The sequence below is a fragment of the Phymastichus coffea genome, unplaced genomic scaffold, assembly GCF_024137745.1.
Source record: "Phymastichus coffea isolate CEN01 unplaced genomic scaffold, Cenicafe_Pcof_1.1 PCOF00006, whole genome shotgun sequence".
Classification (NCBI taxonomy): Eukaryota; Metazoa; Arthropoda; class Insecta; order Hymenoptera; family Eulophidae; genus Phymastichus; species Phymastichus coffea.
This window is the reverse complement of record NW_026706817.1, coordinates 6,258,306-6,385,538: the sequence shown is the minus strand read 5'-3', so window position 1 is coordinate 6,385,538 and position 127,233 is coordinate 6,258,306. Positions and strand designations below refer to the sequence as shown.

Below are 127,233 nucleotides of genomic sequence, written 5' to 3'. Positions count from 1 at the left end.
TATTTCTAATCTACACATTCTAAAAAAATTAGTTCTTAAAATGTTGAAGTTTGTATCGCTGCAGAGCAACGATTTTTTTTTATTTAGGATATAGCCGCTATTTCGTGTCAAAATTTAATGTGCGTATCAAAAATAGTAAAACTGCATGAAATTTTCAAATATACAATCTTTGCGATTTCATATTTTGAATATTTAAAAATTTGGTTGAGATCGCTATGACCAAAGCTAGCAACTAGCGATTTCGAGTGGCACGCCCTTCTTCAGGTAAAACACGAGGCCAAGTTTGCGTTTCCCCTTAATTTCACGATTCGATCTTGCATTGTTAGAGGATATTACAAAAATTGTAGTTGCAAAATGAACATGTATACCGAGTTTCATCAAGATATCTTGTAAATTCTAAAAATGCTAATGGTTAACAGACATACAACAATAATAGCGAAAAATATACCTCATTTCAAATGTTTTGTAAGCTTATAATAACTATCAGATAGTCAGCAAACCGAAAAAAAAGTTTTAATCTACTACAACACAAAAAGTCCCAACAGGAAATAACAAAATTAGACGTCAAATTGTGGAAATAAAAATTTTTTTAGGCAGTGAACTTGGAAAAAAATGAAAATGGACAACCTGAAAAAACGATTTTGAAAGCTTCTCACGAATTCCAGTTCAACTACAATCTTAAATGATCGTTCTACTTCGGTGTAGAACAATTACATTTATCGAATACAAAAAAAAATCGACCCGAAAACTGCAGAAATAAAAAAGTTAGAGCGAAAAAACAATTTTTCGACAAAACCCTTTACAATGCTTCCTCTTCAAGGAAGCAAAACTGCAGTAACAGCCATAAAATAATAAAAGAAATCTATATTTTCATGTATAACTTACGAAGTTCCTGAACGGCTCTGTAGTGATATGCGTGTTGCTCATCATCCCGCATGACTCTTTGTGCCATACTGTACGTACATATGACTCCTAGATTTTCGGAGACTTTACGGGCAGCTACACGCAAACTCTTCGTCGGGTCCTCTTCGAAAACTTCAACGATCGGCTCATGCAGTTGATTTCGCAGCTTGCGTGGACGACCTCCATCTGCATTCGTCACCGCCACACAACCAGTATTTCTTAACCTCCGACCTGTGGTGTCGATGGTTCGGGAGTTAACTGGCCTCCCGTGTTGTGCCGACCATAGTTCAGCAGCTCGTCGAGATCTTCCAAGCCCAGGCCCAGCCTCACCAAAATAAATCACCATGTTAACGTACTCGTCAATCGTGAATTGACCAGCCATTCTGTTGCCCACGATGGAAGTCGCGCTCGCGCCGTAATCGTCGATATACAACTTGGTTTTCGTTAGAAAAAAATGAAGACAAAAACAAATGCGTCTCTCCGTGGTCATTTTCGAATTTTCTTTAATTTTGAAATTTTTTGGTTTGTAAGTTCCTTACCGTGTCAACATTACACATATCAAGTGTCGCGTTAGCGGCACGCAGGCGAGTAGGAATGAAATGTTTATGAAGCCTGGCCGCAACGGACACTATAATACAATAAATTGGCTAAAGTGGGTGTGGCTAAAAATGTAGAGTTGAATTACTTCATATCAATTGTACAGTGATATGCCCGCATCACTTATAACAATCACAATTTATTTTTCCGTTGACGTACATCAGGATATTTCACTGGCTTATGAAAATATTTTAATGGAAAAATCAACATGACAGCGAATAACTCACAGGACCGTAATGATTAATTTATTTCTTGCAAGAAAATTAATTATAAATTATTTGACTCACGGGTCAAGGTTTTACACACGTTTCCAATTAATAAACGAAAAAATAATATGACATAACGTGGTAAAGTTATAGTCTCGTGAAAATGAAACATGAATAAAAAATTATCCATTGATTTATGCATCTATAGACATGTATGGAAAGTCCTAACTGTGTACCAAAATGTTATAGTATAACGTGAAAATTATTAAAGCATTGACAATAACTCGCATAAGTAAACTTGGAGGTTGCGGAAGTAACGCCTCAGCATCAGTCGGCGAACGACGATGATGGTTTTAAACTTTTATTTCGACAGGCATGTCATTGTCTTGTGTCGTTCAAATTTTGTTCATTGATACATGATAATTTGAAACCATATGTAACGAAGCTTTCCATTAGTTTCGTCTTGATAAATAAATTTAGAATTGCTTGAAGAATTGTGTTAGTTTCGATTCAATAATTAGGTAATCAGTAACTTGACCTGAGCGTGTCACAGCCACATCGCTCGCAGCGAGTCGGTGCGAATGGGGCGCTTCGGTTTATTATTTATTGCAGGCTTGTTGTTTATTAAGTACCAAGAGACGTCAATCAAATTTTTTTGTAGAAAAGTACAGGGAACAAGATGGTATAAAAATTGTTTAAACCCATACAGTCAAGCTACGAGAAAAATGCATTTGAAAAAAGGTAATAACTTAAAAAAAAAAATTAGAATTATTGATTAATTGCAAACGCGCATCACTCCACACGCTAATTTGGACGCTTTTCTTTCTCTGTGCCACACGTTCTGCAGTTTTGTAGCTACAACTCGCAAAACAACTAGGCACATAATATATGTATTAATTATTAAAATATGAATAGCTTTTCTAGGCTTTTTTCAGAAAAAAATCGTTTTATAAGGGTCTTCTTCTTTATTCTCAAGCTTCCTTTGTTCTTTGTATATCGAGTTGTATATCGTTTAAAATAAAAATTTGTAACACTATTTCCAGCTTGCAATATTGGTTCTGAACAACTTCAATAGTATATGCAGAAGAGAGAGAGAGTGAGTGCGTACTAGGTAGGATCAAGGAAGTGTATGTTCTTTAGAGGTTCTATATACAGAGAAGAGTCGCAATTTTTTATCCCCCGGATTAGGGAAGAGACCGCACCTAGTCGGCATAAAAACCCCAGTCTCAAGTGGGGAAAAGCCTTTTAAATGCGGCAACTTTATTGATAAAAATTACAACTAAATAGAACGCAAACATCGAAATAAGTCCGGCGCAGAGGCGTCGCTCGCCTTTGGGCTCTCGCCCTTACAACTTTCCGCGTATGTGCGCGCGTAATCCGGTGGATCATTCGGTCCATTTACCGCTTGCCTCAGGACTCGTGAGAGAGGGAGAGAGATAGAGAAAGTGCCTCCGAGATATAAGGCACGGTGTAGCCCCGACGTCTCGGGAACGGGGACAGCCCTCGCTACAGCGTCGCCTAAGTAAATTGGTGGGCACAGAGCCGCGTAGTTGGAGGCACTTCTGAGGGCTGGTCGCACCCTCACCTACGGCAGCAGGTCTCCCTGTCCGTGGCCCAGTAGCCACGAGTCGCTGGTCGCGGTGACGGTCGGTATTCTCGCCGGTACCACAACGAACACTTTTCTGGTTCACAAAAACAATGATAAAGTTCGGATCCGTCAAGGAAGACGTACGAAATTGAAACTGAAACTGAAACTTGGGAAAACGATGCTCGTCTTATAAGCGCGAAGCATTCCCACTTCCCTTCGCATTAAGGGCCCGTGGTGCGATAGAGAGACAAAGAGCGCTACTTGAAATGCGAGCGCGTCGCACGGTCGGACGCCGCACATACCGCATCGCGGTCGGTTGCCGAACACATGTTGATAATGACGTGCTAATGCATCGCACATGCATCACAGCTGATTCTGTCCCAGACGCGGCACAGGTAGCCGGGAAAATATGCCAGCTTATCGCGAGATCAGCTGTGATGCATGTGCGATGCAGCCGCGCTACACGAGAATCACAGACGCTTCGGACACCTAGGCGCAGATACCGTAAACAGGTTCCATAATTAGCAGAACTACTAACGTTGCTACGATAAATATTAAAACTATGTATTCGTAACTAATGCAACAGGTATCAACAGTGGCAACGGGTAAATATTTTCAACATCTGTCATAACAACTTTCGCAGTAAAACCGGTAGTTGAAATAATTTTAGTAGGCTAAAAGTGGTATAGTTAACTTTCATCAACGTCATGTTAAAGAACGGAGGAAGGTTCAGTGGTTTATATTTTCACAGACATCTCGACCAACTTTTGAAACTTAAAATTGCTCTGACAAACAATCTTGACAATTATGTAAATTTGGACTTGATGAGTGCAAGCCAGTTAGTGCTATTGAGAAAGGCTGTCACAAGTTCTGACGTGTCTATACAAGATACACTTTGTCTGGGATCATTCCTCGTGTCACATGGTGGTGTAAGAGGATTCATTAAAAAACTAGTGTGGCTGTTGGATATAAGCATTACAGTACGCATGATCACGCAAAAGTAAGTAAAATCTTATCACACGCGCACACGCACACACGCACGCGCGCCCACGGACCTACTTAGTAGTCTAAGTGGACGGGGAGGTGAACCCCGACGTGGCGCGTCCCAGGTGGCGGATAGGGAGGCTCGCTTGCCAATAGTGGGAGGGTTTGAGGGTAATAAAATACCTCTCGCGGACCAAACACAAACCCCGTCCAGGTTCACGGACTAGGAGTAGGAGCTCCGAATATAAACCAACCATGGAAAGTACATCAAACAATAATATACCCCAGGTAGGTAAACCCTCAAATGAGGTCAATCCTACCACTGGCTCCGATCGAGTGAAAGCCTCGGTGGCCGGTGCTGGCGCTTTGGATTCTGGGGACGCCAAAATGTACGAAAAAATGTACGAAATGCTAGGAGAAGGTACTCCGCATCAAAAACCACATGAGGATAAGCTGCAGCGACTTGAGAAGGCTGTTGAAGAGCTTCTCGAGATGCTGGAAGATAAACAGCAGCGCACGATAAACAACACCATACGTGGTCTGGGCCGGAAGGTGAAAGCAACGCTGAAAAGCCTCAAAAGCGCGATGTCAAATGGAGAGGTATCTGTAACTACCAATCCTCGGATCCAAGAGATATCAGGTGTTAGGAAAGTGCTGTTCTCTGTTCCTGTAGGAACGCCTACACCGAGTCCTGCGGGAAGTACGTCAAAGAGGAAGGCAAACTCACCGCCCACCACTGAGACGGCGACTGTGAAGAAGAATAGAAGGGTTCGCTAACCGGGTGTGACTCCACCTATGGAGCAGCAGCAGAAGTCTGTCCAACAAGACGATCGACAGAAAGAAGCAGGCGATACCAACGACCGAAGCTGGAAAACAGTGAAGAAGAAGAGGGAAAAGAAAAAGAAGAGCTTCGAGCCGATACGGAGACCCCGGATGTTGCCGAATGCTCTACTTATAAGCGCTAAACCGGAGAAATCCTACGCGGACATCTTGAGGAAGGTAAAGACCACAATCCCGGGAAAGGTAGCCGAGGACAGCATTGAAAAAGTGCGTAGGACGGCAACAGGCCAATTGCTAATTGTGCTCAACCGGAAAATAGGAGACAACATGGGACCTCTCCAGAAGGAGATAGAAACAGCCCTGAAAGAAGAAGCTGACGTCACCAGTAAAACACACCAGGTAGACCTCGAAATCAAAGATATCGAGGAAACAACTACCAAGGCTGAGCTCTTGGAAGCCCTTCAAAGAGTGATCGGAGAAACGGCCACCGTGAAGGATGAATCGATAAAGTCTATGCGGGTGGCATATGGGAAAACCCAAATAGCCTGCATGAGACTGCCGGCTGAAGTGGCACGTAAAGCAATAGGTGAAAGGGGTAAAATCCGGATTGGCCTTGTCAATTGTAGGATAAGAGAAAGCAATCGGCCTCTCAAGTGTTATAGATGCTGGCATCCGGGACATATAGCGAAGATATGCACGAGTGAAGTGGACCGATCTAAACTCTGCATGAAGTGTGGTGGACCTGGGCACAAGGTTGCAGAATGCACCAAAGATGCATACTGCGTCCTATGCGCTGAATCAAAGCAAGCAGAGCACTGCAAACATGTAGCTGGCAGTATTAGATGCGCAGTTGCTAATGAAGCTAGCAAAAAGCGGAAACGACCACGACGACAATGAAGATATTGCTGCACAACCTAAACCATGACCAAGGTGCGCACAACCTGCTCTTGCAGACAGTACGAGAATGGGAAATAGATGTGGCCATAATAGCTGACCCGTACAAGGCCGGAGTAACTTAGTCATGGGTCACCGACACGACAGGAGAGGCAGCCATCTGGCCGTGTGGAAACTTACCTTTCCAGGACACAGCAAACTGCACTCAAAGTGGATTCGTCAGAGCTAAGCTCGGTGGCATACACTTTTATAGCTGCTATGCACCTCCTAGATTAGACAAAGAGCAAGGAAGATTTACGGACCTCCTAGATAGGCTGATGAAAGATGTCAAGGAACACTCCCCAGCAGTAGTCGCAGGAAATTTTAATGCTTGGGCAGTAGAGTGGGGAAGCAGGTGGAACAACAACAGAGGAAATGAATTGCTAGAAGCTATGTCGTACCTAGACCTAGAGCTCCTCAACACAGGATCTATGCCAACGTACGAAAGAGACGGTAGATCATCAATTGTTGACCTGACGTTTGTCAACGCGGGTATTGTACGAAATTGCGTAAACTGGAAAGTGAATGACATTTTCAACTTAAGTGACCACCGAGTGATTACCTGGGAGATAGGAAGGAAGGAGACAATGCAAGAAAAGCCAAATGCAATGGGATGGAAAGCAAAAGAGTTCGACCCTGAGCTTTTCATAACGGCCTTTGATACGGGCCTTATCAGCGCTCGTGACGCCGAAGAAGAAGCTGAGAAGGTTATGAAGAAAGTCGCTGAGGCTTGCGATGCAACTATGGCTCGAAAGGGCACAAGAAACAAGCATGCACCGATATACTGGTGGAGCGAGAACATCGCTACCATTCGAAAGGAGTGCATCTCAGCAAGAAGGGCGGTAACACGCGGACGGAAGAAAGGCAGAAATGTCATAGAGCTGCAAAACCAGTACAAAAGGGCTCGTTCAAACCTGGTAAAAGCGATCAAGGTCAATAAAAGACAATGCTGGAAGGAGCTTCTGGAAGAGGTCGATACTGACCCTTGGGGAAGGCCCTATAAGGTCGTCACCAAACGGCTAAAGAGCCAGACAACGGTATCACCAAGTTGTCCAGTGTTTCTCAAGAAGGTAGTAGAAAACCTATTCCCTCAACGACCTAGCTGCGAATCATCCATGGAAGAATCGAGGAAGTAGTAGACAAGCAGCTCTCCGATAAGCAGTTCGGATTTCGAAAAGGTCGGTCGTCACTCGATGCTATTGACCTGGTCACTAACATAGCGAAAGAAGCTATCTCCGGTGAAAGATGGAGAAACGGGAAGAAAAAATACTGCTTGGTTGTCGCACTAGACATTAAGAATGCCTTCAACTCGGCAAGGTGGGATCGCATCATGGACGCGCTAACGAAGATGAATGTTCCCGCGTACCTTCTCCAAATGGTGGCCAGCTATTTCACAGACAGAAACCTGAAATATGATTTAGAGGAAGGGACAAATGAGTACCGGGTGACAGGAGGCGTACCGCAGGGCTCGGTACTTGGTCCACTCCTATGGAATGTGATGTACGACGGTTTACTACGGCTTAAACTGCCAGGAGCAGTTACACCAGTGGCGTTCGCGGACGATATTGCCCTGGCCATCGTCGGCAAATACCTCGAAGACCTGAGAAACCTTTTCGATGTGTGTTTTGTGAGATACCAAGAGTTCCTAGGTTACCTTGGACAGGAACTTGCAAAGCATAAAACGGAGGCGGTACTAATAACAGGCAGAAAGGTAACTGAAACAATTACATTGCGAGTGGGACAACACAACATCAGATCACAGCCGTGTATCCGATATCTGGGAGTGATGATCGATGCCCGACTTAGCTACAAGCAGCAGGTGGAAAACGCTGCCAGTAAGGCATCGGTGGTCGGAGCTGCCCTGTCGAGGCTCATGCCGAATGTGGGAGGACCTAAACAAAACAGAAGAGCGCTCCTGGCGTCTGTAGTTACATCAGTCATTACATATGGCATTGCCATCTGGACAGATGGACTAAGGACACAGGAATCTCGCAGAAAACTATCAAGGGTATACCGACGGTGTGCCCTTCGAGTGGCAAGCGCATACCGCACTGTTGCGAAGGAGTCTATCGAGGTCATCGCGGGGATGATGCCAATTGAAGAACTCGCAGGCGAAAAACGACGTATCTACTATCAAAGAAAGGATAGTCAGATTGATGCAGACCAGGCTAAACGTCAGGAGAGACAGGCAAGCCTGCTTCGTTGGCAAGAGGCTTGGGATAGATCAAACAAGGGACGATGGACCTACCGACTCATCCCCCGTATTGACAGGTAAGTGCAACGTGCACACGGTAGTGTAAACTACTATCTGACACAGATGCTATCAGGACACGGGTGCTTCAGGGCATACCTGTACAAATATAAGTACGAAGATTCCGCGGAGTGCCCGACTTGTGCTGGACTCGAAGAAGACGCGGAGCATGTGTTTTTTCACTGCCCGAGATACAAGACCTATCGCTGCAACCTGGAGCAGACGTTAGGACGAAGCATCACAGCGGTAACACTAGTAGAAGCCATGCTGACCACAGAAGAGGCATGGAACGTCACGACGAATTTTGCGACCGAGATCATAAAGGACCTACGGAATGAAGAAAAGAAGAGGATCCTACTGAAGAAGATCGAAGAAGGAAGAAGTACGCTGCCGAACCCTGTAACCGACCATCGCTATCTAGGTTAGTGCAGGGATGTAGGCAGCACAACTAAGAAGGAAGAGCTGGAAACAGCTAACGCCTCCTCCACGATGTAATACTTCACCGTCTTTCCGTGGAGGATTTACGGCCGGGTGTAGAGAGGTTATTTTTAGTCGGTAGTGCACTTGACATACGAATAAGTATGAAAAGGCCAAGATGTGGTCATATCATCAGACCACACAGGTTGTTTTAACACGCAACAACCTGGCGAGCCCGGCACAACGTGCGTCAATGCATTTTTTTCCTCTCAATTAATAAAAAAAAAAAAAAAAAACAAGCACGCGCGCACACAAAAGTGCAGTGCGTGAGCGAATGCACAATCTCCCTTGTCCGAATACACGCATACACCCTTGCACTCGCGCAGACATACACTCGCACCCTCAAAATAATATTAAATTAAACTTGATTTTGTTCCACTCTCCATCGTTGTGTGTTTAAATTGATATTCTTTTAGTCGTGAGAGCTAACCCTGATGTTCAAATAAAAACTCTAAATTCTTCATTAACGTTTCGTTTCTGGTTTAAGGTCCCATCGGAATCTTAATTAAAAAATATAAACTTTTTAAATTACATGGCTGTGATGTAACGCAAAACATGAATGTATAGGTACAATTGTTACCTTAATCTATGATTTTTCGAGACGAAATTTTAACAAACAACTGAAAGAACATCAATTTAAATATTAAATTAATGTATATTCGATGGTGTTCCGCGGGAGGGGCAGGATCGGGGGTCTGTTCTGGCCGGGCGCGTCGCTGTGCTCCCCGCGCACCTTTCCGGACAACCAATAATTTTCACTCGCGTTTTAATTATTTAATAATGATTTTCAACGGAAATCGCGATTCTAACTTCGTAGACGATTTTCATAATATTTATTCTTTCTTGGCATCGTTTTCGAAAACGATCTCTCAATTATTAAAGATTTTACACTCTATCAATTCGTTTTGTTTATTTTACTCTTCGTAAGAGCCCGTATATAAGCAACTTACTTTGTCATTTTTTTCGATTAATATTCATGCTGACGTGGAATACTTTCAAGTTTAACATATAAAAAAAGTCAGACAGTTTTCTTTCTCTAATCTTCGAAAATTCTGAAGCTTTATTCTTAGCTTCCCTATTTGTAATGTGAATATTACATTTTTTTTTCAGTTTGTACAGTCAACATATCATAAACCAAGATCCAAGAAATATTGGTTTGCACAAGATAGTATGGGCATTAGAAAAAATGTATGGCTGCAAGTTATCTGCGAATGATCCTTGGATGAACGTTTTCAGAAACTGTTTGAGAAGAGAAGGAAAAAATATAGATGCACTCCTCTCCTTTCAAAATTCTCATGGTGTCGTCACACCAGATGATGTACTCCAGATACAAAATTATATTCGTGTATGTCTTAACAGAACTGTGGGAACAAAAAAGGCAAAGAAGCAATCGGCTGGACCCTCACTGGTCGAAGAGGATCGGTAACAATTTACGAATTGCAAAAAGCACGCACCCAAACACTCCCGCGGAACGAATTGCAAAAAGCACGCCCCCGAGACACTCAAAATTGTCAAAAAATGCACTTCTTTGAATAATGGAATTGAAAAAAAAAGTTCAATGCTAGAGCTTCCGGACTTTTTTCGGACTTAGTGTTTTGCATTTATAGGGACAGAAAATACTAGTGAACATTAAAAAAGTAACTAGTAACTACATTTTTTCCTTTTTTAAATGAAAAAAGTCCTATTTTTTAAAAACTATTCAACGGTTTTGCCCTTTTTCAGCTGTTGGTAAGTAATAGGTATGCGTTTATTCTGAATTTCATGAACATCAAACACTATTTTCATAACTTATGATAGATGATTTCCATGTATTTTTTAATGTAGAATACGATGGTGCTTTTGATGATGGGACACTCACCAACGACTCAAGAAGGGCAAAATCGCTAATAATTTTTAAAAAATGTGACATTGCGTTACGCCCGGATTTTGGGCATTAACGAGGGCAAATCGCGGAGGTAAGCGAGAGGGTGAGCACTGATTCTACGCTCGCCGCTGCTGCTCTGGCGGCGGTGTTGCTGCTCTCGTCCTGGGTGGCGCAAAGGTCCTTGTGCTGCCGCGGCTAGCGGTGTGGGTCAGCGAACATGAGCCCGAGTCGTGAGGGATGAGGACGGTGTGTGTAGATTGAAAATGAGCAGGGGTGCAAGTATTCTGTACTGGCACGTGGTCGCCCAAACTCGGCTGCAAGGTTCACAAGCTCAGCGTGATCGAGCTCGGGGCAACAGGAGCTGCGAGGCGAAATAGCTCTAGGGACAGATCACGGTTGCCCGAAGGTGCAGGACTCGACCACGGGGGCGGCTTTGGAGCTGCGAGGCTGTGCTCTAGCGTCAGTTCCAGGTCACCCGGAGAGTGGTGAGTCCCGCGAGAAACTGACATTTATGGGGCGCGCAAGGCGTTAAGTAACTAAAGACTCCACTCTCGGAAGTTCCCTTCTCGAGATATAACTTCGGCTACTCGTGGTCCCTCAAAAAGTGTTCAGCCTGCACAAATCAGCTCTCAACCTTTTGGACACGAGCCGAAGTGTAGGCGGGAGCGTTGCGTGATAGGGTTGCGTATGTACACGGCCGTGGCTCGAGTTTCCCACTTGCGTGCGTGCGTGCGTGTGTGTGTGTGTGTGTGTGTGTGTGAGTGTGTGCCTTGTCTAAGAGAGAGATAAAAGAGGGCGCGAACGTAGAGCAGCACTCAGCTTATCGCAGATCATGTATGCAATTTGATTGTAAAATAAAATTGTATAGGAGGACGTGCCCGTGTCAACTTTTTATTTAAAAGCGCAGAAAAAAAGTTGCCAGTTACTTTTCAAATTTTCACGAGTATTTTTTTAAGCAGTAAGGCATAAAAGTCCAGAAGCTCTAGCGTTAAAAACATTTATTTCAATTCCATTCTTCAGAAAAGTTAAATTTTTTGTAAATTTCTTTATGTGCGTGCACGCACGTATACACACAAACTATAATCTCAATCATAACTGAAAATGATTCCTCTATTTTATAATTAGTTTCTCTTTTTACAATCAGTGAAACATCAAGTGCGTCTAGTGCTGATATGGCTCAAAAAGAAAATAATTTTCTGGATCCTCCATCACCTCCCACACTCATAAAAGTCAGTAGGAAGAGAATCCGGTCACCTCCAAAAAATTTTTCTTAAAACAATATAAATCCGTAAGCTCACGAGTATTTTTCAACCCTATAAATATTAAATAGAATTATAAAAAAAAAGTCAAGAAGACTCTATTAATACACCATCTTCTCTACCATCTGCTACCGCGGTTAGATTCCATCAACTCCAATCCTTTGAGGACTAATGCACCAATCGAGAGTCTCTCTACAAATTCTCATGAAAATGGAATCATTGATACGGAACCAGTCAAGGTAATGCCAATAGAGTTTCAGTCGGTCTCGAAGTGAAAATTGAGACCTTTGTTTATTGCTGCGAAGAAACTATTCTACCAAAAATATCGACTCAGGACTTTTTTCAGCTCAAAATAATCAAAATAAGTTTTGTTTTTCTTTGTCACAAGTTTCAAAATATCAATTTTACACTTAATAAGGATATACAAACACAAAGCTATATTTTTTTTTAAATTCAGCTTTGCCACGCTTTTCTTGAATTTTTCAGTTTGAAACATTAGTTAGTCCTTAAAATAATTAAAAAAAAATGTTTTAGACATCAAGCATGGCGGATCTATTATTGCCGCTGGAAAGAGATGCTCCATCTACAACTACTGATCGAAATTCCAAGAAAAAAAGGGTCGTCAATCCACGAAGGATTTTGTATCGCGGCAAATCGTATGGGCAAAATACGGCACGTATGATATTTTGCTCGGCAAAATTGATAGAGTTGATGCGGGGTCTCTGAAAATAATATTTTACGATGGCACGAATACCTCGTACAAATGTTACAAAAGAAATTGCTATCCGTTTGAACTGAAAGATCACTTGCAGCTCTATAAAAAAGCTGCCGATAAAGAGCTTTTTAAAGAGTACATGAGAACATTTCACAAAGAAAATGATGCACACATGAAAATCAAAGCGTTGACTGATGTAATTGACTTCTCCATTTACTCTTAATAAACTTTTGACATGTATCTGTGCATATCTACAGTTATTTCTGTGGCATCCAGCCATAACCGTCATTCGTGTTTTTGAGATATTCGAGTTTAAAGTTTAAAAAAACTGAAAAATTGGGAAATTATGTTTAAAACTTGATATTTTGCAAAAAATATCAATTGTACAGAACTTTTCGAATGGTAGATCCACCAATTTGTAAAAGCTCGTTTGTTTTGATACATATGATGGGTGAGTTGCGCTGCTATTTCAGTTAATCAGCATATGGTACTTGTATTTGTAGAATATTCGAGGGTTCCTAAAATTATTTATAACAATTCGATACCTGTTTTCGGTGTAATTTTTACAGATAATATAGCATACGATGGTACAATTATATTTGTTGTATAGTTTGAAAAAATAGAACTAGAACCAAAAAACCTTTAATAAATGAAAAAAATTTTCTGACAAATTCGAATTATCGTTTCTAGCAATTTGCAGTTCAGTTTTGCAACAAATTATACCATAGTGTTCTGCGATAAATAATACTTGAAAAACACGTATCACATTATTAAAAAAATTATTTGAAAGTCTAAGAATATCAACAAAGAAAATTCCATACGTCGATCGATCCACAGGCGAAAGTTTTCCTCCGAATTCCTCGACAATCCATGAAACGTTTTTTCAACTCATATACGTACGTGACTTTAACGTAGTTTTCTTACGAAGAATACGATGGCGAATTTAGTTTCATGAGTTCGCCTGTATCCTTCATTCAAATTGAAAAGCTTGCCGAGTTTACGCTGTTATGCCGGGTACTAATTTTCTAAAATCGAGTTACGTCTTTAAGCATCGTTGTTTACATGGATTTAAATCTTCTGCTTACAAATAAATAAATACGCGCCGATCATTTTCCGACGAATTTTTATGGTGGCTAGTATGGATGGGTACGCAATATACGTGACATTAATATAAAAACTTTCTTCTTTCGCAATTATTTTTATTTGTAATTTTTTCCACAAACAATTAACACAAAAATCGCATGTACCCCGGAGAGGTGCTCATTTGTTTTTCCTTATTACTCACTACGCATAGCTCTTTTTTCCGAGCCTGAATTCTGTCCATATCTATTGCAAGGGTAGTCTAGGCTAGTCTTAAGCTTGTTACAAAACTACGACTTCGCCTGCATTTCCTCTGAGGCCACACTAGGCTTCAGGATGCAGCCCATCGCTCCTCTGCCCTATTTCACACAGCCCTCCGCTCGTCCGTCCTATTGCACACAGCCCTCTGTTCGTCCGACCTGTTTAACGTTGTCGTCCGCTCAACCGCCCTATTTCACACCGTCCTCCGCTCGCATGCTTTTTTCGTCGTAGCCCTTTGCTCATCTACCATTCATGACGCTGCCCTCTGCCCGTCCGTCTTATTTCGACGTCTCCCTCTCGCCGTCCGTCTTATTACACCTTGCCCTCCGCTCGTCCGTCTTATTACACCTTGCTCTCCGCTCGTCAGTCTTATTTCGATGAATCCCTCCTACCGTCCGTCTAATTTCGACACAGCCCTCTGCTCGTCTGCTCTATTAGACGCAGCCCTCCGCTCGTCCGTCTTATTTTACCCAGCCCTCCGCTCGTCCGTCCTATTCCACCCAGCCCCCAGCTCGTCTGCCCTTTTCGACGTAGCCCTCTGCTCGTCTGCCTTTCATGACGCTGAGCTCTGCCCGTCCGTCTTATTTCGACGTCTCCCTTTCGCCGTCCGTTTAATTTCGACGAATCCCTCCCACTGTCCGTCTAATTCCGACGCAGCCCTCTGCTCGTCTGCCTTTCATGACGCTGAGCTCTGCCCGTCCGTCTTAATTCGACGTCTCCCTTTCGCCGTCCGTTTAATTTCGACGAATCCCTCCCACTGTCCGTCTAATTCCGACGCAGCCCTCTGCTCGTCTGCCCTTATGACGCAGTCTTCCGTCCGTCCGCCCCATTTTACACAGCCCTTCGCTCGTCCGTCCTGTTTTAACATAGCCCACCGATCGTCTGCCCTTTTGGACGCAGCCCTCCCTCATCCGTCCTATTTTACACAGCCCTCCGCTTGTGTGCCCTATTTCACCCAGGCCTCTGCCCGTCCGTCTTATTTCGACGTCTCCCCCCCGCCGTCCGTCTAATTTCGACGTAGCCCTCGGCTCACAAGCCCTTTTAGACGCAACCCTTCGCGCGTTCGCCTTGTTTCACACGGCCCCCCCACCCGTCCGTCTCATTTTACTCTGCCCTCCGCTCGTCTGCCCTATTTCATCATGCCCACAGCTCGTTTACCCTTTCCGACATAGCCCTCCGCTCGTCCGTTCTATTGCGACCCGCCCTCAGCTCGTCCGTCACATTTCGACGTAGCCCCTAGCTCGTCCGTCTCATTTCGCCTTGACTTCCGCTCGTCCGCCCTATTCCACCCAGCCCCAAGTCGTCTACCCTTTACGACGTAGCCCTCTGCTCGTCTGCATTTCATGACGCTGCTCTCTGCCCGTCCGTCTTATTTCGATGTCTCCCTTTCACCGTCCGTCTAATTTCGACGTAGCCCTCCGCTCGTCCGTCTTATTTCGACGAATACCTCCCACCGTCTGTCCAAATTCGACGCAGCCATCTGCTCGTCTGCCCTTCATGACGCAGCCCTCCGCTCGTCCGTCTTATTCCGATGTCTCCATTTCACCGTCCGTCTAATTTCGACGTAGCCCTCCGCTCGTCCGTCTTATTACACCTTGCCCTCCGCTCGTCCGTCTTATTTCGACGAATACCTTCCACCGTCTATCCAAATTCCACGCAGCCATCTGCTCGACTGCCCTTTATGACGGAGCCCTCCGCCCGTCTTCCCCATTTTACACAGCCCTCCGCTCGTCTGTCCTGTTTTAACATAGCCCTCTGATCGTCTACCCTTTTAGACGCAATCCTCCCTCGTCCGTCTTATTTTACACAGCCCTCCGCTCGTCAGTCTTGTTTTAACATAGCCCTCTCATCGTCGGCCCTTTTGGACGCAGCCCTTCGTTCGTCTATACTTTTTAACGTTACCCTCGCTAATCTGCCTTTTTACATTTCCGCACTGGACTCATACCCCTTTATCGTAGCAACACTAGGCTCGTCCGCTCCTTTTTAGAGCAGCACTGGGCTCGCCCGCCCTCATCAGATCAGCGCTCGGCTCCTTGACTTTTCCCGAACAGCACTGGGCTCGTCTGCTATCTTCCCAGCGCCGTTGCTTCGGTTGTCGTATTTTCAGTCATCACTGCGCTCGTCTGACCTGCTTAATCAAGTTCCAGCTTCCTCCTGCCTATTTCTAAGGCCGCGCCGTGCTCGTCTTTTCCTCCCCGAGGAAAAGACGAGTTATGTTACCTTTTTCTCAGAGCAGCTTAGCGCACGTCTACCCTCTTCGCCTAAACCTCGGCATCATCAGAATTTTACTTAAGCCTCGCTTCGTTCGCAGCTTTTCTGAGGCCGCACTGTGGTTTATTATGATCATGGAAGAGCAAAAATCTTATGACCGTCGATTTCGGCTCTAAAAAAATTTTGAAAGCATCATGTTTTTTCCAAAAAAAGTTTTTTCCATTATAGTTTTTGTCGTTGACCCTGAATTTAAAGTCAAATTGTCAGTTTGACAGTTAGCAGTTGTCATGACAGCTTTGATGACGATTGTCTTCAAACTCGCATTCAGGAAAGGCGAAAACAGTAGGGTGACTTTTTCTGTTTCCGCATATCAAATTTTGTCGAACTTTTAAGTTGTCGAAACAATTTAATTTCAGATTCGTGTTCAGCGATGAAAAATACAATGGGAAACACAGTTTCGAGATCGAAAAACAATTGTGGAGTGTACAATTGCCAGCGCGACCTTACTGAAAGTGAAAAACTGAATTTCCCAGTTTTTGACTGTGAGCTCGAGAAAAATATCACACCGAACTTTGTAATCGCAAAAATCGGTATCCTTTTTCATTCTAGGCCCTTCAAGGTATAACTTGCTGCTTTCAAAATTTTTTCACAGCCAAAATCGACGGTGATAAGATTTTTGCTCATTTTAAATTCAAAATAAACCTCAATGGGCCGCTCCGTCTGCGTCCGCAATTCTCTTAGGTCGCATTACGTTCGTCTGTTCTCATGTTCCCCAGCCTCATCCCCCGTTTCGTTTATTCTTCTCAAAATCGGCACCTTCGCCACATCCACTACTCTCTCCGAGCAGCCTGGCACCTTTGACTCATTACTGATCTTCTTTAGTATGTCGGTTTTTTAAACGATGAAGTTACCATGCGGAACAGGGCAACGAGAGATTGATTTTACAAAAAATTATGGAAATTTGTTTTTGGAATTTCTTTTCACCGACGGGGCGACGACTTTTATAATTTTCAGTTTTTTATTATTTATAATTCTTAATTCAACTTAGAAAAATTGATGTACACACATTTACGCACTTTATTAAAAGTGTTTCGCTTCCCAGACTACGACTTAAAGTTCTACAATGGGTTCTACAATAATCCTAACTATTTTGATAATTGTAGCTTGCTCGTTAGATTAATAATAATATTATCAATATTATTATCAATCGCGCGCGCCGCTGGCCCCCCCTCACTGCTCCGCGCTCACCTACAAGCGCCCGTTCTTCTAAAGCTGTGCGCTGATTGGCCGATCTTTGAAGTTAATTATCTAATTACCTAATTATTTAATCGAAAAACTAAGCACACAATTCTAAATTAATTTTTCGAGTCGAATCGAATGGAATTATTAGTTACATATGTTTTTGAATCACCCTGTATGTGATATGCGTAAACAGTTTGTATGTGCCGGGCTGTTCCAGTGAGTGGTAACACCTCACTGGGCAAATGCTAGCTTCCAACGTCCACGACGTGCCCGGTGGAAACGTTGTCCGTCGCGTCAATGCTCTGAGCAGCAACGCCATAACAGACACGGCTAATAGGAAGAAATGGCTCACATATGATGCAAGAATAGTGGTACCTTGCTAATGTGTCAAACCACCAGTCATCACTCACACTTACACGGGATCAGGTCTGTCCTGCAGTATGAATGGGTGGCTCTATAAACGAGGAACACCAGAGAACATAATGATGTGTTACCTATAAACGGTTAATCCCATACGAACACGCCAGGACGAGGGCTCTATAAACGAGCATCGCTCGAGAGAGACTGAGGCGGACAGACTAAGGATTCCAGCAGATACGAATCGTGAAAGGGAGATAAAGGTGATCAAGAGAGGACCTCCCCATGCCAGTGTGTGCCTTCACTCTAAGAGGGTACAGCGTTAGCACTGCTGGGCCGCCAATAGGATGGGGCCCGAACCCAGGTATAGCCAACTTGGGAGGCTGCCCCGCACATTGGTATAGCGAAAGCTAGAAATCTTGCCTCTCGTAGTAGTGCCGATTGGCGATCGGATGGGTCCATGCTGCGGGAGGTGGGGGCTAGGAACTTTTATGGTGGTGGTCGTTCGCGGCTGCCATTGTATTCCGAGGCCACTGGACTGTCGGGGCGCTCTGGTACTGGAGGGGTCGAGGACGGATCGCTGGTCTCCTGTCATGATGAGTTTTATTCTGACCACTACACGATACATTATACACACAACGTAGAAAGAACTATGGAGAACAAAAAATCTAATATAGCAGGCTTTACAGTGCCACCTGCGCGGAAAAACGAGGACTCCGAAAAGCAGCCTCAAGTGCAACCCAGCACGCCAGCAACGTCGACCACCAACACCGACGTCGACATGAAAGACGTGGACAATAACAACGGACAGACGACAGAAAACCTCCAGCTTTTTCGCGCGCAGCTCAGGCGCATTGATGCCGCGCCCGAAAAGATGGAGGCACGGACGAAGATACAGAGAAATATTAGTATGGACATAACGACTAGTATGGCTTTAATAAAGGAGGCGGTGGAGATTGCATGGAGTGAATGCGACCGACTAAATCCCTTACTGGAGTCCGTAAACGATAGGAGGACAGAAAGACAGAAAAGAAAGAGGGAGGCAACCGGGGCCAGCCCTGAGCAAGCCGTGGCCTATCAAAAGGTTTCGGATGAGTCGGACTGGACCTCGGTGAACCCCGCGAACAGAAAAAAGGGGAAGTCTAATCAGAAGACTAATGAACAAACGACGGAGACGACTTCCCTCAAACAGAAGGCGCAACAGACTACCCTTGTGGTGGCGCTGGGCGCGCGGACGGAGAGGCCACAAGCTTCAACACCCGCAGCGGCGATGTCTACCCACGGAAACAAGCGGTCCGAACTGGACAAGAACCGGCCCAGGGCGGTTGGTCCTCGCTGGAAGGGGGGGACCAACGTTATACTGATACGGCCAAACGACGGACGAACGTATGCGGATACGCTACGCCGACTAAAGACAGAGATTAATCCCGAAGGCTCTAAAGTGAGTATTTCGGGTTATCAAAAGACTAAGGACGGAGGACTCCTCATGCGCTTTCGCTGTAACGCAGACGAAAGACGGAAGTTCCAGGAGAAACTTTAGGTTACTCTTGGAAATGAGGGTAATGTACGAGACATGACACACGGACAGATGCTAGTCATACTAGACCTGGACTGTGTTACAGATGAACAGAATCAAAACGATGTACAGAACGCACTGAAACGAGAGACAGGACAAGATATGGACTTTAAGATCCACATTTTCGGACCTAATAAGTACGACGTATGTATGGCGGTGTTCGAAGCAGACAGAGACACGGCCCACAAACTGCTCAAGAAGGGCAGAATCAAGATCGGTTGGGTCAACTGTCGGCTGAGAGAAAGACTAACGGTCCCGAGGTGCTACCGGTGCCTCGGATACGGACATAGACGAACGGACTGCAAAGGACCTGACAGAGGACAGTGCTGTTGGAGATGCGGCGAGACCGGCTATGTCGGAAGAGCCTGCCCCACCAAGCGGCCGACGTGTTTCCTATGTTCCGAGGCGCGTGCAACGGAGAGAGCGCACGTCCTGGGAACGGGAGCGTGCGCGGTCTACCGGGCCGCGCTGGAGAAGTGCCGGAAGCAGACACGACAATGACAGGAATCCTACAAGGAAACCTGCGTAGGTGTGAGGCAGCCCAGCTGCTTATATCACAGACAGCGAAGGAACGAAACGCAGACATACTGATACTAAGCGAGCAACTGTGGGACTTACGAGAACAGGACGGCTGGTTCTCGAATACCCTCGGTACGTCGGTCATATGGGTCAGAGGCAAACCGGCTAGGAGAATACAGGCGTCTGGCAGGAGGGAAGATTACGTGTGGGTGAGGGGGTAGATGCCGTCACCTACGTCAGCGTATATCTGACCCCGAACTACACGATTGCAGTGTTCGAGGAAAAAGTCGTTAAGCTGAAAGACACCCTCACAGATCTCCCGGGTGACTTTGTCGTCGCGGGAGACATGAACGCGAGGGCGATCGAGTGGGGTATGACAACGACGGACAAACGAGGAAGGCTGTTTCTGGATATGGCAGCAAGGCTTGATCTAGTAGTGGTCAACCAAGGGACGACAACGACCTATAGACGACCGGGCTTCGGATATTCAATACCCGATGTGACGATGACGTCAGACAGGATCTCGTCGCGGATAAGAGGATGGCGGGTGACCGAGGACTATACAGCCAGCGATCACCAACACATCGTCTTTGAGGTGACAGATCAATCGACGAACGTACGAAACGGACAAACTAGAGACAGGACTCTAACGTATTGGAACCTACGACGACAAGACAGAGAGCTGTTTGACAAACTGCTACAGGAGGCACCGTTACCCGCCGAGTCTGTCCTGGCAGAGCTTGGTCCGCAGGAGCGTGCCGAATGGATAACGGACAAGACAATGGAACTGATAATGGAACTGTGCGACGCCACGATGACTCGACGCAAGGGCCGAACGAACAAACGAGCAATGTACTGGTGGACGGACGAGATTGGCCTCCTCCGTAGGGAATGCATTGCCTGCCGCTGGAAGATGAATCGCGCGCGGAAAAAGAACAGACCAGGAGCTGACGAACTATCGACAGCGTACAAGACAGCACGTAAGAGACTGACTACTAAAATAAAGGACAGTAAAAACCGATGCGCTAGAGAGTTGTGTGAAGAAGTGGAGCGGGACCCCTGGGGACTTGGCTACAAGATTGTGACCAAGAAACTGGGGGCCCTAGGCCCTTCTGAACCAGAAGACAAAGACACCATAAAAGCAATAGTAGATGGACTTTTCCCAAGCCGACCAGAGACGGATGAAGTGACGAACGAACAAGAAACGACAGTGCCAGAGTTTATCGGGGCAGAGCTCACTAAAGCTGTGTCCACGATCAAGCCTGGTAAGGCACCCGGACCAGACGGTATTCCAGGAGAGATCCTCCGGCAGATCGCGGGCGCACGACCAAGACTCCTCTTGGACAAGTATAACGCGGTCTTACGGACGAGCATTTTTCCCAGACGATGGAAGACGGCTAGATTGGTTCTCCTGCATAAAGGAAAGGGAGAGCCGAATAGTCCGTCTTCCTATAGGCCCCTGAGTCTCCTAGACACAGCGGGTAAACTTTACGAAGCGTTACTGAAACCGAGACTGACGAACGCGGTAACTGCAACTGGCAGGAAATCAGCACGGATTCCGACGGGGCCGCTCAACTATAGAGGCGATTAGACACGTGACCGACGCCTTTCGGCGGACGAGGCGCGTGTGCTATGGAGGGAGGCCAATAGTACTTCTCGTGACTCTTGACGTCAGGAATGCCTTCAACTCCGCTCGGTGGGGGGATATTCTGGAAGCCTTACAAACTTTCAGGGTTCCCGAATACCTGATGCGGGTGGTGAGGGAGTACCTATACGACAGATGGATTCGGTACGAGACGACCAACGGAACAGTGACCAGACGAATCACGGCAGAAGTCGCCCAAGGTTCAATCCTTGGACCCGACTTCTGGAACATACTGTACGACGCACTACTAAGACTACCGATGCCACCGGGGGTGGAGCTGGTTGCCTACGCCGATGATGTGGCTGTAGTGATAATTGCCCGTACCCCGGAGCTGGCGCAAATGCTACTGAACCGCGCGATGTTACGAATCAATAGATGGATGACTGAACGCGGACTTAGCCTTGCTCTGGCCAAGAAAGAACTCATCCTTCTGACGGGAAGCAGGATTAATACTCTGATTCCCATGACAGTCAGAGAGGTACCGGTGCGGACCAGTGGGGTGGTCAAGTATCTGGGGGTGACCCTAGATACGAAGATGACCTTCTGGCCGCACATACAACAGACAGCGAGGAAGGCGGCAGAGAGGACTTCCGCTCTCAGTCGTCTTATGGCAAACACATTTGGACCGAGACAATGGAAGAGACGACTACTGATGACAACGACCCACTCGATCATGCTCTACGGGGCGAAGGTGGGGCCGACGCGTTGGGGGTCATGAAATACTGCAAACGACTGACAAACGTACAAAGACAGGGAGCACTGAGGATTGCCGGCACCTACAGGACGGTCTCGGCTGAGGCTGTTCTGTTGGTGGCGGGGGGTTATCCCGATAAACCTACTCGCCAGAGAACGGAAACGCGTGTACGAACGGAACAGCGACGTGACCAAAATGGAAGCTGCCCAGAACGAAAGAACTAGGACGATGACGGACTGGAATGAACGATGGAGGATGAGCACGAACGGAGCATGGACGAGACGACTCATCGACGACCTGAGGCCGTGGACGGAGAGGCAATTTGGGGAAGTAAATTTTTTCCTGACCCAGTTCCTTACCGGCCACGGGGACTTCAGGAAATATCTGTTTGACAGAAACAAAGTTAACAGCGCCGACTGTAAATACTGCGGACACGAATGTGACGACGCATAGCATACATTTTTCGAATGCTTTCACTGGAACGACGAAAGGCAAAGACTGGAGACGACACTTGGAAGCATCACTTTCAACAACATCGTGGCAAATATGCTGCAAGACAAAGACTACTGGACGGTAACGGCGACGTACGTCGACACTATCCTACGAGGGAAAAAGGCGGACGGTTGCCTGGAAGTCGAGTGTTAGACATGAAAATGCGAGAGTAAATGGTATCAACAAATGGATGAATGTGAATAGACGGACGTAACGAAACGATACAGGACCCGTTGACAACGAGAGGACTTGACGCGGTTCTCCAGCGGGAAATAATGCTTACGCGGTTTCCCGCTGGAGAATGGTTTAGGTGGACTTTACTACTCTTCCCCGGACAGTTTACCTTCCGGTTGAAGGGAAGCGGGATTTGGACGGTCAGCTGGTCTTTGATGACCCGGAGGCTCCTTGCGTTCGATTGATAGATCGTTTGAAACAGCCCGATCTGAGAGGATCAGCGAGTCACGTCACACGGCGAGTGGGAGAGTGTAGGTGGATAGCTTCGGTGAACTGCCATCACACTCCAACCGGTTATGGTCCATGAGGATTTATCCTGTTTTTTTACCACTATAAAAAAAAAAAAAAAAGAAACGGTTTGTATGTACAATTTTGCTGCAGTTTTTGCCGATCTCAATTCGTTCATTTCCGTTGAGCTATACTTCCGATACCAGATATGGATCAGAGTATTGGTCATCGAATTTCTTTGGTTTGGGGCCACTTAAAAGCCAAACATAATCATTCACTTTAATTTCTCTCGGATTGATTTTTTTATCGTAATAATATTTTGACTTAATCTTTGCAAGTGTAATTTTTTCACGAACAATTTGGTGCAAAGCATTTAAACGGTTAATTAGTTGTGACATATAATCGGCATAAATACGCGAAAGATCTTCCGGTTCTGACGGATTTGCTGATGGTACTCTTGCAACTCTTGCAAACATGAGTTCATATGGAGTATAATGCGTAGTCTCATGTCTGCTAGTGTTATAATTGAATATTACCATTTCTACAAATTCATCCTAATCTTCAAATTTATTTGTAAAAACTTTTAAACATTCGTTTGATGAGGAGTGCTATCTTTCTTTTACTCCATTAGATTCAAGATGAAATGCGCTTGTGCGAAATTGTTTAATACGAAAAATTTTGCAACTCTTTTCATTAATTTTGACAACAAATTTTGCCTGCAATCGGTAAGCAAACCGTTTAGTACTCCGAATACACAGACCACACGTTTAATAAAAGCATCTGCTATAGTAATAGCCGTTTGATCAGATATTGGAATACCTATAGCGAAACATATAAACATGCACTGAAATGTTAAACAGTAACGATTATTTAGTTTGGTCGTTGGCATCGGTCCTACTATGTCCATTGCTGTTTTGAAAAATGGTACTGGCGGAGAATCTTATGACGACCATCTTCTGTTTAGTTCTTTAACGTACTAATTTTTTTGTTTGACAGTCAACACATCGTTGTATGAAACTAAGTATGTCTTATTTAAATGTTCCTAGTTTGATTTGTGTCGAATACGATTAAATGTTTTATTAACTCCCGCGTATCCCCCGACTACTGAACAATGTACTTCTTGTACAATCTCCGCTCTCTCGTTAGGTAGAAAATGTTTCACCTGTCCGGTGCACACTGTGACCTTGACTTCTAGTTTTCCAAGTTTATCTCTTATACAGTTAATAATTTTATTGAATAACACTTTCTCTATGCTTTCACTTTTGGCTAGGCTAAAAGTGACTATCTTGTTTTCATCATTGATGTTTCTTAAATTTATGAGTAATGCTTTTAGCATAATAATTATAGTCTCGGTGCTTTCTCGTTGTTCGCACCTTAGCGGCATCACTAAATGAAATCTTTTTCCGACTCTAATTAGTTTAAGGTATCCTACTTTTAAATTTTCTAATCTTTGTAATTTATTTACGAGGTGTGTTCAAAAAATAACGAGAATTTTCGTTTTATGAAAAAAATATTTATTTATTCATCTACATTAATGTTGTCGCCTTCAAAGTAGTCCCCTTCGGATACAATACACTTATGCCAACGCTTTTTCCAATCCTCGAAACACTTTTGAAACTCGATCTTTGTAATAGCTTTTAGCTCTTTCAGCGATTCGCTTTTAATGTCATCTATGCTTGTAAAACGACGGCCTTTTAATGTTCTCTTTATTTTTGGAAATAGAAAACAGTCACATGGAGCCATATCTGGCGAATATGGAGGCTGAGGCATCGTTACAGTTTCGTTTTTGGCCAAAAATTCACGAACAAGCAATGAAGTGTGAGCAAGCGCATTATCGTGGTGCAAAAGCCATGAATTGTTTTGCCACAAATCCGGGCGTTTTTTTCGGATTGCTTCACGCAAACGACGTTGAACTTGTAGGTAGTACTGCTTATTGATTGTTTGACCTTGTGGCAAGAATTCATGATGCACTATGCCATTAAAATCGAAGAACACAGTGAGCATAACCTTCACATTCGACCGTACTTGTCGAGCCTTTTTCGGTCTTGGCGATCCAGAATGCCTCCACTGGAACGATTGAGCCTTAGTTTCGACATCATATCCGTAAACCCATGTTTCGTCACCTGTTATAACACGTTTTAGTAGTTCTGCATCGTTATTGACTTCATTTAGCGACTCCTGAGCAACTTCCATTCGCCGCTGTTTTTGTTCGAAATTCAACAATTTTGGAACGAATTTTGCTGCCACACGTTTCATACCCAAAACATTCGAAAAAATTTGATGGCATGAGCCAACTGATATGCCAACATCATCAGCGAATTCTCTGATTGTGATTCGGCGATCGTTCATAACCATTTCTTTAACTTTTTTCACGTTTTCATCGGTTTTTGATGTACTTGGGCGTCCGGGTCGTTCGTCATCTTCAATGTTTTCGTGGCCATCTTGGAAACGCTTATACCACTCATAAATCCTTGCTTTACTCATAGCAGACTCACTATATGCCTTTGTTAACATTTGACAAACTTTACTACACTTTATTTCATTTTTTACGCAACATTTAATACAAATTCTTTGATCCATTTTTTTTCACAAACGAAAATCGCCGAGCTCGAAAAACACGTCTAACGTTAGCGGCTGCCACTTAAAAAGTAAGCAATGAATATTGCTGAAAATTTTATCGTACTTCAGGGGCATGTGTACCAACATAATAAAAAAAAAATTTTATACAAGCGGACTCTCCAAACCCGCGAAATTTAAAAATTCTCGTTACTTTTTGAACACAACTCGTACTTCTTTTAATAAACGTGCTCCTTCATCAAGAGATTCTTGTTTATCATTGACAAAATATAAATAATTATCTTTTCTCATGAACAATTTTTCGCGACAATGAATGATGTTACTTTGAGGAAATTTATTTTCTATTTCATTCTCATTATTTATGATCTCTTCTATTGCGTCGATTTTAGTTTCGTTTGATTCGCATTCCTCCTCTTCTTTGATAGTTTCTAAACTGGTTTTTAATGGCACATCTGTCCCTTTGCTCTATACGTGTGTTGCTTGGTCCTCTTGCTAGATCTGCTTCGTTACCGGGTGGAATAACATTATAAGCTTCCCAACAACCGTCTAGCAAATCATGTAGCGGAATACAGTATCCATCGTATTTTGGAATGAAATCTACGATATCTTTCGAACCTACATTTCTCATAGGGCTAATTATAGAATTTTGTACTGTACGGGTTACCTCTTGTGGAGTTGAATGATAAATCGGTCTTGTGCTGGCAAATGATCTGCATGCTGACTTTGGTCTAAAGTATTCCGAATTGCTACTTTTCTCGTTTGGACTTTTTTCATTAAATTTTCGTATTAAGAATTTAACGATTTTATGATTCATATCAGGAATTTCGTTTCTTATTTTATTTATTTCGCTTTCGTTATCATTGTCATTTGTCAATTATTCAAGTTTGTCAAAGATTAGAAATATTCTCTTGACTCGTCTTCCGTTATTTCCGCGGTTGACTCAATTATTGGTTCAAATTTATTTTCAAATTGTGCTACTTTGTCAGTACGATTCACTGCTTCTAAAATTTCTTTCAGACTTATATTGCGTTTTGTTAATCCTTCTATAATGAGTAGTAAAAGTGGATCTTGACATGAATTCCTTATTAATTCTCCATTAATATAATGTTCTGAAATTTTTGTTAATTTTTCTATTTGTTGTTGTTTTTGCCCTCTATTTGGAAATTTAAATTCTGACGAGCGTGCCGAAATTTTATACATTCTAGCAATGTTGGTTCTAATTCAAATCTACTTTTCCTATGTAGTTTCTTAAAACGAATAGTGCTTCCTCGTTTCATTTACCTCTCAAATCGGCTGCCGTAGCCATGTTTGTAGAAAAAAAAAATTAATTTTGCCTAGTCCTGCTTTTCGTTAAAAAAAATATACCCAGAGGGGTCCCCAATTGTTACGTCTCACGTAGCGGTCGCGAATTGACAAGAGTTAATCAAACGCGACTGTCACTATTCGGTCAGCGCGTAAGCGCTTTACCACTAAAACGAGAGCAGGTAGGCAACGTATCTAAAGCACCGATTGGAAAAGTGACAATTTAATTAATTTTACCTGTGGTTTGACTGGCCCAGAAACTCGTACGCCAGAAGACAGAGATGTAACGTAGATACGAGGGGGGGTCAATAAGTCTTTAAAAAAAAAAGGAAAAAAAAGTTTTACGTATGTAACTTTTTTTTATTTTTCAACGTAATCTCCTTGAATGTCGATAGATTTTATTAAACGGCTATCCAGTTTTTTAAGCCATCAGAAAAATATTATTTCAGAAAACACTCAAAATAGGCATTTGTTTCGGCGATGACTTCTTCATTCAACATGAATCGTTGTCCGGCAAGCCATTTTTTGAGGTTAGGAAATAAGAAAAAGTCACTGGAAGCCAAATCAGGCGAATATGGTGGATGGTCAATTAATTCGAACTTTAATTTATTAATTTTTGACATCGAAACTGCACACGTGTGAACTCGAGCATTGTCTTGAAGAAAGAGGCATTTTTATTTGTTCAAGTGAGGACGTGTTTCTCTGATTTTTTTTTTCAGCTGACCTAATAATGACGCATAATATTGTCCAGTGATCGTCTGGCCCTTTTCCAAGTAGTCGATGTAGATGATTCCATACGCATCCCAGAAAACCGTGGCCATAATCTTGCCAGCTAACTATACTGTCTTTCCTTCTTTAGGGATAGTTCTCTGCGGTAATCCATTGTTTGGACTGTTCTTTGGTTTTAGGAGTGTAATGGTGTACCCATGTTTCGTCTACAGTTACGAGTCTACGCCAAAAGTCTTCTGGATTACGGTGTATGCGTGCCAAAAGAGCCTCAGAGGTGACCACGCGGGTTCGTTTGTTTTCAACAGTGAGCAAAGGCGGCACCATCTGCTGATATTTTTTCTTCCCCAATTTTTCATGCAAAATTGAAATTATTGATACAAAATAATCGTGAAAAACATTATTTATACTTTTGAAAGCAAAACTTCCCCATAAATAGAATATACTATAAAAATATTATTATAGATTCAAGTAGCATACGAAAATACCTTTGAGGTAGAAAAGATTGTTTTTTACAATAAATTTAAGTGGAAAATTTGATTTTTTTCGTCTTATAAACTAATTTTTTTTTATAAATTACATAAAATGGGTGGAAAATTGTATGGTATTCATATTGAAAAATACGAAATTTCAATAAATATCAATTTTCATATTTTATTGTGCAAATTGGGCAGGATAGATGATATTCATTGAAATTTTGATGAATTAGAATGTAGAGAAAAAATACTTAAGAAAAAAAAAAAAAGAAATTCTACCATATTTAGAAGTGATGTAAATTAATTATGCAACTAAGATAGCTCGAAAGCCTCGAAGCCGTGAGGAGAGGATCATTCCCATGACCTCTCCCATCGCCGCGGTGGGTGCGCGCGGCCGCGCGGCGCGCTTCATTTGTTACAATTAACTTTGATTATAGAAATGGAAATCCTGCATAGTTTACAAAATTTTAGTGTATGGATAAATTCTTCTCAAATCGAAATCAACAAATAAATTTGAAAAAAGTTATAAACAAGACGGGTTATGGATTAAAAACCAAAATAATAATATCTCGGCTCCTAATTATCGTAGAAAGATCCTTTTTTTTAATGAAAGGTCTATCAATTTGCAAGAGTGGTCAGCCTCCGTGCGCCATGGGCTGGTCTCTGCTAATTTTTCTGGGTTCTATCTCGGTAAAGAAAGCCGGCGCTGACTTTCACAGGCCGAAGTTCGCGCTGGCTGGGAAAGGTTGACACAAAGAAACGGACACTCTAATTCAATGATATTACATATGGCGATCTCATTTATTGACGCCTTTTCACAAATATCGCTACAAGATTAACTTCGCCGCGGCGAGCGCGTTCGCTCAGCCTTTCCGCGACAAGAGTTCGCGAGATCACGCGAGTGAGATCGCTCAGCGTGCGCGATAAATCGAATACACTAATGTCCGTAATCGAGCGAGAGCTGGCGCGAGAGAGACGAACAGGTTTTCGACCCACCGGATGCCGACGGTCCGTCGGCAGAGAGACGACGCCGGCGAAAGCGCAGGCCCGCTGGAAGTGGCGCCCTGGCGATGACTGGGACTGCTGCAGGAGAGGCCGCAGCACGGCCTTTGCCCCGGGGACGGCGAATGGTCGCTGCGTGTCCGGGCTCGGCTTGGACCTTCTGGCTCTCCTGGCAAATGGCAGTCGTACTTCTGGCCGTCGATTCTCTCTGGCCGAAAATGTCCTCTCGTTCCGACTCTCCTTAGGCGGCCCTAATTACTTGAGAGCTCGCGCCTAACTGCCCTTCTTCTCTCTTAATTTTCCAAGCCTCGCGCCGCCGCGCTCCCACTTCTCTCGCCGTCAAAAATCAGTCAAAATCGCTCTCTCTCTCTCTCTCGCTCTTCTCGCTCTCACTCGCACTCACGGCGACACCTCGCCGATCGTCGCGCTCCTCCCTCCAGATCCTGCAACGACACAAGTATGTAGTCGCTATATAGCGTATACTTGGTCGTTGCGTTCATGCGAGGAGAGTGCCGCACACAGGGTCAGCGAGCATCGCTATAGCCCTGTCACAAATTGCTAATCGAATGAATTTTATTAGATTCCAATATATTTATTGCTTCATTGTCAAATTCTATTTTATAACTAAGCAATTTCAATCTTTCGTCTTTTCCTCGGAAACTAATTATCGAAAAACTATCAAATTTTGTCTACCGATAGATGTCATCGTCCTTCTTAGGTTACATTTGGTCTTTTTTTCGAAATCTGGTCAGGACGGCCGCAGTACACCGTCAAAGTTTAAAGTTTGTCGCGCTCTAGCTCGTAAACAATTAACTTTCGAAAAATAGGACAGACTTTCTATTATACACTTTTTAAAGATATATCGGCCCTAAAAGTGTAGACTAAATTGATTGAAAATTAAAGAAGATATAAGCGTTTGTCTTTATTTGCAATCTTTGAAAAAATCCAAGATATTGTTATTAAAAAAAAAAATGTAATTTTCGAACATGCTTATCCTTATGTAGAATCATCTCAGAAATCGAATTCCGTTGAGCTTCTATCGATAGTATAATTAGGAAAAAAGATATAAGCGAATAACTAAAAAAAGTGCCTTTTTTTGCAATAAATCGTACATAAAATAATGTTCCGGAAACTTTTGGAATTCAAAACAATTTTTCCCATTATCTACGTGTTAGTCTACATTGAAATAAAAAAAAATCTCGCTGTTCGCAAAAAATATAGATCTATTTTTTTTTTTTTCGTATCAGAATGACCGGACTATAAATGAAGTTGAAAATAAAACGTTAATTGTATATGTCCGGAATGCTATATACGTATATACAATTGATTAATATAGAAATATCCTAATTATATATATGTATGTATGTATATATACATACATACTAGGTTCCAGTTCGTTGTGTCATTTGATTTGCACGGTTTTACGTAAAATTTATTGTTGTCGTTATTAATAAAAACTTAATGGCAGATTTTCACATTGAACCTACAGTAAATGGTACTTTAATGTATATCATTCAATTCAAATTACGAGAGCTATATTACTTTATAGTTCATATAAAATCGTTTATCAAAATGTATATTTTGCCATATCAAAAGTTTCTCGAATTACAAAAGTTTGACAATGATATTATGTGAGAATGTCGTTTTTATTGATGAAATTATTCGTTTATTCACGTGTTACGTCTTACGACGCATCCTTTTTATAAAATGCACATTCGCGAAATTCAAAGCTACTAAACTATTCGCACGTCAGCAAAAGCTAACTAAACGCGAGGTAAATGACTCTCCGAAATTAAGCCTTACGACGCATCCTTTTTGTAACATATGCACATTCAAAACTGCTAAATTATTCATACGACAGCAAAAAGCTGTCGAAACACACTCCGAAACTAAGTCACCAAAACGCAAGAATTTATAATCAGCGAAAACAAAAATGTCACACAATATCGCAATACTGACCTGAAAAGAGCTATAAAAGATATAAAAAGCAATGAACAAATTACTCTCGACAGTTGATCAGTAGTCCGTCAGTCAGTCAATAAGTACCTGTAAGACTCAACTCCGTACATACCGGTCCGACAATTGGTGATCATTTTACTTAATAAACTCGCGACTGTTACAAAGTAATATCGTGCAAGTAATTATTCAACAACCTACCCAAAACAATTCAACAAGCAGTTAGAGCCTGCTACATTTAAACAATTCAACAAGCAGTTAGAGCCTGCTACATTTATTCAATTCAACAAGTAGTTAGAGCCTGCTACACTCATACAATTCAACAAGCAGTTAGAGCCTGCTACACTCATACAATTCAACAAGCAGTTAGAGCCTGCTACATTTTATCAACAATTAAAAGCTACGATTATCAAGGTAGTACAATTATCAGACATACATTTCCACATACATTTATTATAAGTAAGACATATCCAACCAGTAGTCAACATATTGGAACGCCTCATTCATTAGCTGTTCGTAGTTGATGCACGAGACGTAACACACGTATTCAAAAGAAACGGTAACATTTCAATCATTTAGTTATTGTTGTATCATATACCAATGCTTCTTTAACCTCAAAATATGAGAATTACGTAGTGAATGGCTTAATGATTGAGTTATAAATATTACTTTTAAAATAAGTGATTAGCGAATCATTTCATCGATAATAATGGCAATCGCATGTTATATTACACTCAAATATTTCATAACCAGAGAACTTTTTATATAGCAAAATCCACAGTTCAAAAACTCATTCTTACAATATGAGCAAACTGTACAACTCAAATTTGTACTCGATGATAAATATTGAAGTACTATTTACTGCTGGTTTAATATAAAAATTTGCTATGATGTTTTTATTAATAATGTAAATTATTCTTAATTTTTTCCACTCCTGATGTTTGATAATTATATTAGTAATCTTGATCTTAGGAGTCATCCCTATAATCAGAGAACTATCCCTATAATCAGAGAGAAATTGATTGTTGTCATTAATAATGACAACAATCAATCAATTTACGTAAATACCGTGTAAATCAAATTATACAACGAACTAGAGCCACGGCTTGCGATTTCAACCGCTCGGGGCCTCACGCTAACTTTTCCGATCATAATACTGGAACAACCGTAAAAAAATCGATTGAAAATAAAGACGTGAAAATATAGGTTCATTGTACGTCGGTAATCGGATGCACAATAATACGATTTAGCACGTTAATGGGTTAAGTAAAAAGAAAACTTGTTTTTTATTAAGAATTGAAATCAACGAAGTTTTTATTTCTTTATAAATTACTTATATTTGAAAAATTTTTATAATTGCATTCGCATTATTGAATTTAATTGGAAAATTGTTTAAAAAGTATCTTCCAATTTAATTTTAACGGATGACAGAAGACATATATATTTAGAAGAGCTAGACGACGAAGATGCAAGCGAAGATGATGCTATCGAGTATCAAGACATCTCACAAGAAATAGCGGTTAATGAACAATTGCCTCGAGATAGGATACGCCATATTCTATCTGATGAGGAAGAAGAGCCCATGAATGTCGAATTAAATTTGACAAAGGCCGAAATTTACGCGTCCACTTTGTCGTATTCTTCGAAGTATTATTTACCCCAATCGGCTGTTGCTGATTTATTAAAAATGTTCAACGTTTTTTCAAATACGTCGGTTCTTCCGCAAACGCGTTATCTTGTTGATAAAAAATTCAACGTCAATGAGGGCTCCATAAAATATTTTTCATTATGTCCCAGATGCAAAAATTTTGTTACACAGTTCGATCTTGAGGAAAGCGAAAATGCTCATTACGTTGTATGTGATTTAGAATTTATTTTCAAGGATCCCACTTACAACGAATATTTCTGTATTTTCAATCCCGAATGAAAAATAGTACACCATCTCGAAAACAACTGGGCTTATTTTGAGTCGGTTGTCCAAGCTCGAACGCGTTATGGATTGGATGTGAATGAATTTAATAGTGGATTAATGTACAGAAAATTGAGAGAGTCTTTACCTGAATCAAAAAAAGATCGATTTGCCACAATAACAATTAACAGCGATGTCTCTCCAGTGTTTGAGAGTTCATCATTTTCTATAACTCCCATTCAAATAACGGTGAATGAACTACCTTTTAAAATAAGAACGTTAAGACCAATTGTATGTGGTTTATACTTTGGAAAAACTAAAATTAATATGAATGTATTTTTTGAGCCATTTGTTGCGCGTATGAATACATTTTCTGATGATGGAATAATATGTAATGTGAATGGCATATCACACATTATATATCTATATGCAATTTGCTCTTGCGTTGATTCGATTGTACGGCCACCCATGCAAGGGCTGACACAATTTAATGGCTACTATGGATGTAGCTGGTGTCTACACCCGAGTTATTGGGTTGCGTGAAATATATTGTCATCGATGATGATATAGCCAACAGAAACGATCGGGATACATTGGAACAGATGCGACAGGCTGTTGAGTCTGTCGAAACAATTTTCGGAGTTAAAAATTCATCGGTTTTAACTGGTTTAAGGGGGTTCGATATTATTTTTGGTTTTGTTCCCGATCCAATGCATTTTATGGACTTGGGAATAGACAAACAATTTATTAAATATTGGGTAGACATCAGAAATATTCCGTACTCTTTAACAAATGCTGAAACGGATGCAATTGACAACTTTTTAAGAGCTTTAAAAGTCCCGAATAAGCTCATGAGAAATTCTCGTTTATACGAGATAGAAAATTTTGGAAAGCTAAAGAATACCAAAACTGGATACTATATTATAGTACAGTAGCTCTGATGATGATTCCTCGAATGAAGTGCTATGCCATACATTGGTCCCACTTGGTACGAGCTTATTACATACTGATGCAAGAAAATATTACGAGGGCTTATGCGAAGCGCACCGTTTATTAACGCTTTTTGTAGCAATGACGGAAATCTTATATTCGAGACGTGCAATGACTTATAACGTTCATCAGTTGCTTCATGTAGTTCAAAGTGTTATCAACTGGGGTTCTTTGTATCACCATTCCAGTTATGGATTTGAAAATGGAAATGGAATTATTGTGAAAGAGATACATGCTGCAAAAGGTGTATTATATCAACTCTGCAGAGTCATGAGAATGAGAAAGACCCAATTAGCTTTACGAAAATTTTTATTGGCAAACATACCGGATTCTCGTGCGTTACCCTATATTCAATACATACAAACAAACGAGTGTGCAAATGTGTTTAGCACTGATATTGGTAAGTATTTTGGTAAAGCTTTGCGTCCAGTAGACCAATGGATAGAACTTTTGCGTTTATCCAATTATACTTGTGTTTATCATAAATTAGTCAAAATGGATTGTATCTACTTATCTTGCAATAAAGCAAGACTTCAATCGAATAATTCTTTTGCCAGAACAATCGATAACTATTATATACAGATTGATTCCTTTATTGTAGATACATTAAAGAGTATACCTTATGCAAGACCGTGAATGCAGCGAATATTATCGATATTGAAGAACACGTTCCCAATATTCAAATTAAAAGAATAGTATCTATTGAGGGAGAATTAAAAATAATTAAGCTATTAAAAATAAAAAATAAAATATTAAATAATTAAATATTAAAAATAATTGAGCTATCGATAGTGTTTCTATTGATAGAATTTGTGTTTAACTGACTTGTGAGAGAGACTTGTGAGAGATCGTACATGTGTGCCATTCCAAATATATATTCTTATTAAGAATTTCTAGCGTTAGTTTGCGCGCAGATGAAATTTATTTGTGATTAATAGCTACGAAATATTGGAATGAATTAAAAACTATCATTTTTATGCTCGTGTTCAATGTTTGGAGCATTGCATTGAATTGTGATACGACGTAATTTATTGTCAAAATAAATATAACGCCTGTAAACTACAACTTTTTAATACATAAAGATAATTTTTAATTCAAAAAAAAACCACAAATGAACTTATTCCTTCGTAAAATGACGTCTTTTCTACAAAAAATTATGTCTTTTATCTGAATAAAAGACGTCTTTCAATAGTGCGACGTCTTATAATCGCCAAACGAATGACGTCTTTTTCAAAAAATTACGTCATTAATAAATGCCAGAGAAAATTCGTCTCAAAGAAATGACGTCTTTTATCTCGGAAAAAGATGTCTTTCAAAAATGCGACATCTTATAATCAGGAAAAATGACGTCTTTTCTACCAAAAATGACGTCTTTTATCTCGGAGAAAGACGTCTTTAAAAAGCGCGGCATCTTATAATCCTGAAAAAATGACGTATTTTCCCTGAAAATTTCGTCATTAATAAATGCGCAAAAAATTCATTTCGAGAAAATGACATCTTTTTATTGTAACGGGGGCAGCGCCTTATTCGGCACTGACGTCACTAATTTATTAAGGGGAGAGTAAGAGAGGCACTTTCGCTCTTTAACAATCGGGGAACGAGAGGATAGGTCGAACGAATAAATAATTTTCTTTACTTGGAACATACAACTTAAATCTATTCAGACAAACAAATACAAAATCAGTTACAATAACGTTTACACCACGCGCACATATACAGAACAACTTAAACTAACGCGGGAGGACGAATGGCCCGGCGACTAAATCGCCTTGGCCATTTACCTCCTTACAAAGGAAAGAATACGTTGAAACCTCTCTACCGCATTACGATGAGCGCAGCCGGCAAGTGATCGCCTGGCTACGTATCGTTCCTACGCGGTCGCGCATCACCATGAGAGAGAGAAATACTGGGAGAGAGAGATAACCTGACCTTTGTCCTTGGCGATGAGCCGGCAACGGGGAGTTGACCTGGCCGCTGGCTGGACGTCTTCCTCGGTGTAACCCGTGGTGAACCCACTGGAAGTCATGCAGTGCATGGCGGCGAGGGCGACACTGAATGCCCTGCTGCAGGTGTTGCCTCCACACGTTGCCTCGGCTCGTTGCCCTGGTCTGGTCACTGCTGCACGTGTACTTCTTCTTCTCTCATCGCGCTGCTACTTCCAACTTCTCTCCTCAACTTTCTTCCGGGAACTACTACACGCGACTTGACGCATGGTCAGCATTCGCGCTCTCGCCGGGCTCTCCCACCAAGCCCACTCATTAGGCGGCGTGCGACAAGAGCGCTAATTCGTCGCGCGTCACACGCCGGCCTAAACTTGCATAGTGCGTGCATAGACGCGCACTCTAGCATGTTCGCTAACTTTCTCTCTCTCTCTCTCTCTCTCTCTCTCTCTCTCTCTCTCTCTCTCTCTCTATCTCTCTCTACCTCATAGTCGCTGCGCTCTTGCTTCTTCGGGCGCTCTCAATCTTGCTCGGCAATCTTTGGCGGCTGGAAAAACATAAAGGCCAGTGGTTAGGCGCAATAAATATATGCGCCGAACGCTGACCACGTCGCCATGCCGAGTGATAAGAGGGAGAGAGAGAAGAAGGGTAGACGAGGAGCAAGCGTACTGCTTGCTCTCGTCACATTATAAAGAATGACGTCTTTTTTTACGAAAATAGACGTCTGAAAACGTTCCATTTTGAGACATGAAATCATGTCAAGAAAAGACGTCATAAAAACACGTCTTTATTTTCAATTGGGATAGCTTCTTAAAATATAGGCTCTTTTAGTACCATTAACTTCTTAAAATATAAGCCCTTTTTTTAAAACGCACCATACACTTTTAATTGTCGAAATATTTATTAATTCACAAATTATTAGTTATTAATATTATTGTCGGTATAGCGGAATTATTGATTACAATATTATAATCAGGTTCGATATTAGAAATTTAATTAGTTATTCACTTTTGACTAGAAGATCATGTGTGGGGGTTAAGCGCCACTTGTAGCTAGTCTTTGTGCCCCTTTCGCCCTTTCCCGACTTCCGCTCACAACTAGAAACCGTTCATTCTGTGTTCAAATTTTGACGGAGCAACATTATCTTTTGGCTGGTGATCGCCCGCCATTTACGTGCCAATTATTGTGCTGTGTGCTTCTGACCTGAAAAGTGCGTGGTTCAAAAATGTCTCTTCCTCTGAAAATTACGTATAAACTTCGAAATCAGCTGTGTCAAATTGATGACAAACATTATGTGATTGTTGAGTTCGTTAATAATGAAAGTTTAAAGAAAGTAGGTTATACAGCTTGGTTCAGACGTCAGTACAATACCGAAAAAGCTATTGAAAACGAAGAAAAAGTTATTATTTTTTGGCCAGTTGATGTTGTTGTGAATTCATCTAAATTCATGAAAACATCATTACAATCTGCCAAATTCATCGGAGAATTAGTTGTAGTTAAATCAAAAAGAGGTGAGATTTATTTTATTCGATCTGCCTAAAAACATGTGTGCACGAAAATTACTTTCTTTTATTTTATAATTTTCAGACTGGATAACAATGCGGCAGGAACTGAAATCTCTTATGGCTTTGGGAAAACTTAATGTTTCGAAAAATAGTCGCAAAAAATTAAAAAAAAATGAAGCACTGAATCTGAAGAAAATAAAGGTACAAAAAAGCCGAGGATCACTAGCTGTATCAATTTAAAAATTCAAAAGTTGCTTGAAAAAGCACGTATTAATATTTTTTTACTATAAAGCTACAAATCTAAATTCACTATACCCTATTGAAAAAATCCAGCTGGATATCCAGCTGGATTGATATGGATTCCATATAGATTTGACCTGGATTGCCAGGATGGATATCCAGCTGGATTTCTCGGCAAATCCAGGTGGATTTCTCGTTAAATCCAGGTGGATTTCTCGGCAAATCCAGGTGGATTTCCCGTCAAATTCAGATGGATTTCTCGACAAATCCAGGTGGATATCCCGTCAAATTCAGGTGGATTTTTTGGTAATTACAGATGGATTTTCGAGCAAATTTAGATATAGTACTGGACAAAAAAGGTGAATTTTTTTTAGTTACATTCGGGGTCAATTTCTTGAGAAAATAAAGGGCAATTATTTTCGAATCCCAGGTGCTTTTATTAGAATGTGAGTTCCTCTATTTTATCTAAATTTATTTATTTATTTAATCCAAAATACAGTTCAGTATATTACATTCGCCGAGGCAATACATTACAAAAGTGAACATTATCAGTAGAAAAACATTTTACTCACTAGACTAACATTACAAACTAATTTCTAAATACTTACATAATGATTATAAAATAAACAGTGAAAATTCTGAGCGTTCTTACAATTTATTTTGACTGAATATAATTAAGACAAACGTTAATAAAAATCAATAATTTTAACAAAGGACGATAACTGCCCATAAATTAGCAATATTTTTTACATCATTTCGGCATTAAAGCCGATTAACTTATTTGTAGGTTATGCGTAGAGGTTTGCTAGTGTTTCCAACCTTCTTAATCATCTTGCTTATTATTTCCAATATATATTGGGAAGTGATGAAATGTAAATGGCATTATTATTATTCATATAAACATAAAATTTGTCAATATTTTTAGTTTCTGTTATATCAATATGTAAATACGTTCTAGTAACTATCTTGACATAGCGTAATTCATCACCTATTAGATTATCACTATCGACTTGAAGCGTCCTATGTATTGTATACTCTTTTCCATCATAAAAATTGATGATAAAATGCTCGATTTCTATATAATTTCCGTTTTTCAAAACTGCATATGAATTGTCTGATCTAAATAACTTTTTTGTAGAAGATCTAAATAAGCACCTATCTTTCACCATTTTCCCAAAAGCTCTTACTTGCCCTTTGGGAAGTTGGAACAGCTCAATAATTCTGTCGTCAACTACTATCCTTCCAAAATATCTGAATGCAAATTCAACTGAATTTTCAACAAATCCATTATCTAAGTATTTGCCATACGAGGGTGGTCCGATAAGTACTTAGCCTACAAAAGAAAAATGAAAATTTTGCAAAAGTGGCGTTTTATTTTTCAACATAATCTCCTTTTAGTTCGATACACTTGGCCCAGCGATGCTCCAACTTCTTTAATCCGTCTGAAAAATACGTTTCCTCGAGGTCTGAAAAGTAGGCTTCAGTGGCAGCGATTACCTCCTCATTCGACTCGAATTTCTGCCTGGCGAGTGACTTTTTCAAGTTTGGAAACAAAAAGAAGTCGCACGGGGCTAAATCTGGAGAATACGGTGGATGGGGCAGCAGTTCGTAGCCTAATTCGACCAATTTGGCCCTGGTGACGGCGAAGGTGTGAGCCGGTGCGTTGTCATGGTGGAAGAGCACTTTTTTCTTCGCCAAGTGGGGACGTTTTTTCTGCAATTCGACGTCGAATCGGCCCAATAATTCGGAATAGTACAGCCCTGTGACCGTTTTGCCCCTCTCCAGGTAGTCGATGTAGATCACACCTTGTGAATCCCAGAAAACCCAGAACCCCGCTGGGGCTAATTTGAAAGGGAAAGATATTACCTTCCGAACCCCTCCGGTCGATTTGCCCTCCACCGCCTGGTTCTAAATTGGCATTGATTTAACTCGAGGTTAAAAAAATTGAAATTTTTTTAATCAGTTTTTTTACTGTAAAAAACACATATTTTTATTTTTAAGTCTCTGCGCATCTTAAATGGAAGCTTTTGCAATTACCTTTAAAATGCCCTGCTGTTTTTTGTGATACGATGATTTCCGACCGAGATACAAAACTTTCAAGTTTGCCTAATTTTGAGGTAAGCATGGCAAAAGTGATTGACGGGCAGTGTAATTGTCGACTTTAAGTTTTTGATTAGGAAAATATAATTCAACAGGAATCGAATGATATGTCGGAGAGCGTTATACGATGTTTACAACAAAAGTTATGGCATTTTACAATTAAGAGTTTTTAATGTAAATAATATCATAACTTTTTAAATATGCAAAATTTCTGAAAAAAATACACATATTTCGACAGTAAAAGTGCATTCTTTGCATTTACTACAGTTCTATTATCTTGTTTATTGCAAATAAAAAAAATTATTGAAAAAGTAGTAATTTTTATCGGTTTTTTGATAATAACTAATTACCTTGTTGACCGATTTTGACGAACGACATCTCATTCGACGAGGATTTTTAAGACAAAAAAAAATGACTGTAAATACATATTTCCACATTGAAATGCCGCCGAGATATGGCAAAAAAAACCGATTTTAAATTCTAAACACTTTGTTTAAACAAATTGCCAGCGTCTGGCATTTACTAAAAGTTTGTTCTACGACGATATTCGAAGTTTCATGAAAAAAAAAGCCACGTTCAATTTAGTGTGGCATCGTATCTAGATTGCCTGGACTAACATAGTTACATGAAATTTTTACTTTGTATCTGTCCAATTGCTACAGTAAATAAATAATACCCGGCATCCAGAGATTTAGTTGTGTTAAAGACCAAACATCAAGTAGATTGTCAAAGATAAATATACATGAAATAGAAATGCCTTAGAAAAAATTAAGTTATGCTTTGTGACGGAGAATCACGGCTCGACCGTTGCTCTCCGCCGGGCTCTCACTAATCCCCCGTGCGCCTTGCCGAGCTGAGAATGTGCGCTGGTTGAGCACACTATAATCGCTCCGTCTCTCTTTTTTGTTATTTTTTTTGAGGTGCGACGGCGACGGCAGCGATCGGAGGGAGCCGACGTGGAGAGTACAGCGAGAGAGAGAGAGAGAGAGAGAGAGAGAGAGAGAGAGAGAGAGAGAGAGAGAGAGAGAGAGACAGAAGATAGGCGAAAGCCAGCGAAGCGTCGGCAGATCTGCGCGCGCATCTCGTTGGCGTGAAGAGGAGTGAGGCAGTACCCGTTGAGCATCCGTACGGTCCGCCGCGCACACACGGATATTCTTCTAGTTTTCCTAGTCTTGTTTGTGGTTTGTAGGTCCCCGCGCCCTCGCCGAAGACTTGTGATTTTTGGGAATACGTGCCCGGTACGCGGAGTGTCGTCAGTCTGAGTATTAGTCGGCGGAGATAGCGGAGCCGACACCGGTGCACGTGGGTGACCGGCGAGGTAACGCGGGAGTGTGCGCGCGTGCGACCATCTTCGAGAATTATGGTGAGCGAAAACTGCTCGCCGATCCTCAGCACGAGGCGAAATACGGGCCAACGGAGACCTACACACACAGACACGTTCGGGGGTCTCCAGCACACCAACACACCAACACGTCAACGTCCAACAGCAATAACAACGATAACACTATTAACAACGATAACAAGAATAACGACAATAGCATTATTAACAACGATAACAGGAATAACGACAATAACATTAGTAACAACGATAACAGGAATAACGACAATAACATTAATAACAACGATAACCGGAATAACAACGATAATAATAATAACATGAACAACATCGCCAACCTCGATCGGAAGAAGATTCGAGAAACAGAAGAAGACCTGTTATGTAGCTATTCGTCTTTGCCTTTTCCAGAGCATTCTGCCTTCGATAAGGACAAAGGTTGCCGATAAATATCCGAAATCGACTCGAGGCAAGGTCGGTGCGGTGTTTTCTCTTTCTCTCTCTCTTTCTCTCCATCCGAGGCGTCGGATAAATACCTCGCAGTTCGGCAGCTCTGCCGATTGCGATGTCGCGCTTTATTTTGTTCGGACGGTTGCCGTTTTGTATGCGAACGCAATTTATCTTTATTTTGTAGTTTCTCTTTGTTTTGTATTTTCTGCTGTTTTGTATATTTTCTATTATTTTGTAATTCATTTTATTTTATAATTTTCTTTGGCTTGTATTCTCCGATCATTTTATATTCTATTTTATATTCTATTTAAGTTCCTTTTGTTTCAATCAATTTTTCCGCGATTAAGTTCCATTATTTATCATTTCATCACCGTTATTATTAAAGATTATTGTGTTCAAACTTGGCCTTATTTATTACCCTCACAATCACTCCTGATTCCGAGTAGCAATCCGCGTACGATTAACGCGTGTGCTCGACGCGTTATTCAGCCGTGGGAACGATTTTTGCTTCCCCAATCCCCGAAAAAATAATCTGTACGGGCAGTCGTGAGCCATCCGAGAAGGACGACTGAGATTCTCCGTTACATAGCATCCCTTGTAGGGATTTAGTGGCGCGTACGCGCGATTGTTCATTCTTTTGGTTCTACTTGTTTTATTTTATTCTTTTTTTCCGGGTGTTGTTCAGGAGTGACTGTCGATCTGGTATCGCTGTTTGCCTGCTGATCCTATCGTGTGTATGCCGTGTCTGCCAGTAGATAGACGTGAGCTACCTTGGTGTGGTGGTCGGTGAGATTAAGTGGAACGCCTGAGAATTTGTGGGCTGCCCTGAGGGCGGGTGAGCCTTTCACGACCGTAAACACCTAGCAATAGAGGAGAAGGGGAGCGGTCGTATAGACCGGGGTGTTTAGGTCGCACGGTGGCAGTACTGCCAGTGGACCTGCTGGGACCTTTACCTTTGCTCCTCCTTTCTGTTGTCGCCCTAACTTTCAGATCAGCAGTTGGATTAACACACAGTGCTTCGAGCTTAGAACCCGGTAATAATGCCATCCATTTCAGGAAAACAAGAGCTATTTATCCGTCGTCTAAAAAGGCAGCCTGAACTGCAACAGTTGCGTGCGCGCATCCTGTGTATGCCCCCACAGCAACTCACTAAACTGATGCTTTAGGAGGGCCTGAGCCCCGAGGGGGAGATGGCCGTCCTCCAGGATCGTTTTTTTCAGGCTTTCATCATGGCCACGCGGCCAGAAACGGATGCCCCCCTCTTCCCCGAGGATTTCCTATCTGGACGACTACCGGAGCATGGTCAAGCTGGAGAGCGTGACTCGGGGGGTCGATCAGAGCCTGGCTACGTTTTTAGAACAGGCCCTGTCCCGGGAGGCGAACGTTCGTCCGTCGGGAACAGGGGACACTTTCCTCCTTAACTCTTCGGGACGAAAGAAGGTCCAACACTCCCCATCCACGGCAAGTTCGGTGGAGCCATCTGACCTCGCCAACCGTACCCTGATCAGAGAAGGTATGCGAGTGGTTCGTCGGATACCGAAGGTGAAGAGAGACATGAAATCTCCGTATTGGGTCCAGCGGCTCCACATGCGGGTTTGATGAACGAAGGTGGGAAGGACGGGTTGAGAGCAGCGACGTTATCGAAAGCGGCACCCCCAGACCCTGCACTACCGGCCCCGGCACCGTCAAACCCTATCTTGCCCCCGAGTCTCGACCAGATCGATCCGGCGGTCTTGGATCAGCTAGCCCTGGTTCTGCAAGCGTTGGGGTTTGACGCGCGGGGGGGGGGGGGCAGATCCCAACAATGCCCCTGCAACCTTCATGCGCTTGACGGACGCACTGTTCGGACCAGATTTCGAGCCGCACATGTTCAAGTACCTCGATGACGTGATTATAGTCATGGAAACGTTCGAGGATCACTTGGTGTGGCTCGAGAAGGCGTTAAGGCGCATGGTCCAGGCGGGACTGAAAATTAACGTCGAGAAGAGTGAGTTCGGCTGCTCTAGTGTAACATTTTTGGGGTACCTCCTCGACGAGAATGGACTGCGGCCAGACCCTGACCGCGTGGGGCCCGTTCTGGACTTTCTAGCCCCGCGGAACATCAACCAGTTGCGCTGATTCTTGGGAATGTGCGGGTGGTACTCCAGGTTTATCGAGCACGAGTCGCATCTAAAGGTACCCCTAACGAAGCTGTTGCGCAAGAACCAGGTCTCGCGCTGGGGTTTCGAACAACAGCAAGCGTTCGATTCGCTTAAACAAGCGTTAACCGAGGCCCCAGTGCTGGTACGTCCGAATTTCACCCGGATATTCTATGTGCACTGCGACGCGTCGTCCTTTGCGCTAGGAGCCTGTCTGATGCAGAAGGACGACGAGGGGTACGACCACCCGGTGTGTTACGCGAGCCGCACACTAAACGAACACGAGAGGAACTACACCGTGTCAGAGCTCGAATGTCTCGCCCTGCTATTCGGCATTCACAAGTTCAGACCGTACATCGAGGGCGCGCATTTAATTGCAGTCACCGATCATACGGCTCTAACTTGGCTGAAAAATAAGAAAGTTTCTTCGGGGCGGTTGGCCCGCTGGATCCTTAAGCTACAGCAATGGGATTTCGAGCTGGTGTATCGCAAAGGAGCATTTCATCTTGTCCCGGATGCGTTGTCTCGTGGGACGGGGGTCCAGGAGGACATCGCAGCGTTCGAAAACATCGCCGATCCATGGTACCTTCAACGATTGAGGGACGTGGAGTCAAAACCACAGAAGTTCCAGTACTGGAAAATCGAGGACGGAATGCTGTACAAATATGGTACCAATGAACTCCTGGACCCAGTAACCCATAAAGAGCAGTGCTGGCGGCTCGTCGTACCGGAGGAACGCCGATCACGTGTCATGCGAGACGCTCATTGCGAGCCGTCTGCGGGACATCTTGGTCGCGAGAAGACGTATGACCGCATCGCTCGCGAGTACTTCTGGCCGGGTATGTGGTACGATGTGCAGAAATTTGTGCAGTCATGCCAACTATGCCAGCGTTACAAGGGTGAACAAGACGTACCGAAGGGTTTGTTGAGCAAGCGGGTGGTCGAGCGTCCGTGGGCAGTCATTGCCACGGACGTAATCGAACTACCCCGCAGTAAGAATCGGTATAAATACCTAGCGGTATTTCAAGACCTGTTCACCAAATGGGTGGAGTTCAAACCACTTACAGTTGCTACCGGAAAGATCTTGGGGAATGCCCTTGAGGAAATAATCCTTTTCAGATGGGAAATTCCCGATTACTTAGTTAGCGACAGTGGTAAGAACTACTGTGGGGCCGAATTCTGGGGTATCCTCAAGGAGTTCGGGATTGAACATGTGCCTTGCGCACCCTACCACCAACAGGCCGATTTTTGCGAGCGAGTGATCAAGACGCTGAAGACTATAATCTCGATCTTCATAGATCATGATCATCGCGACTGGGACAAACACCTGCACGAGTTTCGGCACGCGATGAACACGGCTGTACAGTAGGAGGGGGGGGAAGTCGATAAGGCACGGGCCGCTTAGTAAGGGGGGAGGGGGAGGTGAGGTGAGGTGACAGTGCTGAGTTGAATATGCACACACCTTAACTCTCACGCTTCAACTCAGTGAACTGATATCCCTCTGAGTTGAGGCCCCTCTGGTTTACCTACTGATGTATTGTTCCTTTTCTTTCCTAACATTTCCAAGTAATTAATTAATGCCAGCTTTCATCGTCTCTTGCATTTTCATTATCTTGGACAATTCTTCATCTTTAGTATCTTTAGACGGGACTTCAGCATCAACAATCTTTTCGGTAGAATCTAAATTATTATTCTTTGAGCTTACACATTGCTCAGTTGTTCCATTGTCTACTATTTTATTATTCAATTTTGCCTTTTCGGTATTTTTCTTATGCAAACTAGATTCCGCGTGTCTTTAAATTAAACGATTTTTGTATCAAAATCACCGAGCTAAAGGAACATTCCCCATAGCGGGACAATTTTTCACTATTATTATTTAAAGTTTTAAGGTTTTTAATATTAGCTATGGATTTGTACCTGTACCACGGATAAAGCGCAGCAAAAAATTTTTTCTACTATAATACTAAAATCTACTATAATTTACATAAAAGAATCGAAAAAAATATATATATAAATATATCTGAAAACTACCACCACCAAAAAGAAGACTTTAGTTCAATCCCTAAAATAACAAATAATAAAATATAGGCGAAATTCCATCACCAAATAAAATAACAAAGATTAGAGAAAATAGTATCAAAATGTCAAATAAAATTTCCATCATTCAATACTCATCTTAAGTATGTAGTGTTTTAATAAAAATAACATTTTTTCAAAATAGAATAGCAACATCAATATAGTACTAACAAATGTTAGCTATCAATCTGGTTAAACATAATGGAATTCAAATAAAACCGTTTGATCTTCATTTAAAAGTTATTTTTCAATGGTTCATCAAACTAAAAATTAATATGTAACGAACCATTTTTTGCCACGATATATATATATATATATGTATATATATATATATGCAAAATAACTCTACTCCACATAATCGCTTCAAATAAGTATAACGTACGAGGTTCAATCATTTAACTATGTTTTCAACCGAAAAGTTCTATTGTTTAAATGATATGATCACGAATGTTGATTGCTAAATTATTTAATGTTTAATGTGTTATACAGATTTAAATATATAGATAAAACGAAACTAAGTTCCCATAATATCAATAATTTATTATAAATTTAGTTCTTCGGTTACCCACCGATAAAATAATTTTGTACTGTTATGATAGGAATATATGAATGAAAATGTTAAAATCCAAATCTGATTTTATTAAAATAAATAATGTCATTTTCCATGGCAATGAGACAGCTTTTTTTATAACTAGGAGTGTCACAATTTTCTCGAACGCGGTCTCATTTGCATTTAGTTTTCGTTGAATAGATGACATTATCATCTGTTCTCGTTAGAAATAAACAGTTTTTCTTAATTTATGTAATTGTTATACATAAGGTGAAATTTATTTATTACAATTTCAGTAAATAATTATTCGTTTCTTGGAACAGGCACAGTGTATTATATATATATATATATGTGTGTGTGTGTGTGTGTGTGTGTGTGTGTGTGTGTATTAATCTTACAGATCAAAGTCAAAAAACCTAAAAGATATGTTAAGAAGTTACAGAAGAAAAGAAGAGGAAGAAAGCCTACGTTCACAGCTAATGATATAGTAGAGAAATTGAAAGATGAAGATATATTTCATGAAAATGGGGAACAGAAGAAAGAATCAGATGATATTTGGAATACTGTTAAACTCAAGTTTGGTAATAAACTACTAAAGCATACATTGTATCTAAAAGTCTTAAATGACGACGATCTGATACAATCGACACTCCGTTCAGCCAAGTTTGATCATCAAGCTCCGTCTTCCGGGGTAGATGAAGAGTCAGTGTCGAGCGAATGTGTTGCAATGAAAGGTGAAACCCTTCGTGGCTTAGAGGCTGTTTTCAATGATGTTTATTACAAATCCATGCTTATAGAGCTTTCTAACAAACCTCTTCACGTATTTTACTGGTGGACGGAACAGAGAAACTTGTATCAAGACTTTTACAAGAAAGTGGATTTCCCAATTATACTGTCCAGCTCTCTACAAGTGCATCCTCAAATAATTGGAAACAAAGAGACTGAGAGGATAAACTGTGTCGCTGTTCATAGTGAAATTAACGGACACCCGATTTCATTTTGCCAATCTATAATGACAAGAACAGATGAAGATATTCTACACTACTTCCTCAGTGAATGGCTAAGAGAGAAAATACCAGCTCCTACATATGTAATTTGCACCCTTTCGGATTTAAACGCTGTGATGCTTGCTTTCAATTTTATGACTGTCAACGAGTATTGTTCAAAATATCTAGGTTTTTTCGAGAATTCTAAAAGTGAGCTGCCGAGTTCTGTGGTACAAATTGAAAGTATCTCTTTTGCAAAAAATGTGAAAATTATAATAGATAACTGTTTTGATGGCGACGGTTATGATGAAGTACGAAAATTTCACTACGAATGTATAATTTATCTCGCATCTATCACTGACTTTATTGTATTTGAATGGACCATCAAAAATATATTTTCAATACTCAAGAGTGACTACATCAATGATGAGATCAGAGGATTTATAATGGATCTAAGAGCAGTCGGTTCTGGTGAAGAAGTACAAGCGTGGAAAACTAAATGTGAAGCCTACAATGTTGACGAAATGAAGGGATATACACTGCACGACGTTTTGAATTGCAGTCAGAATCAGAAGAGCACTAATTATTTTTACAAAAGGTATACAAAATCTAAAAACCATTGTAGTAGAACTGGGAATGAAGGGAACGCGTATAAAAACATCGGCTATTTGAAAATTTTTACAAACTTATTGCACAGTTTTCCAGTATGGACTAATGTATGTATTCTGAAAAATTACAAGTTGTCATTTGAGTATGAAGAATTGTCGTTAAAGTATTGGGGTTCAGTCAAAGAATCCATTGCCAATCAAGAAAAAGACGCGCCGATGCCAGCTGCTGAAGAGTATATTGTTTGCCATGCAGATTTTCTGACAGAAAAATTGAGATATGTCGTCAATCATTGAGCAATAATAAAATAATAATCAGACAAGATGAAGTTTTGAAACAAAGTGTCGACCAGTATGCGTGCTTGCAATCACGCGAGAACTGGATGGGAAAAATAGAAACTGCTGCTGTGGTACAGTACCAGAATGAAAGCCTTAGAAATACAGACGAGAGTAAAGACGTAAACGATGAAGAGAGCGTTTTTGAAAATTCTCGATCACAACTGAGAATTAATGAGATATCTAACATACCTACAGAAAACAAAAGTATGATTGAAGATGAGATTTCGAGTATCCCTAGTTCAGCGAATGACGATAAATTTGTTTCAAGTTCCAGTTTCAGATATAAGTCTGAATCTGAGAGAATTGAGTTTGAGTATAAGTATACTCAGATTGCGAGTAACATCAAGACAATGCAGACTATACAGAATGCCAAGCAAAACTCAATTATGCACTCTACACCGATGAACAATAATAAAAAATCTGGTAAATATACAACAGCCTTTCCAGCAATTAAAGCATTTTATAATAAACCAAGTCAAAAGAATGTCAACAAAAAAATTATAAAAAACAAGAAACCAAAAAAATTCAAAAATAAGCAATATTTTTACAAGAATACCAGTGTATTTGACAGTTTATCTGAACTCGTCATCCAGACAATATGTAATTTTCATCAGTTTAAAATGTGTTGTGCTGACATCGTAGCTAGTTCACCAGAATCGGATTTTGTAAAGAGTGTACTAACTTATGCAGAAACGGGGAATTTGGGGAATCTATACAAGGATCGCTTGATTTTCTTGACTGAAATCGGACGCCCACAAGGAGACGTGATATATTGCTGTGAGAAACCTAGCGTTTACTTCGCAAAGTTAATGAAAAAATATCCGAGTATAACTGAGCAGATAAATTGCACATGTGGATACAGCAATGTATCTTATAAGTACACAGTGAACAGAATTCCTGAAACCCCTGTTTTACAACACTGTAGCGAATGTGGTGAAATAGTAATTGTATCAGTCAAAGTAGAGAGTTATATTGCTATTAATAAAGAAGAAGAGACTGGACTAATCGACATTTACCAAATTAAGACTAGTATCACTGTAGAAAATAATACATATCTACTGGCAGGTGTTAGTGGCTATACAAATTCAACGACAAAACAAGATTATGTGCATTACACAGCATATTGTCGACCAATAGTTGGTGCGTGGAAAATCAAAGATAGTATTAAAAACAAAACAGAGTACTTGAAAAAAAAGAGTCTAAAGTGAATATGTCGATCATACTGTATGTACACCAGGATCTGTAGATGGATTTTCCTCTTATCCTAGAAAAACCTTTTTTTAAGGTCCATGATTAGAATATCGTAAAATTTATTGAATGTTTTTTCAAACAAAGTAAAGAATTTTTGTCTTACCTTAATTTTAATGTTACTTTGACGCATAAAACATCTGCTAGCAGCAGCGACTTGCTCAACAGCAAGTTCCTTTCAAAGATAGACGACCTCGTGTAAGCGCTGGAACAGGTATGTACTGCGGATTGGTCGTGAGGATCGGTAACCTGAACATCGGGCTTTTAGCGTTGTGAAACGAAAAATCAATGGAAACACTAGGTGCGTATGTATTAGAGATGATGACCTGATAAACAGGGAAAAAAAATTAGTTACTGTTAACACTATGTCCTTGATTGCGTTAAATTTCAAATGTAGTATGAATAGACATGAAAGTATTAGTGGAAGCAGTGTTTATACGTATTAAAGAAAAAACTCCTTTTAGTGATAACCCAATTGCATGAAAAAACTAAGCGAATAGAAAAGTGAACTTATTTAGTCAAATTCTTTAGTCGTGGCATGGCTCGTAGCGTGACTTAGTCGGGCATTCGGCATCGGGGCTGTGTAAGAGCTGTGTCCGTGCAGGAAAGATGAATTTAACCAGTTGACGCTTCATGTATATCGCCTCGTTAGTCTCAACAGCTAAGCCTACACGTCAATCAGCTTCTTTAATACAGGAAAAAATCATGTAAGAAGAAAGTAGTTGCGTGCAGGAACTTTCTGCGATGCTTGATTTCATCTTGAAAAAAAACGTTCGATTCTTAAAAAAAAAGTTGTAACATGATATATTAAACAATAAACTACCTTTGGAGCATCCCGGAGTAAAATCATTTGGTACAGCAGAAGCAATGATTTGCTTTCCAGCAGAAAGTTGAGCAAGATCAATTTTATTTGCAGGAGTATCTTCAAATAAATCTATTGCCGGGAGTCTGTTTCCAAACTGAAAAAATAATCAATACTTATCATTCTACTTGAACTTTTATCTAATGTAGTTGAATCTGTGTTATTGCACTATTTCATATATAAAACGAGTCTATTTTCTTTGTAGAGGTTGTATTATATTGTATAAGCATAAGACTGTAAGTTTCTAAAGGATGTGCATCCAAAAATTATATTGACATTGATACGAATAATAAACATTACTTAAAACATAATACTTACAGCAATGGCCATGTTTTGTAGAGTGATATGATTTCTTTGATGAACAAGTGAGTGCCATGCAACCAAATGGTAAATTAGTACGATGAGTGAATTGGCTGATTTGTCCTGATTACAACTGTTGTAGATGTATATAGGATGTTGGAGCCGCTATTCAACTGCAATAAAAATCAACAATGCGAATCAATCATCTGCTACGCAGCTATTTTCAACTTAATTCTCCATATGTATCCATACATTCAATATCAAGTTGTCGGCACAAGCATTAGAATAAGTAAATGCAAAGTTTAATGAGTTGCGCAATGACCACTGAAAATTACATAAAAATATAATTCATCCAGCAAGAGCTTGAAATTTTTTATATTCAAGTGTCTTCAGTAACAGACAACATTAGAAATGTGTAACTAAATGTGTAACAAACCTACATCCGTACTGCTTATTGCATCTTCAGCAGCTGCTTGCGCATCTCTAGAGACAGCTTCTCGCTTTCCTCATCCTCCTTCAGCTTTCTATCTGACACCTTGCTCCAGCTGATTTGCCCTCTTCCTGTTGCTTGGTAACTCCTCTTGACCCACCTGCAGCTGGATCTCAAACTATCTCTCCTCATCTCGCTAGTAGCACTGAGCGTCACTTAAGAAATGAATCTTGCTACCAGTCAAAACCAAAATATAACATACAACTTGTAATTTTGTTAGCATGTTCAATGTAGTACCTATCATCATGGCATATTTCACTGATGAGAGAGAGAGAGAGAGTGTAATCCTTATTGTAGCCAGAGCATGTAGCTGTCCACTTCAGTATTGCAGCGACACAACCCAGAAATATTAAATAAATCACAAAGCATCTCAATCAAGCAGGTGATTGTTAAAGTGTTTGTAAAAACGATGTATAGAAAAATAAATATACTTATCTAAGTGACGAGTCAAATATTGGTAGGTTATGTTCGTCCTGACCAGTCCTGGCAATTGTATCTATTGCGCAATGTTATGTTTCATTCAATTGAGTATTAAAAAAATCAAACTACCCTAATGTGAATAACGACACCCCAAGATCTTCACTTTTTATATAGAAAAAGTGTGCACGAATTCGTTGAGACTAGAGAGTTGCCTCTATCTCAGTTGTCTGCTCAACTCACTAAAGCTTGACCTGCACATATATATATATATATATATATTGTAACAGGCTGCCGTTTAACCTATTAAACCTATTTATTATCTCGGTCAACGACGCCTTGTTATCTACGTGCCGAAAGCACGTCAACCTACCTTGCCCGGGAGTGCGCCTGCGCAGAGTCTCCTCGCCAATCCGAGTTGGGTTCCCCAACTCGCCACTTGGCGGCGCTGTCGCTCTTGCCTAGCAGCGCTCCTACGGCCGCTGCTGGAAACTTGGTTGGCGATTCGTTTCTACCGATCTCCGCGTGATCCGTGCTACGCTACCGGCTTATTCGAATCGAAAGTAAACAAACGCGACCTCCGGACAAAGGAAAGACAAAATAATGATTCGATTTAGCAGTGACTACTGATCGCTTTATTGGATAAAATAGACACACGGGGAATTTGTCGAGAGTCTTGCGCACGCAAATACAACTGACAATACGCTGGGTGGGAGAGAGAGAGAAAATCGCAATCGACGCGGACTAATCGCTCGCGCGCAATAAACAATTTCTCCGCACACGCTGCGCGGGATCGCACGTTAACAACAAAAAGGGAAGGTGCACCTACCGCGAGATAGTTGAGGATACGGTGGCCAACCGTATTCGATATGCAAATCGCAGATTCGCTGCTCCGCCACCCGCTGCACTGCTGCTGTTATTGCTGTTGCTGGTGGTGCTGCTGTTCTGCCCACTATGCGTTCCTGCCGGGCTTGCAGGTACCGCTGAGGTTATCGTCGAGGTCACTCTCGCAGCGATGCTTGTTGCCACCGCACACGCCTCGCTATGCGCGCACCCACTGCAGCACTTTCCAACGGTTAACCCTGGCTTTCTGGATCTCACTCAATTAAAGTCCAAAACGTTAGGAGCATGAAACCGTAGAGAGAGTGTCTAGCCGGACTTCCTGCCGCTCTCTCCGCACTCAGCACACCACACTCAAGTTCTACGATACTCGGAGACACCTGTTTTCTCGCACGACCACAAAACGCGTTGACGGCTCGAAAGGGTTAGCTCAATGTATCCAGACTGAGTGACACAGTCATACTGGCTACCGAACTCTCCCCTCCCGGTCATTGCCCCTACGCGCCCTCTCTCTCTCTCGAACCGATCGCGGCTTTTCTCGTTCAGCCGCTTATTAACCTCACGCGAGTCGAACGATTTTCGGTAATCGTTGCAATATATATCAGTACTGAGACTACTGAGTACAGATGATTTTTTATTGCGCATGCGCCGGAAGCCAGTTTTATAGCGAAAGTAATTATTTAACTATTTTAGTGAAATATTCATTGTTTTCGACCGTATCAAATTTTTTATCGATTGAATAAAATTAGCGCAATCGATTGGCGTCATCAGATTATCAGAATAATGAACCGTTGTTGAGATATCATTTTTAGAAAAAGGACCCAGCACAAACATGTTTTTAAACAATTACTTAGCAACTAAGGGACGCGGTATTTTTTTAACAGCAGATTTGGAACGCGCAGATTACGCGGAATTTTTTGATACCTGGGTTGCTAATTTTTCATGAATAAGTGTGCTGCGGTCACGGAAATTCCGCTTATACCTCCTGATTAAGATCCAACTTTTACCAACGCGACAGTATTTTAAACATTATTACGTCTAACCATAACATCTCCTCGTCTAGGCATAACAAATTGAACTAAGATTTTAGAATAAAACTAATTGTAAATGAATTATTCTTGTGTTAATTTGTATCTTTAAAATGAAAAAAAAAAATAAAAGAACTTTAATATAAAACGTTATTATAGTATAAATATACGTGTTAAATCCAGGAGTCATTAAATGTAAAAAAGTTGATAATTTTAGTAAGAATCAGTATTTTCTTAATTAAATCTCTGAAAAATAAAAATGATTAAATTTTATTTCGTATTGTGTTAATTATACTATGATAATGTATTTATTGTAATAAAGGGTATAGCCGGGTTTATATGTTGATTTGGGCCCCTATCTGGTTTAGAAAATCAAGTATGGTGTCATGTTTGGCATCGAATGAGAAGTCTTTTTTAATGTTGTCCAGTCCAAAAAGTCAAGTTGGGGTAAAATGGGACATAAAAATCCGTATTTCGTCACTTTTTTCACGTTTTGACCTTAAGCTCAGCCGCTAATCAATATTTTTCGACGATTTTTTTTAGTTTTACTCGTGAAAAGATTTCCTAACCGATTAGCGTATTTTAAAAATATTTCCGACACATGGCAGCTCGCTATAATGGTTTTTCACGCAAAAAATTACGATTTTTTTCATTTTTTTTTTCTCTTTTTCCTTATTTTTCGGCATGAAGACTTTCTTCGGCCAACTTTTAACATACATCATTCGATTCCTCGGACAAAATTACAAAAGAATATGTTTTCAAAAATATAAAATGATTGGTGCGTCAAAGAGAGATTGCCCAAAAACTACATCAGAAATACTATTTTCTGGGATTTTTCGTACCATCTCGCCCCATCATAAGAGAGATATTGCTTTAATGGCTTTCTTACCGCTCCCGTTCTTTTTCAACCTAAATTCATGGGAAAATTCATCCCTTGAATGCTAATGCAAGATATATCCTTGCAAGATATAAACAAAAATGCTAAAATCTGCTTCAATCTGTTAACATGTGCATTTGACAAATTCATGTGTGGCGGATATGGTCTCATCATATGTTCTCGTATATATATATATATATATACATATATATATGTGTGTGTGTGTGTGTGTGTGTGTGTGTGTGTGTGTGTGTGTGTGTGTGTGTGTGTGTGTGAGTGTGTGTGTGTATATATGTATATATATACATATATTTTTTCATTTTAATTTAATAAAAATACATGTGGTTCATATATAAATTGTGATACAAATTATTTGATATGTGCATCGCAATGAACTTACCTATACCATTATGACACTTTTAAATTTCAAAGATTCTGTATTGCAGATCCGTCATGGGGCGCTTCGTGTAAAAACTCAGAACCAACAGTATGAACCGTCTGTGTATGCTCACTATATATTATGTGGTAGGTGTTTGTTACGTGACGTCTTATTATGTTACAAATATATACTATCGAATAAAACCTTGCTCTCGGGATTTCCATTCGGACATAGCATAGCTAGCAGTATTCGTGTGGGACTGCATGCTGCAGTCAGCGTGCTTAGCTAGGTAAGACGACCCGCCACGAGAAGCGTAAACATCCGAAGCGTATACGATGTATACGCTTAAATAAAAATAACAGTGTTATACGATTTATTTTGTGTCTGCCTTTAGATTGAGAAAGTAAACACTTTTGATCTGTGGTAATGTACTATTGAAGAAAAATTGTTATCAAAATCTGTATTTGAAGTTTTATTATTTCTTTAGAATATCTAAGTAAATACCTGCTGTTGTATATTTTATAGATATTAGTAATTATCCTAAAACGTTGAGGAATATTAATAAATAGAAAGAATAGATTTGTCGTTATAGAACAGAATGGTAAGTTTTTTTCTTCTCCTTGTTTTTAATTAAAAATACACCTTGTTATTTCTTTAAACTTATTTCTTTTAACTTCCTTTAACATAAATTGCTCATAACTATTTTATTAAAAAATTTTATTTAACTAAATGTTAGAAAGCAATAACTTTGATACGACTATCACCGCATAAGTACGAAGTTTGTGTATATATAAGAATGGAAAAATGTTGAGGAAATCTTGTAGAAATCTTTGAGACAAGGAAATTGCTAGTAGATGGAATAAATACATAAACTCAAAAAGACACGAACAAAACATGAACGAGAACAACGCAGTGGTTAAAGGATTTAATTATTTATTGTCCGAACTTTACATTGCATGAAAATATTGAATTAATCAAAGTTATTGAATAGATTTGAGATATTTGGATTAGTTGAAATAAGAGAAAAAGCGCTTGAAAAATAAAAAAATTTTTTCTTGGAATAAGGATTTTGAGTAATAGAATGTGAGAGTGTGTATTGTGGGAATCAATAGTATTCGTGTCTCAGATTTGAAGAAATATATATAAATAAATATAATATTTTTCGACAGTGCGAAAAATTGTTTCTTTTTAAATAAAGTTGTGAATTCCTTAATTTCTGAGGGAAGAATTTTTTTTTTTGTTTCGTGAATTTTTTTCTAAAGTATAATTAAGGATATATAAAATTATTATTTTTTATTACTTATTATCTACAAGTATTCAAGTAGAAGGCTGGTAGCTTTTCTATGTCGCAGATACAAAACTGAGAAACTATTGAGAACCATTACGGTGCTGAAACCCCCCTTAAGGAGCTCCTCAAAGACGGACCGTGTCACGTCGGGGCTTCGTTCGGGGCTTCACAAAATTCTTGACTTACTGACAAAAATAAATTATCAACTAACTTTATATCTAAGTAGTGGTTCATAACTTTCCAATTGAGTACCGAATACAAAACAAACATCAAAACAAAAGTCTCAATTTTCAAGTTACCCTTTTTAGGTTTTCGTCCCTGAAATGCATCGTTTTGACAATAAATATCTTGTTATTTTGCTCGGCGCCATAAGTATTTTTGTATGCATTCATAAAAAGATATTTCAACTTTATATATCTAGTTTTTGAAATCGATTTGTGATGTTCAAGTATATGAATATTCATATTTTTTCACTGTGAATCACATGAATTCTACATAACCATATAACCTCTCGTAAGAAGGTACATTTCAAAACTTTATTATCTCCGGTATTTGCTTGGCGACCTGCATTTTGAATCATACTAATTTATTCATCAAAATCTCAACAAAACCACATATTTCATTTGATATTTATCTGCCATTTGACCAAAATTTTAGGAGCGACCTTAATATAGTCTCCATGCTTCTTGCGCATTATGTTGTGTAGCCATTCTCGATAAGAATTACCCATGCTCCCGGAGCATTAATTTCAAATGGCGTGAATGTAAAGTTTTGCGACATTAACAAAAAAATATTTTAAGATAGTAATTGTAGTATATCAGAGTATTAAATTTTCTTAAGTAACTAAGAAACAATTTTTTGGATATTTCAAGTTGATATGTATTAAAAAATGCCTACTTATTATTTTTACGTACAAAATGAGCAATTTAGATGTTAAAGGGGTAATTAATGTACTTTTTGAAAATGCAACTCGACTTTCGTTTGAAAAATTTTTCAAATATATTATGGTTTTTCAGGAAGCTTCCCGTCAACAAAGCGGTTCAAGAAGTTTTATCACTGAAAAATGCGTAAAATGCAGCATTTCTTTACGTAAAGTATCATTGCAACATGTTAAAATAATAAGTAATGAAGAAGAAATTACAGAAATTTTTAAACAGTTTTCTATAAAAACTCAGATAGGACAGTATCTTTGTAATCGTTGTAGGAAGCGATGCGTATTTCACATAGCAAAAAAACCTAAAAGTGAAAGTGGAGACACATCCCATAAATCTATCTTTGAGCCTAGCACTTTATCAGGTACGGAAAGTACGATTACTTCTTGTATAACGAGAAGTATATCACGCGAACCAACTTAGCACAGTAAGTCATAACACTCCTGAAAGTCAACCCACTTCGGAGTCTCAAACAACTGATTCGTCCCAGTCTTCGTCTTTCGATCCGTTATATCAGCCGTATCAATTACCAAAAATCGATTACATTTCATTACCAATACCCAGATGTTCTGCTTCTGAAAAATATTGTTTAGTTTGTGGGAAATTGGACAATAGGCAACGGGCATCATTTGAAGCTAGATTACATTGTTATAAAAAGATGCAGATTTTTATATCCAATGGTGCTCGTGTTTGTAAGGAACATATTTTGAACGATCGCTTTTACGAAGATGATTCGGCCAGAATAAAAATCACTTCAAAATGTTCTCAAATTCCAGTTGACGAAGTCACAAGACTAATTGAAGGATTAACTGTCGAGAGCAATAAGTCTCTCCTTCATGAAGCTGGGGCCTTTCATCTCAGTGAAAATCGACTAAAAACGCTCACAGGACTCACCAGTGAAAATATAAAACAGTTAAGTTCAATGATGAAATCGCTGAATAATTCGCAAAACCGAACCAAGGTCGAAGGCTTGATCACTTTTTTATTCAAGTTACAATCTGGAGCATCAAACAGTAATATTGCTACTATTTTCAAATTCGATCGAGAACAACTAGTATCTGATATTTGTAGTGATGTAATAAGAGCTTTTGAAACAGATATTTTACCTTTGAATTTTGGTGTGAAAAAAAATATGACGTAATTAGAACGTAATGAAGCAAGGAGATATTTGATTGATAACCATACATCTTTAGATGCTCGCAAATTACTCAATCTCAAACATGATCAATTAGCTCTAATATTCGACGGTACTTATCTCAAGCACCAAAAAAGTTTTAATAATGAATTTCAGCGCAACTCATACTCAGGACAAAAGAAAATGCCTTTGGTGAAACCTTTTACAGTTACTACAACAATTGGGTACATCGTGGATACATGTGGCCCCTATGAGGGTACAAAGAATAACGCTCACATCATGAAAAAGGTAATGGTTGATCCACACAGCATGTTTCAGTTCATGAAAAAAGGTGATATTATCATTGTTGATCGTGGGTTCAGAGATGTTGTTAGTTTGTTAGAAGAAAAAGAATTTATTGTCATAATGCCCGCTCTGAAGGGAAAGAGAAAACAACTTCCAACGAAGGAAACTAATGAGTCGCGTTTTGTAACTAAATTACGCTGGGTAATCGAAGGAACTCACGGACAATTGAAACAGAAGCATAAGCTTCTCCATCACCAACTCGATAACAAACTGCTTCTTAAGGCAAAGTCCTTGAATCGAATAGCGTGTTATTTAAACAATGAATTTGGAAAAAGATTCAAGACAGACGATAGTTTGAGCGACGAAATAATTAGTAGAATGTTGAGCCATAGAAATACCGAAAATACTTTAGCAAAAGAAGTGGAAGAAGCAAAATGGAGCCGTCGAGCTACGTCGTTTCAAAAATTTAATGCGAATGATCTTGATGATTTCCCAGAAATAACTAAAAGGAGTTTAAAAATTTTATTTTCTGGTACTTATCAGCTTGCCATGGCGATCTCATATTTGGCTGAAATATTAGATGAAAAAAATGAACTTGAATTGAAATATGTCAAAGCTTATAAGAACATCATCGCAGTTTCAGTACAATCATGTCACATAAAAAGCAAAATTTACAAATGCTACATCGACTATAAACCCAAGACCCAAGGACTTAGTGGTATACAGAGATATAGTATATGCGATTGACCAAATGGTTTAAGGACTGTAGGTTGTTGCTGCCATGTAGCTGCCATCATATATTATCTATCTTGTGCGAGATATCAGAGTAGAATTTTTCGGCCTGCTGAAAAGCTTACAACGCTCTTCCGAGAAGAAGGAGTTGATTTGGATGAAGCTATAAACGAAGAGAATGCTAGTCACAGTGAAACAATATCGACTGTCGGAGAATCTGCACAAAGAGAAATGGGTGAGAAAGAAGAGACAAGCGATAGCGAAGAAGACAATGACAGGGATTAAAACGTGATATGAATTAAATAATGAGATGCATGAAGCATTTCGTTTTTAGATGATAGATTTCTTATTAGTCCGAAATAAAAATGCTGTAATTTCATCAATGCCGATGTCCTCTTAATATTAAAAATGCTCTTATTTTCCACTAATTTTTAAATTATTATTTAGTACATTTTATTTTGTATTGATTCGTATCAGTGACAAATGAAGACCAGACATATAACTATCAGAAAAAACTCTGTTTTCATGTTACATTAGAATCACGCAGTCAACGTACAAGATTGGATGCCTAATTGAGGTATGTTAATATACATTTGTTATTATAAAACACACACACACACACATATATATATACGAGAACATATGATGAGACCATATCCGCCACACATGAATTTGTCAAATGTATATGTTAACAGATTGAAGCAGATTTTGGCATTTTTGTTTATATCTTGCAAGGATATATCTTGTATTAGCATTCAATGGATGAATTTTCTCATGAATTTAGGTTGAAAAAGAACGGGAGCGGTAAGAAAGCCATTAAAGCAATGTTTCTCTTATGATGGGGCGAGATGGTACGAAAAATCGCAGAAAATGGTATTTCTGATGTAGTTTTTGGGCAATCTCTCTTTGACGCACCAATTATTTTATATTTTTGAAGACATATTCTTTTGTAATTTTGTCCGAGAAATCGAATGGTTAAAAGTTGGCCGAAGAAAGTCTTCATACCGAAAAATAAGGAAAAAGAGAAAAAAAATGAAAAAAATCGTAATTTTTCGCGTGAAAATCATTATAGCGAGCTGCCATGTGTTGGAAAAATTTTTGAAATACGCTAGTTGGTTAGGAAATCTTCTCACGAGTAAAACTAAAAAAAAATCGTCGAAAAATATTGATTAGCGGCTGAGCTTAAGGACAAAACGTGAAAAAAGTGACGAAAAACGGTTTTTTATGTCCCATTTTACCCCAACTTGACTTTTTGGACTGGACAACATTGAAAAGGACTTCTCATTCGATGCCAAACATGACACCATACTTGGTTTTCTAAACCAGATAGGGGCCCAAATCAACATATAAACCCGGCTATACCCTTTATTGGAATAAAAAAATTGTTTTCTTCTATATTTATTTTTCCATTGCATACCTTTCCATTATAAGTATTTATCGTTAAAACTGGGTAATTTAAAGCTCCTAATATTTAAAAACTCTTAGATACCGCGGTTATTTGTTTGTGCTCGAATGCAGCGTTGCCACATTTTTCGTGTAACGGCCAGGAATGCTACAAAATATGGAAAAATAATTGTTCTTTTCTTTTATAATTTTTTTTTCTCATCTTATATAATTTTCTTTTTTTCTTTTGATTTTAAATTTAGTAATTTATAGTATATATTTTTTTGGCCGTTGCTCAACTTTTTATAAGCTTTTAAAATCAATTTAATCACTGCAACTTGACAAAATTCCATTAGAACCCGTGTTAAAAAATAACATTTTTTAATCAATTATTATATAATAATATAGTCACTTACCCCTATTTTTTTTTATAGAAATTAAATCTAGAGTGATCGAAGCATATTATATTACATTTATAAGTTGCTACAGGTTTTTATAACATATCCCTCAAGCCACCTTAATTAAAAAATAGGTGCTACTGATAGCTAGAAAATAAAATTGTAAAACATCCTCTGACACAGATTTATTCTTACCAATATCTCGACAATTATGCGATGCGGAATTTGTTTATTATCAGATTTTTAACGAGCAGATCATGCGGAATTTTTTTATATATATTACTTCCCAATCCTTGATATGAGTGTGTTAAACTTACGGAGGTACTAGCCGACATGTAGTAAACTGAACTGAAATTTTACACCGTGTTTCCATGAAAAGAATGAAGAAATTGGAAAATAATTTTTTCGATGCTGAAAAAATCTTATTTGACATTGAAAGTGTTATAGGAAAAGATTTCAATCTGTAAGTTATGTATAGTATTCTAATATTCTAATAATGTAATTCATTATATATATATTTCTTTCTTTTGATCAATGGTTATTTTGTTTTTTTGCACTACATTTGTTCAAAAATTAGACTTATGTATAGTGTTTTTCATTTTTTTGTAGCTTGTTTGAACAGTAATATAAACAGTTGACTGTATAAAAAAATTACAAATTTCCTAGATAATCGTTTATATTTATATTTATATCTTTTAGAACATAAATGAACAATATTGAAGTTGCAGCTGTATTAATGGAAATTTGTTTTGATTGTTGTAAACCATGAATAAAAAATTGTTTATTTGAATCAAGATCTATTCTGACATGTGTAAATTTTCATCAAATTTAACTGTTTATTAAAACAATAATTATGAAGGTAAGTCAATAATTGTGCACATGAATTATTTGCTCACTGTGCATAGTACAATAGCATAAAAATTGATTCATTTTGATTTATACCATATTATTGTGCATAATAGTTAATGTGCAAAATATAATTATGTGCATAATTACTAGCTTGATGTTATAAGACTACATAAAGTTGGTCTGAGCAATGAAAAACGATATAAATTTGAGTCTTGGCTTTAAAAATTATTGATACACTACTTGTCTTGAAATATGCTAAAAATATTTGTATTTATTCATTTTGAAACAACAGTAATAAAAAAATGAACAAAATTTTATCGAAAGTATTTTTGCTACTTTATACAAATAATTCAATAATAAGAGATATTTCATGTTGGTTTGGATTAGGTCTTAGTTTTTATGATTTATTTCTTTAAATCCCAGTTTTACTTGCTGCAATTTATAAAATTTTCTATTGGTTTTCATGAATTTAGATTCTATTAATTTTTAGTATTGTTATGGACATGAATCACAAAAATTAAACTATTTTGATACATATTATTAATGTGATACATATTAATATGATGATCACACAAACATGTAGCAATAGTGGTTTAATAGTAGTATAAATAAAGTACCTTATTTAATTTAAATAAAAGTTCAGTAAACATTTTATTTGTATTTTATTTACTTTGAAATTAATATATATAATTATTAGTGATTTTTCTAAGTCTTCTTTTTAAGTCTGTATATCTTTGCATTCCTGAGATTGAATTTTTGCAATTTAATAAATATTATTTTAACATTTATTCAAAAATGCTAAAAAGTTGTATATCTATGTATACGATATCCAATGCACCAACTTAATTTTTTCAATTAAGATTTTTCAGGTTTGACGAAATAGTTGATCTTACCATTTAACATGAAAAAATCATTGAAAATTTGTTTCTATTTTTGTATTTTCCTTTACAACATTTTTCTACTTATTATAGTGAGTAAATTGTTCTAATACTAAAGCTACAAGCTTGTATATTCTATAAATCACATTACTGTGCAATTTATTTTACCTAATGTATTAATGAAAAACTTGCACCAACTGCACAATATTTAATCAATACTAAGTTTTTGAATATAAAATTTATTTGTAGATATTTTAATCGTGAAAGATAAGTATGTTAAAAACATTATTAAATATTTGTTGCACAAATAACTTTTCCATACAGATAGTGACTTTCAATATAAATATATTTTTGATGTTTATATTTGAACTTTTACATGTAATATTAAGCAAAAAATACAATTACATCATTTTTGAGACTTAAAAAAAATGAATAGGTTACTTTATAGTTACAGAGAAAACCATACTCGTAGTTTTGATTTTCAAAATAAAGTTTTTGATGTTGTTAATAAAGAGTGATCATAGAGTTAGTTATAATATATTACGCCTGATCATAAGTAAGAAACCAAACATTTATAAAAATTTATAATAAACAACAGTGGTTGCCTTGGTAACATGAATACTCTGATTTATTATAAATTTCATTTTTAATAGAATAGAATAGGAGTCATTTTTATATATTCTTATGTTAGATGTTGTATGAGAATAGGTTCCAGCATAAGAGGAGGCGAAATCATCCTACGGGACTAGCGATGTTTCATACATTAAAATTGATGTAAGAATTTTTAGTAGGGCAAGAATACAATTCATTGGAGAATACACTGCTTGCGGAAACTCTAATAATTCATATCCCATGACAATCACCAGATTTACTATGAGAAGCTACGAATATGCCGTAACTTAGCAGGTTTGACAAGAACTAAAACACGATGATTTCCGCTTTTCTCATTCGACTCAATGGGCTCGCGAATTTAAACAAGTTCACAGAACTGCGTTTAAATATATAGAAGGTATATTATTACCACGGTGACTCTCGATGCATATACTCACACATACACGTAAAACACACGCATATACGTAAAGCTACAAAAATACGAGGATAAAACTCAACTGAAAATAATGTATTTTCATATTAATAAGGGCGTAATACAACTGATAAACCACCCTCATATTCGCTAAATCATCTAAATATGAAAAAAAAATTACTTGAAAAATCTAGGAAGATATTCTAATATATTTATATTGTAATGGGGTGGATATCCGTTCAAATTCGAAAATCGGAGAGCAGGAGGGAACGGGTGTCAGTCAACCAACTTTCTACTGTCGTGAAATAATAACATTGAAATTACAGTCAAGATCACATGCGAGATCGCTTATTACTTCTTATTTCTACAATGTATTCGGCCCGCGTGTTTATGTTTACAAAGCGCACGCGCGACAATAACATGCAGTGTCGGATCACTCGCCGCTCTTTGTTCGCCGGGTTAATACATGCACGCTTCTTATGGAGTATGAGAGATTAGTTATCGACAATTCTATAGCAATCGCGAAATTAAGCTGGCCAGCTTACCTTATTAGCAGCCGCACGGTGAACGAGAAAGAAAAAGTTCACAACCAAATCTCGGGGAAGTCCGCTTCCATGACCAGGCGGTTCTCGCTTTCGATTTCGCCGTCGATGGCGAAACCTCACACTCACACACGCTCACACGCGTTCGTCTCCGTCAGGCGAAGGCACAGCCTATCTCTGCTCTAATCAGTTCGTCTCGGCACTCTGGAAAACTCGGTGAAAACTCTCTTTCGTCACTAACAGAAGCTGAGATATCGATAGCTAATCCTCGACTGCTTCATTTTCATACGCGCGCGTTCCGTCCCGTCTCGTGCCGGATTCCCTCGTTACATCTTTCCCCAACCAGTAGGTGCTGCCCCCGCAGGCAGCCGCACGGTTGACCTGTCAGCGCTAATAAGACGTTTACCGTCACAATATATATAAAAATAATTCTAAGATATTATTAGATATTATAACCGGGTAGGATGTTTGGTGAACTACGCAGTGTCTAGGTTCGCGGGCAAGCCTCTTCACGTACACATACGATAAGCGCGAGTTACGCGAGCGTCGCCATGTCGACACAATGGCGTAAGCTTTGGCGACGCTCTGTGTGCTTATTGACGATTGCTCCCACGGGCAATCACAAATGCTTTCTCTGCGTCGATCCTTGCACTGCGACCTTATCTTGGGCGTATACCTTTGTATCCGAGCGAAGTTCACGTTGATTACTGCCGTTACTTTTATTAGGCAGCTTCAGCCTCGCTCAAAAGTATTGGTGAATTCTGCTATGGATTCCGAAAATGGAGACGAAAGCACGAAGGCGTATGGCTGATGCGAGCATACGAGTATGGGAATGGGCACTTCTGAAGGCTCAGTAAATGATTAACATAAGTCGGTCTTAATTATCACAATGTTATTACTTATTAAACTAAGATTTGTTTATAAATTGAGGCCTATGCCGCAATGATAATTACTAGTGTGTCGCAGATGCGGACGCAGTCATCTTTTTACTTTTGTGACTGATCTCGTACATAGATTTCAACTGGTCTGCTTTATCTACACGTCCCATATAATTATTGTAGTCTCGAATAAGTTGTGAACAAGTGAGCGGAAGGAGGCTTCCATCTTTTTGGCGTCTACCTATAGTAGTACTTATGCAAGGACTGTGAAAATTAGACAAAAATAGATGGATCTATTATCTTGCCATTTCACTCAAGTAATACCTTTGTATGAGGTTCGGAATTCATAATTTCCTCTTTCTATATTCTTGTTAACTATCTGATTTCTAGGCAAGCCTTTGCGATTACTCGTCACCGTACCATATGTTAAAATGTTACATGCTTTCAGGTCAATCATCAAGTTAATACTAGTAAAAAAATTATAGAGTTAATTTGATAATTATTAAAAGTACTTTTGATGTCAAATCCTTTACAACTCTCTTGCCTAAGTGCTTTTCTACTCTACCATTAATTTTTCCTGTATAAATTCGAAATTCACAGACAAAACCATGTTTATCTGCTCTAACTGAAACTTTGAAACCTCTCTTTATAGGATTAACCGGACAGTATTGTTTCAGGGTACTTTTGTTCTTGAATTTTTATCATGCTTTCATCAAAACTTTGTTTTCAGAAAGTTTGTAGTATCTTAAATAGTATTTTGAGAGAGTGTCTAGTAAGGGTTTTATTTTGTAATGTAGTAGAGTAAAAAACCTAGTCAGAGGCATTATAGAGCTTATACAAGTATTATGCAATTGAGAAGTTAAAGACCAATAGTCCCGAAGAGAAGGTAATTTACTCACTCCCATCATGATATTGATACCAAGAAATATTAATATTTTTTGCTAATTGTTGCTAATTGTTCTCTTTCTTCCATAGTGTCTGTTACTTCGTCTAATTGTAACTGAGCTAAATGGCCTGCAGCCTTGTATGATTTTAATAAGCTTATAGCCCTTTTTCCAAATTTATAAGTTAATTCGTTACTCCTTTGAGCCATACTTATTAATTTTGTCTTTATGCAAAATAAATTCTCTAATAATTCGATTTTTTCTGTATTATTCATAACGAAATGTGTTCACGCAATAAATTGGGTATAATTATTTACTAACATGTATATGCTTGATATAAGCTTGCAAAAAAATGGTCTAATTTTTTATATCAATCTTTTACTCCTCCCTATCTAAACGAACGTGTTTTTTCCATGGTGGAATTGATCGAATGCAAAGCTCTTGTAATACGGGATAGAGTCTAGTATCCATCAAGCAGTTTTCTACATGCTGCGTGTTGAGTTTAAAGGTACACTCTATAACTTTTGCTTTCAGTGATGGTGTGTCCGGGGAACTCGCAGAAGTTGGGGAATTTGGAGGGGCGATTGGATAGTTCCTGTTGGTCACTGATCCCTGCTCGATATTATTTTGAATCCTATTAGGCCAATCAATAAAAGATTTTTCGTGACATTAATACTATCAGCAAACCGACTATGCAAAGTTGTTTAATACTATGCGTAGATGAAAACGTATATGTTTCCAACTCGCAACTTTCATTTAATTACTTTTTACAGCCGTTTGAAATTTGCAAAAACATGTTTTTCGCCTATAAAACCAAAACTATGGAAGTTAGGTATGTACCTCAATGGAATAAGATATAGATAATAGAATTATCTATAAAATGAGCTATCGCTCATCTCAATCGAGTAATTAATAATCAATACAAACATGTGGCAAATTAGATGCGCTTCATGGGAACAAAAAGAAGGAATTATGAAGAAGAAAAAGAATCTGACACAGTAAAAGATATACATAGATCAGGACTGGACGTGGAAGCAGAGAAGGATAAGAGAGGAAGTAAGAAGGAAAGCGAAAGAAATAAAAAGTAAAGGTAAAGAGGTAAAGATGTAAAAGTTAAAGTGTAAAGAGATAAAAGTTAAAATGTAAAGAGGTAAAGGTAAAGAGGTAAACGGGGTGAAGTTAGAGGAAGAAGAATGGTGGTGGAGCGAGAGAGAGGGAAAAATGGTAGGAAAGGGGGTGGAAGAGTTTCGAAAACAATAGGGATAAAAGAGAGAGGGGAGAAAGGCAGTAAAAATACTATTCTGGAACGTGGCGGGGGTGAGGAGCATGAAGACGACTGGGAATATGTTAGGGAATTCGACATAATAGGGATAACGGAAACCTGGGTGAAGAGGCAAGGGGCAAAAACTGGTGTGGAGAAGTAACTGAAAGGGTACAGCATAGAGTGGAGGGACTCAAAAAGGGAAGGAAGAAGGGGGAGAGAAATAGGGGGAGGAATAATGGCGGAAAGAGAGAGGAAAGGGATGAGTAAGGTTGAATGGAAGAAAGAAAGGACAAGTGAGGTAATAGTAGGAGAAATAAAGATCGGAGGGAGGGAATACATGATAGCATCGGTGTATATGAAACATGAGAAAAAGGAAAACTATGAATACCTAAGCGAAGAGATAGAGGAGAACAGAGGGAAAACAATAATTATAGGAGGAGACTTCAACGCAAGAACAGGAAACGAAGGAAGAGAATGGGAGACAGAAGAAAACCTAGAAGAAATAAAGGCCAAGGATAAAGTGTTAAACGCAGAGGGAGAAGAAATGATAAAATGGCTAGGAGAAATGAGCTTAGCGATAATGAATGGGAGAAAAGAAGGAGATGAAGAGGGAGAAATAACATATATAGGAGCGAGAGGAATGTCAACGATAGACTATGTAGTAGGTAACGAGGAAGGTGATGAGGCGATAAAAAGGGTTCAAATAAAGGAAAGGGTAAAGTCGGACCACTTACCAATAGAGGTGGAATTGGGAGACAAAATAGCGGAAGAAAGAAAAGAAGAGGAAGAAAGAATGATAGACGACTGGAGCGAAGAAGGTATAAGGGAGTATCAGAGATGGATAGACGCAATAGAGGGAACAGAAAAATTGAAAGATATAAAAAATAGAGTGAAGAACGCAGTTGTAAAAAAGAAGATAAGGAAGAAAAAAAGGATCAAAAAAAGCTGGTGGAGAAAAGAATGTAAGGCAAAAAGGGATAGGGTGATGACAGAGTTAAATAAGGTAAGAAAAGGGGAAGGAGACAGAGGCAAATACTTAGAAGCAAAGAAAGAATACAGAGAGGAAATAAGAAAAGCAAAAGAAGATGAGGGGAAAAGAGTGACAGAAGAAATAAGAAAAGATAAGACGAGAAGAAAATTCTGAGATAAAGTGAATGGCAATAGGAAGAAAAGAATTGGATTAGATGAAAATATAGGAAAAGAAGAATGGATAAAGCACTTCAAGGAACAATTGGGAGAGAAAGAAAAGGAAGAAAGCAAAGGGGAAAAAACCGAATACAGCGAAGGAGAGGAAGGTGAAGAAATTAAAGAAAGAGAAGTAAAAGAGGTAATAAGAAAAATGAAAAAGAAAAAGGCGACAGGAGAAGATGGTATAGCAAATGAAGCGTGGGTGGAAGGCACGGAAGGCTTGATAAAAGACATGACAAAATGCTTAAACGGAATATGGAACGGAGAAGGATATCCGGAAGAATGGAGGAAGGGAATAATAGTACCAATATTTAAGAAAGGGAGGAAAGACGAAGTAGGAAACTATAGAGGAATAACGCTGATGGATACGGGATATAAAATATATGCGGAAATACTGAGGAAAAAGCTGGAAAGAGAACTAGAAGCTAAAGAAACTCTAAGCGATACGCAGATGGGATTTAGGAAGAAAAGAGGAATAATGGACGTAATATATATATATTAAAAACAATAATAGGGAAGGAAATAAGGGAAAAAGGAGAAAAACTGTTCGTATTCTTTGCAGACATGAAGGCCGCTTTTGATAAAATAAAGAGGAAGAAATTATGGGAAACAATGAAAGAGAAAGGGATAAATAGGAAAATTAGGAAAAGAATAGAAGAAATATACAAGAAAACAGGGAGTAAGGTAAAAGTTGGAGAAATAATTGGGGAGTTTGAAACTTACAAAGGCGTAAGGCAAGGGTGCCCTTTGAGCACCACGCTATCTTGCCTTCGCCGACCTGGAAGTGAAGATCAAGCAGGTACAGGAAGGAGGGGTAGCGATAGGAAGAAAGAAAATATGGACATTAGGATATGCAGATGATATAGTGATGATGGCAAAGAGTGAAAGTGGAATGAAAGCAATGCTGAAAAAATTAAAAAGATACCTGGAAGAAAGGGGATTAGAGTTAAATGTAGGAAAATCAAAGATGATTAAATGCAGGAGAGGAGGAGGAAGGGGGAAGAAAGAAGAATTCGAATGGGATGGTGAGAAGATAGAGATGATGAAAGAGTACAACTAGTTGGGATATGTGATAAGCAGAAATAACAGAAATAAAAAGCAGATAAAGAAGGTAGAAGGGAAAATAAATATGGGACTTTAAAGGCTATGGGGGCTAGGAGAAAAGCTATTTAGAGAAAACTGGGAGCTAAGGACCTGTTCGATGCTCTAGTGAAAAGCGTGATTATGTATGGAGCAGAAATCTGGGGATGGAAGAGATATGAGGAAATAGAGAGACTACAACTAAAATACATAAAGTGGGTATTAGGATTCGATAGAAACGCGCCAAGTTATCTAATACGATGGGAAACTGGAGGACAACAAATGAAAGAAACAGCATTAGAAAGAGCAATGAAGTATGAAAACGAAATAAGAGAAGAAAGAGATGGCTCTATAAAAAAAGAAGCATGAAGAGAATTAAAGAAAAGGGAAAGAAATCAAAAAGATAAAAAGGGTAAGAAGGAGGAGATAGAGGAAAGGCTGGAAAAAAGTAAAATATACAGAGAGAGGGAAGAGGGAGATGAAATGAGGGAAGAGTTTTGGGAAGAAATAAGAGATGAGCTAAGGAATAAAGATGAAAAAGAACTAGAAGAAAAACTAGGAAAATCAAGATACATAAACGAGTGGAAAGAGCTGAAAGAAGAAATGAAAAGGTATAGGTTAAAGGAAATTCAAGGAGAGGGAAGAATAAAAGGCCTGCAAATAAGGGAAAGGTTTAGGTTAGGTAATGAAACGAGAGGAAGCAGGTATTGGGAAAAAGAAGAAAATGTGAGATGCAGAATGTGTATGAAAGAGGAAGAAAATTGGACGCCCATGGTAGAAAAATGTGAAAAAAGCAGAAAGGAAGGGGAAGAATGGGAAAAAATAATAGGAAGTAAAGAAAATATAGCGTGGATGATGGAGATAAAATGGAAAAGAAGAAGAAACGAAGAGAAGAAAGAAAAAGAAAAGCAAGAAGACGAAGCTGCAAGACCCTAAGGAGAGACGGAAACAGAAGACAGAGAAGCAAGACTCGCAGACACATCTACACACACATACATATACAAGGTGTCAAATAAGTAACGGAACAAGGCTGTAGCTTTTTAGGTACAGATTATTAGACCAAGGTCAAGGTCATTCCTTTAGTAACTTTCAACGCGGAATACGATGGTGACCTTGGATTTGACCTTGAGATTGACCTTCAAGGTTATTTCAAGGTCAACTTTGTTTTTTTAAATGGGAACCCCTATTTTTGACAACGGCAATCGAAAGAGCGGGAAATTTTACGTCCAAAAAGGTATTTTTAAATTTTTTTTCATGGCCTTGAGAAGGTCGATTTAAGGTCAAATGCTTGAAAAACTGCATAAAAGCGTTTTTTTTTTTTTGAAGATATCGAAAAATGACCTCTACAAAATTTGTTCAGAACAGAGTGGGCCACCCAATGCACCAAAAACCTTTGACCTTTAACCTCATTTTGAAGGTCATTTCAAGGTCGAAGTGTTTTTTGTAATGGAAATCCCTCTTTTTAACCCCGGATACGCACATAGTGTGAAATCCGACGTTTGGATAAGGTATTGTGTTGAGTTTCGCGCTATGTGCGAATCCGGGGTCAAAAAGAGGGGTTTCCATTACAAAAAACACTTCGACCTTGAAATGACCTTCAAAATGAGGTTAAAGGTCAAAGGTTTTTGGTGCATTGGGTGGCCCACTCTATTCTGAACAAATTTTGTAGAGGTCATTTTTCGATATCTTAAATATTAAAAAAATGCTTTTAGGCAGTTTTTCAAGCATTTGACCTTAAATCGACCTTCTCTAGGCCATGAAAAAAAATTTAAAAATACCGTTTTGGACGTAAAATTTCCCGCTCTTTCCGAATCCGGGGTCAAAAATGGGGGTTCCTATTTAAAAAAACAAAGTTGACCTTGAAATGACCTTGAACATGACCTCCAAGGTCAAATCCAAGATCATAGAAACATGGCCCCCTCAAAGTTGAGTAACTTTTGTCTGAAACTTTTTTCGATAAAACTCACTCCAATCTAGATATCTGAGTGGATCACTTAAAATGGGCCACCCTGTATATGTAATATGCTAGTTTTGGAGCGGTCCAGGCCAGCTGATCAGTTCCTTTGGAACATTCAGTCTGGCTGGTTGTGTTCTAGCTATTCCGAAATCTGCAATTATTAATTGTTATTGGTCATAGCACCTTCTTTAAATCAACCACATAACATTTAGGTAAGTTTCTGAAATTTTATTTATATTTAATATATAGATATTTGTTTTGTGTAGAATCGTAGAATAAAAGTGGAAGTGTAAATGTTTCTTTAAATTTAAATTTTAGAAATATAATATATACTTCGTACAGTATACAGTACAGTACAGTATATACTTATATATATAAACGTGTATTTGTATATATATATATATATATATTGTAACAGGCTGTCATTTAGTCAATCAATCGTTGAATCCACCTAAAAGTGACTATACGACGCCTTGTTATCTATGTGCGTATAGCACAGTACCCTACCTTGCCCGAAGTGCGCCTGCGCAGAGTCTCTCCGATGTTCCGAGCTGGGTTCCCCCAGCTCGCCACTTGGCGGCGCTGTCGCTGCTAGCTAGTAGCGCTCATGCGGCCGCTATCGGAACCTAGATTGAGAATTCCCGCCTAATGTTTCGCACACTTCGTGCTACGTTACCGGCGAATTCGAATATAATGTAAACACAGCTAGGCGCGACCTTCGAACAAGGGAATGACAAAATAACGACTAATAAACTCGTTTGAAAGGAACAAAGGATGATTTATTTAATCAAATCAATTACACGGAGGGTATGCCGAGAGTCTCACGCACGCACGCGTGAATGACAACACACGCTTTTCGAGAGAGAGAGAAAAAAAAACCGCGATGCCGCGAACTACCTGCTCGCACGCAAAACAATAAACTCTCCGCGCTCGCTGCGCGGATTCGCACGCAAAATCGTTATTACAATCGACAAAAGGGGAAGGTGCACCTACCGCTATACCGCAGGGGATACGGTGGCCAACCGTATCCAAAAGACAAGTGTTGAGACGCCGCTACGCTGCTCTGCCTCTGATGCTGTTGCCGGTGTTGTTGTTGCCGCTACTGCCGCTGCTGTTATTGCTGTTGCTGCTGTTGCTGTTGCAGTTGCTGCTGCTACTATCGCTGCTGCTGCTGCTGCTGCTGCTGCTGCTGCTGCACCTCACCCACGCACGCTCACCAGGAACAATGTCAATGTCCAAAACGAAAACGAACGGCACGGAGAATATGGAGGTTAGGCGCACGGATCGACTGAGTAGCACAGTCATACTGGCGCTCGGAGCCTCCCCTCCCGGTCGTTGCCCCTTACGCGCTCTCTCTCTCTCGCGAACCGAACGCGGCTCACCTCGCTTAACCGCTAATTACATCGCGCGAGTCAAACGATTTTCGGTAATCGTTGCAGCCCCCTCCTAGCTTCGAACTACCGGATCGAACTACCCTATTGACTCGCGACCCCAAGGATAGGATTGGGAAAGGAGAAAAACCAACACATCCTATTCTCAATGTACACATTTTATTGGCCCATCCCGGACCACCGATGCCCCCCCGTCACCTGCCGGAGCCCCCTGGCGCCTTGTGCCTGGGATAGCGCCAGTGCTCCGCTTTGTTGGGGCATTTCGATGTCGTCGTGATGCCGGGATGGCCGCAAATGTAGCAGCCCCTGCCCGGTCTCCTGGTGAGGCTGGGCTCCGCCCCATGGCCCTGGCCTCCTGATGGCTGCTGGGGCGGCGTGGCTGCTGACGCCGGGGCGGCGATAAAAGTAACGCCGCCCACCGTGGCGGATGTGCGTCCCCCCTCGGTTCGCACCACCACGGTAGGGTCGGTGACCGACCCGTCCACCCGGACCACGAACTCTTGTCCGGCGCCGGGGGCCCCCGAGACCCTCTTCGGTTGGGTCTTTGTCGGGGGCTTGGCCGGAGCCCTGGCCGCGTCCCTATTTGTCGGGGCCGCCGGCGGCAACACTGCCGGCGGGCCCGCGGCCTCTGGGGACCCCAGCCCCCGGTCGACGTGCAGGAGGGCCTCACCGTAGGCCCTCTGCCGCCGGACTACCGGAGCCCATTCCCCCAGCATTGCCTGGGCGCCTCGGAAGTCGAGGAACTCCCCCAGGTGCGCGTGTACCTGGCGCTGGAGTTCCCCGACAAACTTCCAGGCATTCTCGAGTTCCTGGAGGCCCAACCTCACGTGCCTCCAGGTGTTTTCGAGTCCTACCTGCTGGGGGACTCGTGGGTGGGTGCAGACCCAGTGCTGTTGGCCGCAGGCCTCCCTTGGCCCGGGGCACTGGGTCGAGCTCTCCGCTGTTGCCGTGCTCGACCCTTGGGTCTGCACACCCTGGTCCGTGGTGGACTGAGACCGACGGCCCTCTTCGGATGGGCCGTCGGTCTGGGTGGAAGCTTCCCGGGTCACAGGCCTCGAGGTTTGGGCCCTCATGCCTTCCCGGAGGAAGTCATCCACCCGCTGACGTGAGCGGCCCTCTCGAGCGGTCGCCTCGACTTGGGCCCGGACAAATCTTCTCAAGTCGCCGATCAGCCGATCGGCGCCCGGGCCCAACCCCAGGTCGAGCAGCAGCTGGGTGGCCGTCTCGAGGGCCTCCTCACTGATGACCAGCTTCCTCTCCATCTGTAAAAGAGAAGAAGTGGGGTCAAGGGATTTCTCAGGTTCAGCCCTTAACCTACCCGTCGCCGTGTAACGCTCGGCGCTATTGTTTACGAGGACGCCCCGGTCCCCGGCGCTTTCCTCGCGAACATGGCCCATTTGCGGGGGCAGCTGGCAGCACCACCTTCCGCACGTGCTGAGCGGTTTTACGTGGCCTGCCCCTTCCCCTTACCGCATTGCCATCCAGGTCGTCTCCACCTGGTTCTCGAGGTTCGCACGCGGGGTTTTTGCGCGGCCTTCCTCGGCCACGCTTAACCGGCGCCTCGATCGGTACTTCCGGAACTGCCGCGGGTTTCTCACGCTCGTTCGAGGGGGCTGCATTCGCGACGCGCTCGCATATCGGATTCTCGCTGGATTCCTCGATCTTCGCTGGCGGGTCGCCTACGCCCTCCTCCTCGTCCAGCGGTGCTGAGTCCCCGCCTCCTGGTTCCTCGTCGTCCTCGTCAGAGTATGGGCCGAAATAGGGCTTGAGATCCTTGGCGTGGATCAGCTCGGGCAACTCTTCCTGCTGGTTACCTAGGCGGTAGGTATTCGTCCCACATACCTCCAAAATCCCGTAGGGACCAGCGTATTTCGGTGCCAACTTCGCCGAAACGCCCTGAGCTGCGGAAGACAAGATGCGGTTCCGCTTCCACACCCAGTCCCCAACCCTAAAGTCGGCCTGACGTCTTCTCCGATTGTAGTAGACCGCCTGACGAGCCGCCTCCTCCCTGGACTTAGAGCCAGCGCGTTCCCACAAGTTTGGTAACTGGCGCATGTGCTCGCCCCATTCGGTCAGTTCTTGGCCGTCGGAAGCTTCCCGAGCCAACTGATCCTGGGCCCTTCTAAAGGTCGAGGGGGGAGTAGGCTGTCTACCGAAGACCAGCATGGCCGGGCTATACCCTGTCGCGCTGTGAGTTGCCGAGTTCAACGCAAAGTTGAACTCAGGCAGGTGCTCGTCCCAGCTCTTATGGTCCCGCTCCACATACGATATGAGCATGGCCTTGAGGGTTCGGTTCACTCGCTCTGTGGGGTTTGCCTGTGGGTGGTAAACTGGGGTAAGGGCGCGCTGGATGCCGTTCCTCGACAGGTAGGCATCGACCTCTTGATTTTTAAATTCGGTCCCGTTGTCCGAAAGAAAAATCTCTGGCGCCCCAAACCTGGTGACCACCCTCTCGTGCAATTCCCGTACGATGGTCCTTCCGTTGGCCTTACGTACGGGCACGCACTCCACCCAACGAGTGAACAGGTCTAAAAAGACCAAAATATATTCGAACCCTCTCGAGCTCTTTGGGAAGGGGCCAGTGATGTCACTGGCCACCACCTGCCAGGGTCGCGAGACCTCTCGACGACCCATCAGCCCGCAAGGCGGCCTTTGCTCTGCCTTGCATTGCTGACATACCGGGCAACTCCGCACGTATTCTCTGACCTGATCGTACATCTTTGGCCAGAAATACAGGTGCCTAGCCCGGGAGAACGTTCGTTCTCTCCCCTGGTGTCCCGCTGCTGGCGCATCGTGCACCTCCTCAAGCACTTGATGCCTCTTCTCGGCAGGAACCACTAGCTTCCAGGCTTCCTCGTTGTCGATGGACCCTTCGCTCTCCTCAGTCGGATGGTAATGGTACAGTCTCCCACCCACTACCTTCCAGGTAGGCTGAGAATGTGGGTCCTGGCATACCTCCCTGTATCTCTGAAGGTACCAGGCATCGGCAGTTTCCGGCTGATGAGTCATGGCACCCACTTCTACCACCCCCTCCTCATAGGCCCTAGATAAAGCGTCTGGCACCACGTTGAGGTCTCCTTTTCGATACTCTATATCGAACACGTGTCCTTGTAGTGCTAACGCCCAACGCGCTAGCCTTCCTGTAGGATTCCTCATACTGTGGAGCCACTTAAGGCAACTATGATCGGTGATGACTTTGAAGTGGTGCCCCTCAACATAAGGCCGGAACTTCCCGATAGCCCATACTACTGCCAGGCACTCTCGTTCGGAGACTGTATAGTTCCTCTCCGCGCTGTTCAAGGAGCGGCTGGCGTACTCAATTACGCGCTCCTGTCCATCGACTTCTTGCGTCAATACCGCGCCTATCCCGCTATCGCTCGCGTCCGTTTGTAACACGAACTGCGCGTTGGGATCTGGCGACTGCAAGATCGGTGCCGAGACCATTGCATCTCGCAACCGTTCGAAAGCCTGTTCCTGTTCCTGCTGCCAAGCAAACGGGACACTCTTCTTCGTCAGGCGGTTTATCGGCTCAGCGATGGTTGCGAAGTCGGGTATGAAGCGACGATACCACGACATCATCCCCATAAATCGCTTCACCTGTCTGATCGTCCGTGGTACTGGGTACTCCATGATGGGCTTGATCTTCTCTGGATCTGGCCTTACCCCTTCACGGTTCACCAGGACCCCCAGGTACTTGACTTCCGACTTACAGAAGTGGCTTTTGGTCTTATTCACCGTGAGGCCCGCACCCAGGATTCGTTGTAAAACCAATCCCAGGTGTCGCTTATGCTCCTCAAAAGACGGCGAGATTATAATCACGTCGTCGAGGTACGCAAAAGCGAAAGGATCTAAATCCGGGCCAATCACTCTGTCCATCAACCTCTGGAAGGTCGCGCCGGCGTAGGACAATCCGAAGGGCATTCTCTTGAACTGAAAATGCCCCAGGCCGGGGACTGTAAACGCCGTAATTGGGCGCGACTCCTTTTTAAGAGGTATCTGGTGGTACGCGCTACTCAAGTCCAGTGTCGAGATGAACTTAGCATCCCTGATCCTTCGCAGGATGTCGCTCATGAAGGGCAATGGGTAGGCGTCTGGCTTGGTTACTGCGTTTACCTTCTGGTAATTTACGCAGAACCGATATTTGCCGTCTGCCTTCTTAACCATCACCACTGGACTTGACCACCCGCTGGTTGCTGGTTCAATGACGTCGTTGTCCAGCATGGCCTTGACCAGCGCGTGCATTTCGTCTCGCACCCTGTCAGAGACCGGGTAGTATTTCTGTTTACAGGGTCGAGCGTCTCCGATGTCAATCTCATGCTCGACCCCCACAGCACAGCCTAAACACTCGCCTCCGTCTGGAATTAATCCATCGACGAGGCTAGCCACTTCTTGACGCTGTGCTTCCGTGGCTTCTACCAGGCCTACGGGTGCGAGGCACGACGTACCAGTGACGCTTGCCACTTCCAACGGTACCGCCACTTTGGCTTTCGCCAAGTACAGCTGGTCCGTGTCAGGGTTCAGGTTGGCGCTGAATTCCCTCACGAAATTCGCGCCGACGTAGCAGTCATCAGACAGCAATGGCGTTATAGCGACCCTTACATCTTTTGTGATTCCCCCTACTGTGAAGGGGAAAATCACATGACCCAAGATGGGACATGGGCGACCGTCAGCGAGCTTCGCTTCTCCCGCTCGCGTGACGTCCAGGCCCAGCCCCATATCAGATGCCAACCTAAGCCCGAGTTGACCCATTACCGTTGATGAGGCCCCGGTGTCGTAGAGTGCCCTTAATTTATAGGCACCTATTCCCACCTGAAGCCACCACCTGGTCTCATCCTCGGGTCTGTACCTGCGGGGAGCTTTCGCCGTCTTTCTCCCCTCTGTGGACGGGAGGCTTTCACGGCTCTTCTTGCCTTGGGCAGCCGCTACTCGTGTCGACGTGCCCTCGCCCGCAGGTGTCTGGGTCGCCGGCGTATCCTCCGGAGCGTCAGGTGGTCTCCTGGAGCTTTTGTGTCTGGTGGTCTCCTCTCCGGCCCACTCAAACCCCTGCTCCACCACCTGAATCCGGCCTCCGTACCCTTCGAGGATACAGAATGTCCGGCTACCCAGATCAGGCATCTGTTCGGTCGCTGTCGCCTCTAACGCCGCTGCACTGCTGGGTCTCGTGGGGTCCGGTACCCCTGTCGAGACCTCCCTGAACCCTGAGGTCGTTGACGGGCTCCTGCCACGCTCAAACGACCTGCGACGAGAGGTCACCTTTACTGGGGACGCGGAGGGGACCTCCGTCCTCCGCTTCCCTGCCCGTTTCCCTTGTTGCAATCCGGGCAGTACCTTCTGGTAAAGCCCAGTTTGCCACAAGACGAGCACTTGATGGGTTGGGAGTAATCTATTTTCCTCCGCTGACCCTCTCGTCGCTGGCCAGGAGACCCTGGGGGGGTTTTATTCCTCCCCTTCTCTTGTGGCCGACCCCTCGGCCGCCTGGGAGAGTTAGCCTTCCTCTCCTTAAAGTACCGGTCCATATCGCGCCGCAGGGTCGCAATTTGCGACGACAGATCCTCAATGGGGTCTGTTGCCTGCGCTGCAGCGATTGTGGGCCGGTCCTCGGGTCTCTTGGCCGGGGTTTTAACCGGCGACTCGGGTTGCCGTTGCTCCCTACCCCGAGACTTGCTGGACATGGCCGCCGTTCGGGGTCCTGCCCGGGGCGGTGGTGCCTTAGCTGACACCCCCATGTGCTCGGGGTATAACGTGGACGTTGGTTCCAACCTGGTCCTCGGGCGCTCGTCGTCCCGCAAAGCGGTTTCGATCTCGGTCGCCCGGGCGTGAAACTCGTCCACGTTGGAGAACGCGTTCCTTCGCAGCTGCATCCGGATGGCGGGTAGGAGATTCGCATATAGCAAATCTAACTGCCTCTGCTCTGGTAACGGCGGACGCAGCTGGGCTAACATGAAGAGAAGGTGGCAGGCGTATTCTCTTACCAGCTCTCCTTTCTCCTGGTACCGAGCTTGGGCCTCTTGCAGCAACCTCTGTTGCTGAAGCTCACTCGACCCAAACCAACGTCGAGCGCCTGCCACGAAGTCGGCGTAGTTTCTCCATTTAAGCTTGTTAAGCTCGTACCAGGTCCTCGCAACGCCTTCGAGGAGCTCTGATACCGAGCACAAGATCTCGCCGTCCGTTAGCCCAGACCCCGCGCGTAGATCTTCTAGCCTAGACAAGAAGGTGTCTACGCACTCTGAAGCCGTACCAGAGTATCGCAGCTTCCACCCTCTCACAATCCTACCCGCGTCCCGAGTCGCGTAGTACCCCGACGCCGCATTGGCGTCGTACCAGGCGGATCCTTCTGGGATCATCTGCTCTTCTTCAGCGTCGGAGTCTCTTGGACCTCTTCTCCGTTGCTGTTCCGTCCTTGGAGGCATCTGCCGTTGGGGAGCCTCTCGAGGTTCGCCAGGGATCGATCGCTGGGGCTCCGGGGTACTAACTGGTACCCTTGGGTCGTAGTGGCACGTATACGTGGACTGGAAGTCCACGGTCCTGCGGGGCCGCTCTGGTATGACCGTGCGTCGATTGGTGGGGTCCCGGTCTCTAAACTGCTGGAACTCCACCTGCAGAGCGGTCAGCTGGTCGCTCCACCGAGCGCATACCTGGTCGTGCTTTTCCAGCATCTCCAATATGCGGTTTATCCCGACCCGGTTGCACTCGATCTCCTCCTTGAGTCGCTCGGTCACGCACCGCTCTTCCTCTTCCTCTGGAGGATGTAGCTCCGCGTTCTCGAAGCGACGGGCTCTTCGCCTATCCGGCGATCCGGTGGAGCCCTTGTGCTCACTACCGACCCCCTCCGTGGGCCCCTTGACCTCGCCGGTCCCCCCTTCCTCTGCGGGCTCTCGCTCCCCCATCTCGCTCTGGCTCTCCTCTTCCAAGTTCTCGTAGACGGCGAGAGTCCGCGTCAGGTTCGCCTCCACCGCCTCATCCCTATATAGCAGCATGAGTGGGTGGGCGACGAGATCCTCGGCGTCGGCTGCTTCCAACTCCCGTCGCTTGGTTTCCAGCCACCTCTCTCGGCTCCGTCGCCTGCGTTGTGTGGCCTCCCTATCCAACGCCGCTCCTTGGAAGTCTAGGTCGATGTACTCGCCTAGCAACCAATATGCTAATCGGACTGCCTGCATCAGCCTGGGACCATCTGTGCGCAACTCTAGTTGCGTCAGGTATCTGTCCAGCTGTGTCGAAGGCAGTTCCGAAGCCCACCGGGTTATCGCGTCGGCGGTATCCTCCATAACGCTTATGTTAGGGCGTAGGTGACGGTTGAAGTTAGTTTTCGTACTCGATCGCTACCGCCTCCTATCGCCCAAGGCGCGAGCGGGGTGTTGCGATTTTTATCGCCAACTACCCAGTTACGCCTTTATTTACAAGGCAACAATACGCGTGGCTTGTGGGTGTGTGCAGGTATCGCGTAGTCTAAGGAAGTACTAACTTCCGCTTCGCAGCTACCTGCCTATAGGTGGAGGCTAACTGTTTGTTAGCTCCACCGGGTTAGTTAGTCTAACCCTACACACACCCTTATTGCGCGCTCTGCTGGTACTGTCGCTCGGTGACTAACCCCCACTTAACTACTTTAATGTGTAATGAAACACTTAAAAAAGCAAAAAATTAACCTAAATACAATTAGTCACCTTTTGTTTTCAAGTTAGAGCGACTACGGACGTCTCTTCGACCCCTGGGGTTAGTGTGCTCTCGGCTCACAAAAGCAGTTATTATTGGGTCGGAGAGGCGTCTTTCCCCTACCGCAGAGCACGTATCGGACGAGCCACGCGTTATTTTACCCGCTCGCACCTTACTACGCACGCGCGCAAACGTCTCTCTCTCGCGCGCGTTGCTCTCTTTTTTTTCGTGCAAATTCTCTCGTGTGTGAGTCCTAATTCTAGTTGGGCGCCATGTAACAGGCTGTCATTTAGTCAATCAATCGTTGAATCCACCTAAAAGTGACTATACGACGCCTTGTTATCTATGTGCGTATAGCACAGTAACCTACCTTGCCCGAAGTGCGCCTGCGCAGAGTCTCTCCGATGTTCCGAGCTGGGTTCCCCCAGCTCGCCACTTGGCGGCGCTGTCGCTGCTAGCTAGTAGCGCTCGTGCGGCCGCTATCGGAACCTAGATTGAGAATTCCCGCCTAATGTTTCGCACACTTCGTGCTACGTTACCGGCGAATTCGAATATAATGTAAACACAGCTAGGCGCGACCTTCGAACAAGGGAATGACAAAATAACGACTAATAAACTCGTTTGAAAGGAACAAAGGATGATTTATTTAATCAAATCAATTACACGGAGGGTATGCCGAGAGTCTCACGCACGCACGCGTGAATGACAACACACGCTTTTCGAGAGAGAGAGAAAAAAAACCGCGATGCCGCGAACTACCTGCTCGCACGCAAAACAATAAACTCTCCGCGCTCGCTGCGCGGATTCGCACGCAAAATCGTTATTACAATCGACAAAAGGGGAAGGTGCACCTACCGCTATACCGCAGGGGATACGGTGGCCAACCGTATCCAAAAGACAAGTGTTGAGACGCCGCTACGCTGCTCTGCCTCTGATGCTGTTGCCGGTGTTGTTGTTGCCGCTACTGCCGCTGCTGTTATTGCTGTTGCTGCTGTTGCTGTTGCAGTTGCTGCTGCTACTATCGCTGCTGCTGCTGCTGCTGCTGCTGCTGCTGCTGCACCTCACCCACGCACGCTCACCAGGAACAATGTCAATGTCCAAAACGAAAACGAACGGCACGGAGAATATGGAGGTTAGGCGCACGGATCGACTGAGTAGCACAGTCATACTGGCGCTCGGAGCCTCCCCTCCCGGTCGTTGCCCCTTACGCGCTCTCTCTCTCTCGCGAACCGAACGCGGCTCACCTCGCTTAACCGCTAATTACATCGCGCGAGTCAAACGATTTTCGGTAATCGTTGCAATATATATATATATATATATATATGATTAATTATTTCTAATATTTCAGGACATTTCGCGATAGTAGACAGTTCAACGTAAATTTTAGAAAGAAGTAAGCAGCTTATGACACTGGATCTGTAATAAAGGATGTCCTTTCAAAGACAAATGAAAGTTTGACCGTTCGAGAAGGATCCTGCTACCTGTTATTCATAAAATTTATAATAAATGGGATTAGAGATATAGACATAAATTAGTATGTCCCTTGAAAGGCAAGTGAAAGTTTGACCGTTCGAGAAAAATCCTGCTACGTGATAATCATTAAATTTTTGCGTGCGGTGGTTGGGGTATCCTAGCGTGGAGTCGAAAAATTGATTGAGCTGCTAAAAATCGAATCACGCCGTCAACATTGACTTATCTCTGCCTCTAATTAACCAAATTTAACGTTTTTTTTTTAAATTGATATAGCAAATCTTCACAAACTCAAATATGACATTACATTAATTGTATTCTTATTAGTTAACGAGTTGTAGTGAAAGCATGCTTTTTTATATAATTTAATAACTTAATAATTTAATTATTTGTTAGATATAGTATATTTTTATAGAATATTTATCAAAAATGTACGAAGACATTAACAATTAACATTTTTAGTCGCAGAAAACTTTTCTCAAAAAAAAAATTTGTATTTTTGTTTTACCGCTACAGTCACGCTAAATTGACTCTAACGATTTTAAATTATGTAAATTATTTTTGTATCTCTAATAGATTTTGAGTAAACAGCGCGCAAGTAAAAAAAAGTGCCGTTTTTCGCTTTTTTTTAGCTAAAAATGTATATTGCTAAACGCAAAAAGAAATTTGAGGTGACGGATAGGGGGTTTTAATATGCCCCTTATTTAAAACTAATTCTACTGGACTGTTCCTTTCCTATTTATAAAATTTACTTGAAGTTATTGTAATTACAATATATTAATATATTAATATATATAAATTACTTTTATATTCATATTAATATGTATGTTACAATAAGTTCAGTACAATTAAATCAATAAATTCAGCGGTGTACTATGTACAGCTTGTGACATTGTTCTAATATGTTATTCATAACTTACAGATAATTAAGTTGTCTTTCATCTTGCAACTTTTCATTATCGCTGCAACTGACGACTTCCACAACATAGCAGGACATTCATCAGAGGAAGACAATGACGTTGAAATCCCTGCTCTAGAAGACATCGGTGAACAGCCAGGCAAAAACGATGTAAACTTTTGCATACTATGTGATAAGGTACTAGATCCTAATAAGTCTTGTATAGTTAAACAACGGGGTATTGAGAAATTAGCAAGCGCTATAGCCGTCGAAGAAAGGACAATAAACATGTAGATTTGAAAAAAGTCCAAGAAATTACAGAGTTTGTCAAATTATGTATGTTAGGGAATCGAATATAAAAGCGGCACTGAAAAATGCACTAAAAATTGTTGAAGTATGTAGAAAACGTAAAGAGGAAGGGCTTCAATTTGATTTTTCTACGTATTGTTTATTCTGTTCGCATAAATTTTATAATGTGGACAAATATTCTCGTGTATTGCAGCAGAGTACTATAGATAGCATTATAGCGCAGCTTGAAACGTATCAAGAAAATGAAATTAATTTAATGATATCGTCGCGTATATGTAATTTAAAAGACAAGAACGATGAATATTACACTCAGGCAAATGTTTTTTATCAGCGACGTTGTTTAAGCAAGTTTTATTTATATAGTCCAACAAACGTGATAGGTAAACCTATAAGTGATGAAATGTCTCATTTAATATCATATATTATTAATTTTTTATTAGAAAATAGCGAAGAGTGCCAATTTTCGTTAAAAAATATTTTAAATCAATATGTTAGTATTCACGGGTCTACAGATTTACCACCGCTTAATCGTATTGAAGATGCTCTAAAAAAACATTTTGAAGATGAGATAGTTACTTATACAGTTACCAATGATCTAATTATTTGTTTGAAAAGGTTGGGAGGATTATATAGTGAAAAAAATTTTTATGATAATCATAAAAGTGACCCGCGAGAAGAAAAACTACGTATAATTACAGAAGCCGCAGAATTAATATTGCAAGATATTCGTTCAATGAAATGCGATATTGATAGTTATAAATCTCCAACTACATTTTTAGATAATGTTAACGAAGAAATTCCAGAAGCACTGAAAGTATTTCTCGACGTTTTATTAAAAACAAATAAACGTACTCCCAAAAAAGGCCCTGATTTCAAATTAGATAATAAAATTAGTACTTTAAGCCATATTTTAATGTCTGTCGTTAGACCACGTCGTTAGACACGGTCGTTTTCTTCGTCAATATTACTAGCACTTTCTTGTATGATTCACACTAAATATGCTGCTAAAGGTATCATAGATTGTCTTCATAATTTAGGTCTTTGTGCTTCATATTTTGAGACAACTCGATTTGAAACATCGATTGTGAACTGTCCAGAAACTATAGATTTCATCTCCGATTCGTATTTGCAATTCGTATATGACAATGGAGATCATAATACTTGCACTATTGATGGAAAAAATACTTTTCATTCTATGGGTGGTATAATGTGTGTGACGCCATTAGCGTCAGTACTCTCAAATACTTGTATTCCATGTTTAAAAGGAGCCTTTTTGTTTGATTCAACTAATACATTCGGGTTTACACCATTAAGTACTTTTAATAATAAGAAGCATTTTAATTTGAATTCTATAACTGTAGATGATTTAGTATTAGATAGTATCGATATAATTGGTAGATTAAAACCTATCGATTTGTTGTGGTTTTATGGAAAATTTAATGCACCACAACAAACCCCAAACTGGAATAGATTCATGAACAAATTTCATTTATTGAATGATGAATTTGATACATCAAAAATTATCCCTTTACCATTTATTAATGCTCCTCCAAGCGACCATAAAACTATATTAACCTCATTAATTGATGCTAGGCAAAGAGCCGATATTAACAAACAAAAACATTGTTTTGTTACGTTCGACTTGCCATTGTTTATGAAAGCAATGGAAATCGTTTTCTCTATTGATCCCGATAACGATCCCCATAACCTGATGTCAGTATTTCTTCGTTTAGGCGGCTTCCATCTATTAATGTCATATATTTCATCTGTCGGATATATAATGGGTGGAAGTGGCCTTAAAGAAGCTTTTAGTTCAATTTATTCTGAATTATCTGCTGATAAAGCTCTTATTGGCCAAGCTTTTTCTCGAGCTGTGAGAGGCCATCTGTTAGTCCAAGCAGCACTTGCTTCTATAATTTTTAAACAAAGAGATTTTGATGATAATGAAAACAAATTTTTAAATCAATCTCTTGAATCTGTTATCGTGCAAAATATAAAGAAAAAATTTGGAGAACGCGTCAATTATCTAAAAAATAATGGACCAACGTGTCAACTGTGGGTGCAATATTTTGAAATAGTTTATTTAATTCAACGATTTATTGATGCCGAACGTTCTGGCAATTTTCCGTTGCATTTGGTAATGATTAAATTAATGATTCCAATTTTTTATGCTTCGGGGCATAATTTGTATGCCAAAGCTAGCTTATTGTATATACAGCATATGCTAAAATTAAAAGATGTTATGGACATTGTTGAGTATGATAAGTTTTGTAATCAGGGCTACTTCACGATTAGGCGGTCTAACAGATTTTGGTCTGGCATATGCTCAGATATGACCATAGAGCAGATGTTAATGAGGCCAATCAAATGTACTGGAGGTTTGACACATGGTCGCGGTTTGACAGAATCGGTTGTAGGAAAATGGGTTATGTCTAGAGTAGCTGTATTAGAAGTTAGTAGTGCGATGGAAAATTTCTGTAACGTTACATTTGCCACGTCTGAGCAACACGTAGATAATAGGGTGTCTTGTATTATTCGAGATGCTGATGATTTAAATAAACTATTAAACTTTTTCGAATTCTATAATCCATTCCCAGACACAGACAAAATTATTAGTATATTTTCTGGCTATATTGGTGATTAGTCTTCTGTAAATTGTTTTAAAGCTTTCGAAATCGGGAATGCATTAATGAAAAATACAGCTGATAAAACATATTCATCCTGAAAATTTGAGCGGAGCAGTAAAGTTGTTAATTTACAAACCACTAATTCAATAATAAAAAATATCAGCAACGAAGTAGTTTATATCACCGGAATTGATATTTCAAAAACTAGCGTTAAATATAAAGACTCCAGAAGTTTTGAAAAAGTCGATATTATCGAGATCAAGGGCAAAACTACTCATGTAGTAGACGGGAGATTTTTCCTTCATAAAGTCGCTTGGAATTGTAATGAGACAATAGTGTGCATATTAAATAAGTATATTTCGTATGCAAAAATCCATTATGAACCCAATAGTTATATAGTCTTCGACGGTTATCCAGAAGATGATGCAAATGTAACGAAATCGGTTGAGCGTTTTCGGCGAAAATTAAAAAATATAGGAAGGAAATAGCATTCAAAAATCATACAAAAATAACAGTTAATCAGCAACAATTTTTGAGTAATGAAAAAAACAAAATCAAATTAATTGAAATATTATGCCATTTATCAAATGAAATAGGTTTCAGAACAAAAATTGCTTCTGATGATGCCGATGTTTTTATTGTTCAAACAGCGATTGACAATACGCGCGTCGATAGTGATAACATTACAATTTTTGTAGGAACAGATATAGATTTATTAGTAATATTAACGCAAATAGGACAAAACGTGAGTAATATCTTTTTCAGAAAAGACAGTTGTGGCGGAAAATTTTGGGGGTCTTAACCGCTCTACCAAATCTCTTCCGCCACAAGGCCTGATTGGCTGTTTACCCCCGGTTATTTAGGGCGCCAGACTACCGTCTAACTAAGGCGATCGTCGGGGATAGGGCCTAAAGGTCGTCGCGTATCCCGGTTTGCTATCACGTCGACTGCGCAGGGTGGGTAAACGGATGGGTATTCGCGATCTCCTCTGCTCTAGGCTTCGGTGTCCTACAATTCGATTCCTTTTTGTCTCCTCGTTTATGGTATGCCGGCAGCTCAAATGATGATTCCTTGTTTCAGGTCGGAAGTCCGTTCGAATTCGCTCGTATGTTACCTATAGAGGGAACCGAAAATATAACGTATCAGCATTACCCGATTATAACCGCTCGCGGCTGAAAATAATCAGCATTCAAATAAGGCAGGGTAACAAAAGTAAAAATTTATATAAAGAACAATTAATCACTTTTATTGACTTATTTCATAATTCATAAGCATATGGTCGGATTAATTAGGGTCAGTATGATTCTGCATAATTATATGAAATAGCAAGGACACAAAATAGTAGAAATGCAAATATTGCGTCCCGGTCGCTCTTTAATTGACGAAAATGGCGGAACGGTCAGCGCGAATAGTTGGATAATTGATTTTACTCGTCTAAGCCTAACATTCGCAATAGCTAATCTTAGCGAAAGGTCAACGCGAATAACTAAATCACGGATTCCCTTTGTCTAAACCTAACACTCGCAATAACTAATAATTTGGTGAAGGTCAGCGCGAATTAGTAGGCACCGGTATCGACGAATCCACGCGTCGCGACAACCTACTACACCGAAAAATCCACTCCCGCACTCCGCCATTAATACTAATGAATGGCACTTTGCCTACTTACGGTTTTTCCTGCTGAGATTCGGCGAACGAAATTAGCGTAAAAAAACAAGATGGTTAGCGCAATTAATCCTGCGAAACAAGAGTATCTGGCACAGGTACTCCTTCTGGCTCGAAGAACAACGGCAAAATGGACGAGAATCGGCTTTTCGCGGTCAAAGATGGCTTTTCTTCTCTTTCCGAGAAGAAATATTATTATTGGTCGGTATACTAATTCGGATATCGGTAGCGCCCTCCGAATATTTTATCTTTGGTCCGTATGTGTAAATTAGAAGGATACAGCGCCCTCCTTGACTTTCCTACTTTCGTTGTTATTTACCCTCTCTCACCCCTCACTAAATTAGCTATCATTAATTGATGGGAAAGATCTACCCCTACTCTTATCTATTTTTCTATCCGGACGGAAATCGAATTTTATTCTAATTCGCTTATTGGTCGTGACGTCACCAGCGAATTTCGTCAGAGGTTCGAATTCTGTCGGGTAATTTATCGATTAAATATAACGGGGTATTTGTCGCTCGCTATTATAATAGGGGGTGTGTCGGTCGCATGCGAATTTTCATAATTCGGTATTTCTTTCATGTTCATTTTTAATTTTAATTTTAGTTCGTTGTGAATAAATATATAATGTACGTGTCTCACTTGTAGCGCCCCCATCTTGGCATATACATATAATTCTATTCATCATTTCATATAATCTGTCTCGCTCGCTCGCTCTCAGTCTGTCTCGCTTGCTCTGTCTCAGTTCATCTCGGCGCTTCAAAATGGCCGCTCGGTCTCTCGCATGTACACCTCGTGTTCCCGTAACGGTCGTTGGATCGCCTCCTGGGGCGGTCCCGTGTCGGTCAAGTGACGTGTTCCCGGGTGTTTATGTGTGGTTACCGTTGTGAGTGTGTGTGGCGTTCAGGATGTCGCCGATGGTGTTCGGCAGCCCGACACAGCTGATTGCCGGCTGCCAATTCATCGGCGATTTTCTGCTCACCCCAGGTGTTTCGGTGTTTCGTAAGTGTCGGTGTTAGTACCTGGGAGTGTAACGGATCTGCATGTGTCATCAACATGCATTTCCGTTGCACTTCCCAGTGAAGTTTCCGTGTTTCTTTCGCAGGTCGGCAACGCGTAGTCGTGAGTGTGTGCGTGCGCTCTCTTAGTCCGTGGTGCGCTCCTTTTTTTTTCTTTTGAGTGTCCATGGGATCGCGTTCATAGAGTTTGTTTCGCCAATATCTCTGGTGTGGTTGTTCGGGCATGAAAAAGGGTAATCGTTTTCTATAGGGCGTGTTTGTTTTTATTTTGTGCAACTGGTTACGGGGCGGCAAGGGACGAGAATGGCTTTCCTGAGGTGTTGCAAATAATGCAACGCTCAAGAAAGGCCTTGTAATGTACCACATTACACAGTAAAGGTGTTCATAATTATGAGTACTATAGTAATACTAGCCTTTTATATAAAGATTTGTAGGCTTTTTGCATGCCTGTTGTGGTTGCGATACCACATCTGCTTTCTACAAACAAGGTAAAGATAAATTGATGGAAATATTTAATCATCAAAAATTAATAGAATTCACTTCAGTTTTTTATAAAAAAGATGCTACTCACGACGAAGTTGCGAGCAGTGCATTCATTTTAATTATGGGTATTTATAGCAATAAAGCAGAAAAGATTTTAATAGAAAAATCTAATGCTTTCTCGTTAAATGACCTTCGCTATTTGCATTTTAGCACGGCCAAAGTCAAATCTAAATTTTTATTAGAATCTTTGCCCCAACCGAAGGAAAAGCAAAATAGCACGCGTTTAGAGTTTATTATCAAGTTCAAAGATACCTAGGAAATTCAAATGTAAAAGCAACAGATTGGGGATGGGAAATAGATAACAATAGTCTTTTACCTATAGGTATTAAAGAGCCACTTGTGCCGAAAAAATTGCTTGAACAAATATCTTGTTCGTGTAGCAAGAAAGGCTGCGTAGATTATTCTTCTACTTGTCAGAAAAATGGGTTAAAATGTACAAATCTTTGTGCACATTGTCAAGAAAATCTTGTTTCAATTTTGAAAAAAACATTACTATCAGATGCGGTAGTAATGACGAAAATGATGAAATAATAGAATGCGAAACTATAATTGACAGTGTGTGTGATAATCTAGATTATGTAATAGACATGGACCAAGTACACTGCGCTAAAAGATATAGATTTAATGAATAACTTTAATATTTCAATTAAGTATCTGTTATATTACCATAATATAATGTCATAATTTTTAAGTATAATGAAACAAATTAAAATTTATTGTAAATAACATTATAAATATAATTATTATAAATAATATCTCAAACTGTTAATTAAATTTCAGTAAAACAGCGTAATTATATATATATCAAAATAAGTAATATTATAGTCAAACGCCGAGCGCCTAGCTTTTCTATTACTATATATACTTCCCCTCCGCGGGATCTGTATCCCCCACCGTTCGCTTTCTTTGACGCTCGGGCGCATTTTGCCCGATATTCAACGGCAAATTTCACCCTTTTAAACTAATTTTAGAGCAAAAGTTTAAATGACAAAGTTGTAGTTTGATTGTTGAGCTTTAAAAAACTTTTTTCAAATAATGGTTAACTCTAACGGCTGAGCCACAGGGCATTATATAAGATGTACTAAAGAAAACGGTTTAATTGTCATTACTGTAGTGCCGAAAGTAATAATTATATATAGCTCAGATTTAGCATACATAAAGTAGACAATGCAATCTACAAAATATCAAAAGCTAATTCTTTCAACATCACTGTATGTGGAGTATGAATTTTTGAAATATTACCTTTTTTGATCAATTTTGATGTTTTTTGCAATTATATTGATTATTAATTACTCGATTGAGATGAGCGATAGCTCATTTTATAGATAATTCAATTATCTATAACTTATTCAATTGAGGTACATACCTAACTTCAATAGTTTTGGTTTTATACGTGAAAAACATGTTTTTGCAAAGGACCCCGTACTATCCTTATGGGAAATGGCTTTCGGTCAAAAATTTTGAAACTCAGCTATTTGGCAGATCTTGGCACATAGATCAAAAGTGTCCATGGGCTTAAAGCTCAGAAGTTAATGGTTCAGGATGTACAGGTCCCCGAAGTTGAACTTTCCAGGATATTTTATACACAGTAAGAAATAGGTGACTCGGGTTTTTTAAACTGTGTATATATTTACGTACGTGCATATACTTATACATGCTTCAGTGTACTCAGTGTCATACATGTATATATATATATGTTTTTTTTTATTAGCCAATGGAATGGATTAATCATTTATAACCTGAACTGCAGCATCCAGAGTGGTTTCAAGAAGTGATTCATCAGGGTATCTGATATTAGGCTGATGTCGTGCAAATCCAAGATACCATAAAACACTAGCAACATGCGCACATGAATCTAGAGTACGTGCACCACTTTGGCAGGTACAATAGTAACCCAAAATCGGTTCATCATCATTTTCATTCTGCTGGTCGTCGTGATTCTGGACTTGATATGAGATAAATATCTGATGCCTGACTGCATTACGAAACCTTGAAAATAGTCGTACTCTAAGAAAACCTGGTTCATTGATGTTTTGATCAACTTCGAAGTGCTCATCATTGTCTCTAACCAGTTTATCTTGAATATAAGACGGAGAAAGCTTGATTTGATACGTTCCAATAGTTAAATCTTGCAAGTAGTTGAATTCCAGTACGGGAAAATCCGCTATTTCCTCACCGTCTAGCGGTGAGGTCCATTTCTTCTTATCAAGTTATCAACTTCGACTCTCGCTTGCACGATATTGGGCATCCTTGATCTTTGAATCATTTCTCTTGCGAGTTCTGCATTCGTGTCTTGCATTCTGATTACCGGGCGATAGCGATTCAAAATAGCTCCAGCTATTAGATATAGACTGTGTAGATTTTTAGCATGTTGCAAGTTTATTGTGAAAAGAATTTGAAAACAGATCTAAAGTGTCCATTGCGTGCTTCAACTACCCAGCGATGTTTAGTCAATATCCTAGTGTCATTAGCATCCTGCGTAATGAGTTGTCTTTGACCATGTTGAAGAAGAGCAGGCATTCTATGATCAATCCCAAGACGTTGCAGTAATGGTATTGCATCGCGATAACCTCTATCTACCAAAACAATGTCACCATTCTGGAACCAGTTTTCAAGTATACCAGCATACCTCTCGAATTCTTCTCGTAGAATTTCAGCATCATTATTTCGTGCATCCGAAAAATATGGGCCTAAAATTCTTAGAAAATAACCATCTGGAGCTACAATGAGAATTGGCTTCAACAAATGTCGATGTTTATGAAGAGAGTAAGATTGCCACAACACTCGAAAGTTGGTACTCTGGTGTATGTAGGCATATGTACTATCAATTATTGCAATTGCTCTTCTCTCTCCAGGTACAGGATTGTAGAGCTCGTTGGCAAACTCGGTTACATGTTGGTCAATGAACTGATCTCTAGTTATAGATTCAGGTCCAATATTTTCTGGAGCAAATCTTTGTAATAGTGACAATCTAACATAATCAACAATCAAACTGACATTTTGTCTACTAGATTCATTGAAAATCACTTTTAAAAACTCATCGCTTAGTCCCTGTCTCATCTTACACAAAAAAATCAATAAATCTTTCCTAGTAATATGCCTCAGCACTCCATGCAATACTACTGAATCGCAATAGGTCAGGAGGTCTTCGAATTGATTTTTATTAATTGGAGCTATGCACTCAAAATCGTCATCAGATAGGTTGTTATAATCAATACCCGAACCTCTATTTAACGCGACGTTTCTCATTTCTTCAAAAAATACTTGTAATTACTGTCCTCTGATAACATACGGTTGGTTGATATACTGTAAACCAATCAAAAGTATGTTGAAGAAAAAACCATTCTGATCAAGATGATGTACACAGCATCGCACATTTTCTGGGATGAATATATTTCTTTTAATGAATACCTGAACTCTACATTGCAACGTAAGTCTATGAACGTCATTTTGTGCTTGACAAATGAGACACGTTTGAGAGGCGGTTTGAGTCAGGACATTTAGCCGTAGGCATGTTGGATCTCGTTCTTCTAAAGCTATCTCATCAAGGATTGACCGATTGCAATTAATACATATTCTTGAATTCTCATCCAGTTCTAGAGGAGGATGGTGGTGCTCGTCACGTCTTGTGATAGCTTTTTGTCGCTTAATAATATTTTGATCGCCATTCATAAACGCCAGTTGCCTAGCATCTAGTCATCTATTGCACACATAACATTGCATTTTTGTTCATTCTTGAGAGATACTCTGACCAACAATCCTGAAGAGACCATTCGTTATATATATATATATATATATATATATATATATATATATATATATATTGTTTGGTCAATAAACATTAAACACACACACACACACACACACACACACACACACACACACACACACACACACATAAACGAATGGTCTCTCCGAGGATGGAAAGCTTTTTTTATCGAATGCTTGCAAGGTACCGTGTTTTTCGGATGAACAGTATATATATATATATATAATAGAGAATGAGAGAGAACACACTGACGCATGTATAAGTATATGTGCGTACGTAAATATTTACATAGTTTAAAAAACCGGAGTCACCTATTTCTTACTCTGTATAAAATATCCTGGAAAGTTCAACTTCGGGGACCTGTACATCCTGAACCATTAACTTCTGAGCTTTGAGCCCATGGACACTTTTGATCTATGTGTCAAGATCTACCAAATAGCTGAGTTTCAAAATTTTAGACCGAAAGCCATTTACCATAAGAATAGTGCGGGGTCCTTTCAAATGGCTGTAAAAAGTTATTAAATGAAAGTTGCGAGTTGGAAACATATACATTTTCATCTACGCATAGTAATAAACAACTTTGCATAGTCGGTTTGCTGTTAGTATTAATGTCACAAAATACCTCATTTTTTGGCTTCATTGATTGGCCTATATCTCGTTCTCGTTCTTCCGTAGGAGTCTGAGATAGATGGACAAGTAAATTGATCAGTGAATTGCATACAGCACCTATTATTTTAATAGACCATCTGAAAAGTGAGTATAGTGCGTACCCACGAATGATTCAATCGAGTATAAACTTTATCATGCGAAAAAGCATAATTACGGAAATAATGCCTGCGCTTGCCGATCCAAAATTCAGAAATCTTCCCTATAATTTTGTACCATGTAGATTTAGCTAATTTTTCCAGCGCTTTTTCGTCGAGCATATGATCAAATGACAATTCTGTTCCGGGACATCCGTTCAGTGACACACTCTTTGTTACTTTATTCAAATTCGCGGCTTGTTCATTTGGAAACGTGATATAACTTTTTAATTTTTCAATATCTGACAAACTATAAATTCCGCTGTTTGTTATATCAATGGGTGCTAAATATTTCCACGCTTGTTTTGTATGTGGCTTTAAAACACCTGGTTCATCACCAAAATAGGTCGGTCTTGGTATCGTAACATTTTAAATCACCTACTTCCTACTTTAAACATTACTGATACTGTCTCGTTACAAGCTGTCTCTGTATCGAAAAATTTTAATATGTGAGTGCGCGATGTCATAAACATAAGTCTTCCGTCGCGTTCTACAGGCAATTTCTGATAGCACGATGAAAGAGTTTCTTGTGCGCACGTCTACAGGTAAGCACTTAATATGAATGACCTTGCCTGCGAGTAGGCTCATATAGCCTGGTCCGTTCATCAAATAATAGGCTAATCAATCCGGACTATCTGTCGCGATATTTAGTACGTTCATTATCACTTTCTTTTCTAACTCACACTGCTAATATAACACGTCATAATGTAATTTTTGTAAGCTTTTTCTTACATGTTTCTCAAAAAAAAGTATCTTCGTATTAGGGTATGCAAATAGGTCAATATTTTTGATATTTTTATCTTTTATTGCCGGAAAGGTATGTTTATTTTCATAGTCAAGGATGAAAATTCTCGGATGTTCCGTTCTAGTTAAGAAAAATCCGCATTTAGGTAACGTTCCTAGATCTTTAAGCGAAAAGGACACTCCTTGTGTGTCTAACGCGTACAGTGGTTGCCTTTCGCTATCCTGTTCCATGACCTTTTCTACGTATTCGGTATAAAGTTCTGTGAACTTGTTCTCCTCACACTCGTGCATGGGTATTGGGTCCCAAAAAGTTTAACCTAGAACGTTATCCACGCATTTATCGTCACTAAATTTGCAAACCGTGCCTGTTGATAACGTGATTTTATTATTGTCAAATAATACCGTTTCCCAATTTTCCTGCAATGAAATTTTAACATAACCTGTCACAAACATGTCTTGAAATTCGCCATACGGGTCATTATAATAGCCCACATTGCAGCATCCACCCGTGCTACCGGCTGATCATGCGAAAGTTGTAGCATGTATTACTGAACTATTCACTATTAAGGATTGAAAAAGGTGATCTCCTATAGATATTTATCTGTGTATGTGCATTCTTTCGCATTCATCCCTAGATCTTTCGCGTAAAAATTTTATTCTTCCTAATCCAACTTCCATATTATAATTATTATAACCGCATCTCTTAGCATCTCTATCTATTTCTATTTTACAATAACGCACTCGAACCAACGTGTATTAATTGAGTTGGAATAGTGTTACTTTGATTCGCGTAGACTTGACGATTGGTGGTGGCAATTCACAGTTTGCAATATCTACAAAAGAAAAAGATGTAATATTTGCGAACTTCTGTGCGCAATCATAAGCAATGTAGGCTGTCGCCTTGGTGACAACTTCCAAGAACAGTAGGTAAATTAGAAATCTCATCATCTGTGAACAGCAAATTTAAGTTATTCCTTAATTAGATCATAGTCAAAACATACAATTGGCGCAACCGTCTATTAAATTTTGCAAAACAATTATTCCGTTGGCCTTATGTGTGATATACGTAAGCGGTTGGTATGTACAATTTTGCTGCGGTTTTTGCTTATCTCAATTCGCATATTTCTAATACCAAATACGGACCTGAGTATTGATCGTCCATTTTTTTGGTTCAAGGCAACTTAAAAACTAAACATAATCGTTTACCTTGATTTCTCTTGGATTGATTTTTTATCATAATAATATTTTGACTTAATGTTTGCAATCGTAATTTTTTCACGATCAATTTGGTGCAAAGCATTCAAACGGTTAATTACTACATATATTCCTTATATGTAGGCCGAAGATCTTCCGGTTCTGGAGTTGCTGATGGTACTCTTGTACCTCTTGCGCACATGAGTTCATACGGAGTGTAATGCATTTTGTAATTCGGTCATTGGAATCGGTCTCACTATATCCATTACCATTTTCAAAAATGGTACTGACGGTGAATCTGTGACCACCATCTTTTGTCTAGTTTATTCACGTACTAATTTTTTTATTTGACTATCAACACACCGTTGTACGAAACTATGTACATCTTCTTTAAGATATTCCCAATTTGATTTGTGTCGAATACGATTAAATGTTTTATTAACTCCCGCGTGTCCCCCGACTGTTGAACAATGTTCTTCTTGTATAATATCCGCTCTCTCGTTCGGTGGGGGATATTTTACCTGTCCTGTGCACACTATGACCTTGACATCGAGTTTTCCAAGTTTGTCTCGTATACAATTAATAATTTTACTGAATAACATGTTCTCTATGCTTTCACTTTTGGCTAACTAGGGAACCACCCCAACCTTCCGCCTCCGATTTTTCTGCAATTGAGATATGTTATAGTTCGTAAAAAAATAAAAGACCCGTATTTTTTTTATCGGAGGAAAAAGCTATCTAAGGGATGAAACCCATCCCCAAAAAACAGCCCCAAAAGCAGTTCTATAGCAATATCTTTAATTGTAATGAATATTTTTTTATGAAACAAAAAAACACAAGATACTTATAAGAAAAGTAACAGATACACATCAATTTGGTCCCCGGGGGGTTGTAACCCCTACGTTGTATAGAGGAAAACTGTATTTTTAAGTGTATTTTTACATTACAAAATCAAATAATTATATTAAAAAAATTTTTAAAAGGATATTCTAGTAGAAAATGATAAAACAAAATTGACGTGTTTCGGCGTTTGCCTATTATCTATTATTTCGAGGGTGAACTACCCCTTAATGTTATTAATACAATATAAGCAGTTGTTAATCGCAGATTATGCTGGTTATTTCATGTTCTATGACGCTCAAAAAAGCCAAACACATGTATACTTTTATTCTGCCGAATAAACTATTTAGAGGGTGAAAGTTACCCCCAAAAGTTACCCCTCAACACCATTTAGTAACGAAATTTTCGTATTTTATGCACAGGTTTAGACGGAAAAAACTCTAAATAATTCTTTTAAAAAATTTCACCTAAATATATGGATTTCGTTCTCAGGAGTTGCAACCTCCTAATTCGCCTGAAAGAAAAGCTATGTTTTCAAATATTTTCTAGCAAAATTTTTTCAAAAGAAATGAAGTTTATGAAATACCGTTTAAAATCGAACAGAAAAGTATACAGTATCCGTCACCAGAGGCTGCTACCCCTTCATTGGAGAGTGAACAGAGCATTCATTTGTTACCCTGATCCCCTACTATCCCGAACCCAATAACCCGTAACTCCTACACCCCAATTTCGTCAACCCTCGAGCTGGTTACCCTGCCACGCTCTAACCCCGAACTCCTATACCCCAATTTCATCACTCCTCGAGCTGGTTACCCTGCCACGCTCTAACCCCGAACTCCTATACCCCAATTTCATCACTCCTCGAGCTGGTTACCCTGCCACGCTCTAACCCCGAACTCCTACACCCCAATTTCATCACTCCTCGAGCTGGTTATCCTGCCACGCTCTAACCCCGAACTCCTACAGCCGAATTTCATCAACCCTCGAGCTGGTTACCCTGCCACGCTCTAACCCCGAACTCCTATACCCCAATTTCATCACTCCTCGAGCTGGTTACCCTGCCACGCTCTAACCCCGAACTCCTATACCCCAATTTCATCACTCCTCGAGCTGGTTACCCTGCCACGCTCTAACCCCGAACTCCTACACCCCAATTTCATCACTCCTCGAGCTGGTTATCCTGCCACGCTCTAACCCCGAACTCCTACAGCCGAATTTCATCAACCCTCGAGCTGGTTACCCTGCCACGCTGTAACCCCAAACTCTTATCCCCAGTTTCCTTAAATCTCGAGCTGGTTACCCTGCCACGCTGTAACCCCGAACTCCTACACCCCAATTTCATCAACCCTCGAGCTGGTCACCCTGCCACGCTGTAACCCGTAACTCCTACATTCCAATTTTCTGGAACCCGGAACCCAGCTCCCTGTCATTCATAATCCCGATTTCGAAATATTTATAGTATCTTCAAATAAAAGGACATATGCACATTTTTTGTAGAAGATAACGTTTAATTAATTACGTATATTTATGTATAGGTAGGAAATAGCAAATGCAACTAAGAAATCATGCAAATTTTTGAAGTTCGAAATAGCTACGGGGAATTTCATTTTTAAATCATTATGTTCAACAAATATTACTACTATCCCTGAGAAAATTCGATTATTATGTTATTACGAAAAAATTCATTAGACAAACCGATCTTACCATACTAATAGGTATACGAGTATGTACGTATTTCGCGAGGCGGTTTTAGCGGTAACTTTCGGGGGTAGCTTTCACCCTCTAAATAGTTTAAGAAATGTAGTTTAGAACATGAAATAACCAGCATAATCTGCGATTAACAACTGCTTATATTGTATTAATAACATTAAGGGGTAGTTCACCCTCGAAATAATAGATAATAGGAAAACGCCGAAACACGTCAATTTTACTTTATAATTTTCTACTAGAATATCATTTTAAAAATTTTTTTAATATAATTTTTTGATTTTGTAAGGTAAAAATACACTTAAAACTAGTTTTTCCTCTATACAACGTAGGGTTTGCGACCCCCGGGGACCTAATTGATGTGTATCTTATTTTCATCAATGACGTTTCTTAAATTCATGAGTAATTCATTTAGCATAATAATTATATCCTCAGTACTTCCACGTTGTTCGAACCTTAATGATATCACTAAATGATATTTTTTCCCCACTCTGATTAGTTTGGGGTATCCTGCTTTTAAATTTTCTAAACTTCGTAATTTATTTACTATTTTTAGTAGACGTGCTCCTTCATCCAGAGGTTCCCCTTTATTATTGAGAAAATATACATAATTATCTTTTCTCGTGAACAACTTTTCACGACAATAAATGATGCTACTTTGTGGTAATTTATTTTCTTTTTCACTCTCATCACTTATAATTTCATCCATTGCGTCGATCGTAGTTTCGTTTTATTCACATTCCTCCTTTTCTTCGATAGTTTTTAAACTGGTTTTTAATGGCACATTTATCACCTTTCTTTCTATATTTAACGCTTGGTTCTCAGTTCGTTGCGTACCTGGTGTATTGCCAGTTGCGTCATCAGAGGTTTCTGACCTCTTGTCTTCCCCTTCGTGTTGTGTTGTTGCGTCACTGGCACTTCGGTCTTGCCTCATTCTCTGTTTACGACGTCTCAGCGTGTTTATAACTTATTCGTATTTAGCGCTAGGCTTTCGTCCAATACGCTATCGCGTGATCATTCCCGCTAGTTCCGGCACTTTATCATGTTTTGCTTTTAACCCTTTTACTATATTGATCGCCTCCTGAATTAGTTGCGAATCTAATATATGTATTTCTATTGGGTTAAGAGACAGGACATCCGCCTTTATATTGGTAGCTCCTGATTTATATTTAATTTCATATTGAAAATCCGTTACCTTTAGTTTCATTCTAGTTACTTGGAAATTGGGATCTTTGTGCGATCTTACAATTAGTCCGACTAGAGGTTTATGAACAGTAATTACTGTGAATTTTTTTGCATATAAATACGGTCGTAATTTAAGAATTCCGAAAACAATTGCTAACGTTTCTTTCTCGAAGGTACTGTAACGTTTTTCCGCGTCGTTTACCGCTCACGATGCATAGGCTATTGACTTATCAAAGTCGTCGTCATTGTGTCTCTGAGATAAAACGCACCCTACACAGTATCCACTAGCATCTGTTGTTAAAATAACTGGTTTTTTGAAGTCCGGATGAACCAATACGGGTGGATCACACAATTTGCCTTTTAACAGTTCAAAGGCTCTCTGTTGCTCTTCTACACATATAAATTGCTGATCTTTTCTTAATATTTTGTTCAAAGGTTGCGCGATGTTGGAAAATTTATCAATGAATCGTCTGTAGTAGCTACACAGGTCAAAAAATGGTTTAATATTCCCTAGGTTTCTCGACGTAGCAAATTGTTGTACGGCTAAAACTTTATCGTTGTGAGGTAGTAGATCATCTTTCGATATCACATAACCCAGGTATACTACCTCTGATTTAAAATACTCGCATTTTTTCGGATTTAGTTCTAAATTTGCTTTTCGTAGACGCTTCATTAATTCAGTGACACTCTCACAATGTTCCTCAATGGTCTTACTGTGTATACAAATATCATCGAAGAAAGATACTACTCCTTTCATTCCTATCGTTGAAAGGCGGATTAATGATAGAAAGACCGGCGTGCTTGTTTTCAATCCAAAAGGCGAGCCTGTAAATTAAAAAAAGCCTTGGTCACATTGAAATGCTGTCACCTGTCTGCCCTCTTTTTTAACTAGGCATTGATGATATCCCGAATAAAGGTCAAACACCGAGTATATTGTGGATCCTCTTAGCGCATCTAACTGATCGTCTACATTTGGTACCGGGAAATTGCTTCAATATCTATCGCTTTTTCAAGATTATTCGGCTGTCTTATTTGCGCTTTAATTACTCAGTGTAAGCCGTGGATGAAAAATTTGACTTTATCCTTTTCTAGCTGTTACGTACTGCTGCGCTAACTAATTCTTGCGCTACTGTTTTAACTCTGATTGAAAATTTTACTACTTATTCCGAGACTCTTTCCTTGAGCATAGTCAGCTTACCCGACAGTTGATTGAAGGTTTTGTCTGATCCGAATAGATGATCTAAGTATATTTCAATCTCGCTAATTGTCTCAAAATGTTTTCCTCGCATACTTTTTAATGCATCTCCGTACAATCTTATTTTAACTAATCTTGCCAGATCCGCTTTATTTCCGGGTGGAATAACATTATAGGCTTCCTAACAGCCGTCTAAAAAATCATGTAGTGGAATACAGTATCCGTCGTATTTAGGAATGAAATCTACAATATCTTTCAAACCTACATTTCTCATAGGCTAATTGTAGAATTTTGTACTGTACTTGTAGAATTTTGTGGTGTTGAATGATAAATCGGTCTTGTATTGGCAAATGATCTGAATGTCGACTTAGGTGTAAAATATTCCATATTACTACTTTTCTCGTTTTGATTAATTACTCTATCACTTTTTTCATTAAAATTTGGTATTGAAAATTTTACGTTTTTCTGATTCGTAACAGGTATTTTGTTTCGTGTTTTATTTATTTGGTCGTCGTTATCATCGTCAATTGTCAAGTTTGCCAGAGATTGGAAAAATTCTCTTGACTCGTCGTCTGTTATTTCCGCGATTGACACAACTATTGGTTTAAATTTATTTTCAAAGTTTACAACTTTGTCAGTGCGATTCACTGCTTCTAAAATTTCTTTCGGACTTATATTGCGTTTCGTTAACTCTTCTACAATGAGCAATATAAGTGGATCTTGACATGTATTCCTTAACTCTCCATCTATCTAATGTTCTAAAATTTTTATTAATTTTGTAACCGTGTAGGTTGGTCATGGCCTATACCGTGCGTCCCTTCTCTCTCTTCGACATCGGCAAAGGCTCATGGCAGGTATCTGGCGCACGTATGTTTCGTGCCTGATGCCCGTCTTTTGTTTCAGCATCGGTTTCTCTCTTCATCAAGAAAGGAAGAGAGAGCAACAGCAGTATTAGTGGGTAAAGGCGCGCAACAACATGCGCTCTCGTCAGTCACCGAGAGAGAGAGAGAGAGAAAGAGAGAGAGAAAGAGAGAGAGAGAGAGAGAGAAAGAGTACAACTATAGTGCGGCTAGGCATGCGACACTGACCACGCTTGGCGGTGCCGCATGCAGCCGATTAGGCAAGTGAGTGGGGAGAGCGTGAATAGCAGTCTCTCACGCACTATTGCGTCGCTTCTCGCGAGCATTAACCCATTTCTTCCCAAGGCGCCATTTTATAGTCGATTTGTTTTTGACCGAGGAAAACCTCAAAATAATCGAAAATGTATACTAGAAGTCACTTTTCTATTGTAAAATTTCCCGCTCTTTACGAATCTGCAGTCAGAATTAGGACATTTTTCACGGAAAATTACAAAATGGCGTCTTGAATGTTGATGAAAATTTGGATTACATTAGAATTTTTCTTTCAGAAATTAGTTGCTGAAATTTATAGAATCAGGATGAAAATGTAGATTTACATTAAAAATGTTAGTTCTTTGATAAACCTAGGCATTACGAATTTTCCTGGAACATTTTTCCAAGATGGCGGCCAGCAACATGTTGACAAGCGGGGAAATCTAAAATTTTCTAAATAAAAGCCGATTTAGAGAATGAATATATACTACCTATACTTTCGATGTCGCTGAATACAATGCTAGTGTCAATTTCAATTTTACAAAATGGCGGATTCAATATGGCGTCGTTAATACCAAAATGATGAGCACCAGTGAGTGGGTACTCAATTCCTATGTTTTCGATATCGCTGAATACAATGCTAATGTCCGTTTTCAATTTTACAAAATAGCGGATCTAATATGGCGTCGGTAGTACCAAAATCAGGTAATGTTGATAAAATTGCGAATCTAATTACTATATTTTTTTCTGGATTCTTTGTCCCTACAGTTGGATAAATCCTTTGTCTTCTCGAGTATTGTAAAGTGTGTATTTCTCTAACGGTCTTTTTCAAGATAGTTGGAGCATATTCACTCTTTTTCTTCGGCTGCCTCTCCGATAGTCCTTTTCAGGATAATTGGCGAACTTTCCCATCTTGTGGAGGATTGAAAAGTGCGTATTTCTCTAACGGTCTTTTTCAAGATAGTTGGAGCATATTAACTCTTTTCTTCGGCTATCTCTCCAATAGTCCTTTTCAGGATAATTGGCGAGCTTTACTATTCACCGAGTATTTTTTCAAGATAAATATTTATTAGATTCGGACTCTAAAAGAAGTTTCATAAAACTGGCAAAATCATGCCGAAACGTAAGTCGATGAGGAATGCCAGTGTTGATAGCAGTGTTGTAGAAAACAATGATCATAGTGATGAAGATGAAAATGATCATGAAGTTATGTGGGTACCCGATGATGATAATAGTGACGTAGAAGGTCTCGATAATGACGGAGAAGCTGATGGAACTTCTAGATTCACTGATACAGTAGCCTTATCTTATGAAGAAGTGTATCAAAATTTTTCCGCGAACGAGAAAAAGTTAGAAGCTTCACATAAATACGAATGGATAGATCAAGAAAGACCATACGATGTACAACTTGAATCAGAAATATATAATTTTGAATCAATAAAACAAAATGTACTAGGAAAGGAACCTCGAGAATTATTTAAAATGTTTTTTTGTGATAGAATGAGAGATTACATTATTGAAGCGACAACTGAAAATGGATTTGAATTAGATCCAGATCATTTCAACAAATTTTTAGGTATTATCATTTTTTCCACTTCCAATATTCGTAAAAGCTATAGAGATTACTGGTCGACTGATGAAATGTGGCATTCCGATGTTGTTTCAGAAACGATGAATAGAAATTTGTTAGAAAAAATTAAGTCTAATTTGAAAATTTCGAAAAATTCGGATAAGACTGATAATGACAAAGTTTGGAAAGTTCGTGTAATTTTAAACATTTTCAGAGAAAATGTAAAACAGTTTGGATTTTTTTGCTCTTCTTTATCAATAGATGAAATGATGATTAAATTTTTCGGTCGCACGCTTCTAAAACAATTCATCAAAGACAAACCAATACGTTTTGGAATAAAATTATGGCCCCTTTGTACTTCTAATGGATTTGTTTTAGAAATAGATATCTATTGTGGAAAAAATGATAGTCAAAGTGACACGAAGTTCTCTAAATGCAGTTTAGGATCTCGGGCAGTGATGAATATGCTTCATGTTTTTCTAACATCGGTCGATAAGAATGATGTAGCTAAATATCATCTATATTTTGATAGATTTTTCACATCCCCTGATTTACTGGTACACTTGAAATAATAAAACCTGCGTGCAACAGGTACGGTTAGAGATGATCGTGTTTTTACAAAGAAGATGTTTCCAAAAGTGTTGGATAAATCAAGTAAAAACTCGAAAACATTGATCAAAAATCCCGAACAGAAGACATTGATAGATAAACATAAACTAGATAAAAAGAAAGCTGTTAGAGGATCTTATGTTGTAAATCATGATAAAACCAGTGGTATAAATTACATTACGGTAATGGACTCGAAACCAGTGTCCATATTATCTACAGCCGTTGGCGTTACACCTACTATTCCAATGGAACGATTCGATAAAACAGCTAAACGTAAAGTACCAATTGAATTTCCTGGAGCATTCAAGACATACAACAAATTTATGGGAGGAGTTGATCTTCATGATCAATACTGCAGTGATCTAAAAACGAATATTGGTTCAAAGAAATGGACATGGGTTATTTTATGTAGATTGATCGAGTCTTCACTGACAAATACTTTGATTTTGTACAATATGGTGAACAAAAAGAGAATGTCTAGTAAAGATTTTGCAAAAAGTGTTGCAAAGTCTTATTTAGAGCAACCGATTGAAAAGTTATCATAGCATTTGAAACTCACAATACCTGATCGTAGACGAATGTGTATAAAATGTACCATAAGAACAATATTTTATTGCTATGAGTGCAAAACTTATTTCTGTGATACTTGTTTCAGAGAGTATCATCATATCCACAATAAATCCACAAAATCTTCACAAAGAATATGCAAAGCTAGCAATGACTGCAAGAAACGTACGAATATTTATTGCGAACAATGTCAAGAGTATCTATGTGCAAATTGTTTTGACTCTTACCATCTTGAAAAAACAGGTACGCTTGATGAATAATTTCTTCCACTATTGCATCAATTATTTTGGAAAATACTAGAAAAAGTGCTAAAAATTCAAGACAAAATGTAGCACTTAGATTTGCGATTTTATCAACACAAACTGATTTTGGTATTACCGACGCCATATTGGATCCGCCATTTTGTAAAATTGAAATTGACACTAGTATTGTATTCAGCGACATCGAAAGTATAGGTAGTATATATTCATTCTCTAAATCGGCTTTTATTTAGAAAATTTTAAATTTCCCCGCTTGTCAACATGTTGCTGGCCGCCATCTTGGAAAAATGTTCCAGGAAAATTCGTAATGCCTAGGTTTATCAAAGAACTAACATTTTCAATGTAAATCTACATTTTCATCCTGATTCTATAAATTTCAGCAACTAATTTCTGAAAGAAATATTCTAATGTAATACTAAATTTTCATCAACATTCAAGACGCCATTTTGTAATTTTCCGTGAAAAATATCCTAATTCTGACTGCAGATTCGTAAAGAGCGGGAAATTTTACAATAGAAAAGTGACTTCTAGTATACATTTTCGATTATTTTGAGGTTTTCCTCGGTCAAAAACAAATCGACTATAAAATGGTGCCTTGGGAAGAAATGGGTTAAGGAATTGAGCCCGCGAGCGAGAGCATACCAGCTAACGCCCCAGCAGAGTATCTTCGAAAGCGGCCTTTGTCCACCAGCCATGCCATATCTGAGGAGATCACCAGCCGGCAGAAAGACGATCAACGTGCCAGCCCAGCGGAGTTCGCCAATTAACAGGTCATACTCTCTCCTCTCGTTTCTCTTCCTTAATCGGTTACAACCCTTTTTGGCTATTCGCGACTTGTGCGCTGTGCCAGGCTCTTGCAGGCCGGCACAGCTGAATTAGTGGTTAAGTTTTCTTTCTTTATTGTGTATCGAGTCGGTTGTGAGATGGCAAAGCGCTCACGTGCCGGTCATCTCATTTAGTGGTAAGAAGTTATTGTGTATTAGGTTAAGGTTTGATAGATTATTTTGTTCGGCATCGCTCGATGTAGCGATTTTATAATAAACGTATTTGGTTGGTAAAAGATGAGAATATTTATTGCGATAGCCTTTCCTTTTCTGCCTTGCTGGAAGCGATACACCACCTCCCTTACCTCCCCTTTAAAGGATTTGGCGATAGCGGAAAAGGATTATCGGCCAAGGACGGCCGACGCTATTACAATTTATCTAGTTATTGTTGTTTTTTACCTTCTATTTGAAAACCTACACCCTGATAATCGTTCAGAAATTTTATGCATTCCAATAATGTTGGTTCTCTACTGGTTATAATATTTGCATCTACTTTTCCTATGCAGTTTTTTAGAACTATTAGTGCTTCCGCGTTTCGTTTGCCTCTCGTATCAGCCATCGTAGCCATATCGATTTCGGAAAGAGAGAGAAAAAAATTTTGCCGAACCCTGCTTTTGTTAATAATAAAAAACCCGGAGGGGTCCCCAACTGTTACGTCTTACGCAACGGCCGCGGATTGAGAATAGTTACTCAATCGCGACTGTCTCTTTTCGGTCAACACGTAAGCGCTTTACCATGGGTACGAGACTAAGCAAGAGCAGGCTGGCAATCACACCAATACACCGACTAGAAAAAGTAACGGTTAATAAAAATAGATTTACCTGAAATTTGACTCGTCCTATAACTCGTACTGGATTATCCAGGGATAGATTGTAGCTATATTGAGTAAGCGTAAGACCTTTTCTAATTTATAATAAATGACAAATGGTATTTTATTTTAAATATTTATTAATCAGAACAAACGATACAGAGACTTCCGGAGTCTTTCGGAGTAAAATACTAAGTTCCTCTAACAGTCGTTCTCGTACCTTTTTTATAAGGCAAAACACATGAAACTAGCCCATAAAGGGTTACACCCATAAGGGGAGCACGCGTCACCAAGAATAAGTGTAATGGCTCTATCTATGAGCTATTTTCTTATTTTCACTGAATTAGTGCAACCCGCTAAACTCACCAATCTAATTACATCAATTAGCATATTAAACGGGACTACATCATATATTATATAATTGTTTTAGTACTAGAGTCAAATTTTATGACCATATAAGGAGCGTGACATCACCTACTTATAGATATAGATGTGATAGTTTTTGTTGTTTTATTAAAATATGTTAATTAAGAGTAATTTCGATGAAACAAAGCATTTTTTATATAGAATTTAGGGCATAGATTTAGATTATAATAATTTTAATTGACAACTTTATAATTCATTGATCTTAACTAACTAATCTAGTATTTACATTATAAGATTTTATAAAAAATCTTTACAAATATGAAAATTGATTATGATTCAAATGTTATTAACTGATTTAACTATTTCTTTTTAGCAATTACTTCTACTAGTGATAAACTATTAATATATGTAAAATTTTATCCTTGTTTTATTGTAAATATTGCGTTATCACATTAATTAACTTTATTAGTTAATAACATTTGACGATACTTTTTGCGATAATTGTAAATTATACTAAAATGATCTATATTTACTTCTGTAAAGTTTACATGTTTTAAAATTCCATTGTTACTGTTTATTCTCTTGTAAATTTGAAAAAATGATTTGGTACAATTGTGTAAACAACTTGAAGACCAATGTCATGAATTCAAACCTGCGACGAAAAATGAGGGGTCCCATTTAAAAAGTAGGATTGACATCGAAATGATTTTGGGGTGGGGTGACCCCTTTGGACTCCACACGTATTACATGATTTGTACGTAAAATTGCCCGCTCTATCCGAATCCGGGATATAAAATTGGGGTTTTTATTTAAAAATACAAAGTTAACCTTCAAATAACCTTGAAAATCATTCTCAAGGTGAACACTGAACAGAAAAGTGGGTGACCCCCATTGTTCTAAACAACTTTTGCATGAACAAGTTTTTCGTACAACGTGAACTTTTCGAGATATTCAGGTCCGTCATTTAAAATGGGACACCCTGTATATACAATGTTAATTTGCTTCTCCAAGTCCTTGAATCTCATTTTAGTTTGGTCACACTCAAACAAAGATATTTCAAGATGAATTAAATTACCAATATTTTAGTAAATCTAATATTCATAAATATGTGGTTACCTTCCGACTGCAATAACTACATTTTTTTCTAATAAAATACGTTGATTTGACAAATTTTTATGTTTTTTCTGATTGCAATCGTTTCTATTTTTCATTTTCATTGTCTTTCTATTCTATTAAATATATCTATTTTCAAACGATATATTGCTTTGGTTGTTGATCACGTAATAAAATCTGAAAATAATTAGTAACTATCACATTAAAGCAACATACCTGTTTAAAATGTACGCGGGTATTTGCGTGTGTATGTATGTCTGATTCCTCAAAAAAATGGAATAAAAAAGGCCTACCCTAAAAAACGCATGTGACATCATTTTTTCGTTAGTTGTAGTTGAAAAAAATATAAAATTTTACATTGAAAAAATACAAAGAACTACTGCTCATAATTTCATAACTCAGAATTCTGAGATGTACAGGAGATTACAGAGGCAGCAAATTAAAAGTCAGAATATCAACATTTGTTTACATGTTGTGTGGTTCTAAATCATTACGTTACATAAATAATATTCGTATAATACATTTTTTAAAAAAGGAAAATTAAATTTTTAAATCTTATTTTCAAAAACTATTCAAAAACTACACGAAATCTCGATACTTTTTTGGAAACCTCTTAGTATATGAATTAAGTCAATTTTTATACATATTGTAAAATTATAAAATTATGGAATCACGTTTATAGAAAAATTTCAAACGATTTTGGTATTTGAAGGCTGTAGAGTGATCTTATTAAATTTAAGATACCAATACATTAGTTTTATGGATGTCAAACCCTAATTGTTATTTAGATTTTATAATCGATAAACAACAGCCTGAATGTGTTCCTTATAAGGATTTTTATCATTGAATAAAATAATTGTTTTTAGTAGGAACAGTAATTATATTTAATATTTACACAGGCTGAGATCCAAAAAAATCTAGAAATCTGATAACATATTTCTGACGTTATTCGATGAGCTGAATTTGAATCTGGCTACAAAATTGATCTGTGACCTAAGATTTTCGAGGTATTTTAACTTAAAAGTTTGAAAATTCACGATTATTTGCTATGTTCAATATTATGTAACATTGTAAATAAATTTTTGTTTTAAGAATCAATAAAACCATAACAGAACAATACTCTAGCTCTTTAAATCCTATTTTTTTTGAATGAGAAATATCTTTTTTTCTCGTTGAGATATCATTGAATGATGTTAAGTATTTTAGTAATTTCGAAACAACATCAAACTCACAGGTTACAGGGGTTAGAAGTTAAGGCAATTGAAGTTCAAAAGTTTGGAGTATTATAGATGTATGAGATGATTGGTTTGTTTTAATGTAAGTGCAGAACTGTTGAAGTATTTACTACAGGCCATGATATTTCGAAGGAGAAAAAAGATAACTTGTATCCAAAAAATGGGTTTTTGTGGGCAAGAGTGTTGCTTTGCCAACTCTACTGGTTTTTAAGAAAAAAATGTATTCAAGGTGTTACATAACCTTAAATATAGCAGAATATCCTGATTTTCGCACATTTAGGTTAGAATATTTTGGAAGCCATAGGTGATGGATTAATTGGAGCCAGATTCCGATTCAACGCTTTAAAATCTTACGGAAAATACTATCGATTATCGTAGTTTCAAAGATTTACAATAATTCGGAAATGATGTACATATTGAACGAAACAATACCAAATTATATATGTCTTCGTCTTTTTATAAAGAGCCTTTGATTCTCGCGCGGCTATTGTTCGTACAGATTCGGTAGTTGGCACTTCTTTCGGTCAAATTCAATTCTCTCTTTGTCCATTATTTTATTTTTATTTCTATGCCTTGTACAACCGTTTAGTCTACTTTGTGTGCGTACGTTCTCGAATTACTTTTTTCGCAAATTAGATAACAATAAAGATTGTGCTATTTATTTGATTGTATCATTCACTTGCTTTTATTGTGCAATAATAGTAATTTTTAGTGCGTTTGTAAACGGTGGATTTATTCTGAATATCTGAATTTGACCTGATTGTTTATATATGTTCACGCATTCTCTTGAATGGTTCTACTTATGTCAATAGATGTCGACTTATTTAATATACTCCTGGAATTGCTCCATATGTTCGTAAATTCACCTGAACTATAATTTGATGATTTACAAATATATTAAAGTTAGCTTTTTAAAAATGAATTGTTTTCGATCATCCATACTTTTTTTCATTTAAGACAACATTTATTAATTTAAAATAAGGTTTCTGTTTAAATTTTGTCGTTTTTTTTACGATTATTTATTTGAATTAAAATTATAAAATGTTTTTTATAAACATCAATTTTTGTTTTGAAGCTATCAAAAGTAAAAATATTTTGAAATTCCTTCTTTTTAACGTATAAATGCAAATTATGATAACTATAATGAAACCCTAACTTTTATTCTGTTTCAGGAGTACATTTGAAATTATTCCACTTGAAAACAACAGTAATATATCACCAGTCATTCAAAATGGAAGATCACTTGGTCTCGCCTCATGGTGTATTAAACCTCTTTTTTGTTACGTGTACCGTCATATACTTGAGACTAAGCGAAACTTGTCTCAAGCAACAACAACATGTATTTCTCGTTGGCTTTTAGGAGCTCTGGTATTAAACCCGGACGTGTGTACATTTTGGAACATGCGGAGAGAGCTAATGCAAAATAATAAGTTGGATCCAATCAGCGAATTACATTTTGTAAATATAGTAATTTATCGTAAAGCTCAAAGTTTTGAAGCTTTTTCATACAGACGTTGGTTATTGACATTAATGTTGCATTTTCATAAAGAAATTCTTGATACAGAATCTCTACTTCGTAAAGAATATGAAGTCACCACGATAGCAGCCACTAAACATAGAAATAATTGGCTTGCTTGGACATACAGAACATATATTGTTCTGATATTCCGTCAAATCTTTGTTGACAAATTTTTTAGTTATTTATATGAAGAGTGGGAACAATCAACAATATGGTGCAATTCTCATATTTCTGATTTTAGTGGATTTGCGTACAGACAGTTCCTATTGTGGAATTTGTTATTGTATAAAGCTGGTAACATAAAGAAAAATCGATCGGTATTATTAAAACGGCATCAGAAAAATATTTACAAATTTATATCAGTTGCAAACGATGGATATAAAAAAATGCAAGTTTCTGATAAGGAATTTACTAAAGGGTTCTTAGATCTTTTTAGGAAAAAAAGTAATAAAATATGTTCAGGCAATGATTTGGAAAATTTTTTTATGAATCTGTCATATTGGACAGAAGATTGTTTACTAAATGAAGAGTTAATAAATATTTTTCCAGATCATGAAACTCTATGGTATCATAGACGTTTTTTAGTTATTTGTTTTCTTGCTTTAACAAACAATATGATTAATTTATTATCTGTGAGAAATACCTGTTTATTTAAAAACGAATTTTATAATGGAAATAGTAACTATACCAGTTTACTCTTGTCAAATGATGTTTCCTTAAAAGATGTTCTTACTACTGCCTTTCGAATTCGAAATAGAAAATTAATTAGTTTAACCAAAAATGATAAAACTTACGTACATTCTCATAAACAAAATTTTTTTCGTTTTTTAATTCGTCATCATATAAAACCCTAAAGTATCGAATTTCCATGTTTGTATTCTCTTCTTAAATATAAATTTCATATTTTATATATATGAATAACTAGCTTTTATTAGTAGGAAAAAGAATCTCGTTATATCTCCCCACCTCCTCCAAATATATGTATGTATAATTACAATTTATTATTATTATTTAAATAACAGGTACACAAACAAAAATAAGTTACACCCTTATTTTTACAATTAGTTCATCCAAATTGAGATTCTTGAATTGCAAAATCTTCTAAATTCCTATAAAAATTTTCAATCATTGTCTTTTCTCTCAACGACTCACCAGTTCTCGCTAGAACATTGGAGGTCAATAGTAAGAGTTTTTCTTTTCATTAATTGCTAATGTTAAGTTTTTGGATTATACTTCAAAATTAATAAGTTAAATTGTGAAAACGGAATTGTAAATATCAAGCCACGTGCAGCGTAACATACATGTTTATATATGAATGTGAACTTCGCTAAATGAGGGTCGGTCAATAATTCCGTAACTTCAGAAAAAAAAACACTATTTATTTAAATAATTCCAATTTATTTTTGAACATAGGTCTTCTTTACATCTATAAATTTATTATAGCGGTGTTCAAGCTTTTTTATGACCTCTGAAAAGTAATTTTTATCTAACTTCTTAAAATGGTAATTTATTGCAGCAACTACCTCTTTGTTGGATTAAAATTTTTTACCCGCAAGCCAAATTTTCGTGTCAGGAAACAAAAAATAATCTGGAGAATAAGGTGGATAAAGAAGTATTTCGTAGTATAAATTAAATAATTTGGCTGGTGCAATGGGACTCATTTGAGCTGGAGCATTATGGTGATGGAAAAGAACTTTGTAGGTAATCGATTAATGTTCTACCACTGGAGTCCCGAAAATTGTAGCCATGACTTTTCCGGCTGATCGTAAGGTCTTCGCTTTTTTCGGTGCATATTCACTTGACACAGTCCACATTTTCGTCTGATTTTTCGTTTCTTGCTTATAATAATGAATCCTTGTTTCCTCAACAGTAATTTAGCATCACAAAAACTCCTTCAGATTACATTGAAATATGTTGAAACATTGCTTACGTATATTTCAGTGTAGTCCTTCTATGTGAATTGGAAAGAATCGGTATATGTTTTATATTAAATTGAATAATAACAGTGATTTCATTACGTGCTTGTATCAATTTATACCTGTCATTGGAGGTAAAAGATTAAACTCATGTAATTTTCATGTGTTTTTAGATATTTATTAACATAGAGAAGAGAGAGAGAGAGAGAAAATATCTTGATTTTCAAAAGATATCATTTAAATAAATTCAAAAGAAATCATCTAAATATGCTTTACTTTGATTTTTTATTGAAATTAACAATATGTACATATGCTATTATAATTTGCTTTTTTTTAGTATATGAAATAAACGATCTACTACAAATTTTCGCTACTCATTAATCTACCAATTATCAAACCCCATAATTACGTCTATCTTGTTGTATATAAATTCATGTGAGATCAATAGAAATGGAAATAGAAATTCTCGAACCTCCTACAACATGTAAGTACCGAAGATACTGACTCTGTTTTCCTCCCTCCCTTTCTCTCTCTCTGCACACTCTCATTTATATGATCCATTAAGTATAGTCTCTGCTACAATTACACGTACTTTTAACTAACTCATACTTAATTTGTTCACTCAATTCTCGTTTTCTTTCCTCACTCGTTTGTCGGTATATTCTTAACTTACGTTTTCGTTTATCTAAACTTGACGACGCTCTCCATGGTTTCAGAGAGCAAGACTTGTCAGTGATATTGTTATGTCAGACTGAACTTTACCTGCGATGTTACCCGCACCATGCGAAATCTTGGATCTTTAATAGACGGACCGGCGAGACATTTACTCTCGGCTAGTTCCTGAGGAAGCAGATTCCTCTTCTTTATATCAATGGGTAATATCATCATCGGCTGAAATTCCCGTTATATAACATTTGTAAAAGGATAATCGGTTTTTTACAATTGAATATTTGTCCGCGACTCTATTAAATTATTTGCGCGGAGAGCGTGAGGCACGAATGCTCCGGCTACAAAGTAATCTGCCATGCGTGCAAGTTGCAATGTTCGCGTGAGAGAGAGTTTAGATTGGAAAGAACAGGACACAATATAAAAATGATGCCAACAATTTATCAGAACATATTTTATTGCCGATCCATTCGTTAATAAATAAAATAAAAGAAAATACAAAAACAAAAAAGAAAAAACCAAAATGATCTACCGACAATACCACCTCTCCAACGGCGAACATCTTACGCGAATGCATGTCTGCACTGCGGTAAGATTCCTTCGTCTAATTTGTAGTAGCGTAGAATGCACAACCGTGGCATAATGGACACGGTTGATAAGCGAAAGCTAAGGGTGACGACACTCGCGAAATATGTGCACGTTTATGGTGATAGGAGGAAAGAGAGAGCTCACGCTGTTGCTGCTGTCGCTGTTCCTGCCGTTGCTACCATTACTCTGCTGCTACATGGAAACTGTAAACAGGAGAGTGAACATAATGTATAAGCCTTGACGAACTGACATGACCATCCCTCCATCCCTTGCGGGTATATAAATATGAGTATCTGAAAAACAGATAGACATATCTCTTTATTATTAGAGTCTTGGTCATTTCTGTTTTCGTTTGTTCTATATGGTATTTACTGTATAATGTGATGATCAGGATATGGATAGTATGTCATATTCTGTGGCTGCTCCATCTCTGTAGGATACTTCAGGTATCTTGCTCCGTAAGATACGAAATAAGTGTATTAATCACATTTTTTACTCTAGTATGACTAATAGCATTTATTAGTTTCAAATTATATTGGTAGCATTAATGGTGTGAATATTTTACACTATAATCTAAAAGAATTTCAACAGTTTCCAAAACACAATATCTGTCAGCAAAATGTAGAGGGGTGAATCCTGGCAAAACTGGAGAATTAAAGGGAATATTGCCATTTATAGATATACGTATCATTCTTTCATATATACTTTCATACATTCTTTCATATATTTCTACAGCTTTTACATGGTTGGCCATACATGCAACATGAAAGTGAGAGAGTCTAAATTTATTAGACAGTATCAAATTAAGCTAAAAAAATTTACAATGAATCACTACTTTTTATAATAAAATCATGTTAAAAAGTTTAAATAAATTATTTCAACTTATCTGTCTTCTGCCGAAAACTTAATAGTATTCAAAGAGTTTGAGGATTTTATTTACTCTAGGTATCAGCCATGTAGTCTGGGCGCTGGTGATATTTGACTATATTTGAAAGGTCTTCTCGATAATTTTAGTTTACTTTTTTTTTTTTTTGGGTCGCTGAATCGATTTTTCAATGTTACCGAGCCGAATTCCTTTCCAATTATTGTTATAAACAAATTAAGTTGCAAAATTGCGTTTATTTGCGTTTTAAATCGGAAAAATTTAATTTATTGTAAATTTGAGCCTAGATTATGATTCTACAGCAAAAAAAAATATATAAAAGTATATAACTTTTAATAAATTTGTTTTCATTTACTCGATATAAATACATTGATGTTTACCGGACTGTAGCCGTGAAGCGTACATACACTGCGCACCGCGCCGCTTAATGAATTACAGCTTTCTTTCTGTAGTTTTTTTATATCGTCTTTTTGGTACTTTTCTCGACTTTTTATAATAATAAATTATTAATTGTGCAACGGTAGTCGATTCAATTAATCGATCCGTTTTATTACTCACGTGTTAGTTCGAACGATTAAGAGAGAGAGAGAGAGAGAGGGCGCGCGAGCGTTTGAAATGGGCAGTTTAGCCTCAGCTGCTTTCGCGAATATACGGCCAATCCGATTTGCACTGTGTTTCGCCGTTTCGATTAAAGTTTCCTGGGACAATTTTGATATGTGCGTGCGTGAGTGGTAAGGAAGCATTAAAAAGTAGCAAGCAACAGCAGTGTAGCAGCAGCAAATTGCAGCAGATTAGAGAGTGAGGTAGCGCAGCTGATCAATTGGAGGAGCATCGACAGTTGATTTCCTTCATCAACAATTACGGCTGATCACCGTAATTGCATCGCAGGGGAGGTGCAGTTCCCATTATTATTGCGTGACAAAATACGTTCGGAAGTATTTTATCAACCGCGATATTGAATCTTTTTGTATTCGCGCCGAGCGTTAGTTTCGCGGAAGTTTTCGAATTTTCTCTCTCTTTCTCTCATCGAATATTAATAATTGATTGTAAATCCTAATCGTATGCGTTAGTCTTTCGGCCCAAAAAAGACTGTAATTTTTATTGATTAAAATTAGTTAATTTTATTTGCCGATTACGTCATTTCATTTCCTATTAGCTTAAGCGATTTATAAAGGCTTAGGTTTTAATCCGATTTCATCTAGGGGATAAAGCGGATTACGCATAAAGTCACTCACACCTAAGATACATCGAGTGTCACAAGTCAAGTGACTTAAGGTGAATTCAATTCAGTTGGAAAGAAGACACCGAAACGAAATCATCTGGCGTAAAGGCGGATACACGTACAACCATATGTGTTTAACGGAGCGGCGGTTAGCTCTGCATCGTGGGAGTTTGTGCTTAAATAAATTTTCCATTTTGTTAGATACCCCCTCCCCGCCGTCACAATTGATATTGAAAAAAATTAGATATTTCTAATAAATATTTTTTATACTTTTTAACAAACATTTTGATAAATAGATAGACTTGTATATTTTTTTGTAGTAAAATAAACAAATATTTAATCAATAAAATATTACATATTTTCTTTTCCCCTTTATAAAAAAGAGAATGCGCCATGTTGAAAATTTTTATTATATTTCTGATTGGTCGAAGTCGAAACAAGCGCGAGAATAAAATTTGAATTGATTTAAATTGAATTTAAATCAAATTTTAATTTCAATGTAGTTGATATATCGATTTTACTTTTCAGTTATATCAAATATCGATTTGTACTATTTTATTGCTACTTATTTGTTATATCAAATTGCTTAAAATCCCCTTTATAAAAAACATGAAATCCTTCTAAAATCGACGACAGGGCCAGTCCCCCTCCCGCAGCCCAACGTACGCTTGTTGCGAATGCGCATAACAAAAGTCATCGATGAAAGACAAAAGCTGTCATAATCAGCCATAATTGCCTCTATCGTTCAAGCTTGCAGTGTATACGTATACATCGGCAACCGCAAGCATCCGTTCAATTTGTTAAAATCTGATTCTGTACAATACCTAGGTAAGTTTTATTTAAATGTTTAAGCAAATCCCATCGTCAGTTACATTTTATTTTTTAATTTTGCTAATAAAGCGAAAAAATATAATTCATTCATATTTCCATAACCTATACTATATACACGTGTTTGTCGCTATGCAGTTTGTATTACTTTTCCGTCAATATTTTATTTCATAATCTATATACTATATATACACGTGTTAGTCGTTATGCAGTTTATATTTCTTTTCCGTCAATATTTAATTATAAAAGTTCAATAAGTAATTGATTGACACAGATTATATTTCTTTTTCGTTTTTTTTATATTCGTCTTTCATACTATTCTTTTTTTATGTATATAGGTTATTACGATTTAAAGTCAATTATGGGTGAAAATATGGATAATGAACCCATTGAGTTATCAGCAAACGATGTTTTTGAAAACCTGACTGAATTTGATAAGACTACGTAAAAACATTCGATTTTTAATAAATTCGTTTATTTTATCATGCAATCATTTTGTAATTTGTATTTGTTATAGTGAAATAGTGGGTTTCATTGATATCCTTTATGCACCACGAGAAGTGGGCAAAAAGATGGAGTACAGATTATTTAAATTTGTTCTGACTAACGGAGACAAGAAACTATCATGTGTGATATGGAACGATGTAATTGCAAGATATGAGAATGACATTCGTCTTAATCGAGTGAGTATATATATATATATATATATATATGCCAATTATTTATCATTCAAACATATATATTCTATTTTAATTGAATTTTTTTATAGATCCTTCATATTACTGGTGCATTAACTAAAAATCCCAAGTCATTTGTAAATCATGAGGATGGATTTGTTCCTTGGGAACTAACAATTATGGGGAGTACTAAAGTTGAGTACCATGGCTATCACAATGCTGTAGATGTCGATACCCCTGCTCCTGACCCTACTCGTGTGACCTTCGAAAGCATTGTCAATCACGACAGTTCTTTAGTCTGTAAATAACTATTATTTTTTTAGATTCCAATAACTTAATCTTGATTCAACTTTAACCACTTATACTGTTGCAATTTCACTATTATTAAATAATTTTTGGTATGAAGCTAATAAAAATCTAAATTTTAATTTGTTGCAGTAATTGAGGGCTATTTGAAGCAAACTTTTAGAGTCATAGAAAGTCGCTATAGAAATATGAGCTATGGAAGCAGTGCCCTTACTGATGGCAACTTCAAAATCAACGTAGACATTACTAACTATATTCCATTGGACTACGAGATAGGCTCTAAACTCACAGTAATTGGAACTTTCAACTATACTGGTGAGTAAAATACATGATTATACAGACACATATGCATGCAAACTCTAAACACAAAAAATAATACACACACGAAAACAATTTGAAAAAATAAATTAATGACGTTGTTGTAAAATTATTGTATTAAATTGTTTTAAGGTGGACTGGGAACTATCAACTGTAAGAACGTACAGGGAATAATATTGGATCCCGCTGCTGCCAAGATGGAGCTACAACACTTGAGAAGAGGAAATAAATTTCCAAAACGCACAGCTCCTACCGAATAAAATAGATTTTTCTTTTTGTTTTGTAAGTTTCATCGTATGATGTAAGCAAATTTTATTTCTTTTTAAAATTTAATTACTTTTTTAATTGCACTCAAATTTTGACTTTCATTTCAATTCCACTCAAATTTTGAGAATGGATTTTTAGAAATTGTTTCATTCTTAGATTTCTCATTTGTAATATTTCGCACAGCTTAACTTCTTACTCGGTATTTGATTTTCAATTTTCTTTGATTTGACTACAGTAGTTTCTAATTTATCACACATTTAATTATGTATTATATTATTCAATTACTAGCGAGAAATTTTGACTCATTATGTAAAAACTACTTTACTTAATCTATGTGATTGTCATCGATATTTAAAAATTTTATTAGACTTAACTTGATTGTGTTCTGTATCTAATACATAATATCACCCATTGTCTACTGTGTTAAGTATAAATAACATTTATATACATTAAATGTATAAAATAAATGTTTTGTGATACTAAAGTATAGAAAATTATGTATTATTGTAATTTAATATTTGAATATGACAATGTAAAGACCACGTTTTGTAAAAAAATATTTCAGTAATACATATTTATATTTCAAAGGGACTGACTAAATGTAGTGGATAATAATAAAGTATTAATAAGTTTAAGTATCTGTCATTGATAAATACGTATTACTGACATATTTTTATATTGATATGTATTTTAATTTAAAAGATGTAACCTCTAAAACAAATGTAATTCTGAAGTTTTTGAATTATAAAATAAAATGAAACCCTTCCATCTTCTTGATATAAAATAATAAATACAATTTGCTAACTAAATTTCTTCTATTTTTTGCACGGAAACGCAACAATACAATCTATGAATCTCTTTGTTCAACACTGAAAGAAAACATAATTTCCGACATGATTATTTACGTAGGTAACTCAAATGATTTATTTACTTTCATTTACTTATTTCTTATTCTTATTTAATGTGAAACCATTTTTCAAATCACGCTCAGTTCTCAAATAAGACAAATAACAAGATAAAAGGGGGTTACTCTATTCTTTGAGCTGAAATAATAATAAAATAAAATGAAAGTGTAGTGTATTGTTTTATAACATTTTTTTTCTCTTAAATTACTTAAAAAGTATGTGCACTTGACAGCTACGTCGTGATAAAATTTCAATCGAAAATGTTTGCGCATGCGTGCTGTGCAGGGGTTGCTGCTGTAATCCATGTAGCAATAATGTTCATGTATGTATAACATATATATTTATATTCACTCAAATACGGTCTCAAAATAGACGACCACGTTTTTCTTCGTTGTGCAAATTTGCAAACATCAAAAAAAGCTGTACAGAATATAATTGCTGTAAATACGATGTAAGTATTGAGTAATATAAAAATAAAATAAGAATAAATGATTTAAAGATGATTCGAGAGATAAACCAAGATGCGTGCTTGAAGTCTAAGTATTTAAAGTGGCTCCTGAGGCATGGCACAAGATAGAACTTTCCTTAATTTCCGAAATGACGCGTATGCCACATTTGATTCCAATAAATATATATTTTTTTAAATGTATATTAACAGCGGACGTGACATGTAACAAATTGTACAATTTTTGGTTTACGCTACATATTCATCATACAAATTTGCTTAGAATGTGTTTCATGCTGTACGACATTTATATGAGGTTATTTTTTTCAGTTTTCATCGTTTGAAAAGTACCATCAACTTTACATTTGCATTTATAAGATTGAAAAGACTTCTTGCTTTTGCACTTTCAAGGAAATTAGGATTGTACTTTGAAGAAAATTGACATTGCACTTTAAAGAGGTATTATAACTTAATTTCAAGTCTCGGATATATATGTGTATACTGTTATTTTTACATCGGGAATATGATTTATCGAATTTTTGTTTTACGCTACATATTCATTATTCAAATTTGTTTTGGATGTGTGCTATATGACATTAATGAAAGGTTATTTTTTTCAGGTTTCATCATCCTTTGCAAGGTGCCATAATCGTTCCGTTTTCTACATATTTATGAAGAAATTCATTCATATTTTTGTTTCAATTAAAAGAAAATAATAAACGAATTGAAAGAGATATTTTCAGAAAATCATATTTTATTTACTTTTAATTGAAATAACTATACTTACGGCTAAGAGTATTGAATTTTTAGAAAGGAAAAATTGGATTCATAGCAGAAATTTGAATGTTGGAGATAATTTTTGTTTAATTATAAAGTGAAAAAAAACGAAATTATAACTAGAGCGAAATTTGAATATCAACCATCAGAAAAGATTTTACTTTACCCGAACGAACTTGAACTTTTATAGCGACATGAACAAACTAAAAGCATTTCACTTACAAAAGCATTGAAACAAAAGCATAATAATTAAAAATCGACAAGCCAACGAAACCTCAATCATCAAAAACTGAAACTAAGCATTTTACTGACAAATCACAATAACATTTTACTGTTAACTTTATACAGAAATTAATCATCTACTTCACAAACTATATTATTTCATTTCAAAAGCATCAAACTATCAACATTTGCTTTTATTACAACCAAATAGATTTACGTTTTATTTTTTATATAAATCCATCACTTTTTTATTAGACCTAAAAAAAATGGGAAGGAGAAAAATACTAAGTTCTCCAGAAGAAGAACAAAATTATCAAATTGAAAAACGTATGCGATATTCGGAAAATCAAAGAAATCGACGGCAGGCTGCGCGGAATAATTCTATAAATGATGCACAACAGAATGCTGTAAATCAAGCTACACGTAATAATTCTCTTAATAACAAGCAAAACTCCATAGTGGAAGAAAACTATTTAGGAAAAATGGATACATTGTGTACTCATTGTAACGCAAAACATTTTGATTCAGAAAGAGTGCAACGTAAAGGTTTATCTTTTAATGATTGCTGTTCCCATGGGGCCGTGGCTTTAGATAGAACACTAGATTTTCCTCAAGAACTTGCATTTTTATTTAATGGAACTCATGCAAAATCAAATAATTTCTTTGAGCACATTCGTTATTACAATAATTCACTGTCATTCGCTTCTTTTAATGCTAATTTAGTAAACTTTCAATCACGACGTCCTGGGCCGTATTGCTTCAAAATTCATGGTCAAATATATTATCAAATCAATACAGCTTTGTATCCTTCTGAAAATGAACAGCCAGCTTTTGGACAACTATTTTTTGTTGATCAAGAAGAAGCCCTCAATTGTAGATACACTCAAAATCCTCATCTTGATCAGGAAACTCTTTCCCTTTTGGATAAAACAATAAGAGAGAATAATATTTTTGCACAATCTTACGCAATGATGAAACAAGAAATAAATGATCAAAGATTATTAATGAATGAGGAGAATGAACCTGAATTACAATTATTATTTTCTTTAAAACCAGGATTTGACAGACGAAGGTTTAATTTTCAACGAACAAATGAAGTTGCTGCTATTTTCTCAACAACAGCAGACGGAGAAATCCCAGAGTCTTACGTTACTATTAGAAATAAAAATACGAAAGTTTTACATTACGTGAGTACTATGGATCCGAACGTGGAGCCATGGATTTACCCATTATTTTATCCTTACGGATCCAGAGGGTGGCATAAAAATATCGAATGTGCTAAAATTAATGAGAATGATAAAACCCGACGAGTAACTCGAATGGCTTACACCAAATATAAAATTGCTGTAAGACCAGATGAATTTAACGCTTTATTATTAGGTCGTCGATTATTTCAGCAATGGACGGTAGACTCTTACGTTAAAATCGAAAAAGACAGAATACAATGGTGTAAAGATCATCAACGAGAGATAAAAGCAGATACTTATCAAGGACTGCATGATTATTTACTAAATTCTGCTAATGATATTGATGGTCAAGTAGGAAAAACTGTTATTTTACCATCGTCTTTTATAGGGTCCCCTCGCCATATGCAACAAAATTATCAAGATGCAATGGCTTTAGTTGCTAAAACTGGTAAACTGGACATTTTTCTTACAATGACTTGCAATCCTAGATGGAAGGAAATTCAAGAAAATCTGCTACCAGGTCAACAGGCATCTGACAGACCTGATATTGTAGCTCGTGTATTTCATTTGAAAAAAAATCGTTTGCTTGATGTAGTCATAAAAAATAAGTTCTTTGGAGAAGTAGCATCTTATGTTTATGTTATTGAATTTCAAAAACGTGGTCTACCACATATGCATTTATTGATAACATTGAAACATTCTTATAAAATAACCACACCCGAAATGGTTAACAAATTTATATCAGCTCAACTTCCTGTTAAAGAGCTTGATCCAATTTTATTTGACATCGTCGTAAAAAACATGACTCATGGACCTTGTGGTGACTGGTGTAAGATAAAAAACAAATGCTCAAAAAAATTTCCAAAAGATTTTCAAAATGAAACAACATTGGATGAAAACGGCTATCCTAATTATCAAAGAAAAAATGACGGTATTACTCATGAACTACCAAATGGTCATGTCATTGATAATCGATGGATTGTACCGCATTGCCCTGAATTATTAAAAATGTTTAACTGTCATATCAATGTGGAGATTGTGTCAAGTGTTCGAGCCGTTAAATATTTGTATAAATATATCTATAAAGGACATGATGCCGCTACTGTAACTATTGGACATGAAAATACTGCATCTACAAATACCATCAATCACGATGAAGCAACTAATTTTATAGAAACTCGATATGTCGGACCCGTTGAATCATGTTATCGAATTTTGAGTAAAACATTACAAGATAAGAGCCATTCTGTGGAAAGATTACCAGTTCATTTACCAAATCAACAGTGTGTTGTTATTTCTAATGATGAAAGTAACTTTATAGAAAATCTGAATCAAGCAAGCAGCAAATTACTTGATTATTTCAAATTAAACATTGAAAATGAAAATGCACGTTGTTACTTATATAGCGACATACCATCTTTTTTTACTTACAAAAAAGAGAAAATAGACGGGGTCTCGGTAACTAAATGGACAACGCGGAAGAAACATTTCAACTGCATCGGACGAATGTTTTCTGTCAGTCCTACACAAGTAGAACTCTTTCACTTACGATTATTATTATTGCACGTAAGAGGAGCTACGAGCTTTGATTCATTAAAAACAGTTAATGGTATAGTACAACCTACGTTTACAGCAGCTTGCTTAGAATTAGGACTGATAGAGGATGATCAAGAATGGGCTAAAGCAATGGAAGAAGCTACATTGTGGATGATGCCACGCAGACTTCGACAATTATTTACTCGCATTTTAATACACTGCTAACCGATACATCCACAAGAATTGTGGGAGAAATTGAAAGATGCCTTGTCTGAAGATTTTTCACGGACACATGATATGGTTGTAAGTCATCAAATAGCGTATGCTGAAATAAATAATTTGTTAAATAATGAAGGTAGAAGTTTGTCTGATTTTCCTTCTATGAATCAAACAGTAATTACACATATTTCATCAGAAAATAATGATGAATTATTACAAACAGAGCATGCAGAAATCGGTAAAAAACAGTATGATGTATTAAATGAGCAACAAAAAGAAATTGTTGATATTGTTTTAGAAAAAGCTATTGATATCGATAATCTCGATAATAATTGTATATATATTAATGGACCGGGAGGATTTGGAAAAACGTTTATATATACAACTATTTACCATTTATTGTGCTCAAAAAATATTAAAGTAACTTCAATGACTTTTACTGGAATTGCGGCAATATTACTTCCAAAAGGGAAAACAGTACATAAGACATTTGGTCTTCCTGTCCCAATGTATAGCGATTCATCATCAAGCATTCGAGCACAATCTAAAGAAGGTCTTTTACTCAAAGAAACAAAAGTTTTCATTTGGGACGAAGCACCTATGGCTCCGAGATATGCATTAGAAATAGTAAACAGGACGCTACAAAATATTATGAACAATAATTTACCATTTGGTGGTAAAGTTGTGGTTTTGGGTGGCGATTTTAGACAACTTCTCCCTATTAAAATGAATGGAACACGAACTGAAACCTTGAATCTTTCTATTAAGTACAGCGAATCATGGCGACATTTCATAAAATACAATCTTACTACAAATATGAGAGTCTTGCCTAATGAAATAGATTTCGCTAAATTTCTATTATTAGTTGGTGACGGAACTCTAAACGATCAACAAGATAATATAACTTTGCCTGGTCACTGTATTCTTGATAAGAATGATGATATTGTTCGTCATGTATTTAAAAAATTGATTACAGAAAAGAAATTTGATGTAATAAGTAAACGTGCTATTTTGTCGGCGCGAAACCTTGATGTTGATGAATTAAATAAATTGGTTACTGATTTACTAGACATAACTACAGAACATATGAGAACTGTGACAACGGTGAATTTGATGAAATACTTTTGCCAGAATATTTAAACTCATTAAATCCTTCCACTTTGCCTCCACATGAATTACGATTAAGAAAAAATTGTATTATTATGCTAATTAGAAATATAAGTATTCATGAAGGTTTATGCAATGGTACGCGTTTACGAGTACTAGATTTTTCCAATCATTTGTTAAAATGCGAAGTTTTAACAGGTCACAAATCAAATAATATCGTATTTTTAAATCGTATTACATTATTTTCAGCAAATGAGTATCCGTTTACTTTTAAAAGACGCCAATTTCCGGTCAACTTAGCGTTTGCAATGACTATCAATAAAGCTCAAGGTCAAACATTTGAATATATAGCTATTGATCTTCGTAGGGATGTTTTTAATCACGGTCAATTGTACGTGGCTATGTCTAGAGTACGTTCATGGGATACTCTCAAAATTTATCTAGGTAATCAGCCACGGAACAGTTATACAGTTAAAAATTATGTTTTTAAGGAGCTTTATTCATGAAAAATTGAAGACACGATAATATTTCTAATATTAAGAAGAATAATAAATAAATAAGGCACGCGAAGCGCGCTGTGATAGTTCTAGTATCTTAAAATGTTTAATAAAGTAAACTCTATCCAATGCAAGACTAAGCGTCAGCAGGTCTCAGCACTTCGTAAGAAGCACTCTGACGTGCTTGCAATAGCGGCTTTGATTATCGTTAACAGGGCTGTATTATACCACAGACATGTATCGAAGTACTCGTGAATAGGTAGTATCCCAAGTGTTTGTATCATGTCGTAAGACAATAGTGTAGATTTCGATAAAAGTTTGTGCATTTTGGGTCAATTGAATTAAAAAGAAATTAACCAGTACATCCAATGGTTGTAAGAAAATACAAGAAGTTGCTACTCACAGAAAAGATGCCGTATTATTATGAATGAACCAGCTGCGATTTGAGGAGCTTTTTCAATATCACATGAGTAATGCTTGCTATAGATCCTACGTAGATAAAGGTAAAATAGAAAGAGCTGTAAATAAAATGAAAAACGAAACTATATTAGATCAACGTGCGCTAATAAACGTTACAAAAAAGAGTCATTGAATTACGAGATTGCAATTATCATCTTCGTTGAGTTTTTCGTCACAACATATTTGTAAATTTGATCGGGCAGACTAATTTTTAAAAATTACACGGCTTTACAAAATTTTACACAAATAATGTTTTTACCCAATGTTCAATTTGCAAAGAGCTAAAAATACTTTTCCTGCTAATATTTATTGTCATAAAAATTGCATAGAAATACTTGAAAAAATACGACTTTGGTGAAAAATCTCAATCTTAATTCAGAGAGCGCTAGTGCAATAAGAATAATGATTCAACAGATGAGAAGTTACAAGCAATTGCTCCGGCAATTAGTTCATTAATGTTGCGAATTCGTCGCAGAGAGATTTTTCATTTAGCAAGTGTTCGTTACCATGTTAATCAAGTTGCTGAGTCGAATTTAAATATTCTGAATGTAGATATAAAAAATTATTTAATAAATCATTACGGCAAAATAATTGAATTTTAGAATAGAAAAAAGCCAACATTATTTTACGATTACAATATATCTTTAGAAGATTTTGTACCACAGTTACAGCCGAAATATATATTTAAGGAAAATGCAAGAATATGGTATGATGAATTGAATAAGCTTGATTTTGAACTTGAAGATAGATTTTTTTATGCAGATAATTTCTTGCACACAACATTATTACATGAGCGACATAAAAATAATTACTCCTGGAGTTCCACAAGGAACAATATTATGACCACTATTTTTCATTTTATATGTTAATGATCTATTGGACATTTACATATGACGTGCTGGACATGAATTATATTATACAGGGTGTCCCATATTAAAGGAACCATCCCAAAATTTTCGACGGTTGGCGTTGTACAAAAAAATTGTTCAGACAATAGTTGTTTGGGACAATGGGGGCAACCTTTCTGTGAAATCCGATTCGACCTTGAGATTTATTTTCAAAGACATTTGAAGGTCAAAGTCATTTTTTGAATAGGAACCCATTTTTTTATCCCGGATTCGGAAAGAGCGGAAAATTCTACGTTCAGATAACGTATTATGTGAGGGGTGCGGTTAACCCCCCCCCCTCGCCTAAGGTCCTGTAGGGGTCAAATTTATGATTTTCTTCATCTATGCACAGGGATGATCGGGCAAGAGTAAGGTTAATTGTAATAAACCAATAACTCGATAACACAAATAACCCAATGATCCAATAACCCGATAACCCCAATAATTCAATGTAACCCCAATATCCCAAAAAAATTGTAGGGTCAAACAACAGTGATCTTGAGCTAAAACTTCAGGTTTATTTTCAAAGTCGACTTCATGTATTCAAAGCCTAATATTAAGCCTGTATTAACCTCACCCTTGCCCCGGTGGGAGGGGGGTGAACTGCTCCCCCAACATAATACTTTATCTAAACGTAGAATTTCCCGCTCTTTTCGATTCCGGGATAAAAAATGGGGGTCCTTATTCAAAATATCTCTTGGTTATTGGGTTATTGGGGTTATTGGGGTTATCGAGCTATTGGGTATTGGAGTTATTGGGTTATTACAATTAACCTTACTCTTGCCCGATCATCCCTGTGCATAGATGAAGAAAATCATAAATTTGACCCCTACAGGACCTTAGGCGAGGGGGGGGGGTTAACCGCACCCCTCACATAATACGTTATCTGAACGTA

General features: G+C 38.8%; 4 protein-coding genes and 1 long non-coding RNA gene across 5 annotated transcripts; all 5 read left to right on the top strand.

The window, feature by feature from the left end:
- Positions 1–57,615: 57,615 nt before the first annotated feature.
- LOC131668928 (uncharacterized) lies at positions 57,616–59,394 on the top strand. Its single transcript, XM_058943425.1, has 3 exons — positions 57,616–58,075; positions 58,151–59,095; positions 59,147–59,394. The coding sequence occupies exons 1-3, from the start codon at positions 57,616–57,618 to the stop codon at positions 59,392–59,394; spliced, it is 1,653 nt and encodes a 550-aa protein (XP_058799408.1).
- Positions 59,395–61,270: 1,876 nt separating this feature from the next.
- LOC131668921 (protein prenyltransferase alpha subunit repeat-containing protein 1-A) lies at positions 61,271–115,561 on the top strand. The gene is made up of 2 exons (XM_058943411.1): positions 61,271–61,353; positions 110,080–115,561. The coding sequence occupies exons 1-2, from the start codon at positions 61,271–61,273 to the stop codon at positions 111,278–111,280; spliced, it is 1,284 nt and encodes a 427-aa protein (XP_058799394.1). The 3' UTR covers positions 111,281–115,561.
- Positions 115,562–119,352: 3,791 nt separating this feature from the next.
- LOC131668606 (uncharacterized) lies at positions 119,353–120,176 on the top strand. The gene is made up of 3 exons (XR_009302300.1): positions 119,353–119,453; positions 119,778–119,906; positions 120,068–120,176. It is a non-coding gene; the product is annotated as an uncharacterized LOC131668606 (long non-coding RNA).
- A 536-nt stretch (positions 120,177–120,712) lies between these two features.
- LOC131668913 (uncharacterized) lies at positions 120,713–123,394 on the top strand. Its single transcript, XM_058943399.1, has one exon. It carries the CDS (start codon positions 120,713–120,715, stop codon positions 123,392–123,394), a length of 2,682 nt encoding a protein of 893 aa, XP_058799382.1.
- A 72-nt stretch (positions 123,395–123,466) lies between these two features.
- On the top strand, positions 123,467–124,528 carry LOC131668905 (ATP-dependent DNA helicase pif1-like). The gene has a single exon (XM_058943388.1). The coding sequence runs from the start codon at positions 123,467–123,469 to the stop codon at positions 124,526–124,528; it is 1,062 nt and encodes a 353-aa protein (XP_058799371.1).
- Positions 124,529–127,233: the final 2,705 nt, after the last annotated feature.

Coding starts and splice junctions, on each gene's coding strand:
- LOC131668928 (XM_058943425.1), top strand. CDS start 57,616: ATGCAGATTTTTATATCCAATGGTGCTCGTGTTTGTAAGGAACATATT. Junction 58,076..58,150: donor TATTTTACCTTTGAATTTTG/GTGTGAAAAAAA, acceptor ATACATCTTTAG/ATGCTCGCAAATTACTCAAT. Junction 59,096..59,146: donor CAAGACCCAAGGACTTAGTG/GTATACAGAGAT, acceptor TAAGGACTGTAG/GTTGTTGCTGCCATGTAGCT.
- LOC131668913 (XM_058943399.1), top strand. CDS start 120,713: ATGGGAAGGAGAAAAATACTAAGTTCTCCAGAAGAAGAACAAAATTAT.
- LOC131668921 (XM_058943411.1), top strand. CDS start 61,271: ATGAAGAAATTGGAAAATAATTTTTTCGATGCTGAAAAAATCTTATTT. Junction 61,354..110,079: donor ATAGGAAAAGATTTCAATCT/GTAAGTTATGTA, acceptor ATTCTGTTTCAG/GAGTACATTTGAAATTATTC.
- LOC131668905 (XM_058943388.1), top strand. CDS start 123,467: ATGGTTGTAAGTCATCAAATAGCGTATGCTGAAATAAATAATTTGTTA.